The 144,179-nt window shown below is 36.4% G+C and overlaps 1 pseudogene; it reads right to left on the bottom strand.

Annotated features, from left to right (window-relative positions):
• Nucleotides 1-25,624: 25,624 nt before the first annotated feature.
• On the bottom strand, nucleotides 25,625-132,187 carry LOC121474795 (annotated as a pseudogene).
• Nucleotides 132,188-144,179: the final 11,992 nt, after the last annotated feature.

The following is a 144,179-nucleotide window of genomic DNA, read 5'->3' as shown; positions in this document are numbered from 1 at the left end:
AATGTCTTACATTGTCATCAAATGTCAGCCCAAATCTGGGTCAGGGAACCCTGGGTGGTGCAGCGGTTTGACGCCTGCCTTTGGCCCAGGGCGCGACCCCGGAGACCCCGGATCGAATCCCACGTCGGGCTCCCGGCGTGGAGCCTGCTTCTCCCTCTGCCTGTCTCTGCCTCTCTCTCTCTCTCTCTGTGTGTGACTATCATAAATAAATAAAAATTAAAAAAAAAAAAAAAGTCAGCCCAAATCTGGGGCAATACTAGAGGCTGTGCCTGGAGATTAATTAAGCCATTTATGGTCAGTGTTTCATTGTTCTTGTTTAAGAAACAATGACATATTGAAAAAATAAGCAGATTTCCTCCCCTCTCTCTCTTTGACCTATATAGCATTAGCATTTTTTTCTTTCTTTCATCTTACATTATTACAAGCAGAGAATTAACTTGTGATTCTTCCAGTGTTTTTCTTCTATTTGTCAATATGTTTATCTGTGTGCATTGAAGCATACAGATTCGAGGATGAAATGAGAATCATGTCAAAACCGGCATTAAACTAATTTATCAAATGCATATGAAATAATCTTTTTAAGTGCAAAATAATGTGTACATTAAACCAAACTGTCTGACATTGAGGAAAAAAACAGGAAAAAAATATTTTTAAAGTAAGTAAAGCAATAAGAAATCGATGTTTTAGAATATTCTAAACGATATTCTTCCAAGAATAAAAACCACACTTAGAATTTTTTTTAATTATGTTGAAGTTCCCAATAAATACTTTTAGGAAGGATAATTTAAAGGATAATTAAAATTCTTCACAAAAAATGATTTTTTTATACTTAAGATGACTTAATGAAAAAATATAGTAATAATATTTTATATTCATGAGTACTTGACAAGTATGAAGCATATTCACAAATATTTCCATTCAAATGGAAGATAATCTTTACATCATCAATTCTACTAAGTTTGAATGTGAGAGTTCTCAAAATGTTACTTGATTTGAATTCAACCTTGTGACATCAACTGTAAAGGAAACAATGTTTGTTTTTCCTGATCTTTTCATCGTTGAAAAGAACCATCATATACCAATTCTTTATCACCCAGCAAATATGTTAGATTAACTAAAGTATGAAAGCCTAAACATGGAGGTGTTAATAATCCACAAATGGGTCTGTTAATACAGTTTACAGGTTTGCTAAAAGAAAAACAGACATATTAAAAATGTTTAGAGTTTATTTGAGAAACATCTATTTCACTTGGGCAGCACCAAACTAGAAATAGTTAGGAGCACTTATATTTTAAAACGCTGGAAGTCACACAACTAGTTTAGGAAGTATGTATAAGCTCTAAAAATGCAAAAAGAACTTTGCATTGTTAATATTTGGAGTGTTATCTTGATTATCAGGTAGTCTTATGTCTACCCTTCCTTTGTGTTTTACTTTTGTCCATTTCTATCTGGAAGAGGTTATTTACTGAGCTTTTACTTAGAAAATAATTCTGGTGAAAAAAGTGTAAGCAGGGCTTTTTATTTTCAGGGTGGTAGTGTTATTTCCTCTCTTCTTTCAGTATACATAGTTATGTACAGAATACAATAGAGTAACCAAAATTTTCAGATAATAGACCATTTTTTATATTTTCTCATTAAATATAGCATACCCTTTCAGGATCCTGATTAATAAATAGCTGTTATAAATCTCTTAGCTTCTTCTATGTAACCAATAGTTTATGGAAGTGAAATTTCTTAGTGAAATGATTTTCCTATTGATTCAGAATTAACTTAAGCACAGAGGTATAGCTATAGGTATAACACTGTTCACAAGGTATAACGTGAGTTTTAAAAATTTTTTTAAAGATTTTATTTATTTATACACGAGAGAAACAAAGAGAGAATGAGAGAGACAGAGACATAGGCGGAGGGACAAGCAGGTTCCATGCAGGAAGCCCAATGTGGGATTCAATCCCGGGATCACGCCCTGAGTCAAAGGCAGATGCTCAACCACTGAGCCAACCAGGCATCTGAACAACATGTTTTTTTAAAAAAAACAAACAAACAAAAAAAATAGTTCATAGTTTTATAAATGTCCTCCTTCACAAAAAAAAGTTCAGAAAAAAATACTATACTTTATGTAAATATCTGTTTTATTAACTGATACTGTAAGCATGCATGATATATGGTTTAATATCCTGACTTTGCAGTCTTTAAGACATTGATTTGTAAATTGATTCAAAAGCCCTTTTTGATAGTTATAGAATTCAATAAAGCTAAAATTATTTAAAACAATAAAAAAGTGGATTTAAATCTCATTTTAAATAGAATGACAAACCCCCACAGCTTAATGAAAATAAACTTGGATGCAAGTTTTAGCCTTCTGGTGGAAATCTGCCAAAAAACCTTTCACTAGATAACAATCACTGTAATTATAATAGCAACTGACAATGGTTTAAATATGACCCCCAAACACATCCTTTTAGAAATCACAATGCTCTTAAACAATCACTTGGTCAATGACAGGGTTATGGGTATGAGTATGAGAAGCCAGGATGACAAGAATGGGGAAAGCAGGTGTCCTGTACAAAAAGAAGACCACCAAACCTGCTGGGATAATTTAGATAATTAATTTTGTCCTTGAATTGACATAGTTGTTTTAAATTTGGCATATTTTGCCACCCTGTTTTATTTTACTTTTAATGTTAGAAAGCTTTTCCATGAGTTGATATAACTGGTTTGAAGTTGGGGCATTAATGGTATTTTGCTAATATGGCACTTTGTTTTATAATCCTTTGGTTTACATTATTCCAAACTAGTAATTTGTTGAAATATTTAAAAAGAAAGCTTATAATTTCAGTAACAGATGTACTTATTTTTCTTACTAAATTTAATACATTCACTATGTATGCATACACAGTGTGTGTATAGATATACGTATCATACACATGTATGTGCACATACTCACATGTATACATGCATGTATTAATATAGCCAAACACTTGTCTTACTTGGGAACTTGAATAAGTATATAGAGAGAATAATTAAATATAAAAAATGTAAATTAGCTGAAGTAGAAATTTGGGCTATGCAAAGCCCACAGAATTTCAGCAGTTTAGCTGTTAACTGTTATTTGTCCAGGACTCCAAAATTGAGTCATTGATGTTTCTAGGAGTAAGTACAGTTTTGCTATAGTCTGGACCAGTGTCCTGAATTACACGTTAATAATCAGAGAATACTTGTTATTTCTCAAAAAATTCCTGGAGGAATAGAAAAGTACCAAATACTGCTGTGGATTAGAAACTAAAGTGTAAAAGTCAAGAATGTGATCCATGCCCTCAGTAAAGATAGTCCCTAGCTCAAAAAGTCCTGTTAGTATGATCAAGACTACTTTTCCATGCCTTCCTAAAATAAATGAAAAATACCAAAGTAAAGACCCTTTCAAAAGGAGACATAGTGGAATTTTACCTTCTCTTTAGATTTTGGTAATTAAAGCACTGTTTATTCTACAACATGTGTAACCTCAGCTGTTTCTACTTTGTCTTCTCATGTTCCATGAACTCTCCTTAAGTACAATCCATGAACTCTCCTCAAGTACATTCTATACTTTACCTTAGTTTTAGAACCTCTTACACAGAAATGCCTCTTCAATGAATTGTACCCATTCTGATCACACATTTCATCTAGCATTTATATTCATATTATTTACATACACTAATATTGTTTTCTATTTGCCTTTAATATAACTGTGGAATCTTTTAGGTCATCAAGTTATTCTCCTATCATTTTACATAATTTAGAACATATTTACTTATTTATTTATAATGATTTAGTATCATAAAATAAAGGCACTGCATGTATAAGCAAAATACTTTTTCTTTCCCTTAGAAGAGCTAGAATAAATTCTATCATAACAGTCACAAAATTTTGATGATTCTCAGCTTTTAGAGAATTTAAGAATAATCATTTTTAATGTAGAAGTCCTTCAACTTCAAAACAAGAAAGAACCAGGTCTGAAATTGAGTTTAAATGTACTAAAAGTGGGAATACAAATAGTTCAGATGGTCAGGGTTTTTTTTTCTGGGAACATCTCAAATTGCTTTCTGTTAATATGGATAAGTTTATAATTACTTTCAGATAAAGCAGAAGTTAGAGCTTACAATACTCCTTCCTAGCTGTAATAAACTTAGGCTAATTCTAGATAAAAATGTTTCAACAAAGGTAGCACCGCCCTCTAGGGGTTGTTTTGGAAATCTGTGGAAGTTTTTTAGTTGTTACAATGATTGGGTGACAACACTTTTGATTAATGGAAGGGTGCTAAAGTTTCTTGATATTTTGTAATGAATGATACAGTCCCCCACAAAAGTTCATCACACATCAACACACAAACTTGGAATACCCCACTAAATATTAATGTAGATAAAAAAACTTGCTCATAACTATGTCCACCTAGAACCTATCTTTATTTTACATATAAAGATTTTCTGCACAATTTTAATTTCCACTAAATCTTCCAAGAATGGGAACTGCCATTTACCTTTATGGAAGACTATACTGTGTTCTGTTTGGAAATATGGAGTTATTCAACATTTTAGAAAATCACATTACCAAACACACTAGCTCTCTAGCTGAGTTGCAATAAAGCATACCTGCATCAGTCTGCCTTTGCAGCTCTCATATTTTGATGACTCCACATGTCATTGCAAACACCTAACCCTTCATTATGTCTTCTAGGGTTGTCATGCCTGAACAGTAAGAGCACACACAGATTATTTTGTTACAAATAAAATTATTTCATTTTATTTTATAATAAATAATTTTATTTTTCCCTTTATATTACCCCAGTATGATCATTTTTAGTTGTGCATGCACATAGGTTGTATTGCCTATAAATTTCACGTCAGAAGAGTAAAGCAACCACTAGAAAATATTTGTCTTAGGAGCAGGACATTGGATCTAATAAGATCAAGAACCACTAGATATGATGCGAGTGGCCTTTGAATATCCCTTGGAGCTTTTAAGGTCAACGTTTTGCCTGCTCAGGTATTCCTTTGTAATAAAGGGATAATCTGGGAAGTTTGGAATGCATGTAGTGGCCAAAGTGAATAGAAAAATAGAGCATGATAGCGTTTTCTGCTAGTTCCTTAAAGGGCCATGGACATAAGCACAAATAAGAGACTATGGAGTTGGTCTCTCAGTGAGTTTGCAATGATGGTAAGCCTGCTAGTATTAGGGGAATATGGGGTGTATCGATAGAAGCAAGCTGTCCGAGTTTCCCATGTAGACAAGGAGAGTGAAAGGGCCATAAAAATGATATGTGATTTCTCTCCTGTCATTTTGTTGATGCTTTACATCTTCTATGATTTCCTATTATTGGCTTTTTATTGCTCTTTTGTATATTTTCCATCTAGCTGGCTAGATGGTTTTGCTATTATCTTTTCCAGCAATAGTCTCAATGCAAAATCTTTTTCTTTTTACATTATCCACATTTTAAGCTCTGTATTTTGGTGTTACGTGACTGGAAAAAGCCTTTCAAACCTTTTAAAAAGAGCAAGTCGAGGGTCGCCTGGGTGGCTCAGTCAATTAAGCGTCTGACTTCAGCTCAGGTCATGATTTTGGAGTCCTGAGATCTGCTGTATCTGGGCACCCAACTCAGTGGGAGTCTGCTCCTCCCTCCCTTTCTGCCCCTCCCCTAATTTGTGCATGTGCTCTCTCTTTCTCCCTTTCTCAAATAAATACATAGTTTTTAAAGAAAAAAAAAGAGCATGTGGGTGATGTACTTTCACAGCCTCTTCATATTAAAGATTACCTGTTTCTTTTACTTATGAAAGACAAGTTGGATACATGTACAGTTCTTAAAATGCAAAAAAAAAAAAAAATGTAGGTGCACATAGAAACATCTCAAATTAATTAAGACCTGTATTTGGGGAAAAGAGAAGAGTGTGTGTTTTCTCATTTGGTGGATAATTTCAAATTTGTTTTTCCTTAGAATTAAGTATTTTTGATGAGATGCTTTTGATGAAATTGTCTAGAATATGTTTGACCTTTTTGATATTCATTTTTTTAACTTCAGAAAAATGTGTTTGAGCTATACTATCTAATGTCCCTTACCTATTGCTCAAAAAGTCTTCTTTACCACTATCAATAATGCTGAAGTTGCATTTCCATTTTCTCATCTATTGTGTTTTTTCTCATTAATTTTATGTTTTAACTTTTCCTTCTGCATCCTAGGAGGACTCTTCAGATCCTATTCTTTTATTTTTCAGCGTCAGTTCTAGCCCATCTACCTTACGTAGGCTTTAAAATTCTGCTGTTGTGGTTTTATTTACCTTGTAATTCTTCCTCATGTCTTTTGCATACTTTTATAACTCATTCTTTTATCCATTTATCTCAATCTTCCTCCTGGGGATTTCTGCCCCTATTTAATAAAAACTTCCTTTGGGGTGGGAGAGAACAAAAAAACCTTCCCTTTATTCTTTACTGACGAGGATCAACAAATTTTCTAATTTTTATTTTGAATTTTGGGATAATTATTTCCTGGAAATTGCTTTTTCTCTAATACTTGCTGATGTTTTCACATCCTTGTTTGGGGGCATTTTCCTTTGCTCTTTTGTTTTTCCATTATGTCCTTTTATTTTCTGGCTACCAGGGGATTCCTGTTTTAGGTACATAAATATATAGATATAAGCAGTTTCTGTTTCAATTCTTAGAGTCTGTAAGGTTTTCAGTTAATACTTAAGATTATTCCCTATACAGGTGTCCCAGTGCTGTGATGCCATGAAAGGCACAATGCATAAAAATCTGATCTCTTCCAAATGGACTGCTCTTGGGCGGCAATGTGCCACTTCAATTACCACATACTTTCCGCACAGTTGTTTTCTGGACAGAGAAAGGGAGATGTACGGATGATGAACAGCCCTCTAACTGCCCACAAAAACCTCCATCTTGCAGTAGAAGAATGGCTGCCAAGTTTCCTATTTAGAAATAGTCTCTTTTCTTATTCAAGAGCCAGACAGTGGCAAAGGCATGATGCAAGGTACATTTATAAGGCACTTTGTTCTGTGTTCTGGATATAAAATGAGTGGACGACTGAGTACATATTTTATTCCTATTCAATCAAGTTGTTATTAGTAAAAAGTAAGTTGTGTGACAAAATCTAAGAGAAGAAGGAACTTCAGACAGATCATATTTTTAATAAAATCATGAGCTGAAGAGAGGTTAAAAACAGGATGAACCCAAAAGATTTGACCTTTTAGAAATCTCGGTAATGCTTTAGAGATGACAGTAAAAGGAGTTTTGGATACTAAATTCATAATACAGTGAATTGAAAGCTAATGAAAAGTGAGGTTGTGATTGTTCAATGTACTTGTAAGAAATCTGTCTTTAGTGGGGAGGGAAATAAGATAAAAGTCTACAGAGAGGTCAAGATACTTTTTTTAGAAACAAACAAAAAAAACCTTGCTGCATAGAAAGGCTCAGTCTAGGGGCCTCTGTGTGGCTCAAAGTTTGAGCGTCTGCCTTCAGCTCAGGGTGTGATTCTGGGGTCCAGGATTTGTGTACCGCATTGGGCTCCTTGTCAGAGAGTCTGCTTCTCCCTCCGCCCATGTCTCTGCCTCTCTGTATCTCTCATGAATAAATAAATAAAATCTTTAAAAAAAAAAAAAAAGAAAGGCTCAGTCTAAATTAAATGCACTCAAAAGGTTGAAAAGTCAAAGAACTAAATGCGTGTTCTTAAAGTCTGTTGTTCCTATCAGAAGAAACAAAGTCTTAGGCAGAATTGACTGGTTGTATTGGATCTCTGCAACATTTCTGTTATTTAGCAGTGTAAATTAAGAGGTGCACAACTTGTGAAAAGGTGGACTTCCAACAGAGGGAAGTGGTTAATAGCATGGATTCAGGTACTAAACTACCTGTGGTTGAATCCTAGCTCTGCTACATACTAGCTGTGTGACCTTGGGGAAGTTACTGAAAGCTATCTTAATCTCTCTGTGTTGCAATAATTATATCCAATGCATTGGTTTGTTGAGTAGATTAAATGAGTACTAGAATCGTGGAAGAAAGTAAAAGTTACACAAGTGCTTATTAAGTAAATAAAAATCAAATATCAGTCACATCTATTATTTAACCTATTAGGTTGGTTTAATAAGTTAACCAGTAATTTTCATAAAGTTTAAGCTTTTCTCAGAGATGATTTTTAATTTGGAAGGTCTATTACATATATAGTCATTGATATTTAAACCATTAATTATATTTGCCAAACCCAAAATTCCTAAAAGATTTTTGGAAATCTCTTTGGAAAGCAAAGACAGTTTTCTTGTGGTCAGCATAGAGTTATAAAGTTGCATTTTTAAATAATTTCAAGCTTATAAGAATGTAGCTTGCAAAAAGAATAGAAAGAATTTTTGTCCCTGAATCTTTGGAAGTGATTTGCCAATGTCATATCCAATTAACCTTGTAGTTTCCCAAAAATACGAACATTCTTCTACTTAAACATCCATCAAAATGGGAAGATTGACAATGAAATAGTACATTCCCACTTCTACCATTCCTTCCACATCTATCAGTTGAATTCTACTACAGGAAAGGCTGTTTTTTTTCTCATCTATTTATTTGTTTTATTTACATCAGCATGGACCCATGGATTCCTATACTGTTTGATGGGTTATAAACAGTTATTACTATTATTTATTTTAATGCCCAAATTTTGCCCAATTTGGCCAGTGGGAGCTCCTTCAGGGTGGCCTTGTGTCCTTTTAACATACCTCACTATCTTACTTTCCAACACAATAGGTTCTGGGGTCATTTTGTATCAGCCATTTCTCCAGCAAACTCTAGTTTCTTTTAGTGGGGAATAGTACTTAGAAGCCAAGATCTGGCACTATGTGTGCTTACTGTGTTTGGGGTGCCAATGCTACCCAGTCCTTTCAGTGGATCGAGCTAGGATACACACACACACACACACACACACACACACACATCTATTTTTTTTTTCTCCATTTACCCATATATATTGAAAATTATATATTCCCCCCACAATTCCAATTCCAATGTACCACAACAGGTTCATTCTTTCTATCTTTCCATCTTTATAACTTCTTTGGCAATGAGAAACCTAGCTCCTATTGCTCTGAATCTATTTCATCGATATCTCCTATGTAACATATCTCCACCAGATCACCACTAGATGACCACTTTTCTCACTTGGGCTTCAATCTCTGGCCACTTTCCTTGCTTAGGCTCTAAACTCTGATAGTAGGGCCACCCAATGTTTCACCAGGAAACCTTGACCTTATCTTCTGGCTTTTAGAGGAACTTATTCAGAAAGGAAAAAGAAAGGAGGAAGAATGAAAGAAAGAGAGCAGACAGACAAGCAGGAAGTACAATCAATATACTGTAAGTATGAGTTTCAAGTTGTATAATTAAAATGTCAAGACTGTATCTACCTTTAAGAAATTCCATTACTAAAAAAAAAAAAAAGAAATTCCATTACTAAGGCTAAAAAATACTCTTATAAATAATCAAAATGTCAGGGCATACAAAATCTCAAAAGGACACTACTTTAACAGTAGGCATTTCATGTTAGATAAGGGCTCCATTTATTGTCTATGTAATTCATAATGATAAGTATCTGCAGTAACGCTTTACACTTGCTATGTTTGACATTTTCACTAAAGTGACTGAATCAAATACCTGGATAATCCGCTACTGTGAAGTTAGTCAACATATATTAAGCAAACAAGAGAATTTGCATGAGATAACTATTTCTAGTATTCTCTTAGTTTCCTTACATTCATCCCAGAACCATGAAAGAAATTTCTTAGATTGACCTTACCTAGCTCTGAACTCACTATAAATAAATTATTGAGTCTTTCCATCTCTGTAAAGTACCAAAGAGCTCTTGGGCATGATGCATTTTTAAAATTCTTTAAAAAATCAATTTCATTTCATGACAGATTACTAATAGCTTCCACCCTTCCTTTTAGGGTGCATACATTTCTAACAACACAGGAAGTGATAGGAAAATTGACAGAATGGTGCCAGGTCAGTGGATATTTTTATGCTCAACTTGAATTAGCAATTTCAAAAACATTTTCTTCTCTCTTTCCTTCTATGTTATGTGTGCTGCAAACATACAGTAGCTACACACAGTGTCCCAGGAGACAGCTCTAGAGATTTCTACAAATATAGCCTAGAAATGCTAAGGTTAGTAAGACTGAACTTGACTGATCTTTTATTTTATTAATTTCCTTAAAACTTTGTATTCTTTAGTATTTTAAAGCTAAGAATTTTTTTATTTATAGCATTATCATTTGTCAATCTGACTATTAGCAAGTTTCTGATATCTTAGGAACTTAATAGTGTTGAAATAAATGTATTATAAACCTTTAGTTATCAAGCAGAGATTCATCACTTTTAAATACAATTTTAGCCTATTTCTTCTTTAAGTCATGTTTAAAACAACACTTGAGGAAGATTGTCAATATATCTTTTCCTTATGTAGTCACAACAATATCTTTACCTTGTAATATGTGAAAGCTTAAATACATATATTCTAAACCATTGACAACCAGGTTGCTTATCTATTTCCAGCTATTCCTCCACTTCCCTCTGGCTGCTTTGATTTTTACCTACACAGACCTCAAACCTCTTGATCTTTCCCCTTCCTCAATACACTTTTTTTTTTCCCTCAATACACTTCTGGTCTTTTTTTCCCTACACATCTTGACTCCATGATTGATGTGTAAAGTAAGACTCTTTGTCCTCCTTGCCCACTTGGACTATATACCCCAAATATGAAGGAAAAAAAATCCACATTTCCTTATCCTGCTTGGCTTAAGCACTGCAGGAGAAAAAGGCATACAACCTCAGACTGCGTATGTTTTCCAACTTCATTTGATCTTTAACACCTACGTGTCTTTTATTCTTTTATATTATTTCTATTACAGCATCTCCCATTTTTCTAAAATATTCCAAATGTTGAGGCTGCCCTTATAACATTAAGAAATCATTTTGCTGAGAAAATAAGTACCAGGTTAAAAAAAAATGGCATCGGGTCAAATTTGACCTTCAAATTTGATGAAGGTCAAATGTATGACCTTCATCATACATATGCTATTACTCCTCCTTTCCTTCACTCTCAAGAGATCAGTTGGAGCACCCTCCATTCATAAGTCATTCCCTGTCCATGCTCTGATTGCATGGTTCCTATTTCCTCCAGCACTCTGCTCTGGTCCCCACCCGTAACACTTTACTACTTGTTGGATTTTTCCCTCAGACTACAGATACTTAAATCTCTATTCCCTTATAAGCAAACAAGCAAATGAACAAAACTACCATAAGCTTCTGTGATTAAATCATTGTCTAAACATTGCCTTCTGTTTCTTTTCTTTGTCTGCTAAGCCTCTCTGCTAGTCACTCCTTTTCTGTCTGATAGTCTGTCTTTATTTACTCTACAAATGACCCTAGGAATGCCATCAGTGTCTCGCTAATATCTAATGTCTTAGACATTAGACATGTCTTGGCCTTCATGGTACTAGACTTCTTTGAAGGTCTCGAGGCTTTGTGCTACTGTCTCTCATGTTTTCAGCTCTCTGTTGCATTATCTAGCATGCTACCATGCTCTCCTACAACTTCTCTTGCTACCCTTCTTACTATTAGTTTTCACATTCCTTAATTAGATTCTATTTCTCTAAACACAAATTTTATGCTGCTGTGTCTAGTGACCTTTAGTGAATGGCTTAAATCTATGTTTGGGTGCACCTGGGTGGCTCAGTTAACCCTGCATACTCAGTTAAGTATGCAACTCTTGATTTTGGCTCAGGTCATAGTCTTGTGGTCATGGGATAGAGGCCTGCGTCAGGCTCTGCACTCAGCAAGGAGTCTGCTTCAGGTTCTCTCTTCCTTTCCCTCTCACTCACTTTCTCTCTGTCAAATAAATAAATAAAATCTTAAAAAAAAAAAAAATCTGTGTTTGGCAGAGCACTAGAGGTTAAACAGAAAAACACCAAGGATAGTGTTTAAATGTAGTGTTTACATAGAAGATTACTTGAAAATCATAACTTCAGCATTTTTCTGAGTGTGTTACCATGAAAATATTTTTTTTAAAGGCAGGAAAAAGAATAAAACACAAAATTCAGCATAGTACTTACTTCAAGTGGAAAAACAGTGATATCATAGGAGAAAAATACTGATAAATGCAATTATAGCAGAAAAACAGCATTGCAGAAAAATATGTAATTATTTAGGAAGGAGTTAAAATATATATTTTAGGTAGAAAAGAAAATTAAAAAGAGTATGCAATGATGGATTTCATTTTTATATATTTTTAAAATTTTTACAAGAAATACTACTTGGTGATAAGGGGAAAAAGTTATTTTAAAGATCCTACAAAATATATTATGATCAGAAAGGTCATTAAAATTGACATGAGTATATGTTGAAAAGCATGTGAGTTTAATTTTTAAGGTTGTCCCCCCAAATTCTTACATATAATCCGTGAAGAAATTATGTGAAATAGTACAACCTGCTGAGAAATTCTCCACACTAAAAACAAAATCAATGAATTATTATGCATCAATATAGCAAAGAAAAAGTGTTTTGATTTTTACTTTAAAAATAAAATTGGAGGGGCACCTGGGTGGCTCAGTGGTTGAGTGTCTGCCTTTGGCTCAGGTCATGACCCCAGGGTCCTGGAATCAAGTCCCACATCAGGTTCTCTGCCTATATTTCTCTCTCTCTCTGTGTCTCTCATGAATAAATAAATAAAATCGAATAAATAAATAAATAAAATTGGATAGAAAGAGCAGTTATCAAAAAGGAATATTTCCAGTTCTCTATTCATGCTACTTTTGAAGCAGAAGTGAATCAGTTACTTCTTTCCTGCTTAGAAATTCATATCATATGAATATTTAATTTTATTATATTAATTAATTTTATTATATTAATTTAAATATAAATATGAAATTCATATCATATTTATACTTAATTCATAGCATAACTGCTTAGAAATTCATATCAAATTTAAAGGAAGCCTGTTTGGTGTTAAGATAGAAAAAGTCCAATCAAATCTCTGCATGATCTCAAAAGAAAATTGCTCCATTACACTTGCTCCATTGTGTTTCTCCCTTCTGTGTCAAACAAAATCAAACAAATCAACAGCAGTCTCTCATTTTTTATTTGTAGTCATGTGGTGTAAGTTAACTGTGATATATTTGGAGATGTTCTGCATCAGTGAAGTCTTGGATGGATATTTTACTGAGCCTGTTTCCTCATCTGCAATATGACTTTAATAATTACTATCTCACAGAATTGCTTAAAGGCTAAAATAAAATATTGCAGGAGAAAAAAAAAGCAGTTTTTAAGTGATTAAAAATGCTGGAATTTTTTTGCTGTAATTATTCAATTTCTGACAGTCTGAGATTCAATAAAATAATTACTTCTGAATCAAAAAAATGAGTTATATGTGTATTGAGAACTTTTATCATCTTTTGTTGCTCACACTCCACCAGGCTTGGCTCCGGTCTTTAATAAAAATGGGAAAGTTTATGGCAGCCAGAGAAAGTTAGCAAAGAGAAAATAAAGTTAGATGCAATATCACAGACTGACTCTGAACCCTCTTGCATCTGCTCTGATCTGAGGGTATCAGGAAGATCTCTGCATAAAAATTGTAGTTATTACAATCTTCACTGTGAGCTGAGGAGATAAAGTGACCAAGGCAAAGTTAACGGTCCTGGCAGGTAGTTGGTTTTCTGTCCCCTAAACTAAGAATCTGAAAGGTCAAAGACTAACCCTTATTTACAGAATAAAAAAAGAATAAGTGGAAATGTCAGATGACACAGCAACATAGCTAGCTGTGAATTTCTTATCTATAAAGCAGGAATAGTAATAAATATCTCAAAAGGTTGTTCAATAAATACTCCTTAGTTACATAGGTAATTGGTGCCAGTTCTACAAATATAAATTCAAATCCATCCTGGCAAAAATAAGCTTTATATAGAAGGATGCAATAAGGAATATTGCTCCCCCCCCCTTTTTTTTTTTGCCCACTGAGCACCAAAGTATCCGAATAATATTCAGAAAAGTCCATCCAAGTGGAGCATCCTTGTAACATTCTATTCTTCTTACCTAAGAATTTGATGAAGAAGAATGATTTTTAATAAAAGATTTATTGAAAATAAGTGAACTTATAATATGAAGCTTAAAAAAAGAATTACTTAATACACCCAAACAAAAGTAAGATATACTGTTTTGAGCATTTCAATATTAACTTTTAACTGCTTTCCACTAAGGAGCAGATGATATTTTTAGTCAACATATTTCACTAATCCATTTTACAAATATTTAATGAAAACTACTTTGTGCCAGGTATTCTTCAAAGCCCTTGGGATCCATCAGTACATAAACAGATAAAGATCACTGCCTTTGTGGAACCCACATACTTCACATTAGAGCAGTGTAATAGCAAATGAGAAGTGTTGTAGGGAAAGGAGAGAGAGAGCAAGTTAGGAGGACTAGGAACCCTAGAAGTGAGGTACAGATTTCAGTTTTAGCTAGAATGATCATAAAGCAAAGACTTAAAGGACAAGAGGGAGATAGTTTTGCAGATTAACTAAGGGAAAATCTGCCAGGCAGTACAAAAGCCCTTAAGCAGGAGCATGACCATTATACATAAAACATATGTGACCAATGCATTAAAAAAAAAAAAGTGACAGAAAGAAGATCATGGAAGTAAAAAGATTCTAGGGCACAAAGGGCTTTGTAGGCCCAATAAGAACTTTAACTTTTACTAGGTGAAGTTGGCAGAGAAGTGACATTTTAGCTTTTATGAGAATCATTCTGATTGCTGTGTTGAATATAGGCTTAGGAGGCTATGGAGCCAAGGCAGAAGGAGAGAAGCCAATTAGAAAACTATTACAGTAGCTCATGGGATAGATGATGTGTCTTGGATCAAGATAATAGCAGTTATGGTGAAAATAAGTTGAATTCTAGATATATTCTGAAGGAAGCACCAACAACATTTGCACAGATTGAAAATGAAGCATGAAAGTAAAAGGGAAGTCAAGGAGGACCACGGTGATATTACCCTTAGAAATTAGAAGCATTAATTTGCCATCCACTGAGATGAGGAAGGCTGAAATTGGGGTAGACTTGGGAGAAAGATCAGGTAGGCTGGGGTGAATTGAGATTTGGACACGTTGTGGTTTAGATATTTCTTACAAATTCAAAAAAAGCAGATGATCAGATTGTATATTAAAGTTGGTTTGAGAGGGGATCTCTGGGTGGCTCAGCCGTTTGGTGCCTGCCTTCAGTCCAGGGCATGATACTGAAATCCCAGGATCGAGTCCCACATCAGGCTCCCTGCATGAGGCCTGCTTCTCCCTCTGCCTGTGTCTCTTCCTCTCTGTGTGTGTGTGTGTCTCTCATGAATAAGTAAAAATCTTTTAAAAAATAAATAAATAAAGTTGGTTTGAGAAATGAGTCTGGGCTCAGGAGATACATTTTGGAGTCACGGTCATTGAAATGGTGGCATCTAAAAGAATAAGACTGAATGAAATAATAGAGTAAGTGTAGCTTGAGTGAAGGGAACCATAGACAGAGCTCTGAAACCCTTCAACACAAGAAGAAAAGGAGCAACCAGTGATGTAGAAGGAAATGCAGTCTTTAAACTATATGAAGAGAATGACCATTTGCCACAATTTGCCTACCAGCTTGTGACTATTATTTCACTTTATTAATAGTGTCAACATGTTACTCTCAAAAGTATCTCATTTTAGATGATAAAGTATAATAATTAGTTGGGGCATATGTCACATAGGTCAAATGACATGAGGAATGAAAATAGACAAGTTGTAATGAGAATCAGATAGGTTATTCTTGAACATCCTACTTTCAGTAGAATATGGAGCTATGGTCTGAATATTTGTGTCCTCCCCAAATTCATATGTTGAAATCCTAACCTCCAAGATGATAGTATTAGGAGGTGGGGCCTTTGGGATATGATAGGTCATGAGAGCAGAGCCCTTATGAATGGGACTAATGCCCTTATGAAAGAAGCCCCACAGAATTTTTTAGCAACTTCTACCGTGTGAGGATACAGCAAGAAGTTGGCAATCTGCAACCCGAAAGAGAGTCCTTGCCAGAATCTGATCATATTGGCACCATAATCTTGGACTTCTGGTCCACAGAAAGGTGAGAAATAAATTTCTGTTGTTAAAAAGCCACCTTGTCTGTGATATTTTATTATGGCAGCATGAGAAGACAAGGACATATGTGTACCAAATTCTGATTGGAGTTAAGAGAGATGAAGAGTAAGTCATTGGAGTTAAGAGAGATGGAGAGTAAGTCACGTGTGAATTTCCACACGTGAATTTCCACACGTGCAAAATCCTGTGCATTTTCCACATGCAGGAAAATTACAAAAGCAGGATGAAGAAAAAAAAATTGTGTGAAAGCATGGGAGAACTCATACGGTGGTAAAGAATTATTGGCGAAGGTCCAAGACACTATGAATTGTGAGTTTGACCTTTAATGTCACTTTTCCCCCACGATGTAACTACTGGTGTCAGAAGAGGAGACTGAGTAGCTGAGCAATGCTTATGACTGCCTAATGTGTTAGAGGAACAAAAATTGGAACCAAGACCCCAAAAACTGGGAAAAGGGTCTGATAAAATTTGTCACCTGTGAGTTAAAAATACAGAGTATTATCCCTCACAGGAAGCTGTGATTTAATTCAATACCTGGTTTGAATTAAAACCAATTCAATTGGTTTGAGATGGTCCCTTGTTATTGGTACTTGCAACCATCTATAAGAGAAACTTATATATATATATATATATATTATATATATATTTTTATATAAATATACATTTATATATATATTTTATATATATTTTTATATATTTTTATATATATTTTATATATATTTATATATATATTTATATATATATAAAACATCTATAAGAGAAACTATAAGAGAAATTATGCTTATTATTTTCCAATATAATATGTAAAACTTGCTTAAATATATAACCAGGCTGACAGATCAACAAGGAAAAAAATAGAAGCCAGAAAGTTGAGAGAAAATAACTACCATCCTAGAATTCTATAAAGAATTCAAAGAAAAATCTCCTTTTGGAAATATGTCTAAATATATTTGCAGAAAAACACTAAAAGAATTGATCACAAGAACTTAACACTAAATGTAACATTGAAGAGTGTTTTCCAAGTAAACTCGGTTTAGATTTAGAGGAAGAAATAAAGAGCAATGAAAAATGTTAAATATGTGGACAAAGCTAAATGAATATTGTATGTGTGAAATAATTTTAATAATGCTTATGTGAATAAAAACACAGTACAATAACAAAAATTAATCAAGAAGTTGGTAAATCTTAAAGTGTTCTAAGATCTTTACTTTCTGTAAAGAAGGTGAAAATACCAAGTAATATTAAAATTTGATAAATCAAGGATTTGCACTTTTATCTCCAGAACAAATAATGAAAGCAAAGTTTAAAAATGTAAAAGTAGGGACACCTGGGTGACAGCAGTTGAGCGTCTGCCTTTAGCTCAGGGCATGATCCCGGGATACGAGATCAAGACCAACATCAGTCTCCACGCGGGGAGCCTGCTTCTCCCTCTGCCTATGTCTCTGCCTCTCTCTTCCTCTCTCTTTCTCTGTGTCTCTCATGAATAAATCTTTAAAAAAAAATTAAAATGTAAAACTAACAAAGTAACAAGCAGCAGAAGAATATAAATAATAAGTAATACAATTCAATCCAAAAGAAGCCAGAGAAGAAAAAACCCAGAAACATGGCAAGAATCTAGAAAGAATCCTGTATGGAGTTGGTTAACAGCTAGAGTAGGGCATGTGGTTTAGGGCCCCAAAGACAAATAAAACCAAAACATCTCTGGTAAGGCATCAAAAGTATTCTGTATAAGGACTGAAATCTAAGTATAAATAAGCTCAAGTTCTAATTAAATTGAAATATTCTATCTCAATCTTAACTTTATCCAGAAGCAGAGGTAAAGTTTCACTTAAATAAGAACACTTCATCCAGAACCTCAACTTATTACTGCATTTATTTACAAAATAGCAATATAAAAATACTTTTAAGAAGACAAAGGAAAACTCCTGGGTGTGCTGATGACTTTTAAGATACAACACCAAAGGAATGATTCATGGAATAAATAATTGTTAAGTTAGGCTTAATTAAAATTAAAAACTTCTCCTCTGCAAAAGACAATGTCAATAGAAGGAGAAAACAAGCCACAGACTGTGTGGGACTATTTGCAATAGATATCGCTGATAAAGGACTGTTATCCAAAATATACAAAGAGCTCTTAAAACTCAATAACAAGAAAACAAACAACTTTATTTAAGAATGGGCCAAAGGCCTTAACAGACATCTCACTAAGGAAGATACACAGACAACAAATAAACATATGAAAAGACATCCTATCTTATCAAGGAAATGCAAGTTAAAACAAGACACCACTATATGTCTATTATCATAGCCAAAATTCAGAACAATGACAACATCAGATGCTGATAAGGATATGGACGAGGACTTTCATTCATTGCTGGTGGCAATGCAAAATGGTATAGTCACTTTAGAAGACAGTTTGGCAGTTTCTTACAAAACTAAACATATTCTGGGAAGCCCAGGTGGCTCAGCAGTTTAGCGCCACCTTCAGCCCAGGGCATGATCCTGGAGATCCGGATTGAGTCCCACATCAGGCTCCCTACATGGAGCCTGCTTCTCCCTCTGCCTGTGTCTCTGTCCCTCTCTCTCTCTCTCTCTGTGTCTCTCATGAATATATAAATAAAATCTTAAAAAAAAACAATTAAACATATTCTTACCATATATTCCAGCCGTTAAACTCTTTACCCAAAGGGGTTAAAAACTCATGCCCACACAAAAATCTGCACGCGAATTATTACCAAATTATTACCAAAACTTAGAAGCAATCAAAATGTCCTTTAGTAGGTGAATGGATAAATAAATCGTAGTACATCCAGACAATGGAATATTATTCAGCACTGAAAAGAACTGAGCTATCAAGCCCTGGAAAGACATGGAGGAAGCTTAAAGACCTATTACTAAGTGAACAAAGCCAGCTTGAAAAGACTACACACTGTAGCCTAGGAAATGCAAAACTATGGAGACTCAAAAGTTCTGTGGCTGCCAAGGATGCCATAACAAGGTACCACAGATTGAGTGGTTTAAAAAAAATGTATTTCTCACAGTTCTGAAGGAGACTGAATGTTCAAGATCAAGGTATCAACAAAGTTGGTGTCTTCTGAAGTGTGTTTTCTTGGCTTGGAGATGGTTGTCTTCTCCTGTGGCCTCACATGTTCTACCTTCTGTACTCATCTGTGTTCAGATTTTCTTTTCTTGTAATACCAGTCATATGGATTAGGGTCCACCCTAATGACCTCGTCTTAACTTCATTACCTCTTTAAAGACTATCTTTAAATAGTCACATTCTGTGGTACCGGGAGTTAGGACTTCAACATAAATTTGGGATTGGAGATTGGATACATTTTAGCCTATAACAAAAAACTAAATGCTGTTTGCAAGAAGTGCACCTTTATTATAAATATATAGAAATATATATTCTAGATATAGAAAGTGATATGTCATGTCAATGTAACAAAAAAACAAAACAAATAGAAACTGCTGGCTTAGCCATAGTAATATCAGATGAAGTAGAGTTCAAAACAAGAAGCATTATTACAAACAAACAAATAATTTCATAATAATGAAGACATCTGTCCACTAAAAATTTATAACATAGCTCCATTTACATTAAAATTTGAAAGTATTAAGAGGGAAAATAGAAAGGAAAATAACATACTTTTCTCAGTAATTTATAGAACAGGCTGGCAAGAAAAGTCAATAAGAATATAGATTTGTGCCATAATTTAAATTTTTACCTCATTGGCTCTGTTGAATTTTATACTCAAAAACTGCACACTACAAAATCCTATCAAGAAACCATAGAGTAAAAATAACCACTTGCTAAGAATATAACAAATATCAATAAATTCCCAAGAATGAAATCAGAAAAGTACATTCTCAGATTATAGTTGAATTAAGCTCAAAATCAATACAACATAGCTAGAAAGCAGCCAATAATTTAGAATTTAAAAGGTACCTTTAAATATTCACAAATGAGGAAACAGATTACAAATGGAAATGGGGAAACTTAAAAATTGAACCAAAACCCTTAGATGCAGCTAAATCTGTGCTCAGGGGAGATTTATAGCTTTAAGCATATTTGTTAGTAAAAAAGAAAGGCTATTTGTTCTAAGTATCACAATAAATTGAAAATATGGCAGCAAATTAAAATCAAAGAAAATGGAAGAAAATAAGAACTAAAAAAGACTTAATAACAAACACAAGAGAAAGAATCAGATTAAAATTTTGATTCTTTGAGGACTCAAAACTGATATATTCCTAGTAAAACTAATCAAGAAACCAGAGAATCAAATAACTAAATACAGGTGTTTCAATCTTTAAAAGTCACAATATATTACTGACAACTTCACTTTAATGAATTTTAAATATTAAAAAAATAGGAGCACTGGGAGGTTCAGTTGGTCAGGATCAGGACATGATCCTGGGGTGCCAAGATGGAGCCCCATGTCTAGCCTCCCCACTCACCACGGAGTCTGCCTCTCCCTCAGATGCTCCTCCCTCTCATGCTCTCTCTCTCTCTCTCTCAAATAAATAAATAAAATCTTTAAAAAAAAAGAATATTAAAGAGAATAGATAAAGTCCTCAGTTGGCCAAAAGAGATGGTCTCTTTCTTTTTTTAAGTTTATTTATTTATTTATTTATTTAAGAGAGAGAGTAGGAGCAGAGGGAGGGACAAAGGCGGAGGGAGAGGAGAATCTCAAGCAGACTCTATCCTGAGTGCAGAACCTGAAGTGGGGCTAGACCTACAACCCTGAGGTCAGGACCTGGGTTGAACCCTAGAGTCAAGTGCTCTGCCAACTGTACCACATGGGTGCCCCTAAAAGAGATGGTTTCTAATACATTAGTGATGGTGATGGCTTTAGACTTTATCAATTGTAATAGGTGAAAAAATAGAATATGTGACTATAGATTTGTTGTAGTTTTTGTCCTGTTCTGATTTATTCTCCTAGACTTGTTACACATCCAATGATTGCTATGTCCTCTTTGCCTACATTAGGACCTCATTTCTTTATGTGTTCTTGTTCCTGAATTTCTGATTTTGCTTTAATAAGAAATAAAAAATAATAAACATTTGTTCACATGCAGCAAGTGTTGGACTAGAAGCTGGAGGAACTATTACAAACAAGACATAATTTATGCACTAAGGTGCTCAAATTCCAGCTGGAGTAAAAGTGGATGAAGAAAGAGAGGCATATATAATGTGTTGCTAGAGAGTGTGGGAGAGAGCTCCAGGAAGTCAGGGAAGGATTTAGGAGGCAACACTTAGGACATGAGTCCTAAGGGACAAAAGAGAAGAGTAAAAGCGTACATAAAGGACAGTCCAACAAAATGTGTTCCAAGGCTCACGGGTGAAAGCAAATCTGAAGGTCTGGAGACACATGTGGTTGCAGGCAGTTTACTTTAAACGCGTATTTTACAACAGCTTTCCTCCTGTTTAATATGCTTATTAAATATTGAATTTTGATTTATTGTGGAGCTGTAAATGAAGACTCCAGTCTTTAGAGCTAGTCTGCTTCCTTCAGCCTGTGTTCTCTTTAACATCTGTGATTTTTTTCTTATGGCATATGGTGAAGGATACAGATTTGCATCCTTCTTTTCTGCAAAAGAAAAAGTCATTTTCTTTTTTAAGTCTAAACTGTAAAATCTTACATAACGGCATCTCCTTTTTAAGTACAGTAAAAATGCTGTTTCTTTTTCTTTGATGCCTCCACTTCAAAGCTACACAAGTTTAACTACTGAAAGGTGACTATCACTTGGGGTACCCAAGAAGAATTCAGGTCTCTTATCCTCCTCCCTAGACAAACGTCTTTATTAATGCACATTTTATACATTCATTGATTCAAACAGCTATCGACTCTCTTTTATGGGACAAACAGGAGACCACAAATATGAATCAGCTCTTTACATCGAGGATCTGCACCCCATGGATTTGAAGTCCTTGCACTATCTTCTCTACCTCCAGGAGTGAGTAGTACTTAGAAAGAGAGAGTACCCAGGCAGTTTAGCTAATGCACAAAGTCAATGTAGTTTTAGAGTATTTGCAATGTACAAAAAAACCTGTCAAATTTTATAATAAAGAAGCAAATAATAAATAATTATTTATAATAAAGAAGCAAAACCCATCATTTTGATGATTTTTACTGCCTCATTAAAAAGACTGGAGTCCGAAAATGGAATTCTGTCATTGATCTAATTAAAAATGGATGTTTTTACATATGTTGACAAGTGGGCAACATTTATGTCCTTCCTTTCCCACAACTTAATTGATCTTTCAAATTTTGCTATATTGACCTCGGGTTGCTAGTCAGATAAATTACTCTGAAACTTACATTGCCCTGCCAAATATGAGACCTTCCAGGTGACCTATTGACCTAATAGAGATTGACAGTACTCTAGGTCCTATGTAAAAGAGCATGAATGAAAGGAAAATCTGCCTGGTTTTCTCTTTGCACCTTTCCTGAGAACACAGGGCCTGCTAGACTTTTCATTATGGGGAACCTATTTGTCAATGCTTGTCATCCTGTGACAGAGTAATTCAGTCTGTAATCAAATAAGGCTGGAAGTCATTTTTATTTATGTATAAAATGGTAAAATATGGCTGCCTTAGAGATAAGAGAATGAGACATCACAAACTTTGGCTGGTGGTTTTTAAGAAACCTATTCTTGCATATACACAATCTTTTATCTTACTCTTACCTTCAGATAATTTTTAGTGTCTTGACTACCAGAAGATAAGTCTTCTGTCTTCTTTCTAAGTAAGCTGACTCTCTCTTCACATCAGCTGTGTTTGGTGACTTCTTACTTCCCACTATAAATGCCTCTAGGGAAACATATGCACAGCCATAACTGAACCCATGACATGTAAAAGAAAAAAACTGCATGATTTCTCAGAACTGTCCTTTGTTTTTCCATCAGTTTTATCAGTGACCTTTAGCTAAACTCCCAAAAAGACATGAAGTCTCAACTTGATAGTTAAAAAACACCAATATACTTATTATTAAACTTCCTTTTCATAGCAGCAGTAGCACATTGACTACTTGAAAGAAAAAAATATGTTTTGGCCAAAAATCATGTCATCAAAACAAATCAAGTTAAAAGTCAATTAAATGAGCCTAAGAACAATTTTTCCTTTTAGAAAGATCAGTCTATTTCATTTCCTGCCTAAGAATGCAAAAAGTAAACATTTAACAATATTTACCAAGAAATAAAAATAGGAAAATGTTCCAGGCAAGCCCAAAGATTTTCCCATAGAAACGATTCTGTAACATTTTCGAACACTGACATTTCTTTCCCAACATAAGTAATAAGCTTTTGAATAGAATTCAATAAGATTCCTCTTATTCCATCACTAAGGATGCACATGATCAGAAAATTTGGCTCTGGCTAAGCACTCGTTGTTTCTGCTTCCTTGGAGAAGGAGATGTCCGTCCTTGGATTGCAGGTACAAGCATGAAAGGAAATTAGAAGGGGAAAAAAAAAGTCATCTACAGAGTCCTGCTTAGGCAATATGCTAGTGAGCTCTGGCATATTCTAGAACCCAATAACTTTCTATTATACACAGCATGCGTTCAAGTCAAACACCAGTCAGAAATTTCAGAAACTCAGAGATACCTGCAAAAAAAAGAAACTGCAAGGAAATATGAGGTCTATAGGAGTGCAATCAGCTTGATTTGAGAATGATTGGCAAATCTTTCACAAGTTTCCTCTTATCATGGCTGCATGATAAAAATGTAAGCGATTAATATGCTAAATAGGAAAACCTGGGCTGTCAGTTGCCTGCATTTGTCTGCCAGAACCTTGAAATTAGGTCATGGCCGCCAGGGAAAACTCCTTCTCCGATGGCAGGCTGTGTGAACACATTAACAAACCCAGACAGGAGGAAACACCCACTGAAATACACTAACTGATGGCAATGAGATACACTATTAAAATGACATCAACTTCTGATTTCAAGATTTTTCAATATGGAAACAAGGAACATAGCTCTGAATGTCCCATCTTGCTTTCTGTCCTGTCCCTTGAAAGAAAGAACAACCTTTCCAGGTTTTCTAGCTGTTTCATCAAATAACTTGATTTCAGCTTTCTAAGAATAGAATTTATTTTAATGACCATCACTTCTAGTTTTAAGTACACTAAACTTTTGGTTTCCATCTTTATGCAAGGATGACATTCCTGAAAGACAAACACATTCTTACATACATAGATTTATTTTTTGTAAAAAAAAATTAGTGGTACTGTCATGAGTGTGTATAAGGGATCATTTATAATGGCTGTGTTAGTTACTGTCTTCAGAATAAGGGGTTCTATTTTTAAGTACTAAAACTGAAATACTATTAAAATGTTTTTGCTAAAATGTTGCAGATATTGTTGATGTAATAGAGCCTTTAATCCTAAATTCATAATAATGGGAAATTGGAAGCTGATAAATACCTCCATTTTTAAAGGGGGGGGGCAGGGTAGGGATGCCTGGGTAGTGCAGTTGGTTGGGCAGAGGATCTGCTAGGCTCATCATCTCAAGGCCCTGGAATCAAGCCCCACCCAGGTTGGACTCTGGGCTTAGCGGGGAGTCTGCTTGAGGATTCTCTCTCTCTCTTTCTCTCTCTCTCTCTTTCTCTGACCTTCCCCCAATACACTCATGCTCTCTCTCAAATAAATAATAAATAAATAAATAAATAAATAAATAAATAAATAAATAAATAAATTTTTAAATAGGGGGAATATCAGTGTGTAGTATTGAAAAGATCATCAGTAAAAAGTTCAGGAACAAGAATGTAAGCCCTATTTTTATTTTTCATTTACTTATTCAACTTAGGCCTCAGTTTACTTATCTATAAAATGATAACTTGGAAATATGCATTTCTAAACCTATTTCTTCCTGTAAAACAGCATGATTATTTATTTTAATTGAATTATAAACACTTATGAAAAAAGTCTGAAACACTTCTAATATTTGGATGCACTTTTAATTCATAAACAGTTACATAATAATCATTTATATTATGATCAAGAAGGGATAGCAACAATAGGCATGACAAAATGACCTTGCAAAATATAGAAAGTGGTCAGATCAAATTGGACTTAAGATTTCAAACTCTTTTTTGGCCACAATAATTTATTGCACCTTTTGCCTATGCACAGCAGTAGAACCATCTATCATGATGAGGTGAAGCCTCTTTAGCTCAGTGCATCCATCAGAGATGGGAAACTATTAAATACATAGGTGTTTAAATGATTAGGACTTTATAAATCTGAGAATTGTCAAAATGAATATGTCAAAACATAAGAATTCTGATCGAGGCTCTTGGGTGACCATAGTTTGATAATTTGACATATTTAAGTTAGAGAAAGTCAAAATTTGTAGTAACAAACTAAACTTAATTATTCTAAATGCCAGCCCACTATGCAATTTTACTCAAGTAACAGCAAAATAGCTTTTTTTTTTTCTTCAGTTTTATACCTTTATTTGACAATCAGCGATTAGTTCTCATCCACATTAACAGTCTGTAGATTTTTGAAAGTGGTGACAGGTACATAGGTAACCAGCGTGTAGAACTTGTTTGGTGAATCTTCATCCTCATTACGTTTTCTGGACAACCGCACAACAGATATGGTATGGAACATTCCTTATTCCCTTGGCCCAGACAGCTTTGTTGAGCCTGGTGTCAATGCGCACATCTGGAGTTCCCATCTCCCTCATGGCAAATTTCCGGATCTCTTGGAGTGCCCGAGCAGCACGCTACTTGAAACCCACTCCATGGATACGTTAGTGAATGTTGATGGTGTATTCTCTGGTCACTACCTCGTTGATGGCAGAACGACCCTTCTTCTCGCCACCCTTCTTTGCAGGAGCCATTCTGCTGGGCCCTAGTTGGAAAGTGCAAAATAGCTCTTGACTACTCCAAAAAAAATTCTTTAGAGCCTTTGGGATTAGTAATATAAAGTCTGAAAAATAAAACACTTTAAATTTCAGTTTTACTTATTGACATCATTGACTCAGAAAAGAACAATAAAAGGACAAGTGATCAGATTACATGGGACACAATTGATCTACAGACTGATATCTGAAATCTGGGACCGAATCTCAGCCTGGAAAGAATTTCTAAACTTCTCCAAATGGATTTTTCATTTTATTATTCTCTAGATTTTTTCTCTAAAAAATTTGATAAATGTCAACCATGGTGCTTTGATAGTCCTCCAAATTGTCTTCATAAGATTGGAAGACAGTGGAAACCTATCATATTCTCACTGGGATGCTTAAATTTAAAAATGTTATCTACATTTCTAAAATTTACATATTGTGTTTATTTAAAAAACAAAAAACAAAAAACTACTATGAATCCCTCCACCTTCTCCAGTGTATGCAGTTTCTAATGAGGTGATTTTGAAACTTCTCCTTACTGTGTTTTCCTTCCCTGAGCATGCTTTTTAAGAGTTCCATTCCCACACATATAACTACTACCTGGGTATTTTAATCTGCATTCTTGCTTGGACTAAAATGTATCAGATCTGCACATCTTCTTGGGTTCCTATTAATGCTCTGGAATGAGTGATACAAAAATATAACACAGGGAGAAAGGGACTATTAATCAAATATGCTCGACAAACTAACAATGGAGCATTCTAGAGTGGAACTCATTTCCCTTCGCTCTTTCTGGGAGGTTGCATGTTTATTCTCTTGCTGAAAGAAACAGTGACTTTTGACTACTGAGCATAGTCTCACACATACTAATGGCAAACCTAACCCATTTGATCCAGTCTATTCTTAGGCATTAGGTTGAACTGGAGGAATATGTGACATTAATAAACATCACAGTAAATGGAAATTGATGTCAACAGGCATCCAGTCAGTAGTAAGTTGTATGACCATGAAATCTAGTATTAAGTTATTAGCTCTATCAGATGAAAGAAAGCACTAGCCATATAATACTTTATTCTTATAGTAGGTGTATTTGATAGAATGAAAGGAATGCTGAAATTGTTAGCAAAGAATATAATTTTGATCGCTTACTGATTTACTTCTTTGGAAACAAAAAGAGGGAGGACACTGCTTATTAAGCTTTTACTTTCTCATGTTACCAAATAGATTATTATACAGGGCTTCGACATACAAAAAGAATTAAGAATAATGTAGAGTTCTTTATTTTGGAATCACCAAAAATTCATTAAGTTATTGGAGTTGAAATTATCAAATAAGTACCAGAGTTGACCTCCTTCTACAAGCACGGTGGAGAGTATATTTGTATAAACTGAGACAGTAGTGCTAGAACCATTCAGCCTCAATGCCCCTTCATACTTTTAAAAAGTAGGAGAATCCCAGAGGTTTGTTTACAAGTGTTATATAGACCTATATTTACTATATTAGCAATTTAAACTGAGAAAATATTTGGTTTTCATTTATTTAAAATAATAAGCTTACTATATGTTAATGAAACGATAGATTTATGAAAATGTATCTTCTAAAACAAAAACAGTGAAACAGTGGCACTGTTCTATATTTTTATAAATCTCTTTAATTTCTGGTTTTATAGAAAATAACTAGATCCTTATACCTGCTTTTGCATTCCATCTGCTGCAATATCACATGTCATGCAATCTCTGGGACATGCTTCAGAGAGAAGAGAATGAAAAGTAAATAATGTCTTAGTATAAACACGAAAAGAGTTTTGACCTCATTAAACTTTCTCAGGGATCCCTGGACCACACTTTGAGTATTTCTCAGGTAAAAAAGCTAAATTAGATAAATGTCTCTATGTTTTCAAGCATAATCACCTATTTTTAAAAATTATTAAAGCATTTTAAACATACTGAATTACTTAGAATGCTATATAATAAACATTGTAACAAATATCAACAGTTTGCTCTATTTCCTCCATCTTAAAAAATAATAGTCCCCTACTCCAAAAGCACTCCCTTTTGTACCTCCTCAGAGGCAAAGCTGTGGAAATTTCTTTTAAAATTTCAAATTGTCTTAGACTCCTACAGAATCATAGTTGGATATTAAATATTTAAAAATACATGGCAAATTGGTGCCGTGAATTATGAAACACTTTCAAAAACGGATTTTAGCTATCCTAATGGCATCTCTATACTACTGAAAAATTGTGTTTGTAAAAGATATTAATTTGGTGTTTGGGCAATGAGCCAAGCACAGATATATTTTGGAAAGCCTACACTAATTCCATGGTTCACTAGGGTTCAGTGGTGCCTATGTTAGAAACCAGTTAACTAAATAAACATATACAGCAGAACACACAAATATATGTACACATGACATTCACATGAATGTATATATAATATTTAATAATAATTTAAAATTTTAAAGCTGCCTCAGACGTTATGAGGCACTTAAATGGGGTATAAATCCTTTGGAAGAAGAGTATGACAAGATAGTATCACCAGTTCACAATCTGTGAATCCATAAACCCAGTGATCTTTCCAACCCTGGAGGCCTCACTTCATATCTCACAGGAGAATTTATGAAAGAGCTAAAAAAAGAAACATATTAATAAGATAAACCGTTGATGTAGGAAATCACCCAAACAGCAGAGAAAGACAATGGTAGCCTAACTGTAGTTCACACTCCAGTCTAGAAAAATAAACTAATGGAGACTCTCTTGCTTGGGAAAAGTTGAGTTTCTTTTTGTCATTTTGTTAGTAAGTCATAAGAATCCTCTTGTCATTTCTATTTCTGGATTACAGATCCATATCTTTCCTCTATTTATGGCAAATACTACTACTATACACATTGTTTTCTGGTTTTACATTTAACTACTACAAAAAAAGAAATACAAAAGAAAATCATAATAATATCCATAAAATTATGACCAAACATGACCTATGGACAATAAACAAATAGGCAAATAAAGAAACTGCAGAATATTAAGTGCTCCAGGAAAAATACAGGACACTGAGAGACAGTAATAAGATGAGAGGCACCTACTTATTTTTTCTTTCTTTAACACTGAGAAAGTTTATGCCATTCTTTTTCTTTTAAAAAAAATTTATTGTAATATAATTAACACACAGGGTTATATTAGTTTCAGGTATACAATATATGATCCAACAAGTTTATATTACTCAGTGCTCATCATGATAAATATACTCTTAATCCCCTTCACCTATTTCACACATTTCCCCACCCACCTCCTCTCTGGTAACCACCAATTTGTTCTCTGTGTTTAGGAATCCATTTATTTGTTTATCTCATTATTCTGTTTGGTAGCTTGTTTTGTTTCTTAAATTCCACATATAAGTGAAGTCACGTGGTATTTGTCTTTGTCTTACCTCACTTAGCATTATATCCCCTAGGTTCATCCATGTTGTACAAAAGGCAAGATCTCATTTTTTGATTGCTGAATAATACTCCTTTGTGTGTGTGGTGTGTGTGTGTGTGCATGTGTGTATACCACATCTTCTTTATCCATTCATCTGCAGAAGGACACTTGAGCTGCTTCCATATTGTAGTTATCGTAAATAATGCTGCAATAAACATAGTGGTGCATGTATCTTTTGAAATTAGTTTTTTCATTTTCTTTGGGTAAATGCCCAATAGTGGAATGACTGGATCATATGGTAATTCTCTTTTTAATCTTTTGAGGAACCTCCATACTGTCTTCCACAGTGGCTGCAACAGTTCACATTCCCACCAACGGTGCAGCAACATTTTTCTCCTCCTACGCCTCTCACTCACTTTCTCTCTATATACATATATATGCATATATTCTACATATATTTCTGGAAATATTTAAACATACATAAACTTACACATTATTATTTTAGTTACTTGTTACACATTGAATATATAGATTCATAAATTGAGGATCTAACTCCCAGCATGACAGTATTTGGAGATGGAGACTATGGAGGTAATTAGGTTTAAATGAAGTCACAAGGGTGGGGTCCTCACAACAGGGTTATAAGGAGAAAGGGAGACACCAGAGTGTTCTCTGCCTGTGAGTAAACAAAGAGGAAGCAGCCATCTTCAAGCCAGGAAGAGGGCCCTCACCAGCTTCTGATTGTACTGACACTCCGATCTTGGACTTATTGCCTCCATAAGAACCATGAGAAAATACATTTCAGTTTTAAGCCACAAATCTAGGTATTTTGTTACGGTAGCCTAAGCAGATTAATATATAACACTTATTAGCTTTATTCCAATTTCTTCTGAATCTTTGAGAGCAAGTTCCAGAGATGATAACCCCTTACCGCTAAATATGTCAGTGTGCACCTCCTAAGAAAAAAAGGCTATTCTTTTAATCATAGCATGATTTTAAATTCAGGAAATTGACCTCTGATACAACATTATAATCTAACATATAGTTCCTACAAAAATTTTGCCAATTTTCTCAATCATGTGCTTTATCGAGATTTTCTCTTTTTCAACCCAGGAACATGCATTAGATTCTATAGCATTGTGTTTTTAATTTCCTTTGATGTGGAATCCCTTAGCTTTCTTTGTCTTTTATGATACTGACATGTTTGAAGAGATGTTCTTCAATTTATGTTTGTCTGGTTGTTACATCATTATTAGATTGGATTATGTATTTTTAAAAGAAATATTACATAAGAGATATTGCGTGTCTCTTGGTACATCACATCAGAAAGCACCTAGTATTAGTTTCTCCCATTTTGATTACTTGCTTAAAGGGCTTTTGCCCAGATTATTTCAACCTTTGATTGAAACCTTTGTTTCTTCCCATTTGATTTCCCTTTAATTACTAAATATCTTTTAGGGAGAATCTTTGAGAGTATGTAAATATCTGTTCCCTAACCAGCTTTCATAAAATTTTTTTAGCATCGATTGATGATTATTGCCTGAATTATTGCCTGAATCAATTATTACTATAAAGTTTTCAGAATGGTGTTTTTTCTAACTATATCATTCCTTCTACATTTACGTGTTCACATTCCACTGAAAAGAACATTCTTCTCTGTATTTACTTTGGAGCTCAAATTGTGGGGCTACTTTGGACTGAGGAATCAGAAGAGGTTTATGTAATAAGGTGATGATTCCTCTATGATCTGAAGGATGAAAATAATCTAGGAAAGAGCATTCTGAACATGGAGAGCTGAAAGTGTGAATACTCTTCTGCCCAAAATTTTGCAACAGAGCTCTAATTAAATCATATGTAAATTAAACACCTCAGAGAGAAGCAGTAAACATCAAAAAGTTTTATTTAAATAGCTAATTAATTGAAAGTAAACCAATTTTTCTGGGATCACAGTTGAGTCCAATATGTCCAAGACAATCTTAATTTATGTCTATTTTCTTGTCATTCTAATTAATTGAAGCCCCCTTTAATTCCCTAAAGTCCCAGTTTGGGTGATAAGTATTATAATTTCCCTTGACCAAAGACTCTAAGAAATAAACAAATCCTACTAAGTCTTCCGAGGCAGAAGACTTATTTGTGCCATTGACACACAAATTCATACCAAAACACATTTACCTGAATACTTTTTTTTTTTTTTTAGGTTCTGAAAACTGAATAGTTCCCCTTCCATTTAGTTGCTGATTGCATTACCTGCTAATTCCTACCAACAAAGAAGTGTATTTTAACCCAACTGGAATTTCTATTATTACATTTTACATCCATCCCCTTATGTTGGTGGCTAAATATAGTAAGTATATAATATTTACACTATATGCAAGATTCATTTATGTATGTGAATGCTCTAATAGCCATAATCTGATTTCTTGGTAGCTAGGAAAAACAAACAAACAAAAAAACCTACATTGAAAAACAGGATGAGAGAAAATAATCTGAAGCAATCCAGTAGAAAAGAACAGACTAAGATATATTAAAATGCTTTCCTATAAAATGGAGTTCTCAGAGTCTTATCTCAACATAAAGTCAAAGTGCTAGACAGCTGTACACCTGGGATGGGTTACTCTACTGAGCTTTCAACTGCCTTGGCGCAATTGTGCTTTAACCTTTCTTCTTGGTTTTCCTTTGATATTAGGAATGGCTATATGAACAAGGCCATTTGAATGGCCTTTACATCTTTGGTAAAATTATGACTAAAGGTACTTTATATATATCTTTATAAGAAGACTGTGAAATCTCTCTTAGACATCAGAATCAGTAAAAATGTTAGCCCTCTTAGTAAGTTATCATGCTTTCTTTTATTGTCTAATGAGATTATTGTAACTTAATGTTGCTTTCCTTTTAATTGGCTACCATAAAATTCAGAGGAAAGTTCTGGTTTCAATTACAGAGGCTTTTCCAAGTCAGTATTTTTTAATATTACTCTCTTCCTTCCTCTGCCTATTATATACCCTATTCATCATTAGTCCCTGCATATTGTACTTGTTGTTAAAATCCTTCCTATCAATACTCAGATATGTGACAACTTGGATGGACCTAGAAGTATTATGCTAAGTGAATAAAGTCAGACTGAGAAGGACAAATACCATATGATTTCATCCATATGTGGAATCTAAAAAACAAAACAAATGAAAAAACAAAAAGCAGACCTATAAGTGCAGAGACAAACTGATGGTTGCCAGAGAGATGAAGATAGGGACATGGGCAAAATAGGTGAAGGGGAGTGGGAGATACAGCCTTCCAGTTCTGGAATGAAAAGTCATGGGACTAAAAGGCACAGTGTACAGAATACAGTCAATGGTATGGTAATAGCAATGTTTGGTGACAGATGAGAGCTGCACTTGTGGGGAGCATAGCGTAATGTATAGAAAAGTTGAATCACTATATTGTATACCTGAAAATAATGTAACACTGTGTGTCAACTATACTAAAAAAAACAAAAAACAACAAACAAAAACTTAGGGACGCCTGGATGGCTCAGCATTTGAGCATCTGCCTTTGGCTCATGGGCGTGATCCTGGAGTACTGGGATTGAGTCCAACATTGGGCTCCCTGCATGGAGCTTGCTTCTTTCTCTGCCTGTGCCTGTGTCTCTGCCTCTCTCTTTCTCTGTGTCTCTCTTGAATTAATAAATAAAATCTTTAAAAAAATACTTTAAAAAATCAGGTATATGAATTTTAAATGAAAAATGAATTCTAAGTAATATTTTTCTGAGACAAGACACAAATGCCACAGAAATTCAGGTAAATAAAGTACTTTATAGCATTTAGAAATATACGTATACATATGCATCTAAATATGCCTATACATATGTTATATGTACATACATATTACTATACATATACATAGATATGAAGAAAGAAGAAAATACATGACACTTCGCAATCTAATGAAAACTCTAATGCAGTGACTAAACACTAACTTTTTCAACAACAAACATCCTTGATGAAACTTCCTGCTACTTTGTATAGTGCCTCCATGAGGGAATAAGCACCTAACAGTAGTGTTCCTCTACGTAGGACACTTAAATTGTACACAGAGACTTAATGACCTGTGCCAGGGGTCAGTACACAAGATGATTCCATGTAAAAACATGCTGATAAGATAGAAACTGTGAGTAAATTGAAGGGGCTAGAAGCAATTGCTGTTGGTAACCTTTTCCTAATTGAATGAAATCAAGTGGGAGAGGTGACTCAGCAAACATGATCCTAGACTACAGTCGCTTTTGCAGGGATCGCAAGAAATAGAACCAAACCAGACAATTACAGCAGGGGAAAAGAAATCATGCAAAAAAAAAAAATTCTCATTTAGGACAAGCAATTCAAGCAAGTAACTAAGGGCCATGTGAATGAGGAAAGGAGAAATAAATGCAGAGCTCAAGGTCTGGGTTTTCCCATTCTGAGACCATGAAGCAAGCTCACTGCCATAAGTCTAGTCCTGACCCTCTGGCCCAGGAAGCAATTCATAGGTGTGAAAACCATTTTCTTAGCTCAGGTAAAGAACACAAAAGAGTTAGCTTAAGTAGAGACAATTAACATTTGCAATTTGGTCATAGAAGTTACTGCAACATCAGTATTTCTTTAACTCAGTACAGTGGTTCCCCAATTTTTCTATACCTTGGGATGAGGGAGTATACTTTAAAAAAGATGTTGATGTCTGGTTCCTATCCTTAGACTTTCTCATTTAATTAGTATGAGATGAGACCTGGGCATTGGGATTTTAAAATGCTCCCCCAGATGATTCTAATAAGCAACAAAATTTGGGAACCACTGGTCTCGATTAGGATAAAAGGCTCACCTGCTTTATGGCTGGAACTCCCCCTGTTCTTTCAGTGCCTAGTAGCTTTTTCATTGGAATTTTCGGGGCCTATCCACATTTCTACTAAGGGATAAACCTGAACTTCCCACCATGCTGTCATGTTTATAAAGACTGTAAAGCTTAACTGCTTTAGATAATGTTTGCATTCCCCTCAAATTCTTATTAGAAGTCTTAACCTTCAAAGTGATGGTATCAGGAGGTGAGGCCTTTGGGAGGTGATTAGGTCATGAGGGCAGAAACGTCATGAATGCGATTAGTGACTAAAGGTACTTTATATATATATATTTATAAAAGATATACATATAAAAGATATATTTATCTGATAGGAGCTAATAACAAAAAATATAAGAAATTCCTACAACTCAATAGTAAAAGAGACCTCAGAGAGCTTGTCCTCAAAGACCCCTTCTGAAAGAGGCTCCTCACCAGAACTAGATCATACTGGCACCCTGACCTTGGACTTCCAGGCTTGAGAACTGTGAGAAGTAAATTTCTCTTGTTTATAAGCCACCCAGTATCTGGTATTTTTGTCATCGCTATCCTAATGGATGAAGACATTTACCTAACTTTAACTTTTATCTGAGATCTCTTGAGCACAGAAGTATCAGGTGAAAGAAAAGCTTTGTTGTTGCTCAGCAATAAACTTGGAAGATATAAATGAAAGATAAGTCAATTGCACAACAGTGAAAAATAAATTCTGAGGTATGCAAGTATGGAATAATGAAACCATCCTTTAAAAAATAGTTAATGTGGGTGCCTGGGTGGCTCAGTTGGTTAAATTTCTGCCTTCAGCTCAGGTTGTGCCCTCAGGGTCCTGGGATTGAGCCCCAGCCCCACATCTGGCTGAGCAGGGAGTCTCCTTCTCCTCCCTCTGCCCCTCCCCCTGCCTGTGTGTGTTCACAGGCTCTCTCTCTGTCTCTCTCTCTCTGTCAAATAAGTAAATAAAATCTTTTAAAAAAACGTAATTAATGTGACCAGTGCTGCAATGAGCACAGAATAATAATCATCTTGACAGTAAAACTGCTTAAAACCATAAAGTTGAACAAAAATCAAAATGGCTGCACTAATGCTGCAGTGAAGTTTGATTTTAAATAACACTTTTCCTCCCTTCTGCAAACCTCCCCTCCTTCCTTCCTGGTCTTTTGTTTCAGGAACCTGGTACCACCCTAAAGGTGTGGGTGCCTGGTGTCTCAGTTGGCAGTATCTACACAATTCCTGTCAAAATCAGCTAGATCCTGTGTTTCCCTATAAAAACTCCCCAGTCCCTTCTTCCTGGCAGGCTTGCAGTTTTTTGAAGGCCATAGCCTGCCGCAGCCTCCTTCACCTGGCAAAGGAATAAAGCTTTTGTTCCTCTTTATCCCAAACTCTGTTGCCTCCAAAGCATGGAGGTCGGTTTTTGAAAATAGGTGCCAGGTGCTGTCATTGTAGTTTGGTTTGCATTTTCTGGATGATTAGTGACCTTAGCCATTTGTATGTCTTCTTTGGAGAAATATCTATCCAAGTTTTTAACCCATTTTTAATTGGTTTATTAGGTTTTTTTATTATTGAGTTGTAAGAATTTCTTACATTTTTTATTAACTCCTATCAGATAAATGGTCTATGAGTATTTTCTCCCCTTCCATAGGTTTCTTTTTCACTCTGTTGATAGTTTCCTTTACTGTACAGAAGCTTTTAGTTTGATGTAGCCTTACTTGTCTATTTTTGTTTTTGTTGCCTATGCTTTTGGTACCATATCCATGAAATCATTGCCAAGACCAATGTGGTGAAACATCTCCCAATGTTTTCTCCTAGGAGTTTTGTTGTTTCAGGCTTTACATTTAAGTCTTTAATCGTTTTGAGTTGATTTTCATGTATGGTTTTGTATATTGATATCCAGTTTTCCCAAACCATTTCTTAAAGAGACTATATTTCTGTAAAACCTGAATGTCCGTTGATAGATGAATGGATAGAGAAAATCTGGTATATATATATATATATATATATATATATATATATATATCCAATTGAATGCTATTCAGCCTTAAAAAAAAATAGATAGAAATGGTACAATATGTGATGACATAGATAAACCTTAAGGACATTATTCGAAACAAAATAAACCAGTCAGAGAAAGGCATATACTACATGATTCCACTTATATGAGCTATCTAATAGTCATTCATAGAATCAAAGGTTTTTGAATGGTGTTTGTCAGGGCTTGGGAGGAGGGGGAAAGAAGAAATCACTAATTAAAAGGCACAGAGTTTCAGTCAAGCAAGAATAAACTCTGGAAATCTGCTGTACAATATTGTACCTTGAGTCAACAAAAATGTATAATACACTGAAAAATTTGTCGGTAGATTTCATGTTCAGTGTTCTTACCACAGTAAAATAAAAATTAAAATGATCTAACAAAAAGTCAGTTAAATAAATTCATAAAATGTTATCTATATTAAACATTCATTACCTTCATGAACCCCAAATACAAATACACTTTAAGAATTTGCTCTTAGGTTCATGATTATATGTCATCATTTTAGTGCCATAGCCCAAATCAATCTGTCTCTACACAGAAATGACTCCATTTTCTCCTTTCAGCACCATACACAGAAACATTTTCCCAAACATTTATCTGTCCCCTCTTCTCCAGACCTTCTCTCTTCCTTTAGTACTTTATTAACTTAAGATTTGATTATTACTTCTTGACCAATGATTTCCCCAGTCTGAATCTCTAACATCCTCCTACACTTCTGTTTTTCCAACTACCTTGTGTACTCCATCACTTTGATGTCCTATCAGATGTTGTAAATGTGACCTCTTTCCTTCTCCCTTTAGACGAACACTCCTTTCTAACTTCAGTGTTTCCGGTCATGGCAAAATTCCCTACCTTAATCAGGTTTGGAAAATTAAGTTATTTCAATTTTTCTCTCCTCTTTTACCTCACTATCTATATCCTGTTGGTCAGTAAGTCTAACAATCCTGCCTCCATTATATAATTTCATATATATCCCCATTTCTCTTTAGGCCCTTAACTCTTGCCACAAATAGTGCACTTGTCTAATGAGTTTCTCTTACCTCTAGTCTATCCTATATATTTCTATCAGACTAATTTTTCCAAAGGATATTTAGTCCTATCACTCTCCTGCTCAAAATCCTTACTAGTTCCCAATTACCTAGTGCGTAATAGCTAAAGCACCTCTACAAAGTGGCTCTCATCCTTCTTGCTAGCCTCCTCATACATAATTTCTCACTTAAACTGAATTAATTGTTTAGGATATGTCCTATAGTTCTGTGTTTGTTTGTTTTTTAATGGCTCAAAGTGTACTACTTACTCTGCCTGAAGTGCATCCTCTTCCTTTCTCTGTAAATCATGACACAGCTAAAATTGACACAGCTAAAATTGAACTACCATATTGAAGAAGTACATTTGAATTCATTCATTCAATTATTCCTTACCCTGTGATATCCCCAACAATATAACATAAGCACAGCTATTTCCCTCAACAAGAGCTAACAGCCTTTTTGCTCCAATGCAGTGGTCACTCCATTCTCTGAATTTCTGTAACATATTTACATCTTTCCTGTGGTACTAATTCCATAATGAATTTTATTATGGTTATTTGTGTATAAACCATAAAATTATTCATCAAATTGTTTTCACAACTGTTTTTATGCAGTTTCAAGAGATATTTGTTAAATAATTAATATATAAGTTCTAAATAAGTGATATTTATTTATTTTTTTTTTTTAATTTTTATTTATTTATGATAGTCACAGAGAGAGAGAGAGAGGCAGAGACACAGGCAGAGGGAGAAGCAGGCTCCATGCACCGGGAGCCTGATGTGGGATTCGATCCCGGGTCTCCAGGATCGCGCCCTGGGCCAAAGACAAGCGCCAAACCGCTGCGCCACCCAGGGATCCCCTAAATAAGTGATGTTTAAACTCCATTTATTTTTTAGCAATTTGGAAAGGTATTTTTCAGAGCTTAACTTGCTAGTGTGTGGATATGTTCTTCCTGAATGTCTAGAGACATTAATATTATTTCTGACCTTCTAAATTTTTTTGATGTGTTGTGAATCTTGCTAAAAAAAAAAAAACCTTGCATGTTACTGATGCAAATGTGTTAAATATAAAAATACCTGGAAACAAGCAGATCTTAATCTGACCTATATATTTCTGCCGATCTGCAGTGTCTTTCAGCATCTCACTGGAAATCTTATATCCCTGATTTCTGAGTGTCACAAAATTATTTACTGATTGAGTCATTAATATATCTAGGGACTGAAAAAATCTGGCAATTATTAACAAGACTCCTGACTTTGTAAAGATTAGTTTAGAGTACATAGTATCCCTTTAAAATTATCCTTATACAGATCCATTATTTTCTTGCAAGAAGCAATCTTATATAACCTACTAAGGTGATTAAAAAAATAAAAGAAATATAAAGGGAAGCTTGTCTTCATCAGGACCTAATTACCTCTAGTGAGTATAAAAATGGGTTGATTTCCCAAAAGAAATGTACTTACTCTCACATCTAAGTCCTGTCCTTTTGCTCTGAGATGAATCCATAATGGTTACTTAATACTTTTAGCTTTTCCAGGTTTTCTAATCTCATTCACAGATGTGACAAAGGATCTGGATAGTCTAAGTATTCAGATGAATACTAATGAAGTTGGATCTACTAATTTTTCATGGTGATAGTAACAGCCAAAAAACCAGGCCACACTCTTCCACATGGCTACAGTATTGGATGCCCAGAGAGCACACAGTACTTCTGACTATAAACAGACCATCCCTCCTCTCACAGAGACAGACTCAGCAATGATACAAGGATGAATGCCCTTTGTGGGAAATTCAGGAACCAGTTTAGAGGCTCCTTCCTCCTAAAGTGAGCATGGCACCAGCCTTATCAAATCCAGTAGGAAAATTTCTGATTTTTCACCTATCGTAGTCTCTTCCCCCATCTCAGCACGACACTTCAGGAGAAAACTCCCAACTTCTTGCTGGGAAGGGAAAGAAAAGACCATACAGCCAATGTTCAGACTTTTCAGGGGGTTGTCTAAGGAACTGGTTTCTGTCTCACTCAACTCAAACCACTGAGAAAATCTCTCTAAAGAGAGATGGGTGGCCTGCAGCAGCTCCAGAGAACCTGCAGTATCGCAAATAGACACCAGAGGGAACAAGAGATTAAAAGCTCCTGAAAAAATGATACCAGGAAATTTCTGTAATTTGGCATTTGTATGTTTTAAGGCTAGAGAAGGCAGAGGCACAGAAAAGGGACCCCTAGGAACTCAAGTAACTGCAAATTCAAACAACAATGAGCTACTACTATGTAACCATTTGAATGGCTAAAATCTGGAACACTGACAACACCAAATGCTGATAAGGATGTGGAGCAACAGGACCTCTCCTTCATTGCTGATGAGAATGTAAAATGGCATAGCCACTTTGGAAGACAGTTGGTTGTTTTTAATAAAACTAAACTTAATCTTACCATACAATCCAGCAATCATGCTCTTTGGTATTTAGCCAAAGATATTGAAAACATGTCTACATAAAAACCTACAGAAGGATGTTTATAGCAGCTTTAATCATAATTGCCAGAACTTGGAAGCAACAAAGATTTCCTTTAGTAGATGAATAGATAAATGGTAAACACATCCAAATAATGGATTATTATTCAGCACTAAAAAGAAATGAGCTATCAAGCCATGAAAAAACACAGAACTTAAAGGCATGTTACTAAGTGAATGAAGCCAATCTGAAAGGCTGCATATTGTATGCATACAAATAAATGACATTCTGGAAAAGGAAAAACTATGGAGACAGTGAAAAGATCAGTAGTTTCCAGGGATTGGTCAGTGGGAAGGAAATGAAGGAAAAAATAGGTAGAGCACAGAAAAATTTTAAGACAGTGAAATTATCTATATGATACTAAAATGATGGGTACATGATATTATACATTTATCCAAATCCACAGAATGTACAATACCAGGCATGGATCCTAATGTAAACTCTAGACTTTGAATGATTATGATGAGGCAGTGTAGGTTCATTGGTGGTGTTAACAAATACACCACTGTTGTGGTAGATGTGGATAACGAAGGAGGCAATGTATGCATGGGACAGGGGAGAATGAGAACTCTGTATCTTTTCCTCAATCGTGCTGTGATGCCAAAACTGCTCTAGAAAAATAAAGTCTTTCAAAAACTTTATCTATTATAATAATGGGTATACAATCTAAAAAAATGTAATTTGTGATGTCAATAACTTAATGTATGTGGGGGAAGAGTAATAGTATTTTCATATGCAATTGAAGTTATCAGTTTATTTTTTATTTTTTTATTTTTTTAACTTTTTTTTTTTATTTATTTATGATAGTCACAGAGAGAGAGAGAGAGGCAGAGACACAGGCGGAGGAAGAAGCAGGCTCCATGCACCGGGAGCCCGACGTGGGATTCGATCCCGGGTCGCCAGGATCGCGCCCTGGGCCAAAGGCAGGCGCCAAACCGCTGCGCCACCCAGAGATCCCGAAGTTATCAGTTTAAAAAAGATTATGATAACTATCAGATATTTTATGTAGTCTCAAGGTATACATAAAGAAAACATCTATGGAAGTTTCAAAAAAAAAGAAAATGAGAATAGAATCAAAACATGTCCAAAAAAAAAAAAAATCAATGAATCAGAAAAGAAGATAGCAAGAGAGGAAAGGAGGGACAAAGAAGCTACAAGACAGAGAACAATTACCAGTAGCAATAGTAAGGCCTTTTCTTATTTTACTGACCAAAAAAAAAAAAAAAAATCTAGATCTATTCCCTTGTTGTGAAGATATTTTCCTGGTTTTTCTTCTAGAAGCCTTATTGTTTTAGCTTTTAAATTTAGATCTATGACCCATAACTAATTAATTTTTATAAATGGTGCATTATAGTAGTTGAAGTTCATTTTTTTCAATATGGATATCTACTTATTGAAAAAGCTTTCATTCCTTATTAGCACTTTTGTTAAAAATGAATGGTCTAGGGGCACCTGACTGGCTCAATTTGTTAATCATCCAACTCTTGATTTCAGCTCAAGTCATGATCTCAGGGCTGTGAGATCAAGCCCCATGTCAGGCTCCCTGCTGGGCATGAAGCCTGCTTAAGATTCTTTCTTTCCCTCTGCGCCTCCTTCACCTCTCTTTCTCTCCTAAATAAGTAAATAGAAAGAAAAAGAAAGAAAGAATAGAATAGAATGGAATAGAAGAATAGAATAGAATAGAATAGAATAGAATAGAATAGAATAGAATAGAAGAATAGAATAGAATAGAAAGAATAGAATAGAATAGAATAGAATAGAATAGAATAGAATAGAATAGAATAGAATAGAAAAGTGTGATCTATTTTGGGACTCTTTAAGAGTCTATTGATATTTGTCTACCTTTAGTAAGAACCATTGTATACTGATTGAATATATTCTTGGATCAATCTAGATATTGAAAATAAATGAACTATGCTTTGGCATTATAATATCAACCTTCATTAAGGAACAGTTATTTGAAACTCACTATTATATATATCATGAAAATGTTAAGTGCGTTATATCGTTTCTCTTTCATAACCACAGTAGAAATGTCTTACAAGTTTTAATACCAGGAAAAATAATGTATCTGTCTCCTCTGTAATCCATAGGCATTCATTTTATGGAGCTGTACATCCTGACAACTAGGAAGATAAGAAACTATTTTATTGGGAGGCCTCGGTGGCTCAGCAGGTGAGCATATTGCCTTTGGCTCAGGGGGTGATCCCAGGATCCGGGATGGAGTCCCGCACTGGGCTTCCCTGTGGAGACCCTGCCTCTCCCTCTGCCTGTGTCTCTGCCTGTCTCTTTCTGTGTCTCTCATGAATAAATAAATAAATCTTAAAAAAAAAGAAAAGAAAAGAAAAGAAAAGAAACTATTTTATTGATCAACTCTAAAAATTCCATGGAAAACCTTATTGTGGGCAACCTGGATAGCTCCACGGTTGAGCATCTGCCTTCGGCTCAGGTCATAATCCCCAGGTCCTGGGATTGAGTCCTGCATTGGGCTCCCCGCAGAGAGCCTGCTTCTCCCTCTGCCTGTGTCTCTGCCTCTTTCTCTGTGTGTCTCATGAATAAATAAGTAAAATCTTAAAAAAAAAATTTCTCCTAGCTTACCATTCATTGTATGTACATATGCAACCCAAATCAAATCCCTTTTAGAAATGACCCAGAATCTAAAATAAACACTATACTCACTGTGTCTTTGAAAATGTTTTACAATTGAGAATAATAGCATTTCATTTAGTTTAAATTTATCAAAATCTAAATAGAAGCCCCTATCTTTTGGCTTGCTATCATATAAACTAATGAGAAGGTAGAGCAAGGGCTTAGTAGTTCTGTTACATGTGTAGGTTCATGTCAGTTTCCTCTTTATTTCCTTGTGTCCACAGCCGGGCCATGGTCTTTTTTTGGATCTAGTTTATAGTGTACAGATAAGCATATTTTAAAGGAAAAGTGGTATAGGGCTCTGCTTTTACACCACTAACTATAAATGGGACCACTGTACTTAAAGGATGCTTGAAGAGTCTTCATGTCCATATACTAATAATGAAGCAGCAGAAAGAGAAATTAAGAAAATAATCCCATTTAAAATTGCACCAAAAATAATAAGATAACTAGGAATAAACCTAACTAAAGAGGTGGAAGACCTATACTCTGAAAACTATAAAACATTGATAAAAAAAAATTGAAGACAGCACAAAGGAAATGGAAAGACACTCCCTGTTCATGGATTGGAAGAACAAATATTGTTAAAATGTTTATAGTACCCAAAGCAATCTCTAGATTTAATGCAATCCCTATCAAAATACCAACAGCATTTTTCACAGAAGTAGAACAAATCCTAAAACTTATATGGAACTGCAAAAGACCCTGAATGGTCAAAACAATTTGGAAAAGCAAAGCAAAGCTGGAGGTAGGACAATTACAGAATTCAAGTTACATTACAAACCTGCAGCAATCAAAATAGTATAGTACTGGCACAAAAAGAGACACATAGATCAATGGAACAGAACAGAAAACTAAGACATAAACCCACAATTATATGATCAATTAAACTTCAATGAAATAGGAAAGAATATCCAATGGGAAAGTTTGTTCAACAAATGGTGTTGGGAAAACTGGTCAGCTACATGCAAAAGAAGGAAACAACCATTTTCTTATACCACAAACAAAAATAAATTCAAAATGGATTAAAGACCTAAATGCAATGACTAGAAACCATAAAAATCTAGAAGAGAGCACAGGTAGTAATTTCTCTGACATCGGCCATAGCAATATTTTTCTAGATGTTTCCTAAGGCAAGGGAAATAAAAGCAAAAATTAACTATTGGGGTTATATCAAAGTAAAAAGCTTCTGCAGAGCAAAGGAAACAACAACAAAACTAAGAAGTAAATCTAAATGGGAGAAGATATTTGTAACTAATATATCCAATAAAGGGTTAGTATCCAAAATATATAAAGAATTGATACAACTCAATACCCAAAAAACAAATCACTCAATTAAAAATGAGCAGAAGACATGAACAGATGGTTCTCCAAAGAAGACCTTCAGATGGCCAACAGACATATGAAAGGATGCTCAACATCAGTCATCGTTAGGGAAATGCAAATCAAAACTACAATGAGACATCACCTGACACCAATCAGAATGGCTAAAATAAAAAACACAAGAAACAACAAGTGTTGGCAAAGATGCCATTTGTAAGAACATGGACTGAACCAGAGAGTATTATGCTAAGTAAAATAGAGGAAAACTAATACCATATGATTTCACTCATATGTGGAATTTAAGAAAACAAATGAGCAAAAGGGAAAAAAGAGAGAGAGACAAGCCAAGAAACACTTGTATTATGGAGAACAAAACTGATGGTTAACAGAGTGGGTCAGTGAAAGAGCGATGGGGAAATAAGGGATAGGGATTAAGTAGTTCACTTGTTTTGATGAGCACCAGATGATGTATGGAATTTTTGAATCACTGTATTGTATACCTGAAAGTAATATAACTGAATTTACAAAAAGCTCAGAGTATGATTCAATAATTCAGTGAGTTCAGTTGTTTATTCAGGGATAATTGCCAAGGCAGTCACTGAAAAATGTTCCTTAAAATACAAAGATCCAAGATTTGAGAAAGAATGATCTAAAACACCATACATATCTTCAGGCACAACCTACACTTCCCACTGTAGCTCACCTCATCATTGCCAGTGTGTAATCATCTCCTGGCTGCCATCTTGGGGCAGGCTGGTTTGACAGAAATAAGTAATATTGAAATCTGTCAGAGATGGAGAACACAGCAAAGATCAGCTACGGAGAGCAAATCTAACAGAAGAGAGCACTTGGAATTATAGCTATTTATCTCAAACCCAAAGATATCACCAAATGATGAAAAGAATGAGTTATTGGTAACAAAATGCTTTTAAAAACATGGTAACTGGGATCCCTGGGTGGCGCAGCAGTTTGGCGCCTGCCTTTGGCCCAAGGCGCGATCCTGGAGACCCGGGATCGAATCCCACATCGGGCTCCCGGTGCATGGAGCCTGCTTCTTCCTCCGCCTGTGTCTCTGCCTCTCTCTCTCTCTCTCTCTGTGACTATCATAAAAAAAAAAATAAAAATAAAAATAAAAATAAAAATAAAAACATGGTAACTATTTTATAATTAATTACTTTAGACTTACCAAAAAGCCAAAATATGCAAAAAGAAAGTATCATAGAAAGTATTATACTAGGTATAGCCATCAAATTTTGGAGATAAGCCTACTACCTTTCCAGCACTCCCAACTCATTAACCTAAATAGGACTCCAATAATTCATTATGTTTAGAATAGCACAAAAATGAACCTTTTAAGTATACTGACAGTAGTAACAGAAAATAAAATATTCAGACATTACATTTTCCTGAGTTTGTCTTTCATTCAAAGTCTCTCCTCTGATCTCCAAATTGAAGCTATTATTTGTAAAAGCACTCTGAATAATAGATGAATCAGAGACAATGGCATGAATATCAGGATTAATATTTCGTTCACGTGAATATTTGACGAAAGAACAGCAATGAATTAACTGGAGTTTCTTCACTATATACTTAGTAGAAGTATGGTACATAGCTGCTGTTTTTTTTTTGTTTTTGTTTTTGTTTTTAGCTATTGCTTATTAACTTTGACAATAGTTGATCCATGTCACAGAAATGAGACATACAGTATAGGGAATACAGTCAACAGTATTATAACAGCATCGTATAGTGACAGATGGTAGCTACACTTGCACTGAGCATAGCATAGCATATAGAGTTGTTAAATCACTGTTGTACACCAGAAATTAATGTAACATTGTGTATCAACTATAATCCAATTTTTTAAAGTTTTTAATTAAATTAAATTAGAGCTAAAAAGAATAATAATGAATCCAAAACAGAAAATCTCAAAGCATTGTTATTTGGTAGTGAAATGAGGCCAGAGGAAAGCTGGTCTTCATTTTTCTGAAGAAAACTCAGATAAATAAATCAGTGAAAATAAAATATTTTATTTTTTTTAAGATTTTATTTATTTATTCATGAGAGACAGAGAGAGAGAGAGAGAGAGGTAGAGACACAGGCAGAGGGGGAAGCAGGCTCCATGCAGGGAGCCTGATGTGGGACTCATTCCCCGGTCTCCAGGATCATGTCCTGGACTGAAAGCGGCACTAAACCACTGAGCCACCCGGGCTTCCCAGAGTATATTTTAAAATAAGGAAAACAAATAGAAAAAAATATATATCTTCTTGGTTTAGCTAACAGTTTGATTTCATAAATTCAAAAGCACTGATTGCTTACCTATTTCTAAAAACTGGAGATCCAACAGTGAGATGCTTTGCCCTCAAGTAATTTAGAATCTAGTGAAAGACACAGGTGCTTATGCAATCACACTGAAAAGTAAGGACTCTGTAGTAGAGCCAGGATAGAGTATTATTCTAGTACCATGAGGACCATAAACAAGTTTTATAAAATCAGGAAAGACTTCTTGATCTTCACACCTAAGCTAAAACCAGAAGGAAGGTATTAGATGGGTTAAACAGCAGAAGAATCAGTAAATTTTGACAACTAACAAATGCCAACCACCATGACCCATTGAGACAATGCACAAAACAATAAAGTATATATAAATACTATTAGGCACCTCAGGGTTCCCAAATATTCAATCATTGCACATTGTGGTACTAATTATAGTATGCCCACTTCATGAACTATTGTATATGCAATAAAATGAAAATGATTGTGGTAGATTTGTACTGTCCTCACTTAAGCAAGATATGTATTTCTCTTTTCTGCACAGTTCTGAATTAGGAATGCTAGAATGGGCCATTTCGAGTGAGATTTGGCAAGTGAAATAAAGCTGGGCATCTGTATTCTTTTCTCATGGAGAAGTGCCATGAGGAGTACCCCTTCCTGTTGCAGATCCTGCTTGTCATTGTTGGGTGGGTTAGCAGCCAGGCTGTAGCTCCTCCAGCTCCCCAAGATGCTCCTTCAGCACCATCCCCAGCTGGGGGCCACGTGTGTGTTTTCCAGTTGAGGGAGGATGCCTGCTACTTTTTGCAGGTTCTCTCCATCATCAAAGCTGGAGGTTTGGAGGCTGTGAGAAGCCAGTCTCAGTTCCAGTCCAGTTTTATCAGTCCCAGATCACCCTGCTGGGTTCCTAGAGTATTAGACTCCTCTACTTTCTGGCTCTCCTTCTCCCTAGATGGCCTGCCCTGCTAACTTCAGGCTCTTGCACCAAAGGACAGCTTCACATAGACTGTTTATCCTGCCTTCGCAGCTGCATAAGATCAAATCCTTATAATAGAATCCCTTCTTTTATCTTTTGATCAAGCCCTGACTGCTACAATGATGCCTTTGCATCCTGTATGACAACACTAGGAAAGCAATTATGGCATAATATTAAGTTAAAAGCATTGACATGCAAATTTATGTAAATTTTAATTTCAATAGTTTAAATGTAAATGAATCTAAAATTCACCAAAATATTAAGTGTGATTTTATTTGGAAAAGTGGGACAATGTGTGAATTTTTGTCTTCTTTATACCTTTCAGTGTTTCTACTTTTTAAAAATGAACATTCGTTAATTTTTAAAACTTAAATCAGCAACAAAATATAAACTTGTTTTTGTGACAGTAAATCTTCAGAATAAAGAAAAAGCAGTCACCTCACCATGAGATTGTAGGTTCTCTTTATTCACATAACTGCATCCTCGGGGCTTTCTAAATGCTGATAATTAAAAAACATAGGAGTGGAAGGGGTTGTAAACAATTAGAGCTACATTTTCAATATGTTCTGCAAAGACTCAACTATCAAACTTCATGAATGCTAATTTGAAAAACTGGGTCATATTCCCCAGCACAACTTCATATAACTTTTTCTGGGGAAGGAGGTTAGGTTTAAGAGACCTGTTGGCCAATTCATTGAAACTATATGTTTAAAATGTAAATTTAAGCTCTTACATATATATATACACATCTATCTTATGTCCTATCCCCACAAATACACATATGTCACATTCAAACAAGTTCCTATTTCTAATATCTAATTCCAACTTTTGAATAAATTCAATATTTTTACTTAAAAATTATACATATATACATATATATGTATTCACAATTTTTGAACTTTGAAATAGTTAAAGTAATAATTTTTTGTATGTTTAAAGCAAGTCACCATTTACAAAGGACTTACATAAAACCATGAAAAGACATTGTTGGTTTTTTTTAAAGATTTTGTTTATTTATTTGAGAGATATATAGAGAGAACAAGAACATGAGCAGGGAGAGGGGCAAAGGGACAAGCAGACTCTACACTGAATGTGGAGCCAGACCTGGGTTTGATCCCAGGACCATGAGATCAGGACCTGAGCTGAAGTCAGAGGCTTGGCTGATTGAGCCACCCAGGTGCCCTAAGACAATGTTGTTTTTTAATCCTTGAAGATACTGAGGCCTAAAGAGATTAAGAAATGAAGTTAGGGTTCTACTTATACTTTATTGCCATGATCATTGACTTTAGAAAAAACAATTATTTGGTTACTTACAAAAGTGAGCTTCCTTGACACCCCAAAAATTAAAGGTGGTAGTTAGCTCCTTTAACAAACATTCACATATCCTGCAACATATTTGTTTTCTGCTATTAAGCAAATCTATTCTTATAGTTATTTGTTACATAAGCATAATAGTATGGTTTAGACTAATAAATGAATTTGATATTATTAATGATACAAGAATATGAGTTTGTCTTTGGAACCAAAACAAATTATACATTGGTATCCCTAGAGAAGACAGACCATAAATATAGATTCTTTCCTATCAGATAAAATCTATGTAACTTACAAAAAAATTGATTTAGCTCTATTTGAGAAAGGATTATTACTTTGTCAAGAAGGCATTAGCCTGTTGCACTACTTTAGTGGAAGAGTTTGGGAATGCTCTTTTCAGTGAATGGCCAGGTTATCTTTGCACAAGTAAGACAAATATTCATAGATGTGCACTTTGTTTCTATAAATCAAGAGCACAGTATGTCCATTTTTAATTTAATTATCTCGTGCAAGAGTAAGCACATTAGAGCCAGCCCAAGTGCCAAATCCAGCCCACCACTGTTTTTGTGTGGTAAATGAGATAAGAAGTTTTTTCATTTTAAAATGTTTGGAAAAATAAAGAATATTTTGTGAACCATAAAAAGTATATGATATCAAATTTCAGAGCCCATAAATAAAGTTTTATTGAAACCCAGTCCAGCTCATTTTTAAATCTTGCCCCTCATGGGAACAAAATAAGACACAGTGATGGCTTTTATAAGTCACAGGTTCTTCTGTGGATGAATGACAAATGTAAACTAGACACAAATTACTATGTAAGACATTTCTGAAAAAATTCAAAAATATTTTGTTACACTATAAAAAAATATTTTGTTACACTATAAAAAAATATTCCCACTAGACTTATATCACATGGGAGGGGGATTAAGCATTCACACATAATATATTTTACTTAAATGGTTTATTTTAGAGGTAAAATGATAGATATTCATTGTGGAACCAAATTGGATACATTAGACTTTCTTTTTTTTTTTTTTTTTTTTTTGGATACACTAGACTTTCAATCTCTTCCAAAGATTACAAAATCTTCTTTTCTACAGACTAAATGCAGTATGACATCTCTCCCTGTTCCCGTTTGTGACCTAGATAAGAATAAGAGGGTGATATGTTCTGTAGGTCACTATGCAAAGTAGGCCAAAGAGAAAGAGAGAGAGAAAGAAATTAAAATTAATGATAAGAAAATTACCCCAGCTGTGATACCATAGGTGCTTAAAAAAACTCAGCTCTTGGAACTGTGGTCATGACAACCTATAAACAAAACCTTAGTGACACCAGTTTGAAATTGTATAGCTGTTGAGCGGAAATAAAATGCTAAACTGGGTAAGTCCCTTTGTTCCTTACAGCTACAAGTTATTTATTGATAGTTCATTTCTGTAGCTGTTATGTTGCGGGGAATCCTCCTGCACCATTGGTTTGCAGAAAGCTCTAAACCAAACAATTGCAAGTGGTTCAAAGTCTCATGTAAGCTCCTGGATTTCATTAAGGAGGATTTACAATTGATATCCATGGTTTGTAATCCTTACTAGATCCAGAGGAATATTCAAACAAAGAATTGAAGAAACGGACATTTCAATTCTTTAGTTACTTTGTCAGTCTAATGTCCGTTAATGACAAGCAAATGCACTTGTGCTTGTACTGACGCTTTTATTCCCAATTTAGGGATTACTTATGTTTTTATTTTAGATTTTTTAATTTTTACTTATGTTTTTAAATGATGGTAAATGTCTGTATTGCTGAGTCCCAGCCCATCACAGTTACACTTTTAAGGTATAGCACAGTGGTAAATCAGAACTTAATCTTTTTTTTGCTACTAATAAAGCAAATTGTTCTAAATTGTTTTTACATGTGTTAAAGTTCACAACAGATAATATAATTATAGCAATGTTTTTGCACTCTTATTATATGTATGCAGTATTAAGCACTTAATTTTCATTATCTTATTTATAACAACCTTATGATCTAGATGCTGTTATTATTCCCATTTTACACATGAGAAAACAGAGCCTCACAGAGGCTACTTTAGTTTGATACTCTAATAGATATTAAAGTTAAGTAATTAATCAGTATTAGAGTCAAGATTGAAATCTATGCTTGCTGACATCCAAAATTGTGCTCTTATCCACCATTATTACTTCCTGTTTCCCATGCATGGAGACAAATAGGTTAGAAGAGAATTCCCTGCATAGATTTATTGTATTATTTGTCTGATTATTAACAAGCATCAGCATTAGTTATAAGTCTGGCAAGGCAGATATTTTTGTGAAAGGAGCAGGGGCTTTGGAAGCAGGCTTACCTGAGCTTGATCCTGAACTCCTTATTTGTACACTGCCTATAAATAATATTACCGCTTATTCCTCTGCAAAACAGAGGTGATAGTCACTACCTTAAGATTGTTAATAAGTATTAAATAAGGTAATGTGTGTGTAGTAGCTAGCACAAAATGGGCACAAAATAATTATTTTTTCCTCCTTATTATTTATTCCTTATTTATTTATTATAGGAATTATTTATTCCTCCTATATTTTTTCCTTGTGCATAACTTCTTTTCCAAAGAAAAGCTGACCTAATGTCTCGATCATTCCTTAATATGAAGAATCCAGGTCCTACATTAAATTTAAGCATAGAATTTTTCATATTTATCACAGGTTCATTAAACACCATAGTAAAATTAAGTTTGCATCTTTTAAAATCACAGGAAAAGCATTGACCTGGAAATCCTTTGAAATGGTAAAGCCCAGCCCAATTCTTCCGGATGTTTCTTACAAACAGTAACAATCCTGGCAGAGGAAATCTTGGAGGAAAGAAATTGAGAGCAAGAACCGAAGGGCACACTAGCGTACTAGGCAGTATACAGGGAGGGAGAGAAAGGAAAGGGAGTCTCTCAATGCAATCCTCAGAGAATTCTGGTTCAGCATCAGACCAAGGAAGAACTCACACTTCTCCCGTGCCTTTCTGATGTTGATGTTTTACGTGTTACTTTCCTGGACCATGGACAGATGTGATTCTCTAAAAATGTCCTGGTGACTTCTAATAGCCAATGGGTGCTTACACTCAACAAGAAAAAACAAAATCTGAAATATTTCACCTTAAGTTTGTAATGGTAGTCAGCTAGCTCACTGGCAAAAGTAAGGTTTTTAATATGGGAAGCAAACAATGATATTGGAATACGACTGTTCTTATGACTATTTTAAACATTAAAAAAAATAGATAAGTAAAGGTATAATGCTAACATTTAAAAACGAGAAGTATCAATAGTAACTGGCTATTTTAATGTTTAAAATGATTGAGGTTACTCCGGCCAAAATTAATACGTGTAATTTTTTTTGTGTTAACACTTTTCAGATATTGCAGTTTAGCAGCATCATATATTGCAAATCATGTAAATCATTTAATTTCTGTTAACATTTGCCAAGGAGGAAAAAACAGAAGTATTTTAAGAAACAAGGTCAATATTATTTATTAGAAGTTTTAGATTTCCCAAAATCTTCTTAGTTTTATATTAAAAATCCTTAGTTTTATATTACAAGTCTTTTATTTAAGAAGTAGTTCTGGAACGCCTGGGTGGCTCAGCAGTTCAGCGTCTCCCTTTGGCTCAGGATGTGATCCTGGGGTCCTAGGATAGAGTCCCATATCGGGCTCCCTGCATGGAGCCTGCTCTCCCTCTGCCTATGTCTCTGCCTCTCTCTCTGTGTGTCTCTTGTGAATAATAAATAAATAAAATATTAAAAATAAGTAAATAAAAAAAGAAGTAGTTCAAAGTAGGTATTTATAACTTGTTGACTTCTTTGATTATAATTTTTTTAAAGGAAAGAAAGAAGAAAATATATTCTAAATTTTAGATATATACATAAAAATAAACACATATACAAATATATACATAAATAAAGGAGGAAGAGCACATTTTAAATTATATGTATTATAGGTATATATACACATAAGAGTGTGTGTGTGGAGGGGGGTCATATGACATATAGGTTTCCAAACATATAGGTTTGTAAAATTATACCTAAATATTCTTAGAGAAAGATACAGCCATTTGTTAAGTAGAATTATAAAATGTTTTAAATCTTTCCTATTTAAAAAGCAAATGTCAGTAGTCTGCTACTGTAAAAGGCACTGTGATGCTCCGAAAATGGTATGGACTTTGAGATTAAGTAAACTTGAGCCCATACCCTCTCCAGCTTCCTAAATCTGTCAGTCTAGCCTCAGTCACATTACCTGACTTGTCTCCCCACCCCTCCTCTTTTCTTCCCTCTTCTCTTGCAAATATTTTTTTAAAGAGAAAACGAGATAAGGTTTATAAAAATGTCTAGCACATAAAAGGCACTAATATATGAACATATGCAGGGGCACCTGGATAGCTCAGTTGGTAAAGAGTTAGACTCTTGGTTTCAGCTCAGGTATGATCTCAGGGTCATGAGATAGAGCCCTGTATCAGACTCTATGCTCAGCACAGAGTCTACTTAAGATTCTCTCCTTCTGTTCCCACCTTACCACACATGCAATCTCATGTGCTCTCTCTTTCTCTCTCAAATTATATATATATATATATGAACATATACAGTAGAATGTTTATAAAAATTGTAATTGGGACTGCTTTTCTCTCCAGGGCCTCAGATAAAGCTAGAAGTGACTGAGAAGGCATGAAAGCAGAGCATACCTTTGGATGGACTCATGAATGAGAGGAAGAGGTAGGTCGAACATATATTAAGCAAATAGTGATATTATAGATTTATATCACAAAACATCAATTTATGAAATACAAATGTACGAAATGCTCTAATGAAAAGAAAACATTTGTCAGACGAACACAACAAATAAAATAACTCCATGTTGCTTATAAGAAGGCTGGCAAAGATGTAGGTAATGGGAACTCTCAGGTACTGTTACAAAAATGGAAAATAAAATAACCAGTTTTACAAGTGGTTTGGTGTTCTTTTAAAATCAAATATAATCCTACCTTTTGATGCAGCAATTTCTATCCCTGGTATAGACCAACAAAAATGTGAGTATAGCAGCCAGATGCCTGGGGAAAAACAGACCATAGTCTTAGAAAGTAAGATCGTGCTTACCTTGGGAGTGATTAAATGGAAATATTCCCTTCATAATAAATTATTCAGATGTATAATCATTGTATACTCTTTTTTCTGCATGTTTCTTTTATTAAAACAAATTTTAAAATAAAATATAATGATTGGGGATGCCTGGGTGGCTCAGCAGTTGAATGTCTGCCTTCGGCCCAGGGCGTGATCCTGGAGTCCCGAGATTGAATCCCACATCAGGCTCCCTGCATGGAGCCTGCTTCTCTCTCTGCCTGTGTCTTTGCCTCCCTCTCTCTCTGTGTCTCTTATGAATAAATAAATAAAATCTTATATATATATACATATATATACACATATGTATATATATAGATTAAATTGACTTTATTAAAAAATACGAAAATTAAGTAAAAATATTACCAATAAATCAAGGCATGCATTTTGAGTAACCTGGTGAGAATGGAGTGGTAGTCTTTGTTTGCTCTATTTAGTTGTGCTGTATTTCCACAGTAGAAAATGTCTTGTCCAACACAATATGACACATGTAGATAAGAGTTAAAAAGATTAAAGGTACAAACAATGGGGGTACCTGGGCAGCTCGGTCAGTTGGACATTTGCCTTCGGTTCAGGTCATGATCCCAGGGTCCCAGGATCGAGCCCCACCTCAGGCTCCCCATTCAGTAGGGAGTCTACTTCTCCCTCTGCCCCTACCTCTGGTCATGCTCTCTCATTCTCTCTCTCTCTCTCTCTCTCTCCCTGTCAAATAAATAAAATTTTTGAAAGAAAGAAAGAGGTGCATAGAATGACTTTTTGCAACAATATTTTCTTCATGTGGAACAAAGTGACCTTTGGAGGAATGAATCTATAAGCTAGGTCTTTGTGGTCTTGCACTAAAGCAAAGGAATAAAATGGGCTAGATACTAATTACCAATGAATGTACATTCAGTTGGCATTATTATACACCATGTATATCTAGCATATTGAAAAGCCAAATGGAAGGCTGAATTTACATTATACAAACTTTGCCATGCTTTGTAAGAGATATGTTCAAATGAGCACTTATACTGGGAACTAGTGTATACTTAATTCCTTGGCATTAATAGCTAAGTAACACATTTCAAATGGTTAAATCACTTGTATTTTATTAAAAATAGTTACTTTTAACTGATCTTTTCCTTAAGGAAATATTTTAGCTCCTTTTTTGCAAAAATAGGCCTGTCACTTTTATATTAAATATGTATCTGTTCACCTTGCAATCTGCAAAAAGCTTGCAGATGTTCCCTGACAAAGATTAAATGACTATTTCTAAATAAATAAATAAATAAATAAATAAATAAATAAATAACTATTTCACTACTGAAAACAACTAAAATGTTCACTCCTTTAAAAATTAAAAAAAAAACTCCACAATCATCTGTGACCATTGATGTGAAATTCATGATCTCACCAACAATCACTGTATTGTTAGCACATATTTTGAATTAAGTAGTCACATGTGCTAGGTAGCCTGACAGTGTGCAAAGTGCTCCTGGTCTGCTTTTCATGACATCACCAGTTAAGAAACATGTACTCATCTTAAAATTCTATAGTATCTGGATTCAATTCTCTGGGTTTAAATAATCAACTTAAAAATTTTGAACGTGGCTTTGGAAAAATTACTTAACCATATCTCTTTGGATTCTTCTGCCTATAAAATAAGAATATATACTTCCAAATTTGCTGTGAAGATTAAAAAGAGAATCCATGGGGTGCGTGGGTGGCTCGTTGATTGAGAGTCCGATTCTTGGTTTCAGCTCAGGTCATAATCTCAGGGTCATGAGATGGAGCCCTGTGTTAGACTTTGTGCTCAGTGAGAAGTCTATTTGAGATCCTCTCCTTCTGCCCCCCTCAAATAAATAAATAAATCTTAGAAAAAAAGATAGAATCCATTAAAGTGCTTAATATAGAGTCTGGCATTTAGTAATGCTAAATGAATGTTAACTATTATTATTTTTATTATCTTACTGTGTTGTTCTCAGTACATCCTGTTATTTTGTGGCAGCTCCAACTCACCAGAGTTTATATTTTATTCTGTACTTGTATATTAAAAAAATATTTTGAATGTCTTTTCCTGAATTGAGTAGGTGGCTCAAATAATTCATTTAGATATGTTCTAATTGCTTGATTGACAAACTTAATTGCTTCATTTCCCTTCCTTCATTCATTCATTAACAAGAATATATTTATCATGAATTAAAAGGAAGTTGGGAATAAAAATAGCATCAATTGTATTCTAAAAGATCTTATAATCCAGAGGGAGAAACAAAAATATGTAAACTAATAAACAGAAAGAAAATAGATATGTGATGACAGAAGTCAATTCAAAAATAATAATATCTGGGATCCCTGGGTGGTGCAGCGGTTTGGCGCCTGCCTTTGGCCCAGGGCGCGATCCTGGAAACCCGGGATCGAATCCCACGTCGGGCTCCCGGTGCATGGAGCCTGCTTCTCCCTCTGCCTGTGTCTCTGCCTCTCTCTCTATCTCTCTGTGACTATCATAAATAAATAAAAAAGTTAAAAAAAATAATATAAAAAAAATAATAATAATATCTGATGAATCCACCTCTTATGGTTGGAGAAGGAGATTTGGAAACTAAAACTTGTTATTTACAAAAGCCCTCCTGATCTTCCTCTAAATTCCATAGCCTCTCTGCCTGTGTTGACTGACAATCCTTACTCCTTGACCTGTCTTTGTAGCTTTTCCACCTACTTCAGCCCTGCATGCTGCTTTGGAGTCATGGCATGGAGAGTATTTGCTGCTGTTGCTTACCAACCATCTATTTCCCCCACTTTCTGGTAACAGCTTCCCTTATAATAAAAACATTGAAACAGAAATTGCCCCCAAATCTGGTCAGAACAGAAAGCTAACTAAAATGATTCAGTTTCTAAAGAATAATTGGGACTTCTATACAAATTACTTTTTTGTCATTAGAATATTTCTTATTAAAAAAAAGAATATTTCTTATTGTGGTAAAATATATGTAACTTAAGATGTACTGTTTTAACTATTTTTATGTGTACAGTAGCAATAAGTACATTCACATTGCTGTGTATCCATCAGCACCACTCATCTCCAGAAATTTCTCATCTTCCCAAACTGAAATTCTGTCCTCATTAAACACTGACTTCCCATTCTCCCTCCTTCCAACAACACCCATTCTCTTTTCTGTCTCTAAAAATTTGATTACTCCAGGTACCTCATGTAAGTAGAATCATACAATATTTGTCCCTTTGTGAATGACTTATTTCACTTATATAACGTCTTCAAGGTTCATCCCTGTTGTAGTATGTGTTAAATTTCCTTCCGTTTTAAGATTGAGTAATATCCCATCACATGCATACACCACATTTTGTTTATCTGTTCATCCATCAATGGACACTTGGGTTTTGTCTACCTTTTGGCTATTATGAATAATGCTACTATGAACATGGATGTACGAATATTGATTTAAGTCCCTGCTTGCATTTCTTTTGGGTGTATACCCAGGAGAGGAATTGCTAGATCATGTGGTCATTCTATATTTAATTTTTTAAGGAATAGTCATACCATTGTCCACAGCAGCTTCATCATTTACAGTGCCCAAGGGTTCCAATTTCTCTCCCCACCAACATTTCTTATTTCCTGGAGTTTTTTTTGATAATAGGCATCCTATTTGGTGAGTAATAAAACATTTTTATTTTTTACTTTTCTTAAAGATTTTATTTATTTATTTGACAGAGAGAGAGAGAGAGAGCACAAGAGAGGGAGAGGCAATGGGAGGGGGAGAAGCAGACTTCCCACTGTGCAGGAACCCCCAAATGGGGCCTGATCCCAAGACACTGAGATCATGACCTGAGCTGAAGGCAGACCCGTAACTGACTGAGCCACCCAGGTGCCCCAATAAAATATTTTTAACATAAACAGAGACACAGTGTGATTTTTATCTCAGACATGTAGATATAGGATATACTTGCATAAAAACACATAAACAAATTTAACAAAAATCAATAAATCTACTTGGTATTTTGTTTAAGTTGCATGCCAATGTTTTCATAGTTTCAGGATTTGGTATTAAGTTGCTGTTATTATTTTATATTTTTTGTTTTGTTCTTCAATGAAAAGTCTGGAGTCAGTTTGTAGTTTTGGCATGAAATAGTCATAGTCCTTTTTTCATTTCATGGAATCCTAGAACAAGAAGGACCTTGAAGTTCACCTGTTGCTAATCGACCTTGCTCACCTTATGAAATACTTAGGACAAGGAAAGGGAGCAGCAAAGCCAGGAGGCTCCTTATTCTTAGTTTTCCCCTTGGGAGCTTTTTGCTCTTCCCTGTGACTGTCTCTAAACATCAATCATCATGCATAACTAAGTGTAATGGTACACAGGCTCAGGAAGCAGAAGACAACAAATGTAATTTTGTTAACATGTTCTTTAGCAAATATCTCTATGACAGAAAGAAAGACTTAATGTATAATTATGTCTTCACCTTCATGGATTTGTAATGCCCGCAGATATGTTCTGTGTGGTTTACGATGATAACACACATTCAGTTGGCCTGAAATATCTCATTACAACCCTGTCTGAGCTTAGCTCATCCATAATGCTGTAACTGTGGCTGAAGTGAGACTGGGATTCCTGAAATCCACTCCATTATAATACATATTTCAGTTCATAAATCCCAGCTCTTTCTCCATACACCCCCCAAGGCTGCCTTTCACTTCCTCACTAAATTCACTGGAGTGACAGTAAGCTACCCCATCCATCATTCACCTGCCTCACCGCTAAGGTGATAAATCTCCATTTCCCTCCTGAGAGTTTGACACCCAGTGCCCCTCCCTCTTCTGCAATTACAATGCTCCCGCAGCCTCTTATGATTAGAATTTCTGATTATGTGCAAATCATATGTGCAGCAACACCCGCATAACAACTTGCTAACTTCCTTCATTTCATTGTAACTGGGCCATGCTTTTTAAAAAATGACTTTAATGGGTTTCATCTTGGAAGGACAAATGCCATGTCCTTTTAGTGTTAACACATTGTTCATTTTGTCTCATCATGCCCATTGACATTGAAAGTTGTTTTAATCTCATGAAGATAGCCTTGTCTTTGGAATGCTATTTGCCTTAATGTCTAAGAGGCTTTGTAAAGCTTGCCTAGGGATATTCTGCATTTATCTTGGTTCTAAATATGGTGAATATAGCAATCCAGACTCAAAACATATGGATGGAATGGAAAAATGTTTTTCTATAGGAAAATAATGTCAACTTGAAATATAGATTACTTGTGTCATATTTTATGAGTAAAACAAAGCTTACTTAGGTCTTGTACATGCTGGTAAAAGAGCTGATTAAAGGGTAAATGAGAACAGGATGTTTGCTCCCACAACTATAATAGTATCCCCTGAGGATTTTAAGTTTTATGATTAATTTTTCGTTGGTTTTCATATAACTTATTTATATGATCTCTTGATGCGCTATAATACTTTAAAAAATATTTTAGTGTGATTATCTGAGAGAAGAAAATGATAATCCTACTGTGTAAAAAGGCAGAAATCTAAAAACCACATGTTGACTCTATATTTATACCAGTATTAAAACTTTAGGGGTACCTGGGTGGCTCAGTAGGTTAAGCGTCTGCTGTCAGCTTAGGTCATGATCCCAGAGTCCTGAGATCAAGCCCCATACCCCTCAGCAGGGAACCTGCTTCTCCCTCTCCTCTCTGCTCATGCTCTGTCTCTCTCTCTCTCTCTCTCTCTCTCCCTCTCTCAAATAAATAAATAAATAAAATCTTTAAAAAAAAATAGGTACTCAAGTTGACTTGAGCATAATCTATATTTATATTGAGAAGTACTTTTCAACTATTATGTTGCTAAACCAAAGAAAATAAAAGGAAACATTTTTCAATTTCTTGAACAGATCACCTTGCTTTAGTTAAACAAAGCAGTTTTTATTGTCACAGAAAAAAGCCCGTTACTTAAAATTTATTTAATTTTTAGGAAAGAGGATCTCCCTAGTTTTGAACTCTTCATACCAACCATCCAACTTCCTGGAAAATAAGAATTTTTAATATTTAGGAACAGACCCTTGACTTATTCAGAAAATCTGGAATAATCAATGCCAGGTGAAGGAAAAAGGCAAAACTCCCATCCTCCCTCCAAATCCCCAGATTGTCAGAAAGGGAAACAGAACATAAAGACTCCTAACTCTGGGAAACGAACTAGGTGTGGTGGAAGGGGAGGAGGGCGGGGGGTGGGGGTGAATGGGTGACGGGCACTGAGGGGGGCACTTGACGGGATGAGCACTGGGTGTTATTCTGTATGTTGACAAATTGAACACCAATAAAAAATAAATTTATTATAAAAAAAAACAAATCCCCAGATTGTGAATACACATTAAGAATGTTCTCAGATATACAGGACACAGCTGATTACAAACAGTGGAGTGTCCTTGCTTATCACAGAAGGTAAGAGAACCAGAAATGAAACACTAGTACCAGACTACCAAAGTCAAGGACACAGTCTCTGTTCTTGTGGAGTTTACAGTCTTGCATTGCTTCATTAAGTTGCAGAGTCTACTGTATTTAAGGATATTTGTACCTAACACCATGATGCTTGATCAGAAACATCATTAAATAAATATTATGTCCTCTGTGCTTATCTCACTGTAGTCACAGTGAATTTGTATCATGGTCTGAAGACACACATACATTTACATCTCCATGACTTTATATGTGTTTTCCCATAGATTATATTGCCTTTATCTCTTTTATCCACCTACTTATTCCTTCAGGCACAGTTGGTTGTATACATAGTATGTGTATATTATTTGTAATCCTCAATGACAATTATTAATGACTACATATGGTAGAGGGATGATGATGACTTAAAGAGGTAGAAATATGTATAAGATCTCAGCCAAAAGAGACGTGATCTGTCGAGCCTTTTGAGTGGATAGAGTTAGTCAGTATTGGCAGTGCATTGGAAGCTTCTTTAAGGGCTTCTCCAATGTTCTGTCTGCTTCCTCAATTGAATCCTCTTCACAAAGACCTCCTTCTACATCGTTCTTCTTCTCATACCCATTGATCATCTCTTCTGACCCCATCGTCCTCACCAGAGTATCCATACATGATAAACAGTATTAGGAGAATGAACACAAACTGGGTTATTAAAACCAGGATACTACAGAACAGCTTATTGTTCTTAAAGGTGATACTTTCAGGAGAAATGAAAGTTAAGGCAACGGGAAGTGTCTTTAGTATATATTCCACTGCCTAGAGCAAAAGCAGAAAAAGGGAAGAAAGTGCATTCAATCAAGATCAAGGAAGTAGCACATGTGAAAGCATGGAAGGATAATTATGCCTAAATCTCTAGTCTTGCTGGAACAGAGCACAAAAGAGAGTATTAGGACACAAACCTAGAAATGCAAGCAGATAATAGAAAGAGCATTTGGGTTTCATTCAATTGCCAATGGGAGCTGTTAAAATGTTTCACTAGGGCAGTGATGAAATCTGACTTGTGTTTTGAAGGACTAATTCTGGCAATTGGTCGTCAGGAGGTTGGACTAGAAGGAACATTTGCTGGAGGCAGGGAAAGTCCAGAAGGTATTTGTGGGAATTCACATAAAAGATAATGAAATCCCTATCTATTTTGTATACTCTGGTATCTGATAAGCACTCAATCAATATTCTCTAATGAAATAAATAAACTAGAACGTGAAGCTCCCTCACAACAAGGATCTGTGTGGTACATCTACATTATTTAACCAATTTAAAATCCTAAAAGTTGAGAAGGGTTATTCTTTGATAAAGAAGTCATTAAGGGCAGCCTGGGTGGCTCAGTGGTTGCCTTCAGCCCAGGGCATGATCCTGGAGATCCAGGATCGAGTCCTGCGTTGGGCTCTTTGCATGGAGCCTGCTTCACCCTCTGCCTGTGTCTCTGCCTCTCTCTCTCTCTCTCTGTGTGTGTCTCTCATGAATAAATAAATAAAATCTTTTCAAAAAAGTCATTAAGTATTTTCTGTTTATTTTTTTTTCCTTTTACACAACCCCTAAGCAGATGAATATTAAACTACTGACTATGACCCTCCTATTCACGAACTTGGGCTTCCCTGACCATAACATCTGACATTTAGAATTCTGTATCAATTCAGTATGGTGCATGAATTCTCAATCTTGATGCTTAAGGCTTCTACTTAGTTTCATGAGGTCTCAATAAAATTGCATCTGAATATACCTTTCATAGGGATAGAAAGTCAGGAGCAAGTGGGCATAAAGGGAAACTCCATGGCTCAGAAGACAGGACAGGAGAGCCCATGAAACTCATTCTTCCCACGACTGAACTGAGAAGCACTTGAAGTGGGAAACAGCCAGTCTTCAGGCTGCCTCGCTCGCTTGCATGTTCCTGGCACTAAGTCTGAACCGCTATTTCTTGCAAGTCTGCAGTCAAGTGTTCTGCCTCTTTCTGATGGTAGACTCAGGCGGAATTGCAAAAGCAGCAGTCTCTTAGGACAATGAACCCCAAGCTCCTCAGAAGAACAGCAAAGCAGAACTCCTGAATTTGTGCTTGCATTCTTTATATCAGTGAACAAACTTTTAGTCAGAATCTATATTATCTCAATTCTAAAACGTGCCTGGTTTGCAGTTTCTGAGGCCTTAGAGAACCATCGTGTTTTCCTGCCTAGATGGTTTCACATTTTACACTAATCAGCCTCTTTGGGCCAATATAATTATGCAAAATTAGTTGGTACCTTTATTTCTTGGCCTCCTCCCCTGGAGTCATTTTACTTTGAAGTTTATTGTCTTGCTCCAGTGTTTGGTAATTAAATAATAACTACAAAAGTCATAGGAGAATTCATTAAGAAATATCTACAAACTACTTCTAAAAACCTATGATAAATGCACTCTACAGCCCTGAGTGAGAAGGGCAGTGTCTGGAGTCATCAAGAACCAGGCCTGATGATCAATATAGTGACAGACAAACGCAAAACAAAACAAAACAAAACAAACAAACAAACAAACAAACAAAAAAACAAGCCAGGAGAACTTTTTAAATGCATCCAGTAATGATCTTGCCAAATGTCTGCTTAAAATCCCAGCAACTGCTTCCCATGAGCCCTCAATATGGCTTGTAAGACCCTCCAATCCCCTCCGGCCTCTCCTGCATTATGGCTCGCCATTCCCTGGCCATGGTGTTGCAGTTGAATTAGCTTTGCCATCAAATGTACCTTGCTCTCGCTGCTGGCCCCAGTTCAAGAAATGCTTTACTCAATCTCCTCACTGCTCTCCTCAAGCCTATTTAAGATCTGTCATGTGACACTCATCCCTTAAGTTTCAGGTTATAGGTCTTTTCTCCATGAAACTTCTCCTTGAATCCCTTCATACTAGATTAGCCATTGTTTCAGCTTTTCTAATATAATACTAATAGCTGTGCACTACCATTCCTGTTTGAATTGTCTCCCTCCCACCTAACCTAGACTGGAAGCTAAGAATGTCCCGTTTCATCCTTATACGGCAAGATCTTAGCCCAGTGCGTGGCAAAAAGTAGGGTTCCAATAAATATGTGTTCCATGAATGAATGAATGGGTTACTAAAAGAATGGCACTAAAAAAAAAATCATTCTGTGCCTTAGAACATACACACACACACACACACACTCACTCACTCACTCACTCACTTACTCAATGTTTTCTTAAGTTTTAGGATATCTCCCTGCCATTAGAATTGTAGCTATCTTCCTTAGGTAGCAATTCATTTATACAGTACTCTATTCTGACATTTATTATTGAAATAGCAGAATCCTAAAAAAAAAAATGAGCCAACTAATCAACATTTATGGAGAATCTATTAAATCTTTAACTGTGAATTAGAAAACTTTTTTGGCTCTAAGCCAGTGAGGATGCAGAATAGAAGTTGATTACTTCCAGTGATGTCTTAAGGTTTATGAAACACCATAACATGTTTAGTAGTAAAATGTTAACTGCTTATCACAGTCATCCCCCCCCCCCAATTCTAGCACTGTATGTGTCACCTGTTATAATCTGTTCACCTTTTAAGACCCCCTTCCCTTCTATACTACCTTTGGCTCAGTCAGTGCTTCAATAGGCAAAAGTCTAATGTTTGCATGATTTGCTTGCAAAAAGTTGGTTTGCTTTGTGGCTCATATAGAATATGCAAAGTAATTTTCCTAAATTTTAACATATGAGTAAGGTTCTTGTGATCTTATAGGCTCTCTAATACCATTATAATTCAGAGATATTGTAGTATAAGCGCTGGCAGTTGTTTTTTTCACTCTTTTACTGTCATATGAGGGCTCAGTTTACATTTTGATTGATGAGGTATCTACTCTAAAGACAGTTATCTCCTACAAACACATTGTCAGTCCCATGACCAGCTACAGAGCCAGCACACCTCCCCACACTGAAGCTCCTTTGTTTGAGATCTTTTTCAGTAATTGGCCATTTTGGCCACTAGTTTGTTTTGTTGTTGTTGTTTTTTTAATCTTTATTCTCATGCTTCAAATTCCCACTCATGTTTTAAATTCACCAGTAAAGAGTGAGCCCTTGAAACCCTAGACCTGCGTCCTCAACTCCAATGAAAGCAGAACTTCCTGGACCTCTGCACAACCCCTACTCCCCACCTCACCACGTGGCCCCAGGTCTACTGTGTAATTTCTAGGTGGTGTAAGTAATAAACTTCTATTTTTTCAAAGTTTTCTCATAGTTGTTGCTGAAGGTCATCTTGCAATCATATTTAAGAACTGCAGAGTTGGTTCAGTTGTAAAACAGGTTTGGAAAGAGAGCTGTCTGTGAGAAGCTTACCACCCCCCACCCTACAACACGGGGAGTGCCCAAAGGCATTTCTAGCTGATAGTATTACAATCAAGAGGCTGAGACTGGCACAAAATAGATATGAACTAAACCCTCAACTCTGTCAGTTGTCAGAATTGCAGAAAAGGACTGCATGAGAGATGTCTACTGAAAGATCTAAGGGATAATGCAGGAGAGGATGTTTTATAAGTCATAAATCATTATGTAAATATAAATATATGTATTTATTAATTCTTAGAATATTCTGAAAGACAGTTGTCTGTCAGTGGAGATCTTCCCAACATGGAAGGACCTGAGTTGGAAATTATTGAATTTGACTATTAAGATAAGGAATAAATAGCAGTTTTAGAATGAAGGATCACTGGGAAAAGTAGGTAAAGCAGCCAAGAAATCAGGATATTAGAAAGATTCTCTATATCAACACTGAACTTCATTAAGGATAATGGCAGATAAGATTGGAAAGCATGCCAATAATCCAAGAGAGAAGTGGCTGAGGGATCAGTGACATAATTCAGACAAATAGATAGTATAGCTACTAAGGAAAAGTAATGCTTTTAAAAGTACTTGTATTTTATTAAGCATAGCACCCATCTAAATACATGTGAAAAATAATTCAGAGACACATCTATGAAGATGGTATGTGGTACATGCTTTGGGCTCATGGCATCTATACAATAACTTACTCCATAAGCATCTATTTCCAACAGGTAGGGAATGATTATATCAAGCTCAACTTGATATCCCAATTGAATTATTTAAGGAGATCAGAGGTCCCCCAAACTGTGACATATTTAAATGGTCCTTGAATAAAACATTTTTTATTCTATGTTCCTTCTTTCATAATTTTTAGGCATTCTTTTATAATCTGAGTATGAAAAAACTTCCTGTTCTTTGATTTCTTTAACAAATCTTTTCTGTTGTTCCCTTTTTCCCCCTTACCTAGAATTATTTCAAGACTATGTTCAGAATTCCACTTTTTAATGATGCTTTGATATCTGTCCCCATCCAAAAATCATACTTGCAAGTACTTTCTTACAGTAAGTTCTTTGCCTATTATGCCCTTTCAGATCATTTGCTTAATTCCTCCCTATCTTTCAAATCCCAGCTAAGATATGCCTCCCCTGACCTCCTAGTTCCCAGCAAGGTCACACATTCCATTAAGTGTGCATATACCTCTCCCCTATCATTTATTAGTACTATAACTAAATGTTTAATGGAGTAATTTTTGGTTATTTTCTCTCTTGACCACCACTGTCTTCCCAGTAACAAATGTGATACTTTACATAGAGTAGGGGCTTGATAGATAATTACTGGATCAGTGAAGACATGCAAGAATGAATGAATAGTTCTAGCATGAAGTAAAAAGATTACAAAGCAGTTTTAGAAAATTATACCATTTTCATTAATAAAAACAAAAATTAAGTGTCAAGATATCTATAAAACTTTAAAAAGTATTATTTCCAAGGGAAAATTGAGGGAAATTTTATTTTTTTTTTAGATCTTAACTGTATACATTTTCTATAATTAACATTTATTTTATCAGAGCTAAAATAAAGTGCCTTGACCCACTTCACTTATATTTTTAGAAGTTCTTTACCTTATTTGGCTTATATTTGTTATTTATCTAAATAACAGATATAATTTATGTATTATATAAAAATTATATCTTTTGAGAATAGATCTAATTTATTTATTTAAGTTTAAATATCACGTCCTCAAACTACCATCTTATAGTTGTATACAGCTTTACAAGCTTTCTGATATACCTTTGCTTATTTGGCCTTCACAGAGACTCTAGAATATTAGCAGAACAGATCTTGCTCCCATTCTACAGATGAGTATATGTATATAATGTTATAACAATGTTTAGTAATCACTTCCTTTCCCAATGCTATAGCCTCCAAGGTTCTTATCACTAAGAAGTATTTACTCATGTCTAAATCAAGAAAAGTGGATATTGGGAACCCTGGGTGGCACAGCGGTTTGGCGCCTGCCTTTGGCCCAGGGCGCGATCCTGGAGACCCTGGATCGAATCCCACGTCGGGCTCCCGGTGCATGGAGCCTGCTTCTCCCTCTGCCTGTGTCTCTGCCTCTCTCTCTCTCTCTGTGACTATCATAAATAAATAAAAATTTAAAAAAATTTTTAAAAAGTGGATATTTATGTTGTTTCACTTACTCTTTGTAATATGAATTTGTCAGAAAAATGTGTCAAGATTTTATCCTATGCTCCACTTTAACCATTTTGCAAGAATTATTTAGACAGTTGAAATTCCTGTAATTAAGAACTATTTCATTCATTCAATAAATACTGAGCAATTTACAATGTTCTAGACACTACAGTTACAACAATAAAATATTTTCCCTGGCTTCATGGAACTTGCAGTTTATAGGAAGATAAACACACAAGGAAATACATGATTAATTTTGAAAAAAGCTGAAGTGGAATAAAAAACAATGAGGAATGAAAAAGAATAATGAGGAGGACTTCGCTTAGATTGGAAGGGCAAATAAGGGAGTTTCCAAAATATGAGTGAGCATTATCCAAGTGAAGAGTGGGAGGAAGGGTGTTTCAATCAGAGGGATACAGTGAGCAGACACCCTGGGCAAAAAAGAATTTGGACCATTTTGAGAAACCATTAGAAGGGATTGCAAGAGCAAAGGAAATAAGCACAAAAGTGGCATGAGATGAAACGGGGAGATAAAACCCAGCTCTTCTCTTTCCATTAAATGAGCTTTTTAACTACATTCACATTCAGAATCAGCCCATGATTTGTTGCCTTTTTTATGATGAAACAGCCTTTATCATAAATCCTTTCTGTCAATTACCTGTTATAACTGTAAGAGGAGGGATGCCTGGGTGGCTCAGTGGTCAAGCGGCTATCTTTGCTCAGGTTATGATCCCAGCATACTGGGATCGAATCCCACATCAGGCTCCCAGCGAGGAGCCTGCTTCTCCTTCTGCCTGTGTCTCTGCCTCTCTCTGTGTGTCTCTCATGAATAAGTAAATAAAAAATCTTTAAAAAAAAATAACTGTAAGGGGAGTTGTCTTCTTATACATAAAAAAGCCAACTTCACCTTATTTATTATCCTCACTTTGTGCACTACACAGAGAAAATTGAAATTGTTATTGTGATATAGAAGGGTATATCTTAATTAGCAAATTACTAAATTATTATCTTTATTACTTATCTTTAATTTTTATAAGTTCCTAGAACCTTATATCTACAATTCTGTATAGAGAGTTGGTGATAAATAAGTTACTAATTAAGGTGAGAGGCAATTTATTTATGAAGAGATGAAATGATACTAATAAAACCTTAAAGCTATTGAAATTCCATAGTTAAAGGATACTGTAGCAAATTTTTGAAATATAAGAAATACTAATCAATTTTATGTTTGGATTTTCATTTACTGGAATCTTGTCACATATTGTCAATGTGCCTTTTTCAGTTATAGCAGAGAATATAAGCACAAAGTCATAGAGCAAGAAAAATAGATGGCACTTAGAAGTATAACTCATCCAGGTGACAGAGCTAGATAAAGGAGTCATTTCAGTATATCTCTCTATATATTCTAAATCCATGAAGAGTTGAGATTCCCAAAGGAGGGCATGTAGCAGCCATCCAAGCTTGGGGAAAGGAAATCCCTTGCTGTTTATTACAGAGAGAAGAAACCAGCAAGAAGAGAAATGCAATCACAGAAATGAGAGTATCACCAGAAGTTCTGTGGAAGTTGAACCTCCAGACAACAGCAATTAATAGTGCTGAGTCAATATATGCACTCGTGTCCATCTGTTAGTGGAAGCGAGAAAAAACTGAAAAATGCTCATTGGGTTGGATTTTAAAGACAATTTTGGTGATCTTATAACTTTCTAAGAAAACAAACAAAAATTTAGACACACATATATTTGACTATTTATTTAGCTAGATGAGTCGTGTCATCAATCAGACACATATTACATACCAGCCAATGGAATATTCACTTTGCCTATAGACTATAAAATGCCTATTATCAGTATAACATATTTAAAAAAATTTCAGACTCAAAAGCAACAATGTTAGGCTAAACACAAGGGAATTTTTATAGCTCAAACATAGCTCTTGCTTTGAGTATTTTTGATATTGCTACTCTTATTAAAGCATGTGTTTGCAGCATTATATATATATATAATATATATATTATATATTATATATATATATATATACATTTAAAAGAAAACAGAAATGAGTATGTCTCCAAGACCACAGTTGAATTGTGAAGATTGATCCTCTAAAGGCATAAAACACATGTGAAGTTCTTAACACATTTATTTGTTCGTTAGTAATCAATTCCAGTTAAGCCTCCTGAATCTTGAAAAGTCCATTTTAGGTATATTTTTGGAATGTTCTAATGTTCTGTGATAAATGGCCTCAAGGAAATAATCTTTCACAAATTTTTCAAAAAATATCATACATTTGTGGGAATTAGGTAAATTAATTCTGCCATAACTAAATCCTGTATTTCCTTATTTATGAAATTAAAACATATTTATTTTCTCCTGGACACTGCCAATGTCATAATTTTCTTAAGGAAATACTATGGATGTGGCCACATCAGTCTTCTCTATAATATCTGGGATTTTTGTCAATTGAAATTGTTTTTATTTTTATTTCTTTAAAGACTTTATTTATTCATTAGAGACAGAGAGAGAGAGAGAGAGAAGCAGAGACACAGGCAGAGGGAGAAGCAGGCTCCATGCAGACATGGGACTCGATTCAGGATCTCCAGGATCACACCCTGGCTGAAGGCGGCGCTAAACTGCTAAGCCACCCGGGCTGCCCTGAAATTCTGTTTTTAAAAATAGTCTCATTACAGTTACTTCACATGCATTCCCTCTAGAGCACGGAAGCTATTTTTGAAGAGTGAATCCAAGTATCTTAACACAGAGCTGAGTCTTAGGGAAATCTACAGAGCCAAGTATTTGTGCAGCACCAGCTAAGCATTCTGGAGTGCCACTGTACTTTGGCGAGAAGGCTTTATTTTTTTAAAATTCTGATTCTGACCATTTCTGATTAATGACAGTAGAAACTTACTTGCACACACTAGAAAAGTAGAACTATGTATCAGAAATGATGAACTTAAAAGAAGAAAAAATAAATGAACTTTTTATAAGCCTATACTTTTTGACACTCTATTTTTCAATCTTTAATGCAAAAAAGCCAAGAACTGCCAGCATCTTTTCATGTAGTAATCATGCCTTAAATTAGAAATCTTGGTAGTGTCTGTTTGACATTGTTTTGCTATTCAAGTTGGCATTTTAACTAGCATTTTCGCACGAATCTTAGTGCTAGATTAGAGCATTAGTCTAGTCAGTTCAGTTAATTGGAGAATACATTTCTAATGTGAATAAAGTCATTAAATCCCCTAGAAGCCAGTTGCCTTTGTTCTAAGGGCACAGTCTACACTGAAATATAGCAAGTTTTGTTGTTGTTGTTGCTGTGTGTACCTTTAGCCTCAAGGTCAATTTAGTTAAGAAAATGATGATAGAGCTCAAATCTATCAGCATTAGTGAAAAAGCAACTCAATATTTTCTTCTAACAATGCATGGGAATACTATTCACATACGAAAAAAATAGGCAATTACTGATATCATAGCCATGTATTTAGATCAGTTAATCATCAATTGCTTCTGCTTGTAGAATTATCTATTTATAAAAGTGTATTTGTGGGGAAGAAAGAGAAAAATGAAAAAAGATATTACATCAGGGAAGGCAATATTGTAAGATTGGAATAGAAGGGAACTTAGAAATCACCTTTCCTCATTTTACAAAAGGGAAGACTGAGGGCTGGAAAGAACGAGTGAGTGATGTATCCACTGCCGCTAGGATGATAGGGAAAAAAATAAGAATCAGTAATGACTCTTAATTCTAGATGTCAATTTGACTGAGCCACCACACCCAGATATGTGGTCAAACATTCTTCTGAATGTTTCTGTGATGGTGTTTTCAGATGAAGTGAACATTTAAATCAGTGGACTTTGAGTAATGCAGGTTGTCTTCCTTAATGAGTGGGCCTTATTCAATTAATTGAAGGCTTGAATAGAACAAAAGGACTGACCACCCCAAAGGAGGAATGAATTCTGCAGGAGATAGCCTTTGGTCTTGAACCACAATATTGGCTCATCCCTGAGTCTACAGACTGCCAGCCTACCCTGCATATTTGGGAATTGGCAGCCTCCATAATCCCATGAACCAATTCCTGGAGATAAGTCTCTCTCACACACACATCTAATTGGTTCTGCTTCTCTGGACTAATAGAGCGTTGTAAATTACATGTGCCTACAAGTGAAAAGATTGGGTAAAAACATCAAGGATCTTCCCGTCTAAACTTTTTGTTTCTTTTTAACCCTTTGTTGGCACTTGCAAAAATCACAGCAACATTAACAATCAACAATAATAAACATTATACAAAGAGATATTTCCCTTTAAGTTAGCATTTTGAGTCATGAACTAACTTTCTTATCTTCTCTTACTATGCAGAGTTCAACTTAGTAGTCTAAACAAACTGCATAATTGTAAGGTTGTTGATTTTCTAAGAACATAAGAAAAAATATCTTTTTATTACAGAGAGGAAGGATCAGTGTTTTTAGCCTATAGTTGAATACTCAAATCCACATAGATTAATATGGTTATTCAGCCCTCTTGCCTGTCCTTCTGTTGGTCTCACTCGACTTCTCTTCTTTTGAATCATACCTCTAGCCTCACCTTGACCACAACACTTTTCTTTTGGCTACAGCTGAGGTGGGACTCTCCCTTCTCAAACCCCATTTTCGCTTTTAGCTCTTAACTCTTATCATTTTCTGTCTGAGTTATTCAATAAAGTGTTCAGTCCTGTAATGTTTTTCTTTAAGATGAAAGAGAAGTGTTAATGCTTAGAGAGTGCCTTAGTGACTTCATCCTGTAGGAATTAAAATATGAGGAACCCAGAGCTTGCTGGTGGTACTGACATGTCTCCTATCCTAACAAGTAGAGCACTATGTCTTAAAATGTGATGGTAGACAAAGTTAAAATAATTCCCCAGGCCTATCCCTAAACAGGGTCTTGAACCTCATTTACAGGAGGAGGGACAAGAAAGAGTTGGAACATCAAAGCGCCTTGCTTTCTGATGCAAGAAGATTTTAGAAAGGTGGGAGCATACATACATCCATGTCAAAATTAGAGGTGGTATGACAGTTTGGTTTCCCAAAGGGAGTTAAAAATGAAAAACACTTTTAAGGGGCTTTATTAAGTGTTTGGTAGAACAGACTGACAGAGCAATACTTTTCATAGCCGGGCAGACAACTTTCAGTATGGTGCCGGTGTAGGGAGTTGCAATGGTCTCTTAAAAGTCCAGCTGAAAGCCAGTGGAGAGCTTTGACAGGATGTGGATGGTGATGGAGTGGGAGGTCATAGTGTGGGCACTTGGAAAGGGAGAGCAGTGGTGTGGTCCAGCTGGAAGCATCAGGGAGCAGCAGCATAAATTACTGTAGAATCAGTAGTAGCCAATAGGGACTTGAGGGTGAATGATGGAATTTAAGGACTTTAACTGGGGAAAATATGATATCAATTCAAACAAAAGTGAGAGTGGAGAGTGTTGGTAAAATTAACCAGCTGGCCCCACGCAACATGCATAAGAGTTCTTGGGACCCCAAGGAGTCCTGTGCTATAGATTTTACCCAGTCCCTAGTCTGTCCTGTTCTTAAAAACACTCCTTCTCTAAAGGCAAAAGTCTTTTAAAGCCCAGAACTACCTTCCAGCTCTGTGATTCCAGATGTTTCGAGGGTAGTATTAGATAAAGAGCAGCATAACTTTAATTTGCCTGGGGCTTCATTTTAGAAAAGGACAGCTTTCTATCTTTGCTTCTTTCTCTCTCTGCTTGAGAAAATGAGGCATGATTACTGAAGTGCTTCTGAAAGAACTCCACTGTCTTGCATTTGTAATTCCTCTGGGTGGAATTCAGTAAGAAATATGCAGAAGAAACCTCACTTTTTAAATGTGCCTTGTTTGCATAATGCTCATGTAGATCATTTGGTATCAGTTATCCTATTAACCACAGCTGCTTGTTGCACACTAAATGCCATCCCAACATGCAATTCATAGTATTTGCTTCCTAGTTTTGCTGCTTTTCATTTCTGAAGTGACATGTGTCTCTGACCTCTGTCAGAGAATAAAGAGCTTTGGCTCATATTCATCAATAACTGTGGGGTTCAATGTTGTGACATGAAGAAAGGCACAGATTATACCTCAAATAGAAATGTGGTTCATCTTAAACACATCAAGATGTTAAGTTTTGTCTGGAGACATTACCACATCTCCCATTAATATCCTGTTTCCCTCTTCAAAACATACACTTGAGGTTATGAGCAATTCTATAAAACTTAGATATGTAAAATTCAGCATTAAAAAATGCCAATACTCAAAGATTCTAGAGGAAAAAAATTAAGAAAAATTCTAAAAAAAATTAAAGAACATAAAACATCTGATTCATTATCATTAGCAAAACATTTCTCAGGTTGAAGAGCATAAATAATACTGATTATAAAAATATAGATCTTTTTATGTTCCTTGAGACTGTGACCTTTGTTTTGTTCATACTCCTTTTGTCCCCTCATTCACTTTAAAAATGCAGTTGCCATGTTCTGAGCAGCCAAATGAGCCCATGTGGCAAAAACCCAAGAGTAGTCTCTAGCCCACAGCCAGAACAGAGTGGAAGTCTTCAGTTCCAGAGCCTGTAATGAACTGAATTCTATCAAAACCAACAGAGAGAATTTGCAAGTAGATCCTGAAGCAGCAGAACCTTGAGATGACCATGGTCCTAGCCTATACCTTAGAGCCTTTTAAGAGACCTTGACCTTGAGCTAGAGGACCCGACTGAATTTTGCTCATCCATGACCCCAGAAACTACAATAAATGTTGTTTTAAGCCCCTAAATTTGGGGATTAATTGGATACACAGCAAGAGATAATTTATACATATTTGATAAAATGCTCCTAGTAGATATTAATCTCTCCTATCCCTAAACAATACTACTCATTTGGGGAGTTAATCACAAATTACCATGCATTGTTTTCTTAGTGTTAATTGATCATTTTCAAATGGTGTTCTGCAGAATCCTAAGGGACTTGTGTATATGTGTATGAGCAAGGGTGTGTTTTATGTAAGTGGGTTATGTCTATTTAGCGGAAAAGTTTAAAAGATGAAGGTAAGTGCCTTGCCCTGCCTTAGCTTGAACGGTTCTTCCTTTAGCTTCTAAGTGTATTAGGATGTGATATAATGTTTATTGGGAAAGAAGGGTGCTATTTTTTTTTTAATTTAAATCATGGACTTAAATATCTCATGCACTATGTCTTGCCCATCATTGAACTTAATTCAATTTAAGCTTTTATAAGACCAGGAACTATTATATACTTTAGACAGTCTAGAATTTTCCATCCAGTATCCAACTCTAAAGTTTCTAACCTAGAGCTTTTAAATTCTGCTTTATAAAATATACTCAAGTAAAATAAAACTAGAGAGTCTAGTAAATCAGGCAACAGTATTACCACTTTACAACTTGAAATTGTGATTAGAATGACAATAAATTTAGAGAATAAAATTGATTCTATGCTTGAATGACCATTTAAACTATAAAATAATAGAATCTTAGAATTGAAAGAGATCATAAAGATTGCGATTATTGAAACTATCACCTGATATGTTCACCTCCCCATGAGCCTTTTGTGAAATTGCTAGTCCATTCTTGAAAAACTTGGGGCTGGGGCAGCCCCGGTGGCGCAGCGGTTTAGCACCACCTGCAGCCCAGGGTGTGATCCTGGAGACCCGTGATCGAGTCCCACATCGGGCTCCCTGCATGGAGCCTGCTTCTCCCTCTGCCTGTGTCTCTGCCTCTCTCTTTCTCTGTATCTCTCATGAATAAATAAATAAATAAAAATCTTTAAAAAAAAGAAAGAAAAAAGAAAAACTTGGGGCTTGAAAAACAAGTTTACATCTTGGACTGAGGATACTACCCCTGGAAATCCAGAATTTTGGCTCATACATCCTCAAAAAGAATTCAGTAAGCTTAATATAACAGGTAAAGCCACTGCCTCTGGATAGTTACAACATCCTGTAACTATAATAGGGTACAACATAGTTAGTACATTAATCCATTTACTTGTACTTTTATTTATTCTTCTCCACTGCTCGTACAACGTTTCAAAAATGTTGTTTACAGGGGTGCCTGGGTGGCTCAGTCCTTTAAGCATCTACTTTCAGCTTAGGTCATGATCCTGGGAGTCCTGGGTTTGAGCCTAGTGTCAGGCTTCCTGCTCAGCAGGGTGCTTGTTTCTCCCTCTCCCTCTGCCTGTCCTCTCGTTCTGTTCTCTCTTTCTCTCAAATAAATACATAAAATCTTTTTAAAAATATTATCTACATTCCCCTACCCTTCTTCCCTTTCTCACCCTTCCATGTATTACTCAACACTCTGCACTCTCTCTCTCTTACACCACTCCACTGAAACTGTTCTTGCCAAGGTTAACTATTTTATATTGACAGTATTTCTTCCTGAAACTCTCTTATACAGAATGCTTGCTTAGTTTTTCCCCTGTCCTTAATCTCTCTTAGACCTCACTGTGATAATTTCAGGACATGGTAGAGAGAGAACAAAAAAAAAAAAGAGAGAGAGAAAGAGAGAGAGAGAGAGAGAATTTTGCTGAGAAGAGGGGAAAATTCATAGAAGCATAAGGAAAGAGAGAGCAGAGATAAAAGAAACAGTTTTGATTGGGGGTTGAACATGAAAAATGACAAAAGAAAGGTCTGGGTACAGCTATGATATGCAAGACATTTGATTAGCAGTTAGAATAATGAAAGGGATTTTAAAAAGTGTGTGTTATCAACTAGACCTTCTTTAATGTTCTTAGAGAAGCACCAAAAAAGATCAATAAATGAAAATTAAAAATTGTTTTCATCAGGTGTACATGTCACCTAGGGTGAAACTTGTAGGATCCCAAGACTGATTCAAGTAAACATATTATCTTTATCCTTATACCAGCGTAAGAGGAACCACTTTCCTTGACCTTGTGATTTGAAACTTCCCTACTCTTGCCTCTTCTGTCCAGGCTTCTAAGGAAAAAAAAAAAAAAAAAGGCCTATAGGGCTAAGATAATGGACCACACAGCCATAACTCCCAAGCTCTGAGTACACTGAACACTGTAACACTGTCCAGATGTCATCACATCTAGTTCCAGAGCCTGGGTGGTTATTTTTTGTGGTCCCTCCTTCCATAGAGTGGTCATAACAGTTTGGCCCAAGGAGTGGCAAGAGACAACTGTTCACAGGACAGAAAAAATGGGGTTTGATTGTGGGGCTCTAGTTTTGTGCATTCATGCAAGGCCCTCTGTAATGTGGGATGGAGCCAACAATAAAAAGAGAAGGGAGGCTGGGCCATAGACTGAAAAGCCAGGAACTGGGGGGCAGGGAATGGATGACCTCATACCACCATTCTAGAATGGAACTCTAAGGAATCCAAGATTTAGAATTCAAACCTAGGTTGTTTGTTTTTGTTTTTGTTTTTGTTTTCTCAGTGGTAGCTCTAGAATTTACATACACATCTTAATTTATCAGAATCACTTTGAGATTCATACCAGCTTAACTGTAATGACATATAGAAACAATTTCTCCTATATAGCTCTATTCCTTTTTCCCTTTTTTTGTGGTATTATTTTTGTCCATATTATATTGATGTTACTGACCAGGTAATACAGTATTCGAATTATTACCTTATCATCTGTAGTCATTTTCTTAGCCCATTACAGCTTTGCTCCTATCCACCTCCTTTGTGCTATTATTGGCAAATATATTACACATTTCTATGTAAGTCCAACAATATAATATAGTATATATATTTTTTATATAATTGCTTTTTTAGGTCAGTTGAGAGAGGAAGGAGAAAATTATCTACTTATACTGTCTTTCATAATTATGGTTACCTTTACTGGTGTGCTTTGTTTTTGTGTGTGTATGTGGATTCCAAATACCCTGAGTCACTTGCATTTAGCCAAAAGAATTTCCTTTAATATTCCTAAAGAGGTGGGACTATCAGCAAGAAATTCTGTCTTGTTTATCTGGGAATGTCTGTGCTTAGCCTTCATTTTTAAAGGTAGCCTTGCTGGATATCAGTTAACAGTTTTGGTAGGATTTTTTTTTGGAGGGGGGGTACTTTGAATATTCTACTGCCTTCAGGCCTCCATTGTTTCTGCTAGGGAAATCATCTGTTAATCTACTAGGTTCCCTTGTAAGTGAGGAGTCATTTTTTTGTCATTGCTGTTTTCAAGATTTTCTCTTTGTCTTTAATTTTCAGCATTTTTACTATAATGTATCAGTTTATGGATCTTATTTGAAGTTTTATTCTACTTGGAATTTGTCAAGCTTCTTGAATGTATAGGTTAGTGTTTTTCAAAAAAATTAGGGGAGATTTTAAGCATTATTTCTTAGAAAAAAATTTTTACCCCTTTCTTTGAGTGACATCTCTACTTTAGAAACCCAGCACTTGGTGGGAGAGTTGGAGGTGGGCAGTAGTCTGAAGTCTTTTCCACTGGCCTCTCCTTAAGAGCCAGGGCAAGAGTTATAAAGACCCCAATATTGTCAGCAGTTCCTTGTGCTAACTAGAACCTTCATTCTATGAGCAGTGTTTTGGCAAAAGAGAGTCAGTCCCATCAAACAACCAGACCCATCTGAAGCTTACTATTAACAATAGATAGGTGGGGGCAGACTGAGAAATGATAATGTCCTGTTCCTCCCAGGAAAAAAAGCCTTTGAAGGGGCTTAGAATGAGAGAGTTTCACTAGGGAGAAGGTCTGCAGAGCTCCTTACACTATCATGCCAGATCAGCCTGACATATTTGGCCTGTTAGGTAATCTGCAAGCTGTCTGTTGCTACTGGAGCATTCAGGGCATGTGAGTTACTATGGTAGATGAGTCCAGAAATGTAAGAGGCAGACATGGAATTTATTCTTTTAGCTACTGAGGGATTTTAAGCAAAAGAGATAGGAGCAAATTTGCATTATAGAGCAATGTTTAAAAAATTTAAAGAAAATGATGTGAATTTTCCGTGTACTTTAACATCTGTGTCTCTCTTTACACTGAGTTCTGCTAATACACTACATCATGATTTAATATGAGAGAAGAAAAAAATAGAAAAGAAAGACAAGAGATATCTTTGATGCATTACATATTAATGCTCCTATATGAATATTACACACTTTGGAAAGGATAAAATATAAATGATAAAAAAGGAAGGAGGGAATTCAGCTAACTAGCCCAATCTGGGAAATGCTGTGTAGTGTATGTGTCTTGGATAGTCACAGCACACATTAGTATATAAAAGACTATCAAAAGTACCAAATAAAAGAAATTTGCTTAACTTTATTTATCGATAGTTCTCAAATTTATTTATCATTTGGGCCCTTTTTTAACATGTCAGCTATAAACTATCGTCAGCACAGGTCTGTGATGAAACATAGCTTGGAAAACTAATAATATTAAAAGATTTTTAAAGGTGAGTGACATTTTCCAACTCATAAAATATTCATAAAATTAAATAACTCATAAAAATAAAATGGATAATTATGCCTAGCATTAATTCTAAGGGAAACAGTTGTACCCTTGAGGAAAATAAGAAGGCAATATACCTTTTGAGCTGTCTATGAGAAAAGAAAAAAAGACTCTACTTGGGACATTTATTTTTGAAATCTTTAATAGTGTCAAGTTTTCAGTGTTTCGTGATTAATTTAATTTTCAAACACGGTTTAGAATTATTCAGTGACTGAAGGATGAGGTGAGTGCTTGAGTGGGATCATTTTACATGAGAAATGCAATATGACTATGAAGTAATTAGGTGGACTTTATATCACAACAAAAGTTAATCCTAAATTTATTTCCAAAGGAGGGATTTTTAAAGACCCTTTGCAAAATATCATTAGTATTAGCATATTATCTCTAAAGTAATTAGTTTGAAGAGCAACATGTACATTTTGCTCATCTGAAAATTAATGTAGGAGATTTTTTAATTGAAGTAAGAGAATAACATAGACAACAAACCTATTCTTCTCATATTCTACCCAAAGAAAACACACAGAGTATAATATCGAAGAAAAATACTACAAGGTTTATTGATCATTTACTACAATACCAAACCCCAGGCTGAAAAGCATAAGTAGCCAAGGAAGTGTTGGAACCTGAAGACCAACACGGACAACTTACTCTCTAAGAAATCCCCAAATAAGAACCCTGTGCTATCCATTAAATAGAATGCTGCAATGTAAAATCATGAACTGGCATTAGTATCACTTGTAGGTTCCAGGAACAAAGCACAGAGAATCAGGGAAGGAAGATGAGATTGAGCAAAGCTCATGACCACATGTCATCCTATCGCCTATAACCCAGTCCCTTGGTAAAAAAACTGTTGAATGAGAAGCACAGTGAAGAAGAAGTGACAGGAGATACTGTTTTGGTGTAAGGAAGCTACAACTCTTGAATGTCAAAAACTGAAGAAAAAACTATCTACCCAACCAAAGAACAGAGTTCATGTGTGTGTTCTGAGAAGAAGCTCTGCAAGGATCCAAATAACTCTTCTCTCTCTCAACCCAAAACACGTACTTTAGCAGCAACAAGTACTAAAAATGAGCAATATTTTTATTATGATAAAAATAAGTCTAATTCTACTTCTGAGCTGGTATCATGGTAATGGCTAAACACTTGAAAGAAACATATTAAGGGTGTCTGGGTGGCTCAGTCAGTTAAACATCTGTCAGGCTCAGAGCATGATCCCAGGGTCTGGGATACAGCCCTGTATCCGGCTCCCTGCTCAGCAGAGTTTGCTTCTCCCTGTCCCCTGCTTGTGCTCTCTCTCCCTCTCTCACTCTTGCTCTTTCTCTCAAATACATAAATAAAATCTTTTTTAAAAAAGAAACAAACCTATTAAAAATAGAAAACAGAAACCATGACCATTATCTCCACTGTTACTTAATATTTTCTTATAAGTAATAGCACAATTAGAAGATATAAAGGATTTAGAGATATAGAAATTGAGAAGAAGAAAATAAAATTGTATTCCTGGAAATCTCAAGAGAATCAACTGAAAAAATATTAGAAATGGTAAGAGAATTCATTGGGGTGGAGGATTACATGTAGAAATCAATACTCTTCATGTGTACAAACACAAAATCAGAAAATACATTGGAAGAAAAGATGTCATTACAATAGCATCAGAAAAAGATGAATTATCTGAGAATAAACATAACAAGATATGTATAAGAACAATATCAATAAAATTTTAAAATGCTACATAAGAACACAAAAAGAAGACAAATAGACACATCATGCTATTGAAAAACAATACTCAATATCGCAAACATGTCAGTTTCCCTAAGTAAATCAAAAAGTGTAATATAATCTCATTAACAATAGGAGTGATATTTTTAAACCAGATATGGGTTCATTCTAATGTTAATGTGAGCAGAAAACTAAAAAGAGAATGTGGGAAAATTCTGAGAATTCAGAATGTGGTAGGGGACTAGCCTTATCAAATATCAAAACATGACAAAGCTAACCAAAACAGTGAGGTACTGGCATATAAATATACAGACAGAAATGAAGTTGATGAGCTAGCTATGACAAGGAAAAGACAAACCATAAGCTGGGAGAAAATATTTGCAAACATATCTCTGATAAAACACTAATATATAGACTGTATAAAGAAATCTCGGAGTGCCTGGGTGGCTCAGTCAGTTAAGTGACTACCTTCAGCTCAGGTCATGATCCCAGGGTCCTGGGGTGGAATCCCACATCAGGCTCCCTGCTCAGTGGGGCAACTGCTTCTCCCTCTCCCTCTGCCTCTCCCCTGCACATGCTCTTTCTCTCTCCCTCTCAAATAAATAAATAAAATCTTTAAAAAAAAATCTCAAGAAGCAACAATAGGAAACAAAGAAACTTTCCCTAAAATGGTCAAAACATCTGAACAGACATTTCACCAAAAAAGATAGAGAGATGACAAATAAGTCCCTAGAAAGATGCACATCATTTGTCATTAGGGAAATGCAAATAAGATCACAATAAGATACTGCTACACCTCTGCAGGAATGGCTGAAATTAAAGACTGATCATACCAAGTGTTAACAAGAATAGGGAGAAAGTAGAGGTTCATGCACTGCTGGTGGAAATGTTTGATGGTATAACCACTTTGAAAAATACTATGGCAATTTTTATGGCAATTTTTTTAAGTTAAATATATACCTCCCATATGATTAATCCATTCAATTCTTAGATATTTACCCAAGAGAAATGAAAGTATAAGTCCATCCAAGCACTTGTATATAAATGCTCATGACAGCTTTACTTGTAATAGCCCAAAACTGGAAACAGCACAAAATTCCATCAACAGGTAAATGGATAAACAAACTGTGATGTGTCCTTACAATGGAACCCAATTCAGAAATAAAAAGAAATGAACTTTCCTACAAAATTCCTGGGTGGTAATTTTAAAAACTATAAATGTCATAAAAAATCAAGAAAAAGCTAAGATTGTCAGAAACCAGAGGAAAGAAACTAAGGGGACATGAAGACAAAGTGCAATGTGAGGTTTCCTAGATTAGATTGTGTAACATACGAAAAAAATGAATGGAAAAATGGTGAATTCCAAATAAAGTTTATAGTTTAGCCATTAATGAGGTAAAAATGTTAATTTCTTAGTTTTAACTAAGGTACAACAGTTATATAAAGTATTAACATTCACAGAAGCTGAGTGAAGTGTATACAGGAGCTTGCTGTACTACCTTTGCAACTTCTCTATAAATCTAAAATTATTACAGAATGAAAATTTTTTCTAAAGAAGTGAAACATCAGTGCACATTGTATCATGGATAGATCTCAATATCATTTTTCAGAGTAAAAGAAGTCAAATAGAAATTTGTGGATATTGTATGATTACATTCATAAAACTCAAGGAAGTACAAACTAATGTATAATGATAGAAAGGAACTCAGTGGTTGCCTGGGGTTGGGGAGGAGAGCAGAAAGTGGCAGAGGCAAGGGATTGCAAAGGGACAAGAAGAAACTGGGGGGTGATGGATATATTCATTATCCTGATTTGATGATGGTTTCATGAATGAGTGTAAATGCCAAATCTTACCAAATTCACATTTTATACAATGTGTGTTTTATTATGTCAGTTATATCTTAATAAAGCTGCTATAAAATAGTTTATTTAAATATTTCTTTGAAATTTAAAGGAAATTATAGACAAGATAATGAGAATATAAGGCAGAACTAAAAAGAATAATACAAGAACTAAAAGAACAATATAAGTACTCTAGAAAAACACATTAGAAACAAAAGAAAAGCATCTGCATTTTGCTCAGGTCACAATCCCAGGGTCGTGGGATCAAGTTCCACATCCCTATAGGGAGCCTACTTCTTCCTCTGCCTATGTCTTTGCCTCTCCCTCTCTATCACGAATAAATAAATAAAACCTTAAAAAACAAAAAGGAAGAAAAAGAGAAAGGAAGAAAGAAAGAAAGAAAGAAAGAAAGAAAGAAAGAAAGAAAGAAAGAAAGAAAGAAAGAAAGAAAGAAAGAAAGAAAGAAAGAAAGAAAGAAGAAAGAAAGAAAGAAAGAAAGAAGAAAGAAAGAAAGAAAGAAAGAAAGAAAGAAAGAAAGAAAGAAAGAAAAAGAAAGGAGCTTTTTCACAATGGGTTTGCCGCCAGAACATAGGTGTCGTGAAAACCACCACTAAACCTAAACCAAAATGGGAAAGGAAAAGACTCACATCAACATCGTCATCATTGGACACGTAGATTCGGGCAAGTCTACCACTACTGGCCATCTGATCTACAAATGTGGTGGGATCGACAAAAGAACTATCGAAAAATTTGAGAGGGAGGCTGCTGAGATGGGAAAAGACTCCTTCAAGTATACCTGGGTCTTGGATAAACTGAAAGCTGAACATGAACATGGTATCACCATTGATATCTCCCTGTAGAAATTTGAGACCAGCAAGTAATATGTGACCATCATTGATGCCCCAGGACACAGAGACTTTATCAAAAACATGATTACAGGCACATCTCAGGCTGACTGTGCCGTCCTGATCGTTGCTGCTGGTGTCGGTGAATTTGAAGCAGGTATCTCCAAGAACGGGCAGGCCCGTGAGCATGCCCTTCTGGCTTACACACTGGGTGTAAAACAACTCATTGTTGGTGTTAACAAAATGGATTCCACTGAACCACCCTAGAGCCAGAAGAGATACGAGGAAATCATCAAGGAAGTCAGCACCTACATTAAGAAAATTGGCTACAACCCCGACACAGTAGCATTTGTGCCAATTTCTGGTTCGAATGGTGACAACATGCTGGAGCCAAGTGCTAACATGCCTTGGTTCAAGGGATGGAAAGTCACCCGATAAGATGGGAATGCCAGCGGAACCACACTGCTTGAAGCCCTGGATTGCATTCTGCCACCAACTCGTCCAACTGATAAGCCCTTGTGTCTGCCTCTCCGGGACGTCTACAAAATTGGTGGTATTGGTACTGTCCCAGTGGGTCGAGTGGAGACTGGTGTTCTTAAGCCTGGCATGATTGTCACCTTTACTCCAGTCAATGTTACAACTGAAGTAAAGTCTGATGAAATGCACCGTGAAGCTTTGAGTGAGGCTCTTCCTGGGGACAATGTGGGCTTCAATGTCAAGAACTTATCTGTCAAAGATGTTTGTCATGGCAACGTGGCTGGTGACAGCAAAAATGACCCACCAATGGAAGCAGCTGGCTTCACGGCTCAAGTGATTATCCTGAACCATCCAGGCCAAATCAGTGCTGGATATGCACCTGTGCTGGATGGTCACACAGCTCACATTGCTTGCAAGTTTGCTGAGATGAAGGAGAAGATAGATCATCATTCTGGAAAAAAGCTGGAAGATGGTCCCAAGTTCTTAAAATCTGGGGATGCTGCCATTGTTGATATGGTCCCTGGCAAACCTATGTGTGTTGAGAGCTTCTCTGATTATCCTCCTCTGGGCCGTTTTGCTGTTGGTGACATGAGACAGACGGTTGCTGTGGGTGTCATCAAAGCAGTAGGCAAGAAGGCAGCTGGAGCTGGCAAAGTCACCAAGTCTGCCCAAAAAGCTCAGAAAGCTAAATGATTATTATCCCCAATACCTGCCACCCCAGTCTTAATCACTGGTGGAAGAACAGTCTCAGAACTGTTTGTGTCAATTGGCCATTTAAGTTTTTTTTTTTTTAAACACACCTCCAAGTCTTTTGTTTTTTTGTTTGTTTGTTTTTGTTTTGTTTTGTTTTGTTTTGTTTTGTTTTGTTTATGATAGTCACACAGAGAGAGAGAGAGGCAGAGACACAGGCAGAGGGAGAAGCAGGCTCCATGCACCGGGAGCCCGACGTGGGATTCGATCCTGGGTCTCCAGGATCGTGCCCTGGGCCAAAGGCAGGCGCCAAACTGCTGTGCCACCCAGGGATCCCCGGCCATTTAAGTTTAATAATAAAAGACTGGTTAATGATAACAATGCACTGTAAAACCTTCAGAAGGAAAGGAGAATGTTTTGTGGACCATTTGGGATTTTGTGTGTGTGTGTGTGTGTGTGTGTGTGTGTGTGTGTGTGTGTGTGTGTGTGGCAGTTTTATTGGTTTCTATAATCAGTACTTTTTAATGGAAACAACTTGGCCAAAAATCTGTCACAGAATTTTTAGACCCATTAAAACAAAAGTTTACGGGCTCCCTGGTTGGCTCAGCGGTTTAGCACCAGAGCGTGATCCTGGAGACCAGGAATTGAGTCCCACGTCAGGCTCCCTGCATGGAGCCTGCTTCTCCTTCTGCCTGTGTCTCTGCCCCTCTCTCTCTCTCTCTCTCTTTTAAAGATTTTAAAATCTTAAAAAAGCAAACAAACAAATGTTTAATGAAAGAAAAGAAAAGAAAAGAAAGAAAAAAGAAAAGAAAGAAAAGAAAAGAAAAGAAAAGAAAAGAAAAGAAAAGAAAAGAAAAGAAAAGAAAAGAAAAGAAAAGAAAAGAAAAAAATAGGAGCTTCTATGTGAGTTTTCCTCCCCCTCTCCTTCCCAGAGTTTTATTGAGATAAAATTGACAAATGGGAATTGTATATAGTAAAAATGTACAACTTGGCATTTTATACATTGTGAAAATATATAGTTGTGAAATATTCACCCCTGCTAACATGCCCATCAACTCATACAGCTACCATTTTCTTTTCTTTTCTTCTTTTCTTTTTTTTCTTTTCTTTTCTTTTCTTTTCTTTCTTTCCTTTTCCTTCTCTCTTTTTTTTGTGGTAAAAACACTGAAGATCTACTCTTAAGCAAATTTCAAGTATACAATACAGTATTGGTAACTGTAGTCACAATGTTGTACATGAGATCTCTCGGATTTATTCATCTCGCATAGCTGAAACTATGGCCCTTGACCAACATCTCCTCATTCCCACCTTCCCTTGTTTTTTACCCAGTCTAATTATTACAAGCTGAAACCAAATTCCAATAGTTCTTAATTGACAGAACTCGCGCCAAGTGATTACAAACCATATTTAACTAAAAATTATCCCAAGAGGGAGGAGAAGAAAACAAGCAAAAAACAGGAGCAAGGATACTCATGAGAGAGTCTTGACAGAAGATTAAGTTCAGGGAAGAAATTGAGATGATACTTCAACCAATTATTTCCGAAGAAGATGTGCAACAGTATCAACTGTCAAATACCAAGATACCCTTTCTGACTTTTGCGGACCTAGGAGACTAATTGTGGTGATACCAACTGGTTTTATCACCATTTCATCTTGAAACTGGTTTCCAAGTTCCTAACTTCAGTCTTCAAATCTTAATGGGGCACAACATTCCAGAGAATAATCGTGCAGGACATAACTTATGGTTCTGGTCTTTCTAAAAGGATCCTCCCTGCTAACAGAAAACATACTGAAGAAAGAACCACATGCTGAGTACTAACATACTGTTAGGTAGGAAGTTTTCTAGGAGACCAGTGAAACCTCCATCAAAGTAATGGTAGGATATGTTTGAAGAAATCACTCTTGTTGCCACCATGCAGGGTCATCATGGACTCTTCTTCCAAAATATAGTTCTATGGCATCACATACACATCAGGAGGGCATGAAAAGGTTTATTATTCACATAATGAAGCTGCGTTGAGAAATAATGCAAGATCCAAAGCAGTCTTAAATTGGCTTGAGACTCGGCAGAGAAGGGGAACTGGCTTAAAGTTTTATCACTGTAGAGGGAAGACTGGAGTGAGGATTTCCTTGTGTAGGCTAGGATTTGAGAGGTTTGAGTCTACTGGTACCAAAAGAGGGAACATTGGGCTTTCTTACCAGCCTGCCTACATGTGGGGAGAGACGGGTGATGGGGGGCATGGGAGTTTGAGAGCTTTTAGCTAACTTCAGAAATGAAGTCAGATTCTTTATTACACATACAAAAATAGACAAAAACAGTAACATAATTTTTTTCCAACTGCCTATGGAGCATCAGTCACTGGATAATTCACAAATATCTCAAGCTAACTTGTTTGGTTCTTTTTCCTTCCAACCAGCTTCTCCTCCTATATTCACAATGTTATTAAATGATCTGCCCAATTACCCAAAACCAGTAACCTGAGAGAAGTCTCACCCTTAATAATTGTGGGGCTTAGGGTGAAATTATAAATGGAGGCTCCCACCCTGAGACTCACTCTCCTCTCTTCCCAGAGAACACTTAAGTGAGCTTAGGATAGTACTATCCTAGGCCATCTTTGCCTCTACTTTTTCTATTTCTCACCATATCAAATTGAATACTTGGCCCTAAAATTCCACCTCACAATATATTTCTTGCCTTTATTGCATTCTCTCCATATGCTCTTATGCAGTTAGTTCGAGATCCAAACTTCTCTCTCATTACAATATTTCCATGTCCTTCTAATTGGTCTCCTGATAACCATTCTCCAGACTACCAATACAGCAACTTTCCCAAAACATAAGTCTGACTGTTTCTATGCTAAGCACCTGCAGTGAGTCACTGTTATCTCTATGATCCAGTCCAAACTCTGGACAATGTTGTTTTGTGGCATGGCTTTCCCCAACTTACACTCTTGCTTCGGTCATCTACTCACTAACCTCAGCAGTCCTGAACAACCTAGTTCTACTGATAAACTCTATTAATTCCTGCCTTTTCCATATCTCTCATGCTGATGCCCCTGCCTAGAACTGTTCCTGTGCTTCCTCTATGCCTGCCTCCATTGATCAAAGTGCTACTGTCCCTTCTAAACATGGTAACGGTTCCCTTCCCTGAAAAGCTTTCCTTGTTTCCCAGAATTAGCAACTCCTTCTCCATTGCTATTTCAGGAAGCCATACACGATGGTGTTTGAAGTCAGAACTAGACTTGAATTGAGTTTAGATAAGAAAATTAAATTTGCTAAGTCTTTTTCTAAACTAAGAAAAAAATATCTACTTAGGATTTATTTCTATGATTACTAAATGAGATGATATATATGAAGCACCTAGCACAATGCATAGTACATTATGGGTCTCTAAGATATAGTAACTTTTGTATTAATTGATTAAGTGTGTATACACACACACATTTACCTCTATTGTTGCATTCCATCTTGATCTTTTATTTTTCGCAACATATAATATTAGACAGTGAGTTCTCTTGTGTCAGTGTTTAATAAGTATTTGTGGCATGAATTGCTCTCATGTAACTAAAATGTGATTGGCATGTGGTGCCACAGTCCCTTTCTTGCATTATTTTTACATTGTTCTTTGTTCAGTGTTTGCAGCTGCTCCCTTCAGGGCCTTTTTCTATTTATGGTCTTGTCTCTTCAGTACTGATGTATTTGGATAAAGATGAAAGCATAAATGTGAATTTTTATTTTATATACTGTGAAGTACTCTTCAGAATTTCTCATGAATGACTTTTTGAAGAATGTGATGATTTTTAGACCCAGGATGAAAGCCACTTCAGCTTCTCAAATGATTGACTTAGTCTTATTTTTTTTAATTGTATTTATTCAAGAGAGAGAGAAAAAAAACACAAGTGGGGGAGGGGTAGAGGGAGAAGCAGATGCCCTGCAGAGCAAGGAGCCCTACTCAGGACTCTGTCCCAGGACCCTGAGATCATGACCTGAGCCAAAGACAGACATTTAACTGATTGAGCCACCAAGGTGCCCTTTTTTTAAGGGCCATTTTTTATACCAATTATTTTAGAGTAAGCAAGACTATGGTTACCAAGGACCTGAATATGATATTTAAGTCCTGACAGACAGCCATAATCAATCAACTGCCAAAAAAATCATGTGCAAAATTACCATGTGCAAAAATAAGTACTTACTCTTCCGTATTAGGAAATAGGTCCCAGAACTATTTATGAAATGTGAATATATGTGAAACAATTAGAGAACAATTAATTAATAGTTTGTGAATTACTGTCTTTACTAATTTCAAAGAAGGAAGAAATCAAGATGAACTTGAGTAGTTGTGGAAGCTGCATCAAAGACCCCAAACTGGCCCAATATTTGAACTGGCCCCAAACTGAGTCATGATGTTTATATAGCAGAAGAGGGAAGGGGGATATTGTCAACAGTGTGAATCAATGAATGGAAAGAAAGCTGAGAGTGGCATGTACAGGGGGAAAAGCAGGAGTATTCAACTGAATTGGGGGTAGATTCATTTGTAAGAGCATGGTGGGCTAGGTCTGAGAGTGAAGTTGATAGATAAGGTGGAAAAAAGGAATAGACAACCTTGAAAATTAGACAGAGATATGTAAGTCTATGGAGTAAGTGACAAAGTTACTAAACTCTTAATAAAGCAAGATGAAGAGAGTGCCTTCAAAAGATATACCTCACTGTCAATGGATTAAACATATGGGAATCTTAATGCTCTTGGAAGAATAGGCTAAATCTGAAAGACACTTCAAAGGACTAGATAGAAGAGGGAAACAGAAAAGAGGAATTTGAGTTTTCTAGCCTGTGAAAAAAGATGTTTCTGTTGACAAAATGAATAATGAAGCTGGAGAGTTAGGATAATTTATTTGTTTTTTGTTTGGCTGCTTGGTTGGTGTTTTTGGTTTGTTGTTTTGAAACTGAATACAAATTTAGTTTCAGTCAAATAAATATTGGAATGATGATAGAATAATGAGTAGAAAAAAAACAGAAAAGAGTAGTAAGAAATACAACTAAGGAAAGGAGTAATGCTCTATCTGGAGATTCATATTTAGGAAGTTTGAGTGGATGGGTGAGAAGCTATAGGTTAACTCCATAAAAGTAAAAGAGAGATAAGAGAGCTGCTGTTCATTTTGAAATGGAATAACGGAAACATCAAGTTCTGTAAACTGACCCTGTTTGGTTCCTGTCTTCATGCTACCATTAGTAGATAGTCCTACACAAAGGAGCATATTCTAAAAGTGACAACACGTATTTAAAGCAGACATGTGAGTGTCCAGAGTTGGGTGGGAATGCATTTCTTAATTATTATCTCTTTAAAAATATTATGGGGGCACCTAGGTGGCTCAGTCAGTGAAGCATCTGACTCCTGGTTTCAGCTCAGTTCATGACCGCAGGGTCATGAGATCTAGCCCTGTGTCAGGCTCTGGTGCAGAGTGGAGTCTCCCTGAGATTCTTTCCCCTTACTCTCCCTCCCCTCCTGCTCCTCCTCCCACTTATGAGCACTCTGTCTCTCAAATAAATAAATAAATTTTAAAATAAAAATATTATGGAATAGGTGAGCATTTACAACCCATGGAATTGCAATTCATAAGAAAACATTCAAGATCTCACCAACAGAGTCAAAATCAAGTTTAATACTATCTTGATTCTGGAAAAGGACTTGAATTAGCAATATCCACACAAAAGTCTTAATCAATCTCAAAAAAAAAGTTAAATATATCCTACCACTTTAGCCTAAAATATTCTAAAAATAAAGGCTCATTTCCAAATGCTTTTTAGTATTGCAAAAGCTGAAGGCCAAAATCAGATAATCCTACAAAAGTGCGTTTGATGCTGCTAATAAAATGCAAAAAAGATGCATTTGTATACTACTACCACGAGTCTTCAACAGATATGGCATTTGTTCTTTTAATAAAACAGGCTTAAAACATACCTTTTGAATCCTTTTAATGTGTATGGACTTTAATGTCTGGGACAGGAAAACATCTCCACGGCAGAAAGGCAATTTACCATTTTAAACTCTTCATTAATATAATTGAGAAGAGCTTAGTTTTGAAAAGGGTCTTCATTATTCATGTGGTACCAACTTTTTACAATCAAAATAAAGGCCAACCATTTATTTTATTAAGAGTAAGACCTATGACTTCAGATCCATGGTCATTCTACAATAGCCAACTATCTCTGAATATCTGGTTCATTCCTCTCCTGATTTCTTCCCTTCAAGGCTGAGCAAGAATCCTGACTAGTCCATGCGGCTTTTCCTAAACACCTATATACAGTACTTGTATCTCATTATCTCTCTCTTGTTTAACTTATACAACTTACCATTTAATTTTATTGTATTATCATTTAATATGTCATATATGTGTCTGTACCTTACATATACACACATATATACATACATATATACACATATCTGTATATGTGTATATGTATAATGGATATATACATAAACACATTCATATATATACTACATGTATGTATAAAGTATGTAGTATATATATTTGACTTTTATATGTATGAGATATATACACATATATAGTACCTTATATATATAAACCTATATAAGGAGAAAATTACTGTTTATTAAGTGCCAGGCACTTGTGTGTGTGTGTGTGTGTGTATATATATATATGTTGGACCCTGGCTCACGGGTGCCAACGTGTCCCGGCGGACGCCCCAGAGACTCAGACCCCAGACAGGCAGATGCAATTAGCAAGAGGGTTTATTGGACGTTTGCGCAAACGGGCTCTCCGCCTCCGAAGAGGAAGAGAGCCCCGATTAGCAATTACAGGTATCTTTTAAAGGCAAAAGGAAAAAAAAAAACCGCTTAAAGACAAAAGAACCTCGGGAGTCGCCTAGCATTCAGGTTATTGATTTCACAGAGGGTCAACATGAACCTATTCAGGGACATTCCAATCAGGGTGTGGGGGGAAATGGTTTTCTTATTGTAAACAGAATGCTTTTAGTTGCTAAAACTTCAGGAAGGCACCTGGATGGGCTGCCTCTGGATTAGGGCTGATCCTACTTACAAGGGGGGAGGTTTCTTCATTCCCTCCTCTTGTTTGGGCTGATTTTAACCTTAAAATCTTAGGGAACATTTATTTCTTCAGTTTGGAGGGCCCGACATTGCTGAGTTAATACCAGAGCTTGGGTAATAAACAATCTTTCTCGGATGAACTGGAGCGGCCAGTTGAGGACTGAGGGGCCGAAAGTTAGCAGCAGGAGCAGGATAACTAGAGGGCCCATAATGGTAGAGATTAGGGTGGTCATCCAGGGAGACTGATTAAACCAGCTTTCAAACCAGCCCTGCTGGGCCTCCGGGTCCCTTTGTCTTTTATTTAACCTTTCCCTGAGTTTGGCCATGGAGTCCCTGATGACTCCAGAATGGTCTGCATAGAAACAGCATTCCTCTCCCAGGCCGCACACAGTCCTCCCTCTTTCAGGAGTAGTAAATCCAAGCCTCTCCTGTTTTGAAGTCCTACTTCTGAAAGTGAGGTGAGGGACTGTTCTAACTTAGAAACGGACTGCTCCAGTGTCCGTAGATCCTCATCTACAGCTGCCTGGAGTTCTAAATAACGTCGTGAGCCCTGGATCAGAGCAGCTGCGCCAGTACCCACCCCAGTAGCGACCCCTAGTCCCAACATAACGGCTAGGGTTAGGGAGACAGGTTCGCGCCAAAAACGGGTGGGATGTTCATTATACTGATTTTCTAGAGTTTCAGCAGGGTGATAGAACACCCTGGGTATGATCTGCACCATGACACAGAAGTCGTTTGAACTATTTAGAACCTTAGCTGACACACAGGGGGTGAGGACTTTGTTGCATGCCCACCAAGTTCCCGGCTGGGGCTCCAGGTAAGAGTCAGTCCCTAAAATCGGGGCGGTAGTATTGCAGAGTTCCTGGTAACCCCGGGTGAGTATAGTTAGCCTTGACAGTGATGTAATCCCAGGAGGAGGAGGGCCTCTCATCCTGTGTCTCCCTAGTCTCACACCCCCAATTTTTACAATAGAAGTGTTCCCCTCCTCCACAGGTGGGATTTAGCCTGCGATCTCTGTGGTACCCGGGACAGACATAAAAGGGAAGAGTGCTGAGCATGGCCCTTCTGTCAGGCGAGCCACATCCTCCCCATGGGTCTAATCCCAGTCGCCCTGGAGGGCTTTCTCGGTTAGGGGCTCTAGAGGTGTCGAAGTATCCCTCTAGGTCCCATGGCCTAGGGGCCCCTATGGTTAGCTTGCATAGGTCAGGATATAGGTTAGGCCACCAGGTTCCCACAGGGGCGGTCTTAGTTATAGACCAGACCTCGTCACCCCCAGACGTTAGTACCTGCCAGGTTAACATTTTGAGGGCATGAGGGTCACCTTTGGCGGAGGTAAAGAGCGCTAGGAGAGGTAGGAATATAACAACTGTCATTGAACAATTTTTTGAAAGTCTTATCTTGAGCGGGTTTTGGGTGCAGTGGAGCTTCCATTGGGGTGGCTCGTCAGGTCCGTCCTGGCTGGCGTCAGCGGTGCTCGTTGATGGGGCGCGCTTGACGTGTGAGGCGTGGACCCAAGCAGCAATGCCGTCTACCTTTAAGGCGGTTGGGGTGGTCAGTAGTACAGTGTATGGGCCCTTCCAGTGGGGCTCAAGCGTCCTGGACTGATGTCTCCTGACGTAGACGGAGTCACCGATCTGGAATGGGTGTGGGTCGGTTGTGTCTCCGGGGCGGTAGACAGCCGCAAGGGGTTTCCAGATCTGGCGCTGGATAATCTGGAGCGCCTTTAGCCTTCCTGTAAACCGGGAGTGTTAGCAAGAGGGTCAATAGCAGAGTCTAGCAAGTCCGTCACTGGTGGGGGACCTCCATAGACAATCTCGTAAGGAGTTAGCCCATGGCGCGCGGGAGTGTTCCGGACTCGGAACAGAACCATAAGGAGGAGTTGGACCCAGTCTCTAGTGCCAGTCTCCAATGTCAATTTGGTTAGGGTCTCTTTAATTGTTCTATTCATTCTTTCTACCTGCCCTGAGCTCTGGGGTCTGTATGCACAATGTAATTTTTAATTTATCCCCAGTAATCTGGCCACCAACTGACTTACCTGGGAGACGAAGGCGGGGCCGTTGTCCGACCCTATTACCTTGGGCAGTCCAAACCAGGGGAAAATTTCTTCTAGGGTTTTCTTGACAACCACCTGGGCAGTTTCTCGTTTGGTGGGGAAGGCTTCTGTCCATCCTCCTGTGGGCCTAGTGCAGCGGCCCGTGCTGCTTCATCGGCCATCCTGTTCCCTCTGCTACTGGGTTGTTGCCTCGCTGATGCCCCGGACAGTGAATTATCTACCACGGCCGCCCCGGCTTTACGTTCACCATTTCGTAGAAAGCTACTCCCCTCGGTGTACCAGGTTGCTTCAGCATCTGGCAAAGGCTGGTCCGTCAAGTCCCCTCTGGTGCCATGGACCTCGGCTAGGATCTTTTACACGATCCTGTTCTGTCTTAGCCGCTATGAGCAAATCATCCACGTACTGCAGGAGAACGAGGTCCGGATGGCCAACTCCGAATTCTGCCAAGTCCTGATGCAAGGCTTCGTTGAACAAGGTGGGGGAGTTTTTGAATCCCTGTGGTAGCTTTGTCCAAGTGAGTTGTCCTGAGAATCCCGTCTCAGGATCTTTTCATTTAAAGGCAAAAATAGGCTGGCTTTGAGAGCTTAACTTTAGGCAAAAGAATGCATCTTCTAGATAGAGCTCAAGGGTCCTTCTGCCTCAGTTAAAACTGAATGTTGAGCTCCCGTAGCAACCAGGAAGGTCACTGGTTGACCCCCCCACTTTAAGAGTTATCTGAGGCTCGGCGGGGGGGGGGTCCTGGCCCTGACACCCCTAATCTTCATCCTCTAGGGACAGTACGGGAATGGGCTTCTTAGGTCCCTGCGTTTGGCCCTTCTTTGGACAATCTTTAACCCAATGTCCTTTTTCCTTGCAGTAGGCACACACACATTTTAATATCAGAGAAATGGAAAGGCACTCATCTCAGAAAAGGGTATTATATTTTAAACTGAGAGAATTTAAAATGATTTAAAAATTATTGCATTTTTTTCTATTTTCATTAAATTTTCATTTAGCCTTGCACTGAAAAAATATCTGTTGTGAATTAGCACTAGACTTCAGGCACTTTTAGGGAAGCATTGACCTAAGCAATGTGGATTCAGATAGCAGTAGGACAAGAATAATGCTTCTCCACATTATCCGTTAATTTTATGTACTACCTCTTACAGAGGAGTGCTTGGAAACGTCCTAACTCACCATAGAATCTCTCCTTTAGTAGCCATTTCAGGCAGTCCATCAAGGGATCACATTTTTGTTTTATTAATTCAATCAACAAATGCATGTTCCAGTCATTGTACTTTGGACCAAGGGCCCCTATAATGTACATGTGCATTTCTGCCTATCCAGAAGACAGAGCCTGCCCAAAAAGCTCCTGGGAGCCACTTAAGGCCATTACCTAGTCAGTTTATGTTTCCAAAAACACATTCAGAATTTATAAGCATGACTGAAAAATCCTCACTGGAGGACCTCTACTTCTTATTTTTTATTTTTCAGATACAAAATGATGGACTGCAACTGGACTATCTCCAAGATCTGTTACAATTCTAAAATAATGTGATTCCATAAACACACAAGCACCAGAACTTGATATTTATGATCATGGTGAGATGCATCTCATAAGCACAGCAGTATAGCAGCCAAGTTTAAAAAGAATACCTTCATTAATTAATTTTTCAACCCCAGAATATGTGACAGGGATCCCAGGCAAGACAAATTCAGGCAGAAAACTTAAAAGCATGAGAAACTGCCAACATTGAAGACCATATAAATCGTGCAGTGGGGTTGTGGGTGGAGAATGCTCCAGGTATTTTTCCCATGCCCATTTCATTTTTCCCTCCACTTAGGGAATCTCATTTTTCTGTTTGCCTACCTTTGTTCATGGAGGTGGCCTATCGCCTCTAGCTGTGTTTGCTATCAGTGGCAAAGCTTAAAGCCTTCTCCAGTAAAAGGGCACACATAAAAACACCAGTACTCATAAATAAGCTTCACAAACAGAATAAAGAGACCCATTCCTCATTTGGAAGACAGGGCATTGTCTTTTTGACAAGCTTTACTTTTGAGCCCAGAGGACACTATTAGAGCACTTTTCCCTTCTTCCCAATAAAACCACTGAGACTGGAGTAGCAAACATTTTCTCGTAGTTGTGGTGCATTAGAGAAATGGAAGTTGTCCCTTGCCCCCTGACATATGCTTTCCCCTTTTCTATAGCTTACAATAAAGCACAGAAATAAAAGCAGCTTCAAGATGAATTCTGTTTTCTTCTTCAGCCCTATATGATGGTTGTATTTTGGGAAAATAACATTTCTTCCACTTTAATATAGGCCAAAGTCTAGTGAACTGGAAACACAGGGAGAAGATAGATGAAAGGGCATGTGTCAGGTAGACCGTTTGTGTATAACACATGTTATATTTGCCACTTAACTATATTTAGGGTAATAATTATGGTCCACTTCTGCTTTTCTGCCTCAGGAGCAATGGGAGAAAAAATGCTCAGCAATGTTTTTGAATAGAAGGAGAGTAAAAAGTGGATCATCTTTTAAAATATGTTGGATTTTTAAAAGAAAAGGAAATCTCTTGAATGCCCATACTGGGCTAAATATGGAAAAGAACACTTGTCTGATATCTGTTTATTCATTTATAGAAAAACCCACAGAAGTACTTGTGTATATTAAATGTCAAAATTCAGGTTAGCAAAGATACTTTTGTTACTCTTTAACCAAATGACTTACCCGAATAGACAAGAACCTAATAAAAAAAAATTTTTTTAAGTGCTAAACTTCAGAAAGATAGTTCCTCTAGCACACAGAACATACTATTCCTAATGAATCTTCTATTTGTTGAGGTTATGTTACCTCCAATTACTGCTGTGACTCTCTATTCTTGAGTCGTAGGCAGTATGGCAGGCACTTAAATGAAAAGTTTAGAAGGATATGTTGAAGTGTATTAAAAATTATGACCTGCAAAACATGACAACATCAAGGTACCATGAGTTTCTGGGGAGTTCTCTGCCATTTTTTTAAGCCTACCAGGATTAACTACCTGAAGTGTCAATACATAAAAAAGAAATCCAAGCTCTTTAAGTAGTCACGTTCAGCAGGAATGTCAGTACTAGAAGCTAGAATATTTCTTGAATTTCCTTTATTATGTCCAACTATCCAACCAGGTATTAAGACTTTAAAAAATCATCACCAAAAGTAAAAAAAAAAAAAAAAAAAAAGTTAAGTCAATTGATACATAACCAAATCTGTGGGTGTTATATTTAGAATCTAGTGATTTGGGACACCTGGGTGGCTCAGCAGTTGAGCATCTGCCTTGGGCTCGGGGCGTGATCCCGGGTCCAGGGATGAAGTCCCACATCGGGCTTCCTGAATGGAGCCTGCTTCTCCCTTTGCCTGTGTCTCTGCCTCTCTCTCTGTGTTTCTCAAAAAAAAAAAAAAAAAAAAAGAATCTAGTGATTTGAGTGCATAGGATAAGGATAAAGCATATCTTACAACTTAGATATTAACTTTAGAGCTACTAGTTTAGAACGTAGTATCTTCTGACATAATAAAATTGCTAGTGATTGTGATTTAAGAAGTAAAATGGCTGCCATTCTGACAGGTAATGAATCCTGCAGTGCAGTTTTAAAGAACAATATAATTACATCAACATTGCCAAAGCAATGATGCATTGGGAAGCCTTATCATTTTCCATACATAGAAATAGTCTGAGCCTTTCTTATTTATAATCACCTTGGTTTGCTCAGATATATCCAAAGCCTATCAGTACTTACTGTCTTCCATTGCTTTCTGAACAAAACCATTATGAAGCAATTAATGAAATTTTCCTTCTCTTTTATCCAGTTTCAGAACAAACTAAGATCAGTGCTCAATTTCTTCTTGCTTTATATGTCTTCAGGCCCCACCACACCCCGAGTACATTTAAATCACATTCCTCCTGAAATATATCTCTTCTGTCTATATCACAAGTAAAGTGAGATTCATGAACTTATAGGCAATTGCATATCATCTCAAATTTCGAACTATGTCTACTTCTTGAAATATGAGAAAATTGTCTAGAAAAATTTAATATGGTTTAGTCATGCTGAACTTGCACAGTCTGTACAGTTTTTAGTCCTTTCAATTTAACACCAGAGTAACTACCAGCTCAATAACTCATAATGTATCACCTATGTTATGTGCATGCCTGTGGAAACCTCTGGAATATTAAAATCACCTGAATGGGATTTAAATAGTAGTGTCAGGGCCCATCTCAGAGCAAGTAAATTAGAATTTTTGGTGGGGATGGGGAGTAAGATTCAAAGCATTAGTACTTTTAGAAAGTTTTCCAGGTGATACACATGTGCTGTTGAGAGGGGATGTTTGGTACAGCAATGGTTCTTACTGTCAAGAAGAAAAATAACAATGCATATTGCTATTGCATTGTTATTATTTGACTGGAAAATCATAGTGAATTGGAAGAATGCTTCCTCAATGTGAAGGCAAAGATCATTGTGTCATGAATTCTTCTAATGTATCTATGAAGAACTCTGTCCTCTATTTATAGGTATCCTTATTTAGAAGACAAACTTCTAAAGGTGGAAGTGCAAGAGGCAGCTTTTATCATGTCTAGTCATGAGCCTCCTTCCAGCCTTAAACAGGGCACCTTTCACTAGACTACATTTGCTAACGGACATCCAAAATCAATACTGTGGTAGATAGAATAATGTTCCCATTATGGAGGCAAAAAAAAATTAAGGCCATTCCACCTCAAGTTTAGCATTAGCAGAAGTACAGCCATCTTAGGCCCCTGTGAATAAGAGCTGAACTTTACAAGAAAAACTGCAGAATGTCCTCAGCAGGGAATCCCATATCAGAAAGACAACAAAGCTCAGAATTGCGCTCAGCAGAGAATCCCATATCAAATCCTAAGAAACTCCCCCACCCTTTCCCCCATATTGGAAAAAAAAAAAATTCCTCCACCCCTTCTGAAAATCCCCTAGACCAGCCCATAAAAACCCAGCTGTAACCCACTTCGGGGTCCAAGCCCCTGATCTGCTGTGTGGAGTATACTTGGACCCAAGCTCGAGCTTGTAAATAAACCCTCATGTACTTGCATCGGTGTAGGCTCCTTGGTGGTTTCTCGGATTCACAATATTGGGCACAACACCCATCAACGATGTCCATGTTGTATCCCCCAAACCTGTGGATAGTTACCTAACATGGCAAAGGAAGTTTGAAGATGTGATTAAGGATCTTGAAATGGGGAGATTACCTTGGATTATCTAGGCAGCCCTAATATAATCACAGTGTCCCTTATAAGTGGTAGAAGGAGGCCAGAATCAGAGATTTGAAGATGCTACCCAGCTGGCTTTGAAGATGGAAGAAGAGGCCACAGCCAAGGAATACAGGCAGCATTTAGAATCTGAAAGGGGCAAAGAAACAAATTCTTTTCTTGAACTTCTATAAGAAATATAGCACTGCCAACACTTGATTTTAGGACTTCTAACCCTTAGAGGTATAAGGTAACAAACTTACGTTGTTTTTAGTTTTTCTTCCCTCTCTCTTTGAGCAGGTTAAAAAAGTAGTTAAAAGTAGTTAACCCCAATGTGGGGCTTGAACTCATTATCCTGAGATCAAGAGTCTAATGCTCTATTGACTGAGCCAGCCAGGCACCCCAACAAACTGGTATTGTTTTTAAGTCACTAAGTTTTTGGTAATTTATTATAACAATAATAGGAACTTTAGACATGTTGAATTATTTCTAACATTGCCCACTCTGAGAATCCCTTCTACTTTTCTAAGTCTAGCATTCATTCATTTACTTATTTATTCAGAAACTGAATTAGGCTTTGAGCATACACATATAAAAACATGGCCCTTGCTCTCAAGGAGTTCACAGGTAAGTGAGTATAGAAGCCACCACAAAAAAATTTAGTAAAGGACATGAAAGAGGTTTATACAGTGCTATGGAGTGTCTCATCCAGGCCATTGAAGTTGTAAACGTTTGCTTAGGGAGATGATATGTGATCTGTTTCCTGAAGCATGAGCAGTTGAAACATTAAGGAGAAGTGAATGAGGTGGAAAAGCTGGAATGCTATAGGTAAAAAGTAGAAGGTATAAGTAAAGAAGTAATTATGTATAGGGAAAGAGTATAAGTAATTAATATATAAAGTTGTGTAGTATAGGGAAAGGATACAACTACAAAGTATGTATGGCTAGAGCTCAGAATGTTGAAATATGGGACATTCTAGCTGCACACCCACTCAACATGCCATCTTTTAGCAACATCTCATGGGCATTTAGCACATGCATTTTATTTAAAGAATGAGTCATCTCCATATAAAAGGTACTCCAGGAACACCCTGATTTAGTCATCTGCTACCTGGATTCTCATGCAAATTAGGCTTCCTATAGCTTCCTGATTTCCAAGGTTCTCAGATGCCTTCTGGTAGAGCCACCTCTAAATTAGACCCAAACTGAGAAGGCCAAACACCCTGTTCCATTGTATATGTACCCAGACTGGTCTCATCTGCTATCCGAATGATATAGAGTGAATACATTTTGATGGGTTACCTGAGTGGCTCAGTCAGTTAGCATTAGACTCTTGATTTCAGCTCAGGTCCTGGTCTCAGGATACTGGGATGGAGTCCCTCCCGTCAGGCTCCCCACTCAGCAGGGAGTCTGCTTCAGGATTCTTCCTCTCCCTCTGCCCCTCCCTCCACTCACCTGCATACCCAATCTCTCTCTCTCTCTCTCTCTCTCTCTCTCTAAAAATAAAATAATAAATCTTTAAAAGTTAAAAAAAAGAGTGAATGCTTTTTGAATCATACAGGCCAGAGTATAAATACTGCCCCACTCCCACTTCATTCTTGTCAGAGAAATAGTAAGGGGAGTGATAATAGGGACAGAATTCTGCAACAATGGTCAATTCAGCATCTCTGATCAGAAGAGAAACAGGATTCAGATTGCAGTGTGTGCATGTGTATTCTTGCTTCCACCTCTGCTAAGCATGTAAAACTCTCTCAGAAATGTGTTTCTCAGATTGTCTCCCATTTCCTCTGTCCTCCACCTTACCTGTCTCCTGCCACTAGACCTCGGTTAGAATCTGCCATCAAACCTGCTTGCTGGTATGGGAGTTAAAAGTGGTCCATACTGTATGATATCAGTCTCAGCCTGAACCCTGAGGATAGTTATTCGTATAACCAACAATTATCAGCATCTCTCATCTTACTTTCCTTTATTACCATTACTTTAACTTTTCATACATGTCTCCCATGAGGGATATTTGAAAGGAAAACAAGTGTCTCACACTTTCATCTACCTGCATTCAGTGATTAAGATACATTTAGTAAGTCCTCATTAAAAATTTGTTCATGTGACAAATCCAGAGTCCTCCAACATCGAAGTTTAGATGGATCTTGATTGAGGCATTAGGCATAGAAAGAAATTTCATATGCCTTCTAGCAGATTAAGATTTGAGTCAGTTGAGTTTATGCTTTACCCTTTAAAAACTTGTCTTTGTAGCATTAAGACAAAAACTCACTTCATACCTGATTCCTTTGTAGCAAAGATTCCCATTAACAGCTTTATTCTGAAGTACTGAAACATAGATTTGCCTGTCATGCATGAATCCAATTTTCCTAATGCTGAGATGTTATGATCCAGCAAAAAATCTTCCCACCACATGGCTACTATCCTGATATAGCCAAAAATTTCCAAGAGGGAATATATGAAACAATCAAGCCACTTTCAATGGGGCTTATAATTTTCTTATTTCCTCCCTCTTGCTCATGATGGCACTTAAGAGCCTAGGGGAATTAGAAAGTAGATGTAACTAGCTACTGCTATGACTGATTCCAATTATTAACTCAGGATTTTAGGTCTCCACAATACTTTAGAAATCATTTTGTCCCACTCATTCATTTTACAGATGATGAAACTAAGACCCAGACCTGTTAGCTGACTTGTCCAAGTACCCACCACATCTTGGGTACTTAGAGCCACGGGTTTGATGTGGGTCTCCTGACCCCTCTCCAGAAATTTTCAGTTCATCAAAACTATATATTTAAGGGATGTTTTATGATCCTGCTATGAAACTGATAAGTTGACTATGGGCTGGTTCTTTTTAATCATAACCCAAGTGTTCTAATTACCTACTTATTGCTGTGTAAGACACTACTCCAAAACTTAGGAGTTTAATTCTTTACAACCATGGTCCTGTAGGTTCATATGCTCAGCTTGGGGTCCCTCTTGAAGTGGCAGCAATAAGGGACCTAAATCTGGGGTCCAATTTGGAGGCTTCTTCACTCACATCTGGTACCTCAGCCATAGCGAGTCTGGTCAAGCATCTGCTTCTCTTCCTGTGGCTACCTTAGGCTTCCCCACAGTATGGAGTCTTAGTGTTGTTCTTTTTACATGGAAATAATTTTCCACTGGAACAAATGTTCTACAAGATCAAGGCAAAAGCTGCAAGTTATTTTCTAATCTCAGAAGTCCCGAATACTACTTTTCATGCATTTTCTCTTGTATTCTATTGGTCAGACAATAGATTTAGCCCAGATTCAATGTTTCAATGGGAAGAGTAGCAAAGAATATGGGGCTTTGTTTCAACTACTTATTTTTATATATATTTTACATAATGAATGCCTTATTTTACCTAAAATTTTTAAGTCCCTGGAATGGCACTATGTAGTCTCTATTCAGGAAAAATTATTTTCTATATATAGGGAATATTTCCTAATCCCAAATTGTCCAAGGACAATCTGAATGATTGTCCCCACCTCTGCTAACTTGTTTACCTTGATTTCTACAGATAAGTTTCCATCTGCTTAGACAAAGTTTATCTAAGTTTTTAAAATGGATCCCTCTCCTCTCTCTTAATTATAACTATAGGCCCATTAGCTAACTGGACATTTGATATAAAATATATGCTATTTTCTCTTTGATAAATTGAAAACGGGCTTCTCCAATCAATAGTCTGCATTGAGAGCTAACACATTACAGTATAGTATTTCTTCCATTAAAGTATGTTATATTCTTAACAAATCATGGTAAATCTAGAACAAACACAAAAAACTAAGTTGACACATTTTTTTTCCTGTGAAGTTTAAATTATATATACAAAATATCTAGAGGTAAAAGACAAAAATATAAATGGTTTTCTCTGGTTGTTAAGAATATGTGTCTTTTATTTTTTACTCATCTTTTTTATCTACCAAGACCATAAAGATTTCTGTAATAAAATCATTTAAATAATTAAAAATAAGGGTTATAGATATATTTTCAGAAATAAAGAAATTTCTGGAAGAAATTTTCAGGCAGATTTCCTCCCTGCTGTAGTCCATACCATAGAATCAGCCATGTATGAGGATTCTTCACTGATTGTTTTAGAACCCAACATGTCCAAACTTGAATTCATTAAATCCCTCTGACACCTCTTCCTCCTCTCCATTTTTTTCTTCTCCCTCTCCTGCATCTGAAGGCCAGTGAACTATATACCACTGGCCACTCATTTTCCTAAGGAAGATACTGAGTTTTCTGAATCCTCTCCACCCTCCTGTCTTTCACTCCTAGCCCCCCAATAGTGGATTTTATCTGCAAAACAACTTTCAAATCTATCCATTTCTTTCCATTTCTAATGTCTCCAAGCCACTTCAAGACAGGATCTTCTGTAGTATTCTTTTCGTCATTGTCTCCCCATATCCTTCAAACTTGCCCCATTTCCTTTCCAAGAGTAGTCACATTGGTTCTTGTAAGATGGAAACCAGGACACATCCCACCCCTGCTTAAAATCATTAAAGGCTCCTCATAGACTTTAGGATAAGTTCCTAATTCCTCAGGTGGTTTGCAAGGCTCTTCCTTATCTTCTAGCTCATCTCTGGCATCTCTCCCATCCTCTTTAGATCCAGTCATGATGACGAATTTTCAGGAAGTTTGCTCTTATTTCTAGGTCTCTACTTATGAAATCTTATCTTCTTTTTCTTTTTCTAAGGGATACTGTTATTCACCCTTCAAGCCCCATTTTATTAATAGTCATAATAAAAGTAATAATGATGGTTATTATCATTTACTGCACTTTTATATGCCTGGAACTGTACACATAATTTTGTTTGTTTGCACAGTAGATCCATTTAAGGATGAAGATACCGAAGCTAAATAATGTAAAATAAGTTATTTATTACAAATTTCTGGCTTTTTAGCCATCATCTTTCTGGCCTGCCAGGACCTGGGTTAGGGCTTTTTGAACTTGGCCACAATAACTTCTTGCAAGATACATCTACAAAGGCAAAACAAACAAAAGCAAAAATGAACTATTGGGACTTCATCAAGATAAGAAGCTTTTGCACAGCAAAGGATACAGTCAACAAAACTAAAAGACAACCTACAGAATGGGAGAAGATATTTGCAAATGACGTATCAGATAAAGGGCTAGTTTCCAAGATCTATAAAGAACTTATTAAACTTAACACCAAAGAAACAAACAATCCAATCATGAAATGGGCAAAAGACATGAAGAGAAATCTCACAGAGGAAGACATGGACATGGCCAACATGCACATGAGAAAATGCTCTGCATCACTTGCCATCAGGGAAATACAATACCCCACTTGATCTGCATGTCCCCTAGTTGTGATACTTCTCAAGCTACTGTTTCCTTTCCCCTATTTGCTGTTTTTCTGTTGCCCTTGTTAAAATTTACCTCCATTCAAGATGTAAATCTCATTCCATATTGTATTCCTTTTACTAGCACCTATCACAATTGCTAGCATAGAAGGCATTCAGAAAATACATATTTATTGACTTGATAAAATAATAAATGTTCTTTTCTCTGAAGTTTGCTCAGATTCTCAAAAGGTAGAACTATCAGATTTTATTATTTATTAACCTTCATCTATCCCCCTTGACCCCCCCAAGATGTCAAAGCTTTGTGAAATGAAAAAAAGCTTCTTTTTGCAGAAATGATGGAAATGCCCTGCTCTCTACTACATTCCTATATTCAGAAAGATTAAAAATTGAATTTAATCCAGTAAAATCACAACTGCAAAAAAAAAAAAGGAAAAACACATTAACTAAAGCTACTATTTAGAAATTTGTTTAAATTACAAAGTAGCCAAATTCTGCATAGGCTATGCAGATAAAACAAAAACTCCTCATTCTTTCCTCTGTGTCACTAGCTTTTGCATTATTTAGTGAAAAAGAATCTTCTCACCAACTTGAGCCAAGTGACTTGCACTCATTGAGCAAAATCAAAAAAGGTGGGAGTGATACTTCATCCATAATTTTAGCATATATTATAAGAAGAAGAGACCTGCACAATCTGATCATGTAAAGAAGACCAGAGTTCTGGTTAGAGCATTATAAACTCTTCCCTGTTTAATTATACAAACTCAAGCCATTTAACCTCTTGGTGTTTGGGTTTTTTTTTTTTTAATATGTATATAGAATGTGATACATTATCCTATTTGCCTCTGATGGTGTTAAAATTATAAAAATACAAGTTGGAAATGTTTATTAAGTTGTATAACAATGATAAGGAGTTGTAAATTTTATTTTAGTGCCAATACTTTGATTCAAGTATTAGTTTACTTAGGTAGATCAAAAAAGAATGTACCACATTTCATATTAGCAAGGGTCTATTATTCATTTAGTGATTCAAACTTAAATGTAAGTACTCACAAAATAAATTCTTTAAGGTGAATTTTACATTTAGCATATTAATTTTTCTAAAGTATCCTTTTTTGTTACTAACAAAAGCAAACCAAACAAAGCAAAAAGAATCATTTCCATCTTGCCAAAATGCAGCTATCACCTGGGTCAATTTTTATATTATTTAAGTACAATTTTCAAAATAGTAAGTCATGATTCTCCACAAATATAAAATGAGCCTGTGTCAAAGATTTTATATAACTCATTAATTTGTGAAGAAGTCATTAAGATATTAAGGACCAGTTTAAAGAGATTTTGAAGAATGGACATATATGTATATAGTCAATTACAAATGGTGAAACACATTTGCTAGTAAATACAAAGCAATTTAATATCCTATAAAGTAATAAAATGTAAAGCTTGTAGTCATCTTTTTCTACAGAATATAAATCACCCTGGATGAGAATAATTTGCATTATTCTCAGTTTCCTCCAATTTAGGATTTTACCTCTGCAGAGTCATAAATCACTCTACTGACTGGAAAGAATCAGAGGTGTGCATTCCTCCATGTGCATAGGGAAATCAAATAATTCTCCAGAGATTACTAGATAACTCTTTTTTGCCCATTTCCAAGTCTGACAAATTTTCTTGAAAATACCTATGGAAATAAAATAATGAAAGGTGTGGCTGGTAGAAGCCCTTTTCTCCTTAACATACTTTTGTTCTTAAATAAAATGTAGAAAGGTGTGGCTGGTAGAAGCCCTTTTCTCCTTAACACACTTTTGTTCTTAAATACTCACAAGCTTAAATCTAAGTGATTACCAAGTTAGAATCTTTAGCTGCTTCAGGATACACCACCCACCAAATTTCTAGAACTAGGAAATGGTAGTGAACTAATTATCATGTAAATCCCTGTAATGATAGCAACTTTAAGATAACCTGTAACTGGACCTTGCAGAGAAATAGCTCCTAATATCAAGCATTTTAACACAAGACATCTAAAATATCACATCTAAAATAAAGGTTTTGCTATTGCTGTTGTTTTGATTTCTATTTTTTATATGTCCTGTGTTGTAATGTAATTTGGGTTTGGTTTTATATCTGCCTGCCTTTCCTTAGATCTCCCCTGCCATGTAATCTTTGGTTACATTTAAACAACATCAATAATTTCAATTCCATCTGTGTCACCTCAAACAGCACAATTAATTGATTTGGCTTTCACTCCTGCTGGAAAGTAAGCTCCATGCAACAGGAGCATTCTCTTATTCATCAATGCTATACCCCCAGTATGCCCACAAAGGTCTAAGGGCTCAATAAACATTTGTTAAATGACTATGTTGGCTTAACATCAATCTGGAATCTTATAAAAAGCAGGAATACAAAATGGACTTTAATTATTCTACTTTTATTTAATAAATATTATTCAGTATTTTTCACCTAGCATTTTCATCATCATGTGTACATACAACTCGTAAGTGAACACACATAAAGTTGGGCCTATTAGATTAGATAACTTCCATTCTACACTTTTCCATTGAGCAGAAGATCAGCCTTGATGCTCAGCAATTGAAATATCATAATTTTTTCAATTATCCTTCTCTGTTTTTAATAGATTGATAGCAATCATTTGCTTATTGTATAATTTTCTAAAAAGGCCAAAATATAAATGCATTACTGAAAAGCCGTGAAATGTTTATCTTATTAATGTCCTAAGTTTTTCCTTTTTCAGCACTTAGCCAAAAAAGAAAGAAAATAAAGACTTTTTGCTTTTTATTACACTTAAAAAATGCCCTGGAATTGGGGCAAAGTTAGATCAATACTTTAAAATGTTACATGGAGTATATTATGAATTTTAAACATTTAATGGCTATGCTTAGATAACCTAATTTGTCGAAACAAATAACCTATGAAGACTGAATCATGAAGAAATAGAAAAATCTGAATAGACCAAGTAAGGAAATGGAATCAATCAAAAACCTCCCAACAAAGAGAAGCCCAAGATAGATGGCTTCATATATGTTCACATTTATCTTGGCCATGCTTAATATGGGATTCTTTGTCAAATTTTCTGTTTGTTCTAATATGATATAGGTAAATTCTCTAGTAGAGCTCCCTGGGCTATAATACTCAAGGAGTATTATATTACATAGTTCTGGGAAGTGGGCTTAGGGAATGAGGAAAAGAAAAGGCTCTTCTGAGGTTATATGAACCTTTTATTGATGGAACTTGGCTTTCTCCTCTTTAGGATGAGTGGAATGTCCAGGATACTCTTGGAGTTCAAATCTTCTCCCTAAATAACTATAGAGTATTTCATGAGAGGGCTTCAGCTGTGATTGCTTCATCTACATCTCCCCACCAGCCATTTCTGATCTCCCTCATCTGAAATGGGGGAACAGTGCAGAAACCATAACAGTGACTCTTCTGCAATTATCAGACTATGGAAGAACATTTTTGGAATGCTGCCAACTCACATGCAATGCTTCTAGCACATGGTAGTGGAAGTGGGTTTAGGAATCTCCTCTGAATCCTTGGATTCTATCCTCCTTATCACCTCTTGAGGTTTAGGCATGTGGCTGAGACTTCCTCTGTTTCATCACTGCAGGGGAATTTTCTAATCATTTTCACTATTTTCTGATGTTTTTCACCTTGTTATATATTGGTAGTGTGTGTGTGTGTAGGTGTCTGGGGTGGGGGGCATGGTGTGTATTTGAAGAAAAGAGCATTGAACACCAATATTTCCATGAAGGTTAATAAAAGAAAATCCTTTGTCTATTTCCTACCCCACCTAAAGGAACCGTCAGAATGTTCATATGTATAATCCTCTTTTCTTCAAATGATTATACATTTTGAGAATGATCTGGAGAAAATAGAAGGAAAATAAATATACCAATATAATCATGGAAGGAAGGAAATTTTCCCTTGACATGAGCTTAGTTTTCAGCATAGGGAGGGAAAGAGGGCACTCCTTTTGAATGTGTTGCTTGAGGCAAGCACTTCACAAGTAGGAAAACTCACTATTTGCTTATTGATTAAAACTCAAAATTTAAATTCCTGCCACTCTATAGAGCCTAAAACTCAAAATATCCTAATTTTCAAGTCACTGAAAAATATTTACATTGCAAATAGCTATGTATTCACATGGTACAGGAGCTATTCTACCCAATTATTACTATTGGAATTTTTCTGTGGCCCTGGGCATGCTTGCCACTTCTTATTCATCATAGCAACTAAATAATAAACCTGTGTCTTGCATTTTATCAGAGAAGTGCTAGCTATGTTCAGGAGTGAGAGACAAAGAGAAGATTGGTGATGGTGGTTATTAATAATAATTAATTATTTATACAGTGCTGACAGAGGTCTCATTGATGCAGAAGCCACAGAGTCAGAGAAGACTCTTCTCTGCCTGGAGGACTGAATTCTAAGAGAGAAGCAATTCAGATGTGAAATAAGCCTTGTTAAATTAAGGTTGTAGCTTATAATTTCAAAACTTCTTTGGCATAAGTTTTATTCTAAAGAGGTATGGAGAGTATATTCTATAATGACAAATGGCCTCCCAATATTATACAAGTTTAGATATAATATAGTATATGCTCTTTTTTCCTTTTACCTCAATTTTGTTAAAATTTAAACTTAAAATCTAAATAACTATAATAAATCATATAACTGTTTTGACTAGAATGTTAAAGATGCACTTTGATTATAATTTTTCTTTCTTCATTTTTATCTTTAATGAGGGAGGGTTCCATTAAACACAGTTAATAAGACCAAGATAAATGCTAGACCCAAGTGAGCTGGAAATAGTATTTCAACATGTTTTTCATTAGTGATATTTATCCCAACGTGATGGATAACCAGAAATTTAGAAGCTATGACCTCCCAGGGCCTTTGGGGACAACAGTACTCTCCAAAGAAGATTCAGAGACCTGGGCACTTGGTTTTCTTGGAAATACTCTTAGGTCTAAATTATTGCCCAGTTTTGTTACTCCTGAATAAACAATTCTTATAGCCATCTTAGGACTTGGGGATTTGCAGTAGGATATAGGCAATAGAAAAGCAGGCAGCCATCAATCACAAACCTGATTCATTCTCCCAGAGTAGATTGGAAATGTTCAGTGAAGATTTTAAATAATACCGTCCAATTAAAGAAGCTCTCGTCTCTCTCTCTGAAACTAAGACCCTATTCTATGGTTGGTCTTTTCAGACTTCTTGGTCCAAATACATTTTTAATTTTTTCCTGATTTTTATTATTGTGGTAAAATATATGTAACAAATTTTAGCATCTTAACTATTTTTGAGTATACAGTTTTGTGGTATTAAATGCATGCATAATGTACAAACATCCTCACTATCTATTTCCAGAACTCTTTTCATCTTGTAAACTGTAACTCTGTACCCATTAAACACTAACTCCTCATTCCTCCCTCTCCTCAGCCCCTGGCAATCACTATTCTATTTTCTGTGCCTATGATTTTGACTATTCTGAGTATCTCATATAAATGGATCTTATATTATTAGTTCTTTTGTGACTGGCTTATTTCACCTAGCCTAACTTCCTCAACCTGCATCTGTGTTGTAGCAAATGTCAGTTTCCTTTGTTTTTTAGACAATAATATTCCTTTGTATGTATATACTACATTTCGTTTGTCCATTCATCCATCAATGAACACTTGGGCAGCCCGGGTGGCTCAGCAGTTTAGCCGTCTTCAGCCCAGGGTGTGATCCTGGAGTCCAGGGATCGAGTCCCACATCAGGCTCCCTGCATGGAACCTGTTTCTCTCTCTCTCTCTCATGAATAAATAAATAAAATCTAAAAAAAAATGAACACTTGAGGTGTTTGCATGTTTTAGCTACCGTGAATAATGTTGCTATGAACATGGGTGTGCAAATATGTCTTCAAAATCTTTTTAGTTCTTTTGGATATATACTCAGAAATGAATTTGTTGGATAATATGGCAGTTCTGTTTTTAAATTTTTGAGGAACTGTTGGGCAGTTTTCCACAGCAACTGTACCATTTTACATTCCAACCAACAGTGCACAAGTAACCTTTTCTCCATGTCCTTCCCAGTGCTTGTTATTTTTCATCTTTTATCTTTTATGGTTAGAGAGATTTTTTTGTCTTCTTTAAGAAGGTAGCCTGCCTATACCTACTTTATAGTCAACTTCTTTTTCCCCAAAAACTTTTATTTATTTACTTGCTTATTTTCATTTCAAGGGTAGAATTTAGTGATTCATCACTTCCATACAGCACCCAGTGCTCATCACAAGTGCTCTCCTTAATCCCTATCACCCATTTAACCCATCCCCCATCCCAAAACTTTCAAGTCTTGATACTGACACTTAAGTCTTTAAAATATTTTGTGTTTCGACCTTGAATGATCTGAAATAAGAATCCAAATTCTCCACACAGATAACCAAGTATTCCGGCTATGTTTACTGAAATATCCTTCCTTCCCCCACTCATTTGCCATGCTACTCCTGTGGTATATCAGAGTTATATATATATACATGTATATATAAATACACATACATACATATATATATGATTCTGTTAAAAACTGGTCAACTTTTTTACCCCTTCACTGGTTTTATACTATCTTAATTACTATAGCTTTATAATGAATCTTTATATACGTCATGAGAAGTCGTTCTTCTTCCTCTTCTATTAGAAGTCAGACTCAGAATGATGATCTGTCAAACAATCACTTCCCTGAGGGCTGGGCACAGTGCTAATGAATCCAGGGTTGTGTTATCAGATCTATAAAGAGACAAAGTCTTCTAGGATCACAATCTCTACATCCAGACACTTGTCTTCCTAATGGCTGTCAGCTCTCATATGAGGTGAAGAGAGGGGTGACTTAACTAAAACCTGTTTTCATTATTAAAGTATTCTATGGCACTGTCAGCAGTGATGTCTCTGGGCTGGATATTAACACATTATCACAGCACAACGTGATATTTTGAGCAGTTATTGGTTACTGAGTGTGGGACATGGCCTGGCAGAAAATAGTCTGATGTTCCCCCAGGCACAACTGCTTAGCTGAAGTCTCTAAGAAAATTTGATTGACTGTCAGTGTGTGAAGAATCAATGTAAGGTGAGTAGTTTTTAAGAAAGTAAATGTAAGTTTTTTTCTCCCTTAGATTTTATAAATGTATTTTAGAACCCTAAAAAGAAAAAGAAGAGTGAAATGTTCATTTTCCCAGAGTATGATTTCTTTCGAGCATTGAGCCTGCAGACCTGTAACAATTTACAACCAAACTAACATCTTTAATGTGTGAACTCGAGGCATTTGAAGACACAACACATGCCCCAGATAAACGCCCTCAGAGACAAGCATGTCATTTGGAAGACTTTCCCCATGAATAACATTACTGACACATGCCCTGACAAAGTATGTCAGATGTTTTCATTTTCAAGTAAAAGACAAAACCATCTGGCACCCCAAGTAAAGAGTCTCAGGTCACTAAAAGAGAAACCCAGTATTTTATTCAAACTAAAATGTAGGCCAATCCAAAGAAAAAGATGAAATCTTTGATTAGTTTTCTAGCCAAGTTACCAGAATTTTGGTACAAATGTCCTCTAAGACATGAAATACCCTATTGATCTGGGGTGACTTAAAACAATGACTCTTTCCAGTAGTCTATTAAGTAAGTAACACAGAAACCTGCCTTCATCTGGAGGCTGATTTGTTAAAGTGAATGTGGAGATTTACACATTCATTGATCCATTCAAGAACTAAGGCCAGGTATAGAGTTAAGCATTAGAGACAAAAAGATCATGGTCCTTCCCTCAAAAGATCTTACAAGACAGCAGGGAAGTACACACAGAGATCATTAAAAGCAATGCTGAAAGAGATAGGAAGGGTCTACACGGAGGAGATTAAAGGGAAGGAACACCTCACCTACCTAAGGCACTTTCCAGATGACTTTTTATTTTTTTCTTAGTACTTTTTTTCCTCTAAAACCACACTAAATAAAGACACATTAAGAAGCAGTAGTTTAAAGTGATAATTTCAGGCAAAGACACACATGTTTACTCAGCATTCAAGTCTATATTCAGAGACTGTCATGTAGAACAAATTTGATCTGTGTGTCATATTTTTAGATGAGCTCAAAACCCTTTTCTTTGGGTATGTAAGTTAAGTGAGTGCGATGAAAAGTTCAGATTTTCTGTGACTTTTCACAGAAACTGTGCCCATGTAGTTTTTCCATAGACTCCAAAGCACTCTGCTGTTTAGCTTTTACTTTGCCCTAAAAGGCATTTTTCTACACTACAACTTTGCTTTTAATTGCAATGTGAGTGCAAGATAACAATGAATCTCATTAAGTTTGAGATTTTGATGAGCAAAACAGTACAGAAAAAAGAATCTACAAAGAATGAGTCATACCTTTCTATCCTCAAAACTCACCATCATGTCTTAGTCCATACAATATATTTTTAGTACATTTCTTTTTATGTACAATCAACATTTCTTTACTTGCAAGCTTATGTGTTGCTTACAAAAGCTTGCTTTTGTTCTGTTATTGCTTAGTGTTCCTATCTGTGAAAATTGTTTGGATATCGTATGTTAAAATGGAATACATCATGATCTTGCTCATTCAACTGAAGAGCTTTTTTTAAAATTTAACAACCTGTCACTTAGCATAGTTTTCAGGAAAAAATTAAAATTGTTCAGTGAAAGATAAGTGTATAAATCTAAGTTAGACCTTAGAACATTCTTTCAAGTAAGCCAGGAAAATAGAGAATTCAGATACATATAAAGAAGTGAAGGAGTGGGAGAAATCTTAAGGAAGTCAGATTGATTCAGGCACATATATAAAGAATGAATATTTTTTAAAAAAGAGAAAGGAAAATTTTTCCCAAGGGTATAATTTCAGAGTTTCAAGTAATGAATACCATTGAAAAACAACTTTCCAAAGATAATTTTAAAAAGCAATATAGTAAGTGATTGCATTGTGAACACTTTAAAAAGTGTACAAATATAGAATGAAAAGCAGAGGGAGGGCAGCCCAAGTGGCTCAATGGTTTAGCACCAGCTTTGGCCCAGGTTGTGATCCTGGAGACCGGGGATCGAGTCCCACTTCAGGTTCCCAGCATGGAGCCTGCTTCTCCCTCTGCCAGTGTCTCTGCCTCTCTCTCTCTCTCTCTCTCTCTCTCTCTGCCTCTCATGAGTAAATAAATAAAATCCTAAAAAAAAAAAAAAAAAAAGCAGAGGGAGAAGACTGTCCCAATGTCCAAATATTACATAAGTGGGTATTCATGACAGCATATTTCCAGGAACAGAATCATACACAGATTCTACTTTTAGGCTGATATCCCAGCTTAGTGGGAAGTGAAGATGATTTTCTCTAGGTAAACAATAGTTGGCTCAAAAAGTAGTTATAAAAATTATCAAGCCATTGATGGTGAACATACATATGAATAGTTTGAAAACACTTTTTAATGAAAATATGAGTTTCTTTTTCCATTCAAGATGATAAGCTTCTCCAGAATAGATATCGGGCCAAACTTTCCTACAAGCACATTGCAGCAATTAGCAATTATTGAAATAAATTGTATTAGCATGTAAAGACATCATGAACTCAAAGCAGACAGAATGGACTTGATTACTTTTTTGCTATCATGTATGAAGTGATAACTGACATGCCATCAATAGGGTGTGATGTCTAGTTAGGCAGAAGAGAAAAGAGATGACTGGTCCATATTGGACTTAAACCCATGATCTTGGCCTCTATAACACAGTGACCCAACCAACTGAGCTCACGGCCATATGCCCATCTTTACACTTGGCAGAAGAAACACCACGATGAGGTGCCTTTTTTGTGTGTGCAATCACGATTAGTAGGGCATTCCTTCCAACAATGAGGAATCTTCCTATCTGATTTTTCACACTTCTTGCTGACAATAAAAGCTAATCACTAGTTGCAGTAATAAACTAAAGTCTCATTACTCAAACTATGTTTCTATATTTTGGTGAGACTATCACCATTTTTATGCCCATGTGAAAGAATCTTAACAAAACCCATTGTTTGTCATCTTTGAAAAAAGATGGAAGATACTATGAAGCTACTCAAAAGTTAAAGAATTGCTACCCTCTCATTCAGGCTTTCCTTCAAAGTGAAGAAAGGGACCAGAAAGCTGTTAATAGCAAAAGAAACTAAGAAACTTGTTTAACATATTCACATATTCAACTCACACATCTTTCCTTCTTTCCAAATAAAATAACTTTTCTGGCTATGTTTTTCAGGAGGAAAAGAAGTTGGAAATAACGTTATTATTCAGTTCCACGAACTGGCCTTCTTGGAATCCAATGCTGGAAAAGACCTTAAAAATAATCAAGTCCCACTTCATAGTGAGAACACGGAGGTTCAGGATTACACAGTGAGTGGCAGAGCCACTTAGAAATATCTAGCTAGAATCCATCACATTGTATAAAGACAATAAATTAAAGAACTTTAAACACAACTCTATCTTTGGAATTGAGGTAGGTGATTAAAGACAAGAATTTCCTAACTTATTCTATTTTAAAATTTTAATTACTTTATTTCACTTTCAGGCTCTAAATATTTACTGATTAATTAGGATAGGCTAGGCTACTGGCTGAATCCAGAATATTTACAATAGGGAAGATATTTTAGGACAGCTATTTAGGCACACTGAAAGCAAACACCAAGCGTAAAAATACTCTCTGCAGGATAGGAATCCCTGGCACCCATCCTGTCCTGGAGCCATACTTCCCCTCTGAGACTCTAGCAGGTGAGACTCAGAGAAAAAAAGTATAGGATGAACTGACCACAGTGAATGGGGTTGGGTCAGGCTGTTTGTAGTAAGGAAACAGTATTTTCTAGACATTATAAAATCAGTCAGGGGCAGCCTGAGTGGCTCAGCAGTTTAGCGCCACCTTCAGCCCAGGGTGTGATCCTGGAGTCCCAGCCAAGTCCCACGGTGGGCTCCCTGCATGGAGCCTGCTTCTCCCTCTGCCTGTGTCTCTGCCTCTCTCTCTCTCTCTCTCTCTCTCTCTCTCTGTGTGTGTGTGTGTGTGTGTGTGTGTGTGTGTCTCATGAATAAATAAACAAAATCTTTAAAAAAATAAAATAAAATAAAATAAAATCAGTCATATGTAAATGTCAGGTTCCTGGCACAAAAATAAGTAAAATTCTATTTTTGCCCTAAAACAAGTATTCCCCACTTATATTACTGAAAAAGCTTCTTCACAGTACTTCCTCCATTGAAAATTATGAACAATTTGAGAGTTTTACACTACGTGCAGGTGATGAGTTAGCCTGTCATGGTTTCATGGATTATGGCAGACACCATAGACTATTGAGTCAGAAACAGTGTGATTTATTTCTCACAGCACAGAAAACATAAGCAACATATCTCTGCCAGTTCCCCTTATTTCCACGTTCCACCAGGGCACTGAGATAGACACTCACGGATTCCTGCATAGGCAGTGGGTTGCATCAGAGGAAAGGAAAGTCTGATCTTAGAGAAACTGAATCTTCTGGGACAGTGGGTCTGCATGGTTTTGCTCTAAAGAGAGACATTACCTCTCTTCCAAGACTATTCACTATAAAAACATCCTTGTCAGTACAAAGGCAGTGCCTATGCTTGTAGGATATGCATAAATCCAAACAACACCTGGGAGATTGCCATGCAATGCTCCCTTTCTCCAGTCTCTGCTTTCTTTGATACATCATGCATAATACTTCGAGATTCACATTCACAATTGTGATTTCGTCAATCTCTTTTTTAATAGCCCTCAATGTTCCCATCCTATGCACTATCAGATCCAGCCCTCTCAGCCTGACCTTGCAACTTTGGCCTCGCAGCCCCTGGCAGCCTTACCACTGAATGAGAATTCACCTTACTCCAAAAACAGGCCACTTTCCCCAGCTCCAAGCCTCATTCTACTCAGACTCTCTCCTTAATCTGAGGGTCGTTCCCTTCCTCTGTATCTGCTCTGTGTCCTGGTTGGTCATACTCAGAGCTGCTCTATGAGGCTCCTAAGGTAGCATTCGTTTCTCTGCTCTCCTCTGTCCCCATGCTGCTGCCCTCTTGTATCTTTATAATGGATCTTACTTCAGTGGGTTGGGAATTATTATTCCTTCTGAATAGGTCTCTCTCTTGCCATATTGCCATTGCCCCCATAGGCAGGCACTGTTCTTTCCTTTTCTCATCCCTTAGAGCATGAAACATGGCATCTGGCATATAGTAAATCCCCTTTTATCCTGTTAATTGGATTGAATTTTATGCCACCACTTCTCCAATTCCAAATCCAAAAAGGTAGGTGGCAAGGTTAAGTGGCTTTCTCCTTACTCTCCTTCTACTATGAGAAGACTCTCCATAACCATCTTCCATATTGCTCACTTGTGCCATTCTATTTATTCTTTGCTCTTTACTGTTTTGCCTCTCCTCTCTTCCTTTCCTCTTACCCTTTCCTCCTTGAACTCAAGAACTGTTATTTAGTGGCAGAACAATAATTTTCCTGCTTTCTTTTCTCCTCATTGAAGCCCCGCTTCCAGTAACTGCGTAATTGTCAGCCTGGTCCCTTCCCCAGTCTCCTGCACCCAACAACTATTTTAGATGTGTTTTCTTATCCCCCTCAGCAGGCAGGGAAGGATGGGAGAGACACTGGCCCTGCTTTAGGCCCACAGTATTGCTCTCAGGCATGGGATCTCAGGGCCTAGTGTGGCTCTAGGACAGCTCCTGTGAGACCTTGCATGTATTTTCAAAGACAAGAGTGACCTGTGACTCCCCATTTGGTTTCCCTTCCAGGTGTCCTCACCAGTTAGAGGTTCCAGGTGTCCTCACCTGGACTCCCTTCTAGGTGTCCCTACAGGGAGCCCTGTAGGGAAGTCTCTCTGTAGAGGACAGAGACAGTTATGCCTACCATAACCTACTATATAATCTACTGGCTGTTATCTGACCCCAGTGAGAATGTCAGCTCAAGGGCTGACATGTTTTATTGTTTTATTGTTATTTTACATCTAGTTAGGGCCATTTCTTATCATTAATATTTCTTTTTATCATTCTTCTTCTAGTTTAGTCTAATTTGCAGTTTCCATGTGTAAATCCAGACAGTACCTGGATCCAGCAAGTGTGCATTACAGCCACTGACCTGCACAGGTAAGAAGAACTTCCTGGGACAATAGCTAGAACCTCAGTGACTAAGGCTCAGAAATATTCTGTGAAAATAGTAGGATGTTGGGATCAACTCAAAGGAGGAAACCCAGTTGCAAGCCCTACAGTTTCAGAAGAACTATGCCCAGTCAGGTCTCCCTGGGGAAAGATGGAAACATAATGTATTAGTCTTTTTTCTTATTTATATTAGCATAACTTTTTTACCTAAAAAAGGGACAGGAGGAACTAGACAGGGCAAGTGACAAGGAGTTTGTGGTGCAGGCAGGAGCAAGTAGGAGCCTTAGCATCACATTAACCCTGAGTGAACTTGGCTGAAAGCAGAAGCAGAAACCACTGGAACCCTGTTCTACTAACTAGAGTTAGCTCACAGGTTGACAGCTTATTTTTATCCATTCAAGTAACTCAGGAGATCCCCAGAGCAAATTACCCAGCAGAAATTTAATAAGGCCAGTTTTGAAGGCAGCTTAGGGGAGTTGCTGGCACAGAGCTCCTCTCTAGCTTTCCAAGATGATTCAGCACCTCTATGAGGGTGTTTGTGCAGCCACATCAGAGGTCCCTGCTCTACACAATGCCCTGATTGTGACCACTTCTGAGCAGAAAGTGTTACCTGCCTGCATGTATACATCCGGCTCTCTGTGATTCTTCGGCCATATTAAACCTTTTAAAAAGATGTTTTGGAAAAAGTGTTTGCAGAGGGATGGTATACAAATAATGAATCTTTTTATATTAACCTATTTCCAGGCTAAATTTTAGTAAACGATTTCATGTGCCTTCAAGGCCTAGATCTAAAAGAATAGTAACTCATGAGTAGGTTTTCCTAGATTTCTGCTCTCATGAGAATTAAGGCAAAGATGGATAGAATTCCTATTACTTTCTTTTCTTTAAGTTTTTTTTTCAGATTTTTTTTTCAGTTTTTCATTTCTTCTCAAAAACCTAGGTATATAAATTCTCAGATAGGGATGCCTGTGTGGCTCAGTGTTTGAGCGTCTGTCTTAGGCTCAGGGCATGATCCTGGAGTCCTGGAATCGAGTCCCACTTCGGGCTCCTTGCATAAAGCCTGCTTCTGCCTCTGCCTATGTCTCTGCCTCTCTCTATCTGTGTATCTCATGAATAAATAAATAAAATCTTTTTTTTAAATCCTCAGATGATGAGAATCTTACAGAAGAGACTCCCTAATATCAGAGAACCCACATTACCTCTTGACCTCCCTTGAAGGTGCCTGCTATTAGCAAAATAGGTGTTTGGAATTGCTTTATGCATTTACCGATGTAGTAAGTAGAAGGTTATAATGGGCAGACTTGAAGTCCTCTAGTGCAAAAAGATTTATATATAAAGTTATTCATTATATCTATGCCCAAATCTCACAAAATCACAAATACACATTTATAGCTGCCCTTACAATTCAATGCCAAAGAAAATTACAGGAAGAATATTCGAAGGAAGAAGGAGAAAAGAGTGTTTGCTCCATGCAAGGCTATTTCTTCTCTTCCTTTTACCAATGCATTCCATAGTAGCATGACTGAGCTCATGGTCTTGGACTGAACTCAATTACATCAGCCCTTTTCCTCCTTGTACAGTTAGAATATGGTGACTGAAAAAAAAATCTAAGCAATATCCCTCAAAGAACATACATTCTTCATCTTAGCATGGATAACATCCAAGTCCCTCCATCTCAAAATAAGAATCTGTCATTTTACATGCTATCATCCTTGTCCTAAAGATTTATCAAATCTTCTCCCCACCCCCCATGCCTCTAGGTAAGAAATATTCTTACCTATATTTACTTCCATTTTTACAACAATAGACTGTCATCACCATAGTCTGTCTGACTCCTCCTCTTCCCAGAGAAACTAGAGTAGAAAACTGGTAGTCCTAGGAACCTTGTACACTAGTTTTTACAGAGTAAATCAGAATTAACTCTCAGAGAAACCATCGGCAATGTGAATCAAAAGTCTTATTATCAGACCAGCAATTTCATTTATAGTTATTGATACTTAGGAAATTAAAAAAAAATGTGCCCGATGATAGAGGTCAATACATGTAGCAGCAGGAAGTAGTAGATGAGTTAATATGCATGAGACTTGTTTTTCTGTTAAAAAGAAAGTGAAATACTTCTCTGTGTGTGCATGTGTGTAGAAGCAGGGGTGTGTGTGCATGCTCATTGATAGGAGTACTCTGGAGAAGGAGAAAAATCAGACCAGTGGTTGAAATAACATTATGTCTGTCCCTCAACCAGTTCCATGGACTGCTCATAGGCCTCTAGAAGAGTAGCCTTGTTACACATTGTCTTAGACCCGATTACCCAGAATTAGAGCCTGTGACAGGGATCCATGTACTCTCTAATAAAACTTCTTTGGAACTGGCATTGCTTCCTTGGCATCTCTGGGCAAGAAGGTAAATATAATCCCTGGGGAAGACCACAAGTATAAGCTGTTAACTACAGCATTTGCAGTAGCTCAGGGAGGGCTATAATTCCAGGACAGAGGATTTATAAGGAGAACCAACAGGATCTACTACATACAACAAAACAGATGTACTTTAATCAACTTTGAAATGCACATCCTAAGGTTCTACTTGGGAAAGTATATCATCAGATCTGAAGTATGAGCTGAGCATCTCTATCTTCTAAAAGTCCTGTGATGTACAACCAGGCTGAAAAACCACTGCCCTCAAGTCAGAAGCTGAAGTTCTGTTTTCAAGAAATGCCCACTGAGACTCTGGGTATAAACATTGCTGCCGTAGGACCTAGAAAACAAACTCCATCTCAAAGTGGGAAAAAGCACATTCTGTCCTTTCTTTGGCAGATCATTGTGATAGTAGAGTCTGCAATATTGTAAAGGACCTACCAAGGTGCAGTGTAGGCCAGCTGAGAAGCACATCCCTCCAGAAGGTACCAGCATTAGCAACAGAGTCAAGACCCCTCATTAAATTTCTGTGGCTGGTAATTCCTTGAAGATGCTCACGAAGGGAAGGACATATATTGACTTATCCCTTTATATAAGACTTCTCCAGGGCCTTCTGGAAATAACTAATGAGATCAAATCATGCAGAAAGGGGCTGTGACACATCATAATTTGACAACTAATGTTAGTGCAATTCCATTTTCATTTATAGGCTGATAAGACTTGAGCCATTTCAGATACCACAGTACTTATGATAGCAAAGGCAAAAACAAAAACAAGAGTGGAAGTCTCAAGTCCTAAGAAAAAGCTTATAAACATAATGAAAGTTTATATACTGGAATACTGAGCAACCATCAAAAATCATGTTATATAATATGTGGGATGACATTTAGTGACATGAGGAGATGCTCCTGATACATTCTTAAAGTGAGGAAAGACACATTCAATTCTTTGTAACAGGTATTAAATGTGAATATTTATCATCTCTGGTACAAGAATAAATTTCTTTCCTGGGTTTTTCTGCATTTAGTATGTATTATTTTAACAATTGAAAAGTAGGATGAAAAATAAAATACGGTACAACAAAGTCTATAAATTTTCCCATTGGAAGACATTAGTTAGCCATCTATGTTGAATCTTAGCCAGGATGAGTGCAGCCTATGTATCACAAAAATTCAGCTGTTATAGAAGTATGCAACCTTGCATTGCAAAAGAAAAGTTAGCTGTCTGGTCCCTGAACACCTTATTAGACACTCAGGGTCAAAACTCACCTTCTTAGGATTATTTCATGGCACATGGCAGATGACAGACTCATCTGAATAAAATTCAAAAAGATGTATAAGGCTAACTACCCAGAAGAGACCCAGAGTTTGGAAAGTGAATTAATTCCACATACCAGTCTTAGATCTACCCTCTTTGGCAAGATAGTTTCGATACAAATAAAGTTAGAGAGTATGATCTTAGTTTAAGTTGCATAGTACAGGTAATACTGACCTATCACTCCCCTAAAATAAAAAAGAAGATAGTAAACATTTCCAGAAAAGAAAACAGCAACTAACAATGATTAAGAATAAGAATAGCCTTGGACTTAACCACAAACCCTGGCACCTAAAAGACAATAAAATAATACTTTCCCTTTAAAGTGCTGAAAGAAAATTATTTTTAACCTAGAATTATAGAACCACAGGACTATCCATCACATATGAAGGTAGAATAAAAATATTTTTAAATATGCAAAATTTCAGAAGTTGTTTCCCATGCACCGTTTCTCAGGAAGCAGTTGGAAGATGTGTCTCACCAAAATACAAGAGTAAGTCAGAAGAGGGGAAGGCATGAGTCAAGAAACTGAGAATCCAATAAAAGGAAGAGTCAAAGCAAAGTCTTGAATAGCAGCACAGCCACATCAACTGTGTGTCACACCCACAGAGCAAAGAATTCTGATTAGTAGCATGGCAGAAGCTTCAAGGAGCGTTTCTCCAGAACAAAAATACAACTGATAAATGATCTAAGAGGCTGGACTGCCTAGGAAACAATTTCAGAGTTCCTTAATGGTGCATAAAGCTTAAATATTCAAAGAGAAGTAAATGTAAACTTAAGTCAATTATCTCCAGGAAAAAAATAGCCATTCAGGGAATAAAATATAATCATAGAATGCTATTTTGCTCTAAGTAAATAATATTTATATTTTGTCAAGAAAAAATATGTAGGGGTTTTACCAAAATTTTTTACAGTATGATGGCAAGGAAAGGACTAAACAAACCCAAATCTTCATCTCTCAAAATAAAAAATCCAATGATATGTCTGGAATTGCTGAACAAACAAATAGCAATAGCCAATGTTCTCTGCACTCATAGAGATAAATATCAGAAGGAACAACTAAAGAATTGAAAGTTTTTGCCTGTGGGGAGTCACTGAATATCTGATGGGGACAGGAGACTGATGCCTTTTTATGACTCTCAGTACTATGTGGCTTTTTAAAAGATTTTTTAAAAATTTATTTATTTGAGAGAGAGAAAGCACGAACCAGGAAAGGGGGGCTCAGAGGAGAAGCAGACTCCCTGCTGAGAGCCAGGCTCAAGCCCAGGACCCTGCAATCATGGCCTGAAACAAAGGTGGATGCTTAATTGATGGAGCCACCCAGGTGCCCAGCACTATGTGACTCTTTAAATTGTTTCCCCATAATGTTTTGTTACAAATAAAAATTAATTTTAAATTAAAAGATTCTTTATTGTTCACTTCTGTCAAAGCTTTAAAGCAACAAATGAGTCATATCATATTTATTTTTCATGTCAGTCCAAACTTAAAGTTTTATTTTATCCCTGAGATTTATCCACAGAATACAGCTACATTCCTGCCTCGACAGATTGAGTTCATTCAGTAGGTTGAAAATAGCACTAAGAAACAAAACCAGTGCAAACCATATTATATATTTTTAAAACAGTTAGTTAACTACATGTTATTCTTCAATTAAAAAGAAAATAAAACAATAAAAATAAAAAACAATGAACTAATATGCTCTATCAATCACATATATGGTGAATTATTCATACCAACATCTTGCAAATAAACGTGGACATAAAAAAAAAGTAAAATTCTGGAATTCATTATGTACATAATTACAAATAATTTTGAAAAGTTTATAATTAAAAAACATACCCTGGGGCACTTGGGTGGCTCTGTAGGTTAAGCGCCCTGACTCCTGATTTCAGCTCAGGTCATATCTCAGAGTTGTAAAATTGAGCCCTGCAGTGGGCTCCATGCTGGGCATGGAGCCTGCTTAAGATTCTCTCTCTCTCCTTCTCCCTCTGCCCCTACCTACTCCCTTAAAAAAAAAAAAAAAGAAAAGAAAAGAAAAAGAAAAAGAAAAAGAAAACAACAACAAAAAACACAAGACAAATAAAACATACCCTTAATAAAATTGCATTGTGTATGGAAAATAAGCAATGCTCTTTTGAAAGATGTTGGTACCTGCCCCCTACCTGGAGGGTATGTAAACAGTACAGGAAGCTGATTTCCTAGGCTCCTAGTGCGTCATAAGCTGACTTTGAATCTAGCTATATGTTGAAATGCAATTTCCTCTATTTTATTTAATCTTCACCAAAACAAAGATCTTATTGGGTACTGGGATTTAGAGATTTAATATACAAATCTGAAGTAAACCCTGAAGAAAAGCGAAGAAGTTCAGGGTTTTCTCCCTACTAGTTCACTTACAATTAGGGATTTTATTATAAACATAAACAGGGAGTATTTTGACTGCCCAGAAATTTGAATAGAGCTGTATCCCCAAACAATATATATCCTAACTTTATAAAAATTCTAAGGGTAGTACTGACTACATGGGATTTTTTGCCAGAAATACTAACTTGAGAATGCAATTTTTAAAAAAGATTTTATTTATTCATGAGAGACACAGAAAGGCAGAGACACAGGCAGACGGAGAAGTAGGTTCCCTGTGGGGAGCCCGATATGGGACTGGATCCAAGGACCCCCAGCTCACAACCTGAGCCAAAGGCAGAGCTCAACCACTGAGCAACTCAGGTGCCCCAAGAATGCAATTCTTGCACAAGATGCGGCTCTATTTTACAAGGACTTCTTTTAAACATTTTGGTTTTTACATTACAGGAGCTACCCCACCTGTAGTCAAGCAATTGTAGTCAAGCAATTAGTACAAGTATTCTATCAGCACACAGGCCACTAGATGCCACTTTGGTAGTCTGTTAAAAATTGATCTTGAAATTTAGTATTTTTTCTCCTATTGTGTACATTATATATAACATGTATATATATATCATGTTATATTGTGTCATATTAATTATATTATGCATATTACTTGTTTTAAAAGTAGCAGTCCTCCTTATATTCAGCCCCCAGAATATGGAATAACAATTAAGCCAAGTGAAGCAATCTATAGCTTTCGGTTGGATGTCACCAGAACTCTGAAAATGTTCCATAATTTCTGTCCTCAAGTGACTTGACGTCTATATTAATTAGGATTTTGTGTAACTGATTGTGACCAAAAAACATACTAATAGTGCCTCAGACAAGACAGAAACTTACTTTTTCAGTACAAAATAATTCATTAATAGGTAGCCCAAGGCTAGTAAGGTGGCTCCGCAAACCCAGCAGAGATATTGCTGCACCATTCCTCAGTTGAGCAGAATTGCTGTCAGAGCTCCAGCAGCCACATTCATGTTTCAGGCAATAAGATGGAAGAAAAAAGGCAAGAAAGGGCAGAGGTGCTCCTAGAATTTGCCATGTAAAATTTCTGCTTACATGACCCCATCTAGTACAAAGAAGGTTAAAAAATGTAGTCTTTATATGGAGGTCTGTGGCCAGCAAAGAGCCAGATTCTCTCTCTTAGGAAAAAGGAGGGAAGAGATACTGGAGAAGACAATTTGCCATCACTGCCATGTATGCATGCTTAGGTGCTTCTCTGAACTATATTTATGAGACCGTAGTAATAGTTGTTCAATGAGAGCTCATATAAATACCTGCTGCAATGTCACTAGCATATACTTTAATGAGATTTTCTTCATTGGTGTGTTCCATTCCCTCACCTATCAAATGGTAACTTTATGCTAAAAATACATTTTCATTGTCAGGTCTCAATTTATTTCCCTGAATTTCATCTTTGAAAGAAACAGAGAGCCCTGTTTATTTGCTTACAGTGCAGTGTTTCAAGATGATATTATAGCTTCACAGAGATAACAGAAATATTTTATGAAATTTCACTGCATAAAATACATTGAAGATTTCAGTGACTTTTTTTTTTTTTTGCTATTAAAGCTGATTTCAAGTACAAATAAAAGTCATTATATTTTTACATCTCCCAGCAATTTGACGTGAACTTCTGCACATTGCCTGCGGTACATAGGGTAGCCATAGGAGCGGAAGGTGGGCATAGGCTGGAGGTGCCCATGAGCTTTGCCTGACATTTTAATAAATTCAGCTGCATATGTGCTCTACTGGGCGCTTGCTCAAGTTGCAAATTTAGCTCAGCAGCTATGTGAAGGCTTATTTTTTAAGGATTCTAATACAATACAGCCTTTATAATTCAGCGTTGGCAGGAAAAGCATTCTTTTTAGTCAGAATCTAGCTATATGTTGAAATATATATGTTTTTTTTAATAATTAAATCGGACATGTATAAACCTCGAACGTATCTTAAGATTCTAGGAGTGCAGGGATCCCTGGGTGGCGCAGCGGTTTGGCGCCTGCCTTTGGCCCAGGGCGCGATCCTGGAGACCCGGGATCGAATCCCACGTCGGGCTCCCGGTGCATGGAGCCTGCTTCTCCCTCTGCCTGTGTCTCTGCCTCTCTCTCTCTCTCTGTGACTATCATAAATAAATAAATAAATAAATAAATAAAAGTTTAAAAAAAAAAAAGATTCTAGGAGTGCAGTGTAAATAAATGAATGCCATAGTTATAGAAAATAAGAACTATATAACCTATCGAGGTTGCCCTTTTGTTCTTTTTCTTTTCTTGCAATCTCATTTATCCACACAACCCTGAACAGCACTATAACCCTCATTTTAGCTCTTTCTTCCTCCCTTCTTTTCTTTTTCTTTTTCTTTTTCTTCTAGCAACTGAGCAATCTAGAACTCAGAGATGTAAAATAATGTTCCCAGCATCACACAGTGCAGGTGAGAACCCAGCAAAAGAAGGCAGAGACACCTGCTTCTCCGACACCTGGTATCATGCCTCCTCAATTATCTTAGCACTCTGCACACATGCGGTCCTAAGTTTGCCTGTGACATTTATGACTTGCAATGGAAAGCTCGGCTCACAGTTTCACACTTCGCAGAGAAACAATCACGCAGAGCAGTCACCAGGTAAAGAGAAGCTCCTTGTTAGTTGAGCACTCTCTGCCACACTCCACTCCAGATGAGTGGACTAGGGGAAAAACAACAGAGATCAAGACATGAAGTCTCTCGCATGCCTGTGGTGTGATTTTTAAAAGACAAACTAAATGTGTTTTGTTGTTGTTGTCATTGTCGCTGATCTGGATGTTGTCTCTGGGGCTCTGGGCAGCAAGCCGCTACACCAGCTCATCAGTCCAGCCCCATTATACTGAACTGAAGCATCGAAGGTAAAAGATGGCTTGGAATGAAACGTTCTCAGGGAACAACAGACTGAAAGAAATTTTGTTGACGTTCAGGAAACACAAGGGTGACCTAGTATAACCTGGGAGTGAAAAAAAATGCTAGCTCTCTTGAAGGCTGAACTACTTTGGGTTTTCTCTTGCTGTCCTGCTCTGCTGACATTTCAAGTTGATGACCCTTGTCTTCAGTGCATCTGGTTTCCTCTAGGATAGTCTAGTTCACTTTCCTCCTTCCTTCCTTAAGAGCAGGTGTCTTGTGCATAAATAAAACCAGACCAGAGGTATTTATTAAACCTAATAACACTAAAGTGTGATTGGCTTAATATTTTCTGGCCTTCAGAAAGATTCTTATTTCTAAAAGGAAATATATTGAAAAAGAAAAAGGAAAAAATTGATGTTTACTAAACAACGACTATGTACTACACATTGTCTTCCACAAACTCTTACAGCAACCTATTTGGAGGTGCCATTAGCCCCGCTAGTCCAGAAAATCAAAATTCAAAGAGATTAAATTTTTATCACACATATAGTCAGTACCTATTAGTTGTATGTAAATAACAAGTAAGTCTATGCTATGTATACCGTGGCAATTCAGTCTGTCATGAGATGGATTGCTTTAGAAAAACAATGGTAGCTAAGGGAGATGTGATCCACAACATTCTAAACTGCTACTTACCTCTAGCAAAAAAATAAATGGTATCCCTGTGATGTCCAATGAGATAGCCACTAGCCACATGTGGCTATCTAAATGTAAATGAAAATTAATCACAATTAAATAAAATGGAAACCTAGTCTATCAGTTGCTCTAGGCACATTTCAGATGCTCCTTAGCCACCTAGCCACAAGTATTCTTGGTTACTGCCTTGACTGGTACAGATACAGAGCATATCCATCATCACAGAAAGGTCACTGGATGCAGCTCCTCTAAGCTCCTGAGGACAGGGTGAGATGAAGTAATATATGTTCTTATTCCCAATTTTTAAAGATCTGTAACAATACCAAAATGAAAATAAGTTGCATGTTTGTGTGTGTGTGTGTGTCTGTCTGATGTTTTCTCTCTTAAAAGGAGAGAAGGGTTTAACACCAAGGGAAGAAAGGAAAGGAGGAACAAGAAGAGTCTTTCAAATGATAATGAGGGCAATTACCACAGACTGTTTTAGATGGAGGCGCGATGCAAGACATAATTTGAGCTTGCAAGGAAGTAAGTTATTGCAAAAGTAAACAAACTGTACAAAGAAGGGTTTAAGAGATAAACTCCAGGGACTTCCACTTCTGGCCAAGATGGAGTAACAAGGAACCAATTCACCTTCCTGAAACAACCAACCAACAAACAAAAACAGAAAAATATATGAAATCACTATTTTCAAGACAGTAGATATCAGAAAACAAAAGTCAATGATCTCTGAAAGATGGAAAGCAGACAAAGTAAACCCTACAATTGCTCCAGGTCACAGCTTAAAAGAGATTCAAGGTCACGGGTCAAGAAAAGGGAACCCAGGCAGAGCCTCACAGAGTAACTACCCTGAGTTTAAGAGACAGAGCTGAACATCCTGTAAGACCAAAATAAATAGACTCTGTAAGGCAGAGAAAGCTGCTCAGAGAGAGAAATCTGCAGATCTGCAGAGTCCACCTCAAGAATTCAGCAGAGTCCACATCAGCACATGCTTGTAAGGAAACTTCTCGAAAGTAGGTTATGCCTTTCCCTGGACAGCTGATATGGTGACTGATGTGAATGAGGCAGGCAGGCATCCAACGGAGCAGCTGTTTTCTCCTAACCTGGTGCAACTCTGATGGGCAGTATTCACTGCAGAGCTCCCTGCCAGCTTGGCTGTAGCACACTGTTGTGACCATTACAAATGTTTACTTCCTCTCTGCTCAATCCTGCCTCCACCCCCTTCCTTTCACAAGTATTGATCCCTAATAAACATATGCACATCAAACGTTGTCATCTCAGCCTATGCCTCCAGAGATTGCAGCCTGCGACAGGTGATGATTCCAGATGACAGCAAGTTTAAATCTGGTCTTTGGAAAACTGTGTGGGTGGTGGTGTAATTTATTGGGAAGAATTAACTTTGAAAAAAAAAAAGGTTGTGTGTATGACTGTGTGGGGTGGACATAGAGTCTGATTATGTTATGTTTGAAATGCTATTAAATATCTGAATAGGGGTGTGAATATACTTAGCTATGTGATTCTGGACCTCAAGGGAGAAATCAAAGCCAGAGATAAAAATATGAATATCGCCAGCACGCAGACAGAATTTAAAGCCATGGAACTCCATGGAAAGAGTCTCCCCAACTGCTTGAAAACACACTAGAGATCCCACAGGCATTATAACATATTTGATTTTTTTAAAAAACCAAGTTGCTGGTTTTATGAATTTTGAGAAAAACTGGGAGATTCATAGTTCTTGTTCATTTTCAAGGCAAATTTTTTGAAAAGTCCTAAAATAAAAAGAACTATTAGCTTTGTTTCACTTGGAATTATCTCTGTCTGTCTGTCTCACTGTCTCTTTCTCTGTGTCTCTATCGCTCCATAGATATATATATTTTTTTCCATAGGAACTTTTTGGGAAGAAATCCATTAAAACTTTTTCTCCTAAATCAATGTGAAATTTCTATCTAGACTGATTAGGGAGCAGAAAGCAAGCTAAGGACAAAGCACAAACTGACACCCTACAACCCACCCCACCCCTACTGGCATGTGAGAGACATGACTGGCTGCCCTAAATCTAAGGGAAATGAAAAACAAATGGTTAACATATAGAGATTACAGTCCAGCAAGACATGAGTCTTCCTAAGTTTACAAATGTCTTAGTGATTTACAAGAAATAAAAGCATTCTTCTCAATAACTTCCAGAAGGAAACTCTCAACTGTCTTAATGCTTTACCAGAGGTAAGAAACAACCTTAACTTGGCAATTGCAAGGCCTCCAATATCTTGTAGGTCCTCTTTAGTATGCAAAAATTCTTTTGAAAACCTCCCTTTTTCCTTACTACCAACTCCCATATATAATCAGCCACCCCTCACAACCCTAGTGCAGCAGCTATTCCTGCCCTTGGGTCCTGTCCCCATGTTTTAATAAAACCACCATTTTGCACCAAAGATATCTCAAAAATTCTTTCTTGGCTGTCACCTCTGGACCTCACCCCACCAAACCTCACCTATATTCCAAAACTATATCATAGACTAAAAGTCTAACCTAGAATTTTCATTTTGATTCAGATAACATAAACAATTAGAAGACTACATTTTAAAATTCTACATTTGCCTCTATCTATATAGACTATGCCTCATGGTCTATACTTTTTCAAAACTAAAACTCTATAATTTCTCAACTTTGACATTTACTGATTTGTTTTTGTTTTTTTTTCCCCCTTCATCATAGCTGAGCCGGATCATATGTCTAAAAATGAAAGGGAGAACAAGCCAAAGGGACATATTGCAATATTATGGACAGTGCACTGTTTTATCAGTCAAATACCCAAGTATCAGCTCTGCCTCTAACAGGTTAGATATTCCAGCCAAGTCACAAATATGGGCTTCAGGCTACTCAACGTAGAGAGTGGAAGGTGAGCAAATGAACTTTAAAGTTCCTTCTGCTCACTTTGGCAGCACATGTACTAAAAGCCTCCTTTTAAAGCTCTAAAATTAAATGAAATGAAATTAATGACAAGAAGGAATAAAGAAAGAAAAATACACATCAAGTCTTTTTCTTAAAGAACAGCAACCTCTAAACCTTGTTCTGCAGCACATTGTGGTCATTTTATTAATATCTCTGAGTAGATACTACAGGGTACACCAAGTTAGTGTCTTACTAGTTGTGAGCAGAATTTATTTTTTTATTTTTTTAAGATTTTATTTATTTATTCATGAGAGACACAGAGAGAGAGAGAGGCAGAGACACAGGCAGAGGGAGAAGCAGGCTCCATGCAGGGAACCATGCAGGGAACCGACCTGGGACTCGATATCAGGTCTCCAGGATCACACCCTGGGCTGAAGGCAGGCGCCAAACCGCTGAGCCACCCAGGGATCTGTGAGCAGACTTTAAAAAAAAAAAAAAGATTACTGGCTAAAATGAAATTTGCAGACTGGTAGATTTACATTCTTTATATTACAATAAAGAGATAAGAGTTAACTATGATTGTTTTCCATTTTAAGCTTATTGTTATCTAGAGCTCTGGAGACACCCATATTTGTTGCCTCTAAACATAATGTCAAACTCATGGATTAATAAAATAATTTTCCTTAAGCTTCAACAGTTTTCATAGGAGGTCTTGTATTAACAACAAACATGCTCTAATCCTTTCACAGAGGATTAATACTGGAGGAATGTAAAGAACAGACATATAGAAAATAAACGGCGGATCATAGAATATCAACTTTGAATCAGGAAGCACCAAAAGCCATGAAAGCCTATGCATGGAAATTGAGATCATTTCTGAATAGAATTCATCAATTCCAAGGAAAGGTAACTCTAAACGTGTAAAGCATCTGCCAAATACACACACACACACACACACACACATATATATATATATATAAATTTTTAACAAAGCAGGGTACTGGCACTGGGGTTTCCTCTATCACTTTTTTATTCTTCTATGATATATGGGCAGTCTCAAATGACAGACCAACTATGATATATCAAGTGAAATACCAGAGACATGAGTGCAGATCTTGTCTATATCTTGTCTATGCAATACTGACATAAAAGTGAAAAATTCATCCCCACACTGCCAAGAAACAAACACAAAATTTCGAATGATGTTCCCTGATGTCAGTCCTATCGGGAGGCACAGGTTTTGTGCTTGTTTTGTTTTAAACTACAGTTTACATCCATTTGTCCAAACAACATTTACTCTGTAGCAAACCATGATATTCTGGCACCCTGCAGCCTCTAAGAGGAACAAATGGTTCAGAGAATAAAAATTAAGAGGAAAGCTCGTATATTCAGCAGAGAAAAATGCATGCTGGCCAGCAGGGGGAAACCCTAGGCAACCCTCATCTAAATGACTTCCAGCAGGCTTGTTCATTCTGGAAGAATTATAAATGGAGAACGTTTCCTAAACCCAAGGTCAGAGCTCCATTTGCTAACAGAAAATTAGAGAATTCTGGGAGACACTCAAAGAGAAATTAACCTATCCTAGTTAGATGCGGAAAGCATTTCTAGTTAGGAGAGGGAAAGCATTCTCAAATCTGAGTGGATATAGATGCTAGTGGTAGACGCAATGGAAAGATGGCCATGATCCCAGAATGAGACAGGAAACATCTTTGGAGTATAAAGGGCTTAGGCCTCAGGCAGCAATTGAAGAAACAGGGTATAAAATTAGTAACAGTCGGGATGGGTTGGAAGAGCAGAAGCTTGCCAAAAAGAAGATGATCTTTGGAGGATACTTAACAGACTTAAAGGAAAAATTGAATATTTTGCATATCTTTTTCATAAGCCAGCTGTGCAAAATATCTCCTTAGCCAAGGTAAATAATGGAACTGAATTTAGCATTAGGAGTTTAGAAGAAAATATTTTAACTCTAAGTAATAGGATTTTTAAGAACGTATACTTGCATTTTCTATTTCTTTTCTCCAAAATGTGTAGGCAAAAAGATCTAATGTACAAAAGCTTTCTATTAAAGTCTTAGATTATAATACAAAATAATTTCCTGTGGAAAAAACCTACCTCTGCCACATTTAACCCAGTAGAAATCTTAATCACATTTCAAAATTGTCTATGACATTTATAGAAGCATAAAAAGGGAAATTTGGGGTTTTGCTGGAGCTAGAGGTAGCACAAAATCATTTATACTATATTATATCATGTCACATAATTATATTTTTCATATCAATATTATATTACATTATATCATATTATATATTCAGACATTCTCTGCTTCTATCTTGGTAGAGCCTGAGATATATACTAGAGAAAATAGGAACTGGCAGATATTCCTCCATGTGAGCACCTGGAGTGGAGATGTGATTTAATAAGCTAGCATGTCAGAGAACTAAAGAATATATTTTGATAGAAGGAAGTGACCTTCAGGGTTTGGGAGAAGTTTTCGAATGGAAAAGTGTTTTTCACCAGAAACATAATAGCAAGTTAGAAAAGATCTATAAGACCTGCCATTCATCTGTGCATGGGGAAAAAATAAAAAGCTAGGCAATAAATGTGTGAGAGCCTCTGCTGCATGGAAATGACTGTGTGTGCTCTGCTAAAAAAAGATGAAGGGGGCCCCTCAAGCACTGACAGGAGGGCAGAGGGCAGACAAACAACCAAATAAGAAGAGCTCTGGAGGCTGCATTCTGAAGGCACTGAAACCAAGCACACACATACACACACAGAGAAAATAGTGTCAAGAGTATTTCTTTCTATGTATATAGTAAACATAAACACATCATCTCATTTAGCTTTTAGAAGAAATTAGCTCAAGAGATTCTGATCTCTTTTGTACCAATGAAGAAACATTGTTTCAAAGAAGGCAAGTTATTTCTCCGAAGTCACACAATTTTAAAAGTTAAAGTACTGAGTATTTGTGGATTCAGAATGTAAGAATATCCAACCCTTCAAAAGCCCAAAGCTCTTTATACTAAGCCACATATAAATACACATATTAATGGCATGAAATTTCTGCAATTACCTTTTTAAAAGGAATGCCTTTTCTGTTTCCAGAGTCCACAAGGAGGGATTTTTTTCCTTGGCACCATCATATTCCTTCGCTCACCCCGGCGGGTGACAGACTTTTGACTACAAAGCAGGCCTGCGTGTAGAAAGCTGACGTTGTCTCTGCTCAGCCAGATGGTCAGGACTGCTACATGAGGGCTCCCTTGTACAGCCTAGCCCATCACGGGCTGGGTACATCTGCCTGATTCTGGGTTTCAGTTAACAGGCCAAGGTGACTGCCATGTGAAGCTGTCTCTGTAACTTTGACTCTTGCTATTAATAAGGGAGTCATCTTGGCCATGGTTTTTTAACTCTTTGTCTTACTTCTCAACTTGTTGTTAATCCCAAAAGGAGGAGAGGGATGCCATTTATTGAAGACCCACTCAGAAACCCGAAGGTTTCCAATAATGCTTCCATTCTAAGCATGAATGTCATTAAAATTTCAGATTCAAGTATTAGGTTCTGATTACGGTGGATTGAGTAATTTGGCCAAAGTCAGAGTGAAAAAGTTCATTATCATATTTTCTTAAATCTCCTTAAAAGGCTGGAGGTGTTTAAAAAAAAAAAAAGTGAAGCATTACCCTGAGGCTTAGGAAGAAGAGCCCAGAAATTTGGAGCTCCTTATCCCTTGTAGATTCCAAAAGAAATGTCAGAGGACAAGAGACTGAATTGTACCTTTTGAAGACCTTCTTAAGATAGAGGCATCAAAATTAGATTCAAAAGCTTTAAGAATCAAAGGGAAGGACCAAAACACGGTAACCTAGGAATAAGTGTAAATCAAAAGTAGTTGGGCCCTTGGACAGATTACACCTGAGAACTGAATCATGATTCTTTAAGTGGAATTGACATGATTCTGCATTGCTATAATCACCATATACCTGAAAGTAGCAAACATAAATCTCTGGAGAGCAATAATCATATAATAGACCTTAGATTAGCTCTACAAACAACATCACAATAATAAGTCCTAGCACAATCAAAAACAGCACATCACAAATTGACAGAAAGACAAAAAAAGGAAAAATGAGCAAAATTACATATTAACAATTAACAAAAGAATATATCTGAATGGCTAGCAGTTATGAAAATACACTGAAAATATCTAGTAAAGGGTGAAATACAAAGTTCAAAAGAGACAACCCATTCATCAATTGGATTGTTATAAATTTAAAAAGGTATCATTTCTCTTGTTGGCAGGGAAAATCAATAAACTAAAAAAGAACTGCAGGTAGAATGTTAAGTTATAAGAGCCTTCTTTAGAAAAGAATCTTTTAACATCTATTAAAATTTAAAGTATGCTTACTATTTAGGTCAGCCCATTCATGGGACTTTATCCAATAGGAGTAAACCTATCTGTCCATAAGGATATTTATTGGTGTACTAATCTTAGTGGCAAAAAAAAAATGGAAAAGAAAAGAAAAAAGATGCTAATTCCTATGGAACATATCTGAATGGTCAGCAGTCATGAAAATACACACAAAAAATCTCTAGTCAATGTAGTAATGTACCAATTTTCAAAAGCTATAAAAGTCATTTCCCAGAATTCTCCTTCCAGTACATTAGGGATGGCCACAAGACAAATCTGTCCAAGATTTGAAAGCCAAAAGGGAAGCAGTGGTCATTACATTTTGAAAGTCTCCATAGGTGGCCAGATAACATTACAGCTTGCACAAGGCATAGCTGATCTGCTGGCTCACCTTGCAGGCCTGGGGGAGCTACAGGATGCACATCTACTTCAACTCCATGGAATCTCCTCTTGAGTTTCTCTACTCCTGGTACAGGCACTTGTGCAATTCCATGGTAAAGGTCACTAGCTTTTTCTTCTAGGTCAAACACATAGTCACAGTTAAAGGCAGTAAAGAGCGGAAGTAAGTTCCAGTTTGACCTCCTAGATTTTTTTTTAAGATTTTTTTTATTTATTCATGAGAGACACACAGAGAGAGAGAGAGAGAGAGAGGCAGAGACACAGGCAGAGGGAGAAGCAGGCTCCACGCAGGGAGCCTGATGTGAGACTCGATCCGGAGACTCCAGGATCATGCCCTGGGCTGAAGGTGGTGCTAAAGCGCTGAGCCACCCGGGCTGCCGGATCTCCTAGATTCTAGTTGATCTTCACAACGTCCAGTTTTCCTTATTCTCCCTTGCTTATTTCCAGCTTTTCTTCCTCACCGCTTGCCCTTCTGACCTCCCTCACAGACACGCTTCTCTATGCAGATAACACCCTCTCTGTGGATTTCAGCAGCTTCCACAAACTCATCAGGTCTAACTACTATATAGATCTCATTTTGCATATCACTTACAGCCATTCTGCTTCCCTGATCAAACTCTAAATGATGAAACTCCCATAATAAGAAACTGGCAAAACCAAATAGAAACAGGTAAACACAATGATAGCAAAAAATATATATATAGCATTAAGTCTATGCAAAATTATGTATATATAAATAAAGATTTTTAAAAATTATATACAGAAGTCAAACTATTTTCTTCCATAACCTTGTACATGTTTAATCATGTACACTTGTACCAAAGAACACTACTGGAAGGAATGAGGTGATGAAATTTCAGTATCTCTTTTCTCCCTTACTTTAACTCTCTTTTATCTGGATCCCTAAAGATTCAACTAATGGGGAGACATCCAGGTTTCGTGTGACTTTAATCATATAAATTTGGAGATGCTTTTTTAAGGAAAACAAGACAAAATTGGATCTTAGAATGAATATATATGTTTTGGAGAGAAGATATAAAAATTATAAATTTAAAAAGCTGATAGCATAAATGCCACAAAATCTGGAAAAGTTACAAAATATTTTTATTAATTAACTCCCTTACACACTTCTAGATTGCATTTCAAGATACATGCTCTTTGATTACCTCCTAATGTACATCAATTTTGTAAAATCATTTTCAACTAAGAGAACAGGTAGATAATTCAGTTTTTCCTCTAGCATGGTTGGTAGAAATGTATTATTTATTATTGATGATTTAGCTTCACAATCCGTGTCATGTAAATTTTTAAGATTGCTGTCAAATTTGGGGAATCTTCTATCAAGCTTCTTTTATACCAGAGACATAAAATTTTAAAGCCATGAAATATAAGCTGTAATATTTTACAGCATATCAAGATTTGTTGCACTGTGACTCTTTTTAAGAACTCTGAGTTGACAGCACTCCTAACCTGCTTATTGTTGATGTTATGGAGACTGTTGTTTCTTTGGGGGTGTAGAAGAATTTTTTGGAAGCCATTCCTTCACATGGGTAGCTAAAAAATGCCAATATAGAACGGGGCTACAAACCATATAAATCTAATCCCATTAAACTCAAGTGTATCATCAAGCCAGTGGTCACTCCAGTGCCACCCGCATAAGAAGTAGACTGAGTGGAGGTCAGAATTATTAATAGAGACTCTGGTATTGACTTGTTTAAGTATTTTGCTGTATGAATATTACCAGACATGAACACATTGCCAAGGCCCCTCTTTAAATGGCATGTGGACATGATAACTCTGAAGCCTAAGTTTTGTTAACTTCATGGTAAATCATGGTAATGATGTAGAAATGAGTTAAGGGCAGGCAGGGGTAGGCAGGGAAAGGCCCCAGAGTCAGGTTTCTACCCATCCCAAGTAAAAACAGAAAAATAAACCTGGCTCTCTAGCTCCAAAATGTTAAGGACTATTCCCCCTTTAATGGCTACTAGTCTCACAAAAACCCCAAATGTAGAGAAATATTATGGAGGAGATATTAACCAGAGAGAAGGGAACACCTTGTTTGTGCTTATGATGTTTACAAAGAAACATCTTGCTTGTTACAAGTCCATCTTGTTTGCTCTAACTAGAGACATGAAATTTATAAATCCACTCTGATATTGACAAGAAATTTTCCAAGTTCCCTGGTCAGTTCCCTATAAAAGACAGACCATAAAAGCCCTTAGTGGCAACCCTGTGGGGACCCCTCTCACTTTTGAGAGCTTTCTCTGGATCTCTGCTTAATAAATTTCTATCACTTTGCTCACTCTCTGTCATCTGCAAGATTCATTCTTCCACTCCATGAGACAAGAACCAAGCTCTCCCATATTAGTAAACCTCTGTCAAATAGCAATAAGATTTTGGCAAAATCTGAGATTCAACCCAAGTGGCTTAATTCCTAATCCATACTTTCCTCCTTATTCTTTTTTTGGGGGGCTGGGAAGAAAGCAAACAATTGCTTCAATACAAAAGTCTTTCTTTCACCACCAGTCCCAAGTCACTGAAATCTTAGAGTGGCAATTCTGTTAATTCTCAGAAATCAATCTTAGAAGCAGCTCATGTTATAATAAAAATACCTACTGGATCAAAGTGGTGTTAGGAGATTTGGATTGAATAACTTTGGTCAAGTCAACCTCTCTGACCCTAACCTCTCATCCACAAAGTGAAGATTTCAATAGATTAATCACTAAACTTCTTTTCTCAGCCTAAATTATAACCATGGGCATCTCTCCACAGAGAAAATTCCTACGGTTTCTTGCTTTACCTCCTTGGCACCAGCCTCTCCACTTCCCAATTCATTCTCCACAGCCCACTCCAAATTAGTATCCTGTGAGCATTCTTTAACCATGTTATTCCACAACACAACAGTATTATTTAAGTCTTTTGTGCTACAATATTAAGGTATTCTGCAATCCAGGAATTTTCTACTGAGCTTTAATTGTTTGGGGCTTACAACATATGATTTATTCTATATCTGACTTCCTGGAATTTGAAAACAAAATATGTTAACGTCACATGTGTCATGAGAGCAAAACCTGTTCTGTGGTCTTAGCAAAGGCAAATACCGTCTCTGTTTTATTCTTTGAATTGTCACACTTGAGCAAATAATAAACGGCTGCTGCTTTTATTTACACTGCAACCTTCGCACAAGACAACTCATAGGAATACAGTTGACTCTTCTCAAATTGCCACACATCTTAATTAGAAGCAGTAATAGGACTGACATGTAGAATAAAATGAAAACAAGAACACTTAGGAAGCAGAAGGCTTCCACTCTTCCCCTGCTGACAGCTATGAGGTTATCACTGCCTCACGCCTGGATGCATCACATCAGAACTGCAGCAAATGCCCAGTCTTAGAGGTCACGCCACTGCGCAATGTAAGTTGAACAATGTTAAGCTATTCTTCTGTGGAATGGGATGATAATATTGGAGGGTTTCTATTCAGAGCTTTATGACAGTCTGGCAATCAATTTATGTAATGGAGAAGGGATCCATTTGATTGATTAACATGGAAACATTATCAATTTGTCTAGATCTTGAGTTTTTACTGAAATAGCATTTAAGTACTAAGGCTGAAAAAAATCCATAGCATTCTGATTCAACTGAATTCAACAGACTGGTTATGTCCTTTAAATACCTCAACAACAACAAAAATGGTGACTTTGCCAAGTGTATATATTTTCCGTGACCTGTTTACACCTCGGATTTGAGGATGTTCAGGTTACAGATTAACATAAGTGATTCATTGATCTCTGTTGTTTTCAACTTAATAAATCAATGTTTTATGTAAATATGTTGAAAATAATAATGTGACAAGGAACAAATTATGGCAAGGAGGAAAAAGACATTATTTATATTATTTATATAATCAGTTTCTCTTATTCACTGTATGGCACTGAAAGGTATACAATTCTGGGAACTAAATTTTCAACTTTTAAATCTTAGTTCTATTTTATTCTAAATGTGAAAAGCCATGAATTAGAAGAAAACTTGTCATCTTAATTCAATTTTTGCAAGCAGGAATATCATGCCACAGAATATATCAAACAGCTACTAGTTAACTTTCTAAAAATATAGTTTAATAGGTTCAAATAGTGTAATTATCAAGCTGAAGTTCAACACAGTAATCTAAGAATTAAATGATCACTTTGAACATTTAATTGACAAAGGCAATTTGGCAACTAAATATTGGTTCTGGCAATTAAGAGTTAGATTAGTAATCTGGCATTCAGAAGAGAATTTTAAATGCAACAATTACAAAGCTTGTAGCAACAAAAATTTCATGGGCTAAAAATTCAGTTTTGCAAATCAAACTACTATGCAAAAGTTAAAAGGTAATGATCCCTCAATCTGTTTCAAAACAGTTTGCTTTCAAAGTGAAATTATTTTCTTTTGTATAAAGTGATTAAAATAATACAATGTGGAGAGCGTAACACTTCAGATTAATCTCATTAAATGTTTAATCAAATTGATAGGTAGATAGATTGTTTTCTAGAGCATTGGTTCTTTATATTTAAATGTGCCAAAAAATTACATTTGCAGACATTACTTATTTTTATTTTCCAATATGCTGTTAATGTCTTTGCTAAACATATTTTCTTGCATCACAGTTTTTCCTTCTGAGTTCATTATTATCTCTTGTTAAATTATGCCCTTCAGAGAAAGTTCAATGTCATTTGTGGGAAAATAATAGATTTTTGTCTTTAAATGTACAAAAATGTGTCTTTTTCACCATAGTTTTGTTTAGCAGTTTAACTAGGTACAGATTTTTGTCATCTTAATTACATAAGATCCAATCTAATTTAAGTGATTTTGTTGTTGTTTATTTGTTATATATGGCATGTAAGGTACTTCTTCAGTAATAAGGATTAATATCAGCCTTCAGTTTTGGAACTTGTTGGCTCTTTTCTCTCTCTCTTAGATTTTACTAGAGCATCTAAATCTATGCTCTATTTCTCAGAACTTCACTTTGCTTATTTCTTTATCTTTTTAAGCTATATTCTAGGTAATTTTCAGAGTTCTTTATTAGAATTTTTTTCTTCAACTGTCTCAAGAATAATGTGTTCCCATTATAATGTGTTATGGTTCCCATTTTAGTTTCCTTTTTCATGGTAAGGGATCTAAATGGTTCATAAGTGTCTATTGTTGTTTCAGTGTTTCCTTCTCTGGTTTTATGGATATTTATTCAAGAATTGTAAGCATCTGAGGTGCCTGGGTGGCTCAGTAGGTTAAGCATCTGCCTTTGGCTCAGGTCATGATTTCAAGGTCCTGGGATTGAGTTCCACATCAGGGTCCATGAGCAGAAAGCCTGCTTCTCCCTCTTCTTCTGCCCTTCTCCTCTCATGTTCTCGCTAGCTCTGCTCTCTCTCTCAGATAAATAAATATTAAAAAAAAAAAAAAAAAGAATTTTAAACCTGTATATTTAAATTACTTCCTAGATTTCTTTAATTACCTCTGTATTTTCATGAGTAAACTTTTTTTCTTTCCTTTTGTTGTTTCTGTGTTCATGTGTTTGTTTGTTTATAGTGGGGAACAATTCATATCATGGGGTTGGGTTTCATCAGGTGTTTTGTCATTTTTGTTGGTTATGTTTCTTTTCTATGGATTTCTTTTTCTTTCTCTCTCCCATTTCTCCTTTCCTCTTGGGCATTTTTTAAGTTGCTTCAACTCAGCTCCTAAGGGTCCACAAAACAGAAGCATATTTTATATCTCTTCAAGGGCTTCACATTTTCAGAACTGAAGCTAATATCCCCTATTTGTTAGTTTCTAATCATTTAGGATTCTTTGCTTCTCTCTTCACCATTCATGAAACTGTTGTTCCTGCATGCAACCTTACACAAGAACATCGATTTTGTATAGCTTTCATTTATGAATGTGAGAAAATAATCTCCAGTGCACTACCTCTTATGGGATATATTCAGTCTACTTTTCCCTGAGGCACTGAAATCTGGAACCCCATTGCCAACTCTAGGTGCCAGCACCCTGTGCTATAATGGCCTTAGTCCTTTTTGATACCATGCACTTGGCCATTTCTGATAGAAGAATTATATTTTTAAATGGGGAAATGTATTTTTAATTATACAAAAAATAATTACATATAATTTCTACATATTGAAAATGAAAGAGAGATTGAGAGCATCTAAATCTTCAAGATAGCATGGCTAGTGAGGGAAACAAAATGATGTAAATCTGGCTCCCCCAAACCCTCTGATTAAGACCATCACATTATGCATTCACTTAGTCTTCCTCCTATATTATGTTAGTTTATGTAATTTATTCACTTTTCCCCAATCTTCATTATTAACATGAGTGGAATATAAACCTAAACTTTAAAATATACTCTTTAAAAAATATTTCATCAGGAATGAAGTGTTCCTATATTGTCTAAATAGCAAAATATTTTCCTTGAATATTTTTCTATATATATTCAAGAAAAAAAGTCCACAATGTTTCACTTATACTCTCCTTTAGTCCTTTAGTGTTGCAACAGATATTAAAGATAATGATAATTAGGAGATTAGGACACACTAATGTTCTTTGGCAAATTTGGGTGTATATATGTATACGTGAGTCTGTTTCTTTCTTTTACTTTTTTAAAATTTTCTTTTTATGGATCTTTATTTATTTGAAAGAGCAGCAGTGGGGGAGGGAGAAGCAGGCTCCCTGCTAAGCAGGGAACCCAATGTAGAGCTCTATCTCAGGACCCAGGGATCAGACTTGAGCAGAAGGTGGATGCTTAACCAACTGAGCCACCCAGACTCACCCATGACGCTGATGTGATAAAGAATTTGACTAACCTTCCAACCTTTGTTCACATGGTTCTTGGGAGGGAGACTAAATCTTTGAGTCTCCTGACTTTTACTATCTTTGTTATGTTAATGAAACAATTCAGGGATCACCCTTAGATAGCTTCAGGATGGGGGCTGTTCTTTTTTTTTTTTTTTAGATTTTATTTATTTATTAATGAGAGATACACAGAGAAAGGCAGAGACATAGTCAGAGGGAGATGCAGGCTCTCTGCGGGGAGCCCGATGCAGGACTCATCCCAGGACCCTGGGATCATGACCTGAGCCAAAGCCAGATGCCCAACCACTGAGCCACCCAGGGCTCCCATGGAGCCTGGTTTTGTTGAAAAGACTAATCAGGGACACCTTCAGCTCAGGGTGTGATCACAGGGTCCTGAGATGAGTCCTGCATCGGACTCCCCACAGAGCCTGCTTCTCCCTCTGACTATGTCTCTGCCTCTCTCTCTCTCTCTCTCTCTCTCTCATAAATAAATAAATAAATAAATAAATAAATAAATAAATAAATAAAATCTTAAACAAACAAACAAACAAAAAGACTTAATCACATGGTCAGGTTGGGTCTGTGAGCCATATAATATAAGCTTGATCTCTTAACTTCTGAAGAGACCAAGGAAGTCTGAGATTGAGTTCACAGATGTGGCAACTAATTCAATCAACCATGCCTATGTAATGGAACTCCAATAAAAACTCTGGAAGCAAAAGCTTATTAGAGCTCTCTGGTTGATGAATATATTTATTGCCAGGAGACTAAAATGCCTTGATTCCAAAGAAGGGGTACAGAAGATCTATAGTCCCTCCCAGACCTTGCCCTATGCATCTCTTCATTTGGCTGGTCCTCCTTATTTTACCCTTTGTAATAAAACTGTAATCATAAGGACAGCACTTTCCTGACTTCTATGAATCATTCCAGTAAGTTATCAAACCTGAGGGGATTATGGAAACCACCAATTTATACCCAGTCAGAAATGTGAATAGCTTGGGGACCCCATTGAAATTGTGGCTGGCATGTAAAGTGGGGATGGCCTTCGTGAGGACCCTGCCCTTCAATCTGTGAAGTGTGACACTAGCTCTGGGTGGTTAGTGTCAGAAATGATTTTCAGCACACCATTTGTCATTGAAATAGTTGGAGTAGAAATTGAATAAATTCTTATTCTTTTTAATCAAAAAGTATCACAATTATATCAGACACATAAGTATTTTATACAGTCTGATTTGGAAAGTTTAGGACGAATAGAAAAGCTAACAAGAAGCATGTTCTAAATTTTAATAGCTGGCTGCCCCCTACTGACACTGTCTTAGTCACTACCAGTATGTGAGTCTAAAAGCTGATTCTCTTAGTTTTGAAACAATTCTATAAAACTGAAAATTTCTCTGAAGCTTGTTTCCAGTATTGATTTAATTCAAAAGTCTATTCCTTGAAATTTAGAGACTACTAGAATCCAGATATCAGTCAGCAGAGCATTGAAATAAAGAGGCTGTTGTTCATTGGTAAATAAAGTCTAAAGTCTATAAAATCCAATCAGTATCTCTAACCTTCATTCAGGTAAGACAAAGCGAGAATAAGTTTCTATTTAAAATAGCAAGTCTAGGGATCCCTGGGTGGCGCAGCGGTTTGGCGCCTGCCTTTGGCCCAGGGCGCGATCCTGGAGACCAGGGATCGAGTCCCATGTCGGGCTCCCGGTGCATGGAACCTGCTTCTCCCTCTGCCTTTGTCTCTGCCTCTCTCTCTCTCTGTGACTATCATAAATAAATAAAAATTAAAAAAAAATAAAAAAAAATAAATAAAATAGCAAGTCTACATTTCCTTACATATATAATAGTACTTTACAAAATGATCTCTGAATTCTCCTTCATCTAACATTTTATAATTTTTTCAAGAAGAAAGGAATCAAGGTAGTTAATGTATCAAAACAGAATTAATACATGATATTATTTATACTCAGGCAGGTAAAAAAATCCTACTTTTTCAGTTCTTAGTTTTTAGAAATTTGTTTTCTTCAGGGAGGCACAGAGATAAGTCAGATATTATATTCCTTAAAGATGTAGAGCAAAACGATGAAATGGCTAGGAAGAAGAACTAGATCCTGGTAATTCATCTACCCTCTGAAGTGACAAAGATTCAATGCCTGAGGTGTTCAACAAACTCTGGTCTCAAGTCCAGTAAAGAGTTGGCATGATGGTTCCAAGACAAATAATATAGGTATGCTGGGCAGGTTATAGGAGCTTGGTAACAGGAATAATGCTGATCAATTTTCGGAAATCCAAGCAGTCCCAGAATTTAGAGAAATCTGTCCTCAGGAGGCAGGGAACAATCCTTAGAGGGGGTTCTGGGAAGCTTCTCTTATTAGTGAAAGATGATTTGGAAACTGTAAGACAAATACATTAATTTAAGAGACACATGTGTTTTCAAATTTCTTAAATGGAGGAACTAAAGCCTTTGCCAAGCAAAGAGATCCATCAGTATTTAATAGCAATCCTACAGGATCCAAAAAGAGAGAAGAATCAGCTGTCACTTGGAGAAAAAGGTAGACCCCAAGTTTTCATCTTTCACTACTAGTTAAGTAGACAATAAAGATGACCCAAGGTACCACATTGTAGTAAAGAGTCAACATTGAGCACTAAATCATCCAAAGCAGAGACATTCAGTTTTAATGCCTCAAATTAGAACTGGCTAGAAGAAGCTGAAGGAGGGTTGAGTCAGCGGGTAGCGAAGTCAGTGGGCCAAACTAGGGGAGATGGGAAAGGGAGAGGGAGAGGAAATAATGGACAGAGACCAAGACCACTTAGGAAGTTGTATCTAGCAAGAGTACTGTATACATATATTCAGTAAATTTTCATGGAGCTGATGTGTTGAATTTCAAACAGTTTTTAAAATTGTTCCTTAAAAAAAATAAATAAAATAAAATAAAAATAAATAAAATTGTTCCTTAAAAAATTAAACATTTTCCCTCAAATATGATGGGAAACAGGGAAATAACCACCCAGCAATCTTAATAGTGCAGAATAACATGAAGCAGTTATAAAATATGCCCAAAATAGTGTTCTATGCATTCCTATCTAGGCACAAAAATGAATTCCAAAAATAGCTTTAACAATTACCACAAGTCTGATACAATGTGTGTCAGACCTCTGCTCTGGCATTTATTAGGTTTCAAAATGTCTCAATTTGTTAAGTATAAGTCACTTGTCATTGATACTTCTTGGAATTCTGGAATATTTTCAGGATTTAAAAATACATGCACATACATAATGAGAAGCCTTTATGTGGTTTAGAGAACAATTTTCCTGACAGCAACCACAATGGTTCATTAAAAATGTTCTTATCAGTTTAGAGTTCAAATCTCATTACTGCTATGACAGTCACCTAGGCATATGTTACAAATGAATATACATGTACAACACAAGCTATTGGTTAGGGAAGCACCAAAAAAATGTGCATAGTAATCCTCTAGAATCCATGTATCTAACACATCTGCAAGTGGCATGTGTTCATATAGGGAGAAGTGTGAAATGTTAGTGACATACAGAGACAAAGGAGAAGGATAGAGAGCTGGGTGATTATCATAGAAGCATAACTTCACAC

This window comes from Vulpes lagopus, chromosome 13 (genome assembly GCF_018345385.1).
Source record: "Vulpes lagopus strain Blue_001 chromosome 13, ASM1834538v1, whole genome shotgun sequence".
NCBI classification, from domain to species: Eukaryota; Metazoa; Chordata; class Mammalia; order Carnivora; family Canidae; genus Vulpes; species Vulpes lagopus.
The sequence above is the reverse complement of the archived record's forward strand: the minus strand, read 5'-3'. Positions and strand labels throughout refer to the sequence as shown.